Below are 144,179 nucleotides of genomic sequence, written 5' to 3'. Positions count from 1 at the left end.
AGATGGGAGGGTGTGTAGATGTTTATGCTGGAAAGGAGGATTTTTGACTGTAGTGGGAGAGATGTGTGTTAGCTACTCCTAACCTCTGCACTTTGTTTACATACACAAACCTTTTCACTGTGTATTACGTTACACCAACCTCTGTATTACTTAATCCTGACCCCTGCACTCTGTGCTACTTATTACTGATCGCATCAGTCTGATTCTCTTGCACTCTGTTACTTTTGACATCTGCACTCTGTATTATACACTACTAACCCTTATAGTCAGTGTTGCCTACTCTTGACCCCTACACTCTACATTACTTACTCCAGGTCCCCTTGCGGCCTGCGCCCTGGTCTCTGCCTGGCCTCAGCGCAGCCAGGCCCCCTGCCTTGCTACACTCTACTTACTCCGGGCCCCCGCCCCCCTCGCGGCCTGCGCCCTGGTCCTCTGCCTGGCCTCAGCGCAGCCTGCGCCCAGGCCCCCTGCCTTGCTACACTCTACTTACTCCGGGCCCCCGCCCCCCTCGCGGCCTGCGCCCTGGTCCTCTGCCTGGCCTCAGCGCAGCCTGCGCCCAGGCCCCCTGCCTTGCTAGGTGATTTTTTGATTTCCTTCTCGTTTGGTAGATTCTACCTCTCCAGGGTTACCTAATCCTGGTTTAGTACATAGACCAATTCCCTATACATTGTTGCATGCAGTACTCGGTGGCCGCTGCTTTGTAGAGAGCAATGGGGAATGGTTAGTGTTAAAGTGTGAGAACATCTTTGTGATAAATATAAAAATCTAGGGATAGTCTGCTTTCCATATGTGGCTGATTCTGTGCTAAGAGCAAAAACGCCATTTCTGTACAGCACATGTCTTCTGTCCTGTAATAGAAAGCATGTGTGCGCACACAAATCCTGATTTTTTTTTTTTTTATTATTTTAATTTTTTAGTAGGTGAGGGGTTTTATATATTTTTCCTGTGTAGCTGTATCACCTTTTTATTTTTATAACCTGTCATTTTAATTTGCAAGCTGTCAGCTTCGTTCCCTCAGCTAAATATATAGAGAACCGAGTCGCGTAATTCCAGCACATACGTCTTCTAGTATTGAGCCGCCTTGTTTTAATGCCAAACAGATTGTTGGCTTTGATGAGTGCACTGCTATAAGCTGAGCGACTTCAGAAATCTTCGTCGCTGTGATGTGCGTCCTGCTGTGTGTGGGCCGCGCTGATAACATTCCCCCGACTCTGCTGCATTTCTATATACAGCACCATGAAATATGACTGACACAGGACTAAATCTAGTGAGAGACGGTCCAGAACATAACCGGGCCTGCACAGTGTGCTGGATGCCATTCTCACTGTCTGTTCTTATTCTGTATAAAGTTAGTCTGGTTGAAAAAAAAAAAAAGTCCATCCAGTTCAACCAATAAAAGGGGGGGGGGGGGGGAAGAAAAAAATCATACAATCCCATATACTCAATCCTATACACACAGTTGATCCAGAGAAAGGCGAAAAACCCCAGAAAAGCAGGACCCAATTTGTTTATCTCCTACTCACCTCCCTGCCCGTCTCCGTCACCGCACCTCTGTCAGAGAGGCTATCGGAGCGGGAAAATGTCACATGTTCCACCTTAAACAGGATTAACATGTAACATGTTCCTGAATGTGAACTTATTCTTTAACCCTTTCGCTGTCAGAGCCGTTTTTGTGTTTTTTTTCACACATTTAAAAAAAAACAAAATCCTTTTAGGCCTGAAGATTACATAAACGCCCCCCCCCCCCCCCCCCAAAAAAAGAGAGAGTAAAATAGTGGTACCGTAGTTTAATTTTTTTATGTCACACAATATAATCTGTATATATATTAGAATATTGTTTATAATATAAAACACACTAAAAAAAATGCACTAAGGTACATTTTAGGGCACAAATATACAATAAATTACCCATTTGTTTATTAAAGTATAAAAGATGAGGTTGCGCTGAGTAAATACATATCCAACATGTCGCACCTTAACCGCTTGCCGACCAGCTGCTTTAGTTGTACTGCGGGAACATGGCTTGGCTGCACGAATCGCCGACATGTTACATCGCTTCCAATTTTTGCCACTAGGGGCGTGCGTGCCCCCCTGCTCGCCCACGGAGCCGATGGGAGTGCCCGGCTGTTGCGATCACCGACGGGCTCCCCCGATCGCTCAGGGCTCACGGAGAACCAGGATCTGTGTGTGTAAACACACAGTTTCCAGTTCTCTGAGGGGAGAACAGACAGATCGTTTGTTCATACAGAGTATGAACAGCGATCTGTCATCTCCCCCCTTCAGTTAGAACACACACTAGGGAACACAATCCCTTGATCGCCCCCTAGTGTTAACCCCTTCCCTTCCAGTGACATTTTTACAGTAATCAATGCATTTTTATAGCACCGATCACTGTATAAATGTCAATGGTCCCAAAAATGTGTCAAAATTGTCCGACGTAATGTCACAGTCCCAATAAAAATCGCAGATCACCACCATTACTAGTAAAATAAGAAATAATAAAAATGCCATAAAACTATCCCCTATTTTGTAGACGCTATAACTTTTGCGCAAACCAGTCAATATACACTTATTGGGGTTTATTTTTTTTTTCAAAAATATGTAGAAGAATACATATTGACCTAAACTGAGGGAAAACATTTTTTTTTTTTTTTTTATATATATATATATATTTTTGGGGGGCATTTATCATAATGGTCCCAAAAATGTGTAAAAATTGTCGCTCTTTTCTTGTTTATAGCACAAAAACTAAAAACCACAGAGGTGATCAAATACCACCAAAAGAAAGCTCTTTTTGTGGGGAAGTTTTGTTAGAGTCCAATGCTGCACGACCGCGCAATTGTCAGTTAAAGCAACTCAGTGCCGAATCGCAAAAAAGTGCTCTGGTCAGAAAGGGGGTAAAGTCTTCTGGGGCTGAAGCTGTTAAATTGGTGTGCACCTTTTGTGCACCCTATATTTTCTGTAGGCGACACTTTAAAAGCCCCCTATAGATCGTCAGTTTAGTGTTATAAAGGAGGTCTGGTGCTAGAATTATTGCTCTCATTTTGGCGTTTGGGGCGATATGTAATGTGTATAGCAATCGCCGTTTTAGTTCGTAGGCCCCCCCCAGCATGTGCGTTTATATTTATATATGTGGGGGGGGCGGGGTGCTCAACATTTTGGGGGTGTTTATGTGCTTGTGTATAGCTTTACATTTTTTACTATTTAAAAAACATTTTTTTTTCCATCACCTAGGGGACTAAAGGACCCAGGATGTCCCCCCCCCCCCCCCGTGCTCCACTGTATGTAATGCAATGCAGATCACATTGCATTACATTCATTCCAGGCCTCGATGGCCGGGGACACTGACAACGGGGACCCGGAAGTGACTTGATACACGCCGCTTCCGAGTCAGGATCAAGAAGGGGAGGAGAGTGTACACGGCGCCTGCTATGCCTGTCAGGGGCCAGCAGATGGGCAATGCGGAGCCCGGGATACATAGCAGGGGTGGTGGGAGGGCACTTGACCGACATGAACCCGCAGCAGGGCTAAATGTAGAAAACAAATCTTCCTGCCCGGCGCTCGTAAATTGCATGTCACGGACGTCGGGGGAATACAAATTGCAAATCCCTGTCTGTATGTATGGACTCTGCACAGTACCACTTCTCTTGTCTTGTATTCTGGTGCCAATCTCGGTATCTCTCGGTTCTTATTATGTATACAGTAATGTGTCAATACTTTGTAATGATGCCATTTGGCTCCTGCAACAAACCTTTCATCTCTTGTCCCTCGTGTTTTCTCGGCTTCCATAAACATCTTCTCTGCGTTTGCTCTTCAATAAACATCGGACCAGTTTGGCCGCATTCTTCCAAACCCGCCCAACTGCAATGTACTGTACCCTCCTAATTACGCTCCATTAGCAGCGTGTTTTATAGAAGTCCTCCTGTATATAATTAGGAAATGAGAAGTTGGAATACATTATACAAATTGATTTTTATTGTTGGTGTTCCGGTGAATGGTTTTGGAATGGTGTCAGGCATTGGTAAGGTCTCACTGTCACGTTTTTGCGAGGAATAGTTGTCATCCTCACAAGCTCCGTTCCTATAGGTCCAGTTTTTGCTCCAGCCCATAAATTCCTCCCTGTACGTCACATCTGATGACAGGTTTGGGATGTTCAGCTTGAGTACAGAATCGCTTTCTTTATCTTCTCAGATGAGATTTGAGTTTTCGGGACCAGAACTTTGACCCATCCTAATCGGCCAGCTTTGCCATCAGAATTTGGAAGCTTTGAAGCTCAAGATTGAGGCTTGTAGGACTTCTGGATGTTTTGCCTGAAAATTGGAAGGCTGTAACTAGGGTATGTCCAGCTGAAACACACACACACACACACACACACACACACACACACACACACACACACACACACACACACACACACACACACACACACACACACACACACACACACTCACACTATAATTTTATATTATCTATATGTGTATCTATACAGTGGGGAAAATAGTTATTTGATCCCCTGCAGATCTGAAGTTTGCCAATGGACATATAAATGATTCAGATAAGGAGTGGGGGAAATGTCAGTTGAGACCAAAATGTATCTCTTTGGCATTAACCCGACTGAGTTTTTGTGCGAAGAAAAATGCTGACTATGACCCTTCAAACACCATCCCTACAGTCAAGCACGGAGGTGGAAACACGATGCTTTCGGGCTGTTTCTCTGCTAAAGGTACAGACCGACTTTCCCCACATCGAGGGGGCCTATGGACGGGGCCATGTATTGTAAAATCTTGAATGAGAGCCTTCTTCCCTCAGCCAGAACACTGAAGGTGGGTCATGGATTGGTCTTCCAGCATGACAATGACCCAAAACATACCACCATGTCAACAAAGGAGTGGCTTAAGAAGAAGCATATTAAGGTCATTGGGTGGCCTAGCCAGTCTCCAGACCTTAATCCTATAGAAAGTTTATGGAGGGAGCTGAAACTTTGAGTTGCCAAGCGACAGCCAAGAAACCTTAAGAATTTAGAGAAGATCTGTAAAGAAGAATGGACCGAAATCCCACCTGAGATGTGGGCAAACCTGGTCACCAACTACAAGAAATGGTTTACCTCTGCGCTTGCCAACAAGGGTTTCTCCACCATGTACTAAGTTGTGTTTTGATTGGGAATCAAATACTTATTTTCCCCCGTGTGTGTATATAATATAAATAAAATAATATATATATATATATATATAACACAAAAGTAAGTACACCTCTCACATTTTTGTAAATATTTTATTTTTTCATGTGACAACACTGAAGAAATGACACTTGTCTACAATGTAAAGTAGTGAGTGTACAGCTTGTATAACAGTGTCAATTTGCTGTCCCCTCAAAATAACTCAACACACAGCCAATAATGTCTAAACCACTGGCAACAAAAGTGAAAATGTCTAAATTGGGCCAATTAGCCATTTTCCCTCCCTGGTGTCATGTGACTCGTTTAGTGTTACAAGGTCTCAGGTGTGAATGGGGAGCAGATGTGTTTACATTTTCTGTTATTGCTCTCACTCTCTTATACTGGTCACTGGAAGTTCAATATGGCACCTCATGGCAAAGAACTCTGTGAGGATCTGGAAAAAAAATTACTTTTTGCTCTACATAAAGATGGCATAGGCTATAAGAAGATTGCCAAGACCCTGAAACTGAGCTGCAGCACGGTGGCCAAGACCATACAGAGGTTTAACAGGACAGGTTCCACTCGGAACAGGTCTCGCCATTGTCCACCAAAGAAGTTGAGTGCACTTGCTAAATGTCGTTTCCAGAGGTTGTCTTTGGGAATAGATATATGAGTGCTGCCAGCATTGCTGCAGAGGTTGAAGGGGTGGAGGGTCAGCCTGTCAGTGCTCAGACCATATGCCACACACTGCATCAAATTGGTCTACATGGCTGTCATCCCAGAAGGAAGCCTCTTCTAAAGATGATGCACAAAAAAGCCCGGAAACAGTTTGCTGAAGACAAGCAGACTAAAGAAATGGATTACTGGAACCATGTCCTGTGGTCTGATGAGACCAAGATAAACGTATTTGTTTCAGATGGTGTGAAGCGTGTGTGATGGCGACCGGGTGAGGAGTACAAAGACAAGTGTGTCTTGCCTACAGTTAGGCATGGTGGAGGGAGTGTCATGTATCAGGATTTGAGTTGTCAAAAAAATCTAAATGGCAACAGCCATCTGCTGTGACAAGTGTGCCTTTACCTTACATCCCGAACCAGTGATGGTGTTTTCTGTCTCCTGAAACGTGTCGGATGTATTTAAAGATTTGTGAAATTCTTTTAGACTACTGGGACTGCATGGTAGTCGGGCAACTTGTGTTTTTAATAGGGTGTCGGGATGGGCAACATGTTTTTCTTATGGCAGGTTCTCTTTAAACGTTTAGTCTTCAATCCCATGATATACCATCACCCAGAAAATAGTTTCAATGTCTCAGTATGTGGAGCTGAATTCTGCCTTTGTTGATTCTTCTTAGGTCTCCCAGACATGACTGATTCCACCTGCGGAGGAAAGGAGAAGGCTATGTCCAAATAACATTGATGACGCTGTGAGGTAAGTGACATCTTTATTTATCTCTTTTAAACAGAAATATAGTAATGCCTCGGATTGTGAGTAACAGGGATAACAAGCGTTTCGCAATACGAGGTATTATTTTCCAAAAATTCTGACTCGGTTTGCAAGCGTTGTCTCACAAAACTAGCAGGATTCAAGCCTCTGGTATGCAGTACCACATTTGGCCAGATGTGGGGGGGGGCGCCTGTGACACTCGGAGCCACTTGGAAACACTCAGTACCTGAGTGTTTCCGTGCCTCTCCGAATGCATTCAAGCAGTTTCCAAGTGTCGTCTCGCCTACAATAGAAGTCAATGTGGAACGAATTATCTGAGTTTCCATTGACTTCTGTGCGGAAGCTCGCTTTGATATGTGAGTGCTTTGGATTACAAGCATTCTCCTGGAATGAATTCTGCTCGTAATCCAAGGTTCCACTGTATACATTTTCAGTGAGCAGATATTTTAAAGTTTTAACTTTTAAGTAATTTATGACTTTTTTTTTTTTTTTCTACCAGTTTTTCTCCATATTTATGTTATTGTATTAAGAGGTATGAAAAAAATTCATACTTGCCTAGGAGAGTACAGAACCGATCCGATGCTGCATCTGTTCCCTGCTGCCTCTACATCAAAGATTGCCAATTACTCAGCTCTCGGTTTTCAGTGGCTGTCAGTCACCGGCTCTCTGCTGTGACCCTCCAGCGGTCACTGGAGCTCCGGGATGTGGAAGGGGCGGGAATGGCTGACTCAGGTTCTTGGAGGCGCACTGAGAGGCTGAGCCAGCTGCCACTCAAGCATCTAGGTGGATCCTGACATTAAAATCAGGATCCGTCTAGAGTCTGAACCAGCTTTGTGACGCCAGCCGATGGTGGACTTTTAGCCTTGTGATCCCCAGGAGAAGTGGGGCCAAAAAAGCTTTGGCCCTACTTCTCCTTTAAATATAGTGGTCTGTAGATAAGCCACTAGAGGGAGCTCTGTATTTCGCTGCAATTACTTTGTTCCATAGCTGACATCTCAGCCTAGGCAAAAAGTTACTGACGGGGTCATCAGTCTGCTGCAGGCAAGAGGAAGCATTTTCTCAGTTTAGTCTCCCCCCTATGATCAGACTGTACATGGTGCTTTTGTAGAAAGTCACAAGGTGAGAGGCTAGAGCAGGGAGTCTGAGTCAGGCAATTGTGAACTTGTCCCAGAACTGCTCAGGCACCAGGATTTACGTAAGTAATCTGAGCAGGCATCTTAATCCAGGAAGTAGATGGTGACCCTAGATGATACCTGAACAATGATGGTGCTGTCCTTCTGGAGAGAAAAGCGGATGAAGGAATTGTTGGGGGGGGGGGGGGGGGGGGGTGTGATCTCCGAGAGAGGTAATAAATACCTGGACTGCTTACACTGACAGACAACTAACGTAAAAAGAAAAGCATCATTATTGAGCATGCTGCAGATACCTCTGAAAACAAATCTACTTTTTGCTATTTGTTCAGTTATTCAGTTTTATGTAACTTTTTTTTTTTTTTTTTTGCTTTAAACTCTCTTTCTTATGGTTCGCTTTTTTTTTATGATCTGTCCCTGTGTGTACCCAGGACAATCCACCAGACATGCAGTCCTCAGGGCACCGCTTCCGCGACGTGGAGCACCATCCTCTCCTAAACGAAAGCGATGGCTACAGCCCCGCCCCTCCAGACGGCGACTTGCCAGACAGACTGTGGTTCATCCGGGACGGCTGTGGCATGGTGTGTGCCGTAATCACATGGATGCTGGTCTTGTATGCGGACTTTGTGGTGACTTTTGTAATGCTGCTGCCATCCAAAGACTTTTGGTTTTCCGTCATTAACGGGACCCTTTTCAACTGCCTGGCGGTCATGGCGCTGGCCTCCCACATGAGGACCATGCTAACTGATCCGGTAAGTGTGAGAACCCCCCCCCCCCCCCGTTTCAACACCCACTTTATGCCGATTTCTAAATTGTCACATTTATACAACATGGTAATGCAGTCTGCTGGCGCTCAGTGATAGATCAGTCGTGGGTGATCAGGGGTGTGGACATTTTGTTTAAAAACTACTTGTTTAAATCGGGGTCCCAGTCTACTTGTCCCTCATTACTATCTACTTGTCTTGGGATGAAAAAAAAATATGAAGGGTTGATGTTTTTTTTATTAAGCAGAGGTGCTTTTAGGAATGTCTGGGGCGTTTAACCACTTCCTGTCTGGCCTATAGCATATTGACTGGATGTCATATGACGTCCTTCAGAACGGGCTGCTCATGTGCACGGCGTCCCTTGGACACGCCGCATCACTGATCACGGTAAAGAGCCTATGAGATCATGTCCATTCACAGCTGATCACTGACACCGCGTGAGGAGAGCCGATAAGCGGCTTTCCTCAGTGGGCACATGCACACAGATAACCAGTGCATTCATTATCTGTGCAGCAACCTCAGTGATACTTGCCAATGCCTTTCAGTGCCAATCAAATATATGCTGCCTCATTGGCGCTGCCTCATTGGCGCTGCCTCATTGGCGCCGCCTCATTGGTGCCGCCTCATTGGTGCCGCCTCATCAGTGAAGGAGAAAATTACTTATTTACACAAATTTTAACAGAAACTGCATGACCACGCAATTGTCCTTCAAAGTGCGATAGCGCTGAAAGCTGAAAATTGGCATGAGTAGGAAGGGAGTAAAATTGCCCGGTATTGAAGTGGTTAAAAAATGTAAGGGGCTTTATGGCGACTTAAACTTTTAAATGTTTTTAATATTGCTCTGTTTATCTCCTACTTACCTCCATGCCTGTTTCCAGCACCACACCCGGGGTTGCTGTGATTCTTCCTGCAATCTCAAGATGCACTACAATTGCCAAGCACAAGTTCAGGTCTCGTTATTTTCAATGGTACCTAAAACGCGGTGCGGTTTTGCTGCGTGGAAATGGCAGCAAATCGTATCGCATGAAGCTTGCTGCCCCAAAAAAGAGCAGGAGCTTTAACAATCGTGGCACCCTGTTTTAGGTGACATTGAAAATACTGGCACCTGAACCTGCATTTTTGTGATCTGCCACCATCCCAAAACGCCCAGGTGGGAATGGAGCGTAAGCTCTGGTTCTCACACATGTGATTTTGGATGCAGTTTCAAACACACAGATTCACATGACGGGCTAGATATGTTTTCCTATTGAGGTAGTTTACACACATGCGATGCACACGCATTGCGTTTTGAGTGCGATTACGAAAAGGGTCCTGTACAAGTGCATTGTAGACTCGCAAGTGATAGAGTATAGTGGCATACGGAAATGAGTGTTCACATAGCATTGCTGATGACAGGCATTTTTGCTCTGAAGTCTATGGGAGGGGATTTTACTTTGAAGTCAAGGAAAGGCACTTTTTGCATTGAAGTCAATGGAGGGCAAATGTGGAGAGAGAGGTGACAAAATCACACCTGTACTGAAATCTCACAGAACCCGGAATGGTATTCACAAAGAAGCACATGCCTAAATCTTTCCTGCAGCAGGGCTAAATGTAGAAAAAATACCTGTCTGGGGCCCAGAACTCGGCTGTTGGGGCGATATGATGTGCACAACCCTGGTGATACCATTAAAGCTGAACTCCAAGCAAATAGCTTCATACACAGATGAAATATATACAGTGTTTATATAGGAGCTGTTAATCTGCCAGAGGATTTTTACTTCTGTCCATGCACTATTGAGATTCACACAGCTCTGTCGCACTGCACAATCCTGTCTGGCAGCCAGGAGACCTGATTTTTCTCTGCTGCATTTAACCACTTGCCGCCTGCCATATAGCAATATGACGTCGGCAAAGTGGTTGCAATATACTGACTGGACATCATATGATGTCGCCAGGATATCAAGCCACTGCGCACCCCCGGGGGGGCACATTGTGTCAATCGTTGTTGTGGTGCATCAGTCTGACACACCACAACCCTGACCTGAGACTCTTTACCACGTGATCAGCCGTGTCCAATCACAGCTGATCACAATGTAAACAGTCTGACAGACCTGAGTAGAGGAGAGCCGCTCGGCTGCTCTCCTGACGGGGGGTCAGTGCTGATTGTTTATCAGCGCAGCCCCTCCTCAGGACCAGCAGGGATGGCCACCACACTGGACCACCAGGCAGCTGCCAATCATTGCCGTTGAAAAATGCCTGCCAGTGATGCCTATCGGTGAAAGCCAGTGCCAGCCATCAGTGCCGTCTATCAGTGCCTCCCATAAGTACCTATCAGTGCTGCAGTGCTGTCTATCAGTGCCTCCCATAAGTACCCATCAGTGCCGTATATAAGTGCCCGTCCGTGCCACCTCATCGGTGCTGCCTTATCAGTGCCCATCAGTGAAGGAGAAAACGTACTTATTTACAAAAGTTTATAACAAAAACAAAGAAACTTTTTTTTTTTTTCAAAGTTTTTGGTTCATTTAATTCGTTTAGCAAAAATTAAAAAAAAAACAGAGGTGATTAAAATTCCACAAAAAAAAAAATCTTAATTTGTGGGAATAAAATTATAAAAATTTACAGTTTAGGATGACCACGCAATTGTCATTTAAAAAGTGACAGAACTGAAAGCTGTAAATTGGCCTGGGCAAAAAGGTGTGAAAGTGCCCTGTATTAAAGTGGTTAAAGTGTTCATCTTTTCAGAAAAAAATGAAAAGGTGAAATAACACGTACCCTCTTCATCACCCCTTAGTCCCCACTGTACTTACCTCCTTGGGTGCTGAGCTGTCATTGTCCACACAGTCCATGCATTGGTGCAGGCATTTGAGATCCCTGCTGTTCTCCCAGTTTTCTGTGCAGAGTTTCCAAGAAGGATCAGAGCAATGCTCCTTTGGCGCTGACCAATCACAATAACTCTGGTCCATCCCGGGAGTGCTGCACAGAGAAGAGTGGGCATCCCTGTCTGACAAAAGCAAGTGAATGAGACGTCTCATTGGAATGAAATGCAGAGGCGGCATCTGGTGAAGCAGCCAGAGCTGTTTTAAAGTGGTCGGTAAACCAAAAATCAAATTTTTGTGTCATTAGTTAGAAAATGAATTGCTCTTACTTGTCTGTTCAATGTTTCTTTCCCTGCTTAGAGTGCCAATGCTAGTCCAGCCAGTCCTTCATCTTTGCCATTCTCACCAGGCATTGTTTCAGTTCTTCCCAGGGAGGAAGCCGTGCACTTCCTCTTCTCTGAAAGTTGCGTGGCCCTGGGGAAAGGGGAACTTCACTGCCTGCTAAGACTGACCTCCTTGTTATTGACACTGACCCCCACTAGAGCTTTTTATGGCCCTAGGGAAAGGTAGGGAAGGGAACGTCTGACATTGTGATTGACAGTACCCCCCCCCCCCTCCCATAATACTCTTTGTGGCCCTGAAAGGGAGGGAATGTCCTGCTGTGATGTCACACGGCTGACAGCGGTCCATGCTTGATGTTCTTTGTGGCCCAGGGGAAAAAAGAGGAAAGGTCCTGCTGTCAGGTCATTGAAAATGATGACCCCCCGTGACACTGTTTTTGGCCCTGGGGAAAGGAAGAGATTGTCCTGCTAAGACTCATTGTGAATGACATTGATCCCTACATGATTCTTTTTGTGGCCTCCACGGAAAGGGAGGGAAGATCCTGGTGTGACGTTATCGTAAATGACAGTGGTTCTCGTGTGACACTCCCTGAAGAAAGGAAGGGAATGTTTATGCGACATTCTCATTATTGACAGCAGCCCCCATATGGCACCAGGGAAAGGAAGAGAATGTCCTGCTAAGACCTCATCGTTATTGACAGTGGCACCCACATGACTCTTTGTGGCGTTGGGAAAAAGAAGGGAATGTCCCGCTTTGACATCACATGATGATTGACAGCAGTCCTCCCGTGACACTCTGTGGCTCCAGGGAAAGTGAGGGAATGTGCCGTCACATAGTGATTGACAGTGGTCCATGGTTGATTCTCTTTGTGACCCTGTGGAAAAAGAGCAAAAGTCCTGCTAAGAGATCATTGTAAATGACGAGCCCCCCATGTGACGCCGTGGCCCTGGGAAAAGGAAGAGACACTCTTTTTGACCCCAGGAAGAGGGAGGGAATGTCCCGCAGTGACATCACATGGCAAAAACAGCGGCCCATACTTTTATGTTTTCTGTGGCTCTGGGATCAAGAGGGAACGTCCTGCTTGTGACATCATGGTAAATGACAGTGTCCCCTACGTAATACTCTTTGTGGCCCCGGAGAAAGGAATAATCCGCTGTTATGTCATCAAGATTGACAGCAGCCCCCACGTGACACACTTTGTGGCCCCAGGGAGAGACAGCGAAAATCCTACTAAGATTTAATTGTGATTTACAGCGGCCCCCATGGGATGCTTTTTGTGGCCCTGAGGAGAGGGAGAGAACAGTGGCCCCCTAGTGTCACACTTTATGACCGCATGAAAGGTAGGGAACATTCTGTTGTGATGTCATAAATGACAGCAGCCATCACATGACACTTTCTGCAGCCCAGGGGCAAGGAAGGGGGGAATGTCCTGCTTTGGTGTAATCATCATTGACAGTGGTCTTCACGTGACGCTCTTTGTCACATTATGTTTGAGAGCAGCCCCCCAGATGACACTTTGTGGCTCTGAGCAATGGGAGGGAATGTCCTTCTGTAATGTCATGGCTTTTGGTTTTTTTTTTTTACTCGCACACTCCTGGTGGCTGCCGCTGCTAAGTTGTGTGTAAATCTGTTAATGACACGTATGTGACATGTAAGCCATCGCCTCTGGGTCCTGGTGTGACCAGCAAATATAACTGGGGAAGAGGCTAATGTAATGCTTCATTGGAGGACAGGCAACATATTTGGGCATTTAGTCTCATTAAAGAAAACCTGTCACTTTTTGTCCCCTATGTGATAAAAAAAAAAAAAAAGGAAAGTATAAAAAAAATAAAGTTCCACCCAAACATGTAAAAACACCCCTGGGCTCATCAGAGGCTTCTCTGCATTCCATATTTCCATGGTGCAGATGGGACAGCTGAGAATGAGGGAGGGGGGGGGGGGGTGAATGACGACTCTGATTTAAAAGGGTGGGGGCTGAGTACTCTAATGGGAAATGGGGTGACTGAGGACGATTTGAAAATGGGTGGGTGGGAGTCCGAGGACTCTGATATTAAAAGAAGGACTGAGGATTCTAGTGTGTGTGTGTGTGTGTGTGTGTGTGTGTGTGTGTGTGTGTGTGTGTGTGTGTAAGGTTGCCAAGACTAAAAATAAAGGTTGAGACACGATGTATAGCATGTTGGGGTGATCTGCTTTTTTTTTTTTTTTTTGAGGTGCTATGTACCCACTGAAATTGGCCTTGTAGTGGGAGGTGCCTGCAGTCTAACCAATAGGTGATATTAGTAAAACTTAGAGGATGGAGAAGGTAGGTGTGACTAAATGCTTACTGTTGGCCCAGAAAGCAGACAGGAGGCGGGGCTGTGACACGGAGCCAATATAGAGCTACAGGCTCTAACGTGTTGCAGGGGATTTCAGTAAGCTGAAAAATTGTGTATTTTTTTATTAAATTTTTTTTGTATGGGTGATGTAAGAAGCATCTGTTGGTTCTCCAGCCTGCTGTTAATGTCTGCTGTGTTGCGTGGTGATTGCAGGGAGCGGTGCCCAAAGGTAATGCCACTAAGGAGTACATGGAGAGCCTACAGCTGAAACCGGGAGAAGTCATCTACAAATGTCCGAAGTGTTGCAGCATCAAACCGGAGCGAGCGCACCACTGCAGGTAATACCTTGTGTTTGGGGTACCAGATCAAGCCCACCAGTGAAAGTATTCTTCTATTAAACCATTCAGGCAAATCAAGCAAGTTTGCAAATAGAACTGTTCAGATTTTTCCTTCCTCCTGCTGTCCTCCAGGAGCTGTAGGGATATCGGGGGACCTGATTAAATTCTCTTCTGTTTTCTGAAACTCGGACTTTGCCTTGCACAAGCTCATTAGGTCAGCTCACAATTGGCCAGCATACAAAGAACATGACTTCCTCCTTGTCCCGTCTGGATATTTTGTTGCACACTTCCAGACACTGCAGAGAAGCGGTGTGCTCTGTCAGTGTCAGGGCTGCTGGCACTGAATCAGCCACATATGAGGAACTGGTTATTACCATGAGAGTATATTTACTGCTTTCTCAGTTGTTACAAATATATAGCCCGGTTTAATGAAAGTGGAACTTCAGTCCTCTGTTCACTCTGCACTGCTCTGGGAGAAGATCCAGGGAATGAGGACATTAGGTTTAGGGTGAAGGTTCACCTTAACCAGGCACGCTGCTCATTCCAGGAGCTGTGACATGGTGATCACATGGTTTTATTTGTAAATGGCGCAGAGTGAAAGCTGCTGGAGTGTGTCTTTTTGTACTCTTGCTGTCCATCAAGATAAAGAAATATGTTTTTGGCATTGCTTAAGATAACAAGAAATGCATCTTCCTTATTTTTATTTTTTTGTGTGCCATCTATAGACAAAAATGTATCAAAAAGCATTTTTTTAAAAAATTTTGATTAGTGTTAAGTTCAAAAAATACTGTAAGGCTAGGTTCACACTGCTGCGATGCGGGAACGCTGCGAATCCACTGCGGGTTCCCGCATCGCATGTCTCCCGGTGGTAGTTCACACTGCCCTATGCAAACTGCTGGGAGTATCCGTTAAAAGTTAATGACGCCTCCAAATCAGTTCGCATATCGCAGTGCGATCTGCAAACTCGGACAGGAATCGGATCGCATGGTGTGAACACTCATGTGATCCGATTCTGCTGCGGACCAAAAAAAAGGGTCCTGTGCGAATTTGGGCCGGATGTGATGCGAATTCAGCCATACTATCTGTATGGCTGAAATCGCATCGCACAGAGATCACATGTGATTTGCACTGCAGTGCGGTGCGAATCGCATCCGATCATGGACATCGCAGCAGTGTGAACCTAGCCTAAATGTAAATTTTATATTTTTTCTTTTTTTTTTTTCTGTCTAAAATTGACATTTAATTTTTTGGGATTTTACATATATATTTTTTTAATATGACTTTGATAAAGGTAACGACTCTCAAAGTAAACTTAAATAAGCGCCTAGAAAAAACAAACAAACAAGAAAATAAGGGTTTTGAGGAAGGTGGGAGAAGAATAAGTTAAGGGGGTTGTAAACACTCATGTTTTTTTTCACCTTAATGCATCCTGACCGGCCCCCCCAGCCCCTCCGTTTTACTCCCCTGAGTCCTGTATTCCCCCGCTGGAGACGTGCTCTTCCTCTCTGCCCGGGGTTCTCGGCTCTAGATTGGATAGATAGCAGCGCAGTCATTGGCTCCTGCTGCTGCCAGTCAAATGCAATGACAAGCACTGGGGGCGGGACCAAGTCCTACATTCGGCCTCTATGGATATGGACTCCGGAGCATGCCCGCAAGGTAACTCCAAACGCCCCCGAGCTACCAGCGCCAGGCGACGCCAGAAGAGGAGGATCGGGGCCACTCTGTGCAAAATGAACTGCACAGTGGAGGTAAGTATGACATGTTTGTTATTTAAAAAAAACGAAGCCTTACAATCAGGCTTAATAAGAAAAAAATGCTATCTAAATGTTTTTTTTTTCCTGGTTCGGCTGCTTTAACTGCCATGAGATGCAGACTCGAGTTCTTTTTTCATCTGCAGATGACTAAAACAGGGTGGCTACACAAGTAACAATGTTACTTTGTATTTCTGTATCTCTAAATAGTGTTTACAAACCATGTTACTGTGTCTGTGCCTCTCTCCCACATGTTACTTTGTATCTCTAAGGTGATTACTAAAAACTGAAGAGTGCAAAATCTGGTGCAGCTCTGCATAGAAACCAATCGGCTTCCAGGTGTTTTTTTATTTAAATTTTTTTTTCAAAGCTACATTGAGCAAGCTGTTAGAAGCTGATTGGCTACTATGCACAGCTGCACCAGATTTTCCACTCTCCAGTTTTAGTAAATCAACCCCTTTGTGTTTATAAACATTGTTACTTTTGTCTGAGCAATGTGTATAACAATGTTATTTTGTATCTCTCTATGTCCTGTGAACAGTGAGTGTCGGTTCACACTGAGGCAGCACGACTTGCCTCAGGCGACGTGGACACGACCGCTGCGGCGACTTGCAAAACGACTTCTCTTTAGAAGTCAATGCAAGGCGCCTCAAGTCGCCCCCCAAAGTGGTACAGGAACCTTTTTCTAAGTTGGAGCGACTTATGTCTCTCCGATTAGAACAGTGTCATTGTACAGAACAGGACGCGACTTGTCAGGCGGCTAAGTCGCCTGGCAAGTCGTCCCAGTGTGAACCGACCCTGAAACACTGGCTTGATTTACTAAAGCTGGAGCGTGCAGAATCTGGTGCAGCTGTGCATGGTAGCCAATCGAGTTCTAACTTCAGCTTGTTCCAATAAGCTTTGACAAAAAAAAAAAAAATGGATGCTGATTGGTTTCTATGCACAGCTGCACCAGATATTGCACTCTCCCGTTTTCGTAAATCGTCCCCAGTGTGTCAGTTTGCTTTTTCACAGCAACCTCCAGCTGTCGTTTGGACCATTGGGAATTGCCATCAAGTGCAAGGGGAGGTGCTGCAGTGGGGCAGACCACAAGGACTAATACTACACATGCCCTGTGTACTTCCTGAAGGACGTGCAGTACATCCAGTGTCCACAACTGGTTGAACCATTTTTTTTTTTTGTCAGCCTTCACTAATAAATTTAAGCAGGGTCTAAATTAACAATATGCCTTATACTGTATGTCCTTATTAAATAATGTCAGAATTATTTCGAGTTATTGTTGAGCAACCAGTACAAACCAATGTCTGCTAGAGTTGGACTGTTACACTTACTTGCTCTGTGAAGTTTTGATGCACAGAGTGGCCCCGATCCTCCTCTTCTGGGGCCCCTGGTGGTGATCTCGGCTCTGCCTCTTCTTTTTTGAGGGACTACCATAGCCAGCCGCTGGCTATAGGAGGAGCATAGTCCCAGCGCTCCCAACCTGTGTATTTATGGAGCCGCGCTCCATAGACTTGCGCAGTGGGACTTAGGCCCGCCCCCCACTTCCCCCTCACTGTTTCTGATGTACAGCAGCAAGAGCCAATGACTCCTGCTGCTGCTCGAATGTTGTGTGAAGAGGAAGGGGAGAAAAGAAGCAGCCGTGCACAGCGCTGATCTCTTCTCCCCTCTTTTCCCTTTCACACAGAGGGGGTCGCACAGAAAAACGCGAATAATCTTTTTTTTTTTTTTTTTTTTTTTCTTTTTTTCCTTAAAGCGGAGGTCCACCCTAAAGTGGACCTTCCGCTCATTGGAACCCTCCCCCCCTCCGGCGCCACAATTGGCACCTTTCAGGGGGGAGGGGGGTGCAGATACCTGTACAGTACAGGTATCTGCACCCACTTCCAGGATAGCTCTCTGCGGAAAGGGGCGTAGATTACGCCCCTTTCCGAAAGTCCCCCGCTGCCTGCTGGGAAACACACAGATCCCAGAGGCAGCGGGTCCATCCTTATTGCGCAGCGCGACTCGCGCATGCGCAGTAGGGAACTGGGAAATGAAGCCGAAAGGCTCCACTTCCTGATTCCCATACCCAAGATGGCGGCGGCAGCACCCGAGAGACGATCGAGAGATCGGCTTCGGGTGCCGACATCGCGGGCGTGCTGGACAGGTAAGTGTCACTATTTTAAAAGTCAGCAGCTGCAGTATTTGTAGCTGCTGGCTTTAAAAAAAAAAAAAAAAAACGCGGACTCCCGCTTTAATACAAACAATGCAAAAAAGATTTTAAAACCTGTTGGCCATTTCATAAAATCCCATCTATTGTTCCCGGTGTAGAAGTGGTGTCATGATATACATGGAGTTCTATTCCCACAATCCTCTGCACCTCTCTTTATCTGTCTCTCCTGTGTTCTCTCCACCTCCAGTATTTGTAAGCGATGCATCCGGAAGATGGACCATCACTGTCCGTGGGTGAATAACTGCGTGGGTGAGAAGAACCAAAGGTTTTTCGTGCTCTTCACTGTGAGTGTTGCTTATAATTAAAAATTTAAGGGCAATTTGGAGGTTTTGCTTCAGAACATAAAAGGATTTTTTTTTTTTTTTTTTTTTTAAGTAAAAGCTGAAGTTTTAATCTGCTTGTATTTTGCTGTTCTCCCTACCCCCCCCCTTTTTTTTTTCCAAATCAACATGTTTTTGGAATTTCTAAATAAAACCTTTTTTAAACCCAGTGATGTCATCATTGGGATCCTGTGCTTTTCTATGCAATGCCGGTAGAGCAGGGCTGGTGGGAGGGGCTGGCAGAGTGCTGTACATAGCTTCCTGAAAAAATTACAGCCCCCGACCTCAGTACTCCTCTCCAGAGTCCTCTGTACCGATGCAAGCATTGGGTTGGCTCTTGGGAGGAGTTATGTTAATAACAAAATGTCTTCATGGGGGGTGGTGGTCAGGCTAGAGGAGTGGTGTATTTGCATAGGTATCATCCACTCGTGATGCTGAGTCTCCTGATTGAAACAGTTCTGTTATCCTCAGAGAGAACTGGGAAGGATGTAACTGGTTAGAGCGCAACATAGGCAGAGAGCACAGGAACTTGGCAGCTCATAAGAGTTCTGGCAGGATCAACAGTTATATCTGCGCTTATCAAGCAGATATAATAAAACGATATAATAAAAAGGGAGCAAAACGAGAAGTTCAGTGTTGGGGTTCACATGCACTTTGAGAGTTACAAATAAAATTTATAAATTCAAAAATGTATCAGAAATTGTCTGATGTGCTGCCAGCTCATTTCCTGACTGGTAACCCCAGATTCAGTTCAACCAATTTTGAATCACCTTTGAAGCAATACAGACAGTTCATTGTTCACACATGTTAAGCACTTTTTTTTGCCTCCCTTTTAGATGTACATAGCACTGATCTCTCTGCACGCCCTCATTCTTTGTGGCTTCCATCTCTTCACCTGTGTCCGGGGGCAGTGGACAGGTAAGTGGCCAACAGCGGTAATGATCCTTTTCATTATTGGGCACTTTCACCCCCTTCTTGCCCAGGCCAATTTTCAGCTTTCAGTGCTGTTGCTTTTTGACAATTGCGCGGTCATGCAACACTACCCATGTGAAATTATCATTTTGCTCACACAAATGGAGCTTTCTTTTGGTGGTATTTGGTGGGCTTTTTTTTATCTTTTGCTAAATAAACCAAAAAAAACACAAAATAAAAAAAACATTTTTCTTCTTTTCTGTTATAAAATTTTGCAAATAAATAATCTTTCTTTATAAATTTAAGCCAAACTGTATTCTACTACATTTCTTTGAAAATAAACCACATTGTATAGGTATAGGAAAGTTAGTCTACAAACTATGGTTTTTGTGTGTAATAAATATATATATCAGTCCTGATGTACTGACGACCTTACTAATTTCTTTAGGCCTAAAAGTGCCAGGACAATACAAATTACCCCTTTTTGGAAAAGTAGACAGTCCAAGGTATTTAGTAAGAGGCATATGGGCAGTTTTTTAAAGTTGTATTTTTTGGACTAATATATATATATATATATATATATATACATATACATATACATATATATATATATATATATATATATATATATATACATACATACACATACATATATATATATATATATATATATATACACACACACATACATATTGTTTTTTATTATTATTATTTTTTTCCACAAGTTTTTTACAAAATGGGATCAGTGCAGTACAGCATCAATATATAACTGGTGTGGCAGTGATCAGGGACACTGACTGGTGACAGTATATTAAAAAAATATATATATTTTTTTTTTAACACACTGACCAGAGCAATATTATATATATATATATATATATATATATATATATATCTCAATCTCATAGTAAGACTGTACTACTCTGTGGAAGTGATCAGGAACACTGATCAGTCATCTGTTTTGGACACCCGGGCTTGCGCTACAGAGTGGCTAGTGGCACATCCGGGGAATGTCATATGTCCCGCCTGGCCGTTATTTTTATATGGGCCGGGTGGGAAATGGTTAATAGAAGAAGCCCATCCTTTCACTTCATGTTCTGATGCCCATCCCTTGGACAAGAAGATCGGATAAAGTTCTGACATGGGGACACAGCAACAAAATCCTGGAAGTAGGAGAGAGAGAGAGGTGTGGAGTACTCCATTTACTAAAGCAGTTGATATTCTCAATCCGGCTTTAAAGTGTAATTAACCCTTCCATGACTAATCTCATTTCTGACATTTAGTGTTTACAAGTTAAAATCCGTACTTTTTGCTAGAAAATTACTTAGAGCCCCCAAACATTATATATATATTTTTTAGCTGAGGATCTAGAGAATAAAATGACAGTTGTTGCAATATTTTATGTCACGGTATTTGTGCAGCGGTGTTTTAAACGCAGCTTTTTGGGAAAAGGGACACGTTCATGAATTTAAAAAAACAAAACAGTAAAGTTAGCCCAGTAAAGTTAGTATTACGTGAAAGACTGTTACACCGAGTAAATGGATACCAAACATGTCATGCTTTATAATTGCACGCACGTGGAATGGCGACAAACTACGGTACCTAAAAATCTCCATAGGCGGCACTTTAATTTTTTTCACGGTTACTAGGTTACAGTTACAGAGGAGGTCTAGCGCTAGTTTCTGCTCTCGCTCTGATGATCGCAGTGATACCTCACATGTGTGATTTGAACATCGTTCACATATGCGGGCGCGACATCCGTATGTGCTTTTTTTGCTGTGCGAGCTTGCGGGGACGGGGGCATTTTAAAATTGTATTTTTTTTTCTTATTTATTTTATTTATTTTATTATGTTATTAAGTTGTATTTAAAAAATCACTTTTATTGATGTTACAAGGAATGTAAACATCCCTTGTGACAGTAATAGTTGGTGACAGGTACTCTTTATGGAGGGATCAGGGGTCTAAAAGACCTCCAATCCCTCCTTTGCACTTCAAAGTATTCAGATCGCCATTTGTGGCGATTCTGAATACTGTATATTTTTTTTAAAACTGGCGCCATTGGCAGCCGAGTAAACAGGAAGTGACGTTGTGATGTTGCTTCCGTGTTTACAATCAGGAGGCTGTGTAACTAAGCCGCTTCTGGCTTCATTCCAGTCTGTCACTAACCGCCAGAAGCGGCAAATTGTCGATCGGGTCTCCCGTGCCACCGAGAGGCCCGGGAAGAGTGGCGGAAGAGGGTCTCCCGTTCCTCCTGGATAACAGCTGAGCGGCCTTTAGCCGCATCAGTTGTTATCCCTGGATAGCCGATCGCCTGCTCTAAACAGTGGTATAACCCCCGAAAGCCGAGTAGGTCATTCCTACCTCTGAAATGGACTGTGATCACAACGGACCCCTGCCTATCCGGCTGGGGTGGAGTGATGGGAGTTCAGTCGACTCAGGGCCTCGACAAAGGAATCCAAGTTGCCGATCAATCTGCTCGAACTGAGAGCGATCAGGCTATGCCTCTCCACATGGTCGATGAGGCTGCGAGGGTGTCCGATCAGGATCCAGTCAGACAATGCCACAGCTGTGGCATACGTCCATCACCATGGAGGAACAAGAAGCTCGGTCGCTGCACGGGAGGTCGCTCGCATACTTTGGTGGGCAGAGTGACATGTACCGGCCCTGTCGGCCATTTACATCCCGGGAGTGGAGAACTGGCAGACAGACTATCTAAGTCGCCAGATACTGGACCCAGGGGAATGAGCGTTGCAGCCGGAGGTGTTCAGGCTACTGTGCTTGCAATAGGGCACACCATACGTAGATCTTCTGGCCTCTCGTCTTAATCGGAAGGTGCCGAGATTCATGTCCAGGACAAGAGATCCGTGGGCAGACCCGTCAGACGCGCTGGTGGCTCAATGGGATCAGTACCAGCTGATCTATGCCTTTCCTCCACTGAAACTGTTACCACGTCTGCTTTGCAGAGTGGAGGCCGAGGGGATCCCTGTAATACTGATTACCTCAGATTGGCCCCAGCGTCCCTGGTATGCAGACCTAGTGCATCTGGTGGCAGATGCTCCCTGGCGACTGCCATTGCGAGAGGACCTTCTGTCTCAAGGTCTGATTCTCCATCCTGCTTTACCATCCCTGGTTTTAACGGCATGGCTATTGAGAGCCAGGTGTTGAGGAGCCGAGGTCTGTCGGACTCTGTGATCCCAACTATGCTGAGAGCATGGAAATCTTCTTCTCGGAAGATATATCATCGTACCTGGAAGGCTTACATCTCCATGTGTGAGGAGAAAGGATGGCATCCGCGCTCCTTTTCTATATCCAGGATCCTGCTGTTTCTACAGCAAGGAGTAGACCAGAAATTGGCCTTGAGCACCATTTAAAGGACAAATATCAGCTTTGGCTGTCTCTTTTTTCAGTGACCCCTGGCGTCTCTCTCTAGTGAGTACTTTTGTCCAAGGGGCCCTGCATGTTGTTCCTCCGGTGCGTCCACCGTTAACCCCGTGGGATCTGAATCTGGTGTTTTCAGCGCTGCAAAAACCACCATTTGAAAATATTAGAGAGATCCCTCTGTTGACTGTTTCTCAGAAAGTGATCTTTCTAGTGGCCATCACATCAGCTAGGAGGGTTTCGGAACTGCCGGCCTTGTCCTGCAAGTCACCCTGTCTGGTTATCCACAAGGATAAGGTGACGTTCGCAACCTTCTTTTCTGCCGAAGTTGGTCTCGGCGTTTCACATCAATGAGGACATTGTGTTACCATCTCTGTGTCCTAAGCCCACACATCCTAAGGAAGTGGCCCTCCATTCCCTGGACGTGGTTCGGGCTCGAGCGTCTGTCGCTCAAGTGTGTAAAGTGGCAACCTGGTCGTCTGTTCACACTTTTATAAAGTTCTACAAGGTAGATGTCAGTGCATCGACTGATGCCTGTTTTGGCTGCAAGGCTTTGCTGGCGGCCGTATAGTTGCAATTTTTTTTCTTTTTTCCTGGTTTTTGGGTAAAAACCTTTTAAAGTACCTTTAAGTTAATGCACTGTTGCATTTGTTACCACAGTTTTGGTGCGGTTTGAGGGTAGTGTTTCTCTGTTGAGGAGCACTCTGTTTTGTGGTGGGTTTTTTTTTTTTACACACTGTCGTTTTTGTTAGTATAGTTATACTAGTTTCCACTTGCCATGGTGGATGAAGTTTTTATGCTGTTTTCCCACCCCTCGTTTTGGCACTGCTTGGGGACGTCCCAATGGCTAAGAGAGGAGCTGTGTCAGTCGGGGATTATAAGAGAAAATAGGATTTTTGTACTTGCCATTAAAAAAATCCTTTTCTCTGTAGTTCATCGACTGACACAGCACCCTCCCCTCCTAATTTTCTTTACGTTATACTGCTTGTTGACGTACTGAGGGCTGCATGGCAGGCTGTGGGGGGTTGTTACCTAAGGGACCGCCCCTTGGGCAGAACTAAAAGTTCTGTAGTTTTTCATAACATGTTATGCCTAGTCTTCTCCTAAAGGTGGCGTAACAACCCAATGGCTGAGAGGAGCTGTGTCAGTCGGTGAATTATAGAGAAAAGGATTTTGCGTTGAGTACAAAAATCCTATTTTTCCATTTGCATAGAGCTAGGGAGGGTTGCACAGATCTGCTGAAGGTCTCTACTGGGTACTGAAAACTGGACATTTGAGTGGATATGGATATGTTGCAACATAATTTTTGCCTAAGAAATAAAGGAGAAAAGGCAGCACAAAAGAAAGTAAAAAAAAAAAAAATATCCATATGTGGGAAAGGGAGGGAGCTGGAGTCAGATAACAAATCATTTGAGGGGACCCGCGGGAAGTGGCGTAAATATCCGCAGATTCTTCGGATATCTATGCCGGAAGTGGGTGCAGATACCTGTACTGCACAGGTATCTGCACCCCCCTGAAAGGTGGCAATTGTGGCGCCGGAGGGGGGGGAGGTTTCCAATGAGTGGAAGTTCCACTTTAGGGTGGAGCTCCGCTTTAAGGTGAAAAAACATCTGACAGTGCCGGCCCCCAAGTTTTACTTACCTAACCCCTCGAAAGTCCCACTCTCGCCTCCGACATCCTCTTCGCTGCTCAGCCTGGCCGCTGATTGGCTGGAGTGGATGGATTGAAAGCAGCGCAGCCATTGGCTCGCGCTGCTGTCAATCACATCCAATGATGCAGCGTGCCAGGGGCGGGGCCGAGTGATGGTGATCGGCTATAGCTGCCGGCTGTATCACAGGAGAGCGCCCGCAAGTGCTTCTCACCATGCGGGGGGAAGCCGAGACAGCCGCCGAGGGACCCCAGAAGAGCAGGTTCGGGGCCACTCTGTGCAAAACAAGCTGCACAGTGGCGGTAAGTAGAACGTGTTTGTTATTTTAAAAAAAACATTTTTAGACTTTACAACCACTTTAACAATGTTTATAAACATTGGTCAGACAGGAGATGGTGAGATACAAAGTAACATTGTTACTTTGGTATCTACTGTTTCATGCATTTGAATGAACTAGAGCATGGGATAACTGCATATAATGTCAGTTAAAGCAACCTGACGTGTGAAAAAAAAAAAGAAGAAAAGTTGAGGTACAATTCTTTTTTCCTATTTAACCCCTATTAACCCTTAGTTTACCCTAATTAGCTCATTCTTTCCCTTAACATTTCTGTTGCCATCAATGCATGGCATACCTTGGCAGCGGTGGGGGGTTTCACACACCCGTCTACCGGCCTGCACCACTGGTACGTTTTGCCCACCACCACTCTTTCTGTTTTACACCTTTAAAATTTACTGGAAATGGGGACATTTTCCCCCGGGTAGAAAGCAAGGGAAAAAAGGCACACTGCAATAAAAAAAACCTCATAGGTTTTAATAAAAAAAAAAAAAAATTATAGTTTTTTGTGTTAGAGTTCTCTGACCACCCCTTCCCCCTCTCCTCCCACTTACCTTCTTTGTCATCCCGCAGATTGCAGCAGCTTCAGTCCACCTGTCACTGTCATCCTCATGATCTTCCTCTGCCTCGAGGGCCTCCTCTTTCTCACCTTCACAGCCGTCATGTTTGGGACACAGATTCATTCCATATGCAATGATGAAACGGTATGTGGGGGATCCCTGTATGTTATTAGGAGTCAAGACTGTTACTGCTCTAATGATTTCTGATGTTGGTGTTTTGTCTCTGTTTAGGGGGAAAAAACCTTAAAGAGGAACTTTGCCCTAGGAAAAAATAAAATAAAATGAGTCCGCAGCTACAAATACTGTAGCTGCCGACTTTCCATAAACGCACACTTGGCAGTCCAGGGATTCAGCGCTGTCCTCACCCCGGCCGATTTTTTTGCTTGTCTTAGGGTCCCTAGCACTGCCATCTTGGAAGTGAGAAGCCAGTTGTGACTTCTGGTGCTTCACAGTCGACTTCCCACTGCACATGCACAAATAGCTCTTCACTTTCTCAGTGGACCTGCAGCCTCCTGAGACCTAGGTGATTGCCTAGGTCATTGATGGCGAGCCTTGGCACCCCAGATGTTTTGGAACTACATTTCCCATGAGGCTTAACTACAGTGCAAAGTGCATGAGCATCGTGGAAAAGATAGTTATAAAACATCTGGGGTGCCAAGGTTTGCCATCACTGGCTTAGGTGATCTGAATGGAAGTGGAGTGGTCAAGTCCCTTTTTAAGTGAAGTTCTGCTCTTAAAGTGGGGGTGCCCCTTAAAAAACAAAAAAATCCAATTACTGCAGCTGCTGACTTTTTTAATAATCGGACACTTGCCTGTCCCAGGCACCGGCATTCCTACTGGGGGCACCCGGCTGTGGCTTCACAGCCGGGCACCCACTGCGCGTGCGCGAGCGGCACCGCGCGCCTTAATACGCCAAGCAGTCATCTGGGACCTGTGACGTGTCCCAGATGACTGACTGCGTCGAGGGGAAGTGACGTCGGGTGCCCAGCACTGAAGAAGGCAGACTACGAGGGACCCCCTAGCAACGGGCATTTAGAGGTGAGTTAAACAAAAAAAAATCCAACTTTTTTTTTTTTTTTTTTTATTTATTTTTTTTGAGGGGGGAATTTTACTCTTACTAAATTCTTTTTATATAATTTGTTTTCCCACATGTAGAACTTTCTTTTGGTAGTATTTGATCACTACTGTGACTGATAATTTTGAAAAAAAAAAATTCTTACTTTTTGCTATAAAACATATCCAATAAAAAAAAAATTTAAATCGAATTTCTTTATAAATGTAGGCCAATATGTATTCTGCTACATATTTTTTCCTCCACCCCAAATTCCATATCTTTATAGACTCTGGGCATCTGGTGTAAAGCTGTCCACATAGACTGCCCTCCGCAACACCATCCACGTCATCCCTTCCACTCTGCGCTCCACGAGCGATTCAAGCCTCGATTTTTAGATCGCTCTACTGCAGGGGAGTCTTCCCGGTCACCATTGCCAATTGACAGCGGTGAGAGCCGGCGGTGCGGGGAATGGTGGACAGCTTTACCCTGGTTGTTTGCATACTTGGATGAGCCTTTTTTAATCATCAGCCAAATGAGTTGCTAAATGTTGTACCTTCATTAAAGTAATTATATTGCTACACTTAGAGGCGCCTCTCTTCTTTTTTATACTCTGGAGCTCCTGCTGGATTTTTCTTCTAATCGCCTTGTGGAGGCTTCCATTTGTGGATGGACATTTTATGGTTACACAACCTGGTCACATTGCTATAATCTTTTTATATAGTCTTTAAACTGAAGGACTTGTGAATAAATGGTTGTGGAACTAATCATCTGAGTTTCCATTATTTCTTATGGGGAAATTTACTTTGTTATAAGAATGCTTTGTATTACAAGCATATTTTTGAAACAAATTATGCTCACAATCCAAGGTAGTACTGTGTGTGCATATAAGATACATAGACCAATTTTTATCTCCTTCAGCTTGTTACCCATTGCTGCATCTCACAAATGTTTTCTTTTTATTGTTAATTTCTCTCCATTGTAGGAAATCGAAAGGCTGAAAAGCGAGAAGCCCACGTGGGAGCGGAGACTGAGGTGGGACGGGATGAGGTCCGTGTTCGGCGGGCAGCCATCCTTACTCTGGATCAACCCCTTCATGGGTTTACAGATGAGACGATTTCTCAGAGCTAGAAAAGGCGGCACCGAATTCTCTGTATGATCTGATACAACCGGAACCCTCCAAATTTCCTCATCAGTGTTGGTATCGCCAACGTATAAAAGGACCTCATTTTACACGGCGATACAACTAAGAAAAGATGCAATCATGGAAGTAGCGGGGAAGGGGGAATTGCAGTTTTATGCTTTTTAAAAAAAAAAAAAAAATCCAAAGTGGCATCATGTATGGACGCAAAACGGCGTCCTTGAGGCTGGAAATGGTGAAGAATCAATCGCTCTGAACTTTAATTTATTCCGATACAGGGTTCTGATTGCACCTAGCCTAAACATTTCTTTTTTTAAGTTGAAAAGTGTTTTTTTTTTTTTTTTTTATTCTTACGGCAAGCCGAATGAGACAAACGTTATATTGCTGTATAGAGGAAATTTTTATTTACTGGACATCTCGAAACTGTAATGTGACTTCCAAAGTGTCGTCGGCGCATCGGGTGGGGAGTTCTAGAGATCGTATTGTTGCAAAACTAGATGTCGGCATGCTCCACGCTGGATTTTGTCTATGCATGCGGCTTCGTCCGTCTTCAAGTACCCGAAGTCACTTGATTCTTTATCTCCTCCTACCAGCCCCTCCTCATCATGAATGTATTTTACTTGCAGTTCTTTTGTTTACACTACTTTTTTTTGTTCTTTTATGATTTAAGGCGGGGGTCTCCAAATTACGGTCCCTGGGCCACAAGCACACCCCCCCCTAGGATTTCTAGTGCAGGTTTTCACTGGCGTCTTGGCAACTAGTAAGCTGCTGTAAGCCTTAAAGTGGTAAGGAGCACTCTAAAGGGGATACTGATGGAATCCCAGGTATAAGGGGTCGCACTGATATGAACCCTGATATAAGGTGGGACTCTGTTTGGGACCCTTGTGTATGGGGGGACTCTATTGGGGACCCTGATGTAAGGGGGAAATTAACAATTTTTTTTAACAGTTTTTTTTTTTTTTTTATTGTAAAATATGTGACCCTCATAATGAAAGGTTTGGAGACTTTTGATTTAAAGAATCATTCCACCCCTTCGTAAAAAAATAAATAAAAGAATTTGGTGAAAAAGTGTTAAAGAATAAGTTCACTGTTCCAAAAAAGAAAAAAAATGCACGTTTTGGAGGTAAAGTGTGCATTTTTTTTTTCTTAGGATCCTGTAAAGCATTACTCCTATGATTAGCAGATTGCGGGTGCAATGCTAGGATCCTAGTACGGGTGGACTAGGTACGGGCAGACTGTCAGCTGTCTGCCAGTACCTCCCGTACGGGGATACAGTTACTGAAGAGCAGGAAATGTCAATGAATTGCAAGCTGCCTGCCGCAGTGGCTGACTGTAATTGTATTTTATTTATTCACGGGTAACTGAAGGAATTAGCTGGCTGGGTGAAGCAAAAAGACCCAATATGTGAGCTGCTTAGACTCTCAAAAGGAACACAAGTCCTTGACAACCACCGCCCAGAGTGCTGGTCTAGGAGGGAGCTTGTCATGGCTGCTATGATTGCAGGATGTGTAAGAAAGTCTCCCTATGCCCGCACATCCCATGGGTTAAAGGTTAGTGGAAACCTTAGCGTAGACTCCAACCAGGCCATGCCCCTAGTGGGGTGGAGCCCCACACAGCCCTGCTGTTTTCAAAAAGGGACAGTGGGTGCAAGGAGAATGTTCCCCCACCCGCTGACGGATGGGTGTATAGGAGCATGTTACACACTAAATATGGGTGTAACAGGTAACTTGCTCCTAAAGGTGGACTTATTCTTTAATCAAGATGCCAGTAGCCAGACTTAAAGCCCCACTGCCAGCCATGGGGAACAACCACCAGATCTTTTTGTTTTTCTATTTCAATAAACTTTATTCCAGAAGAGAACAGAAGTAGAGAGAAAATGTTCTCATATGGCCATGAATTTTGGTGACAGACATTTGAGGGCATTTACGATCGCTTCCTGTTTTTTGTTTCAGCAGGAAGTGAATGAAGATCTCCCCAAGGCCAAATAATCTTGACCAAAGGTTTTATTCGTTTTCTGCTCTATCCTAAATTAAAAAAAAAAGTTATGGCCTTAAATCTTCTTTAGCTTGGAGGTTTCAGTAACTAGTCTGGTCATTTGTGGCTCTCGTGCTGTTCTTGCCGTTGTTGCTGTTGAGATCACATTGTTTCAGTAAATGCTGGATGTGCAAATAGCTTGCTTATCAGAGGAGACAGCATGCCTTCTCCCCATCGTTGGCATGTCACGTCGTAGTCCTTGCAGACACAGCTGGCACAAAGATGACAACGCCGCCATTTCTCAAGAGGCAGTAAAGTGTTGTCGCCCTCAAACAGGAAGTTCAAGAGAGAAGAGAGCTCTGGCTGGCTTATCGGGTATTTAGTAGTAGGTTAGTTAAAGGGATTACAGGATGCTGAAAAAAAATTATGGGTTTCTAATTTTTGCCTATAGTTCTGCTTTAAGCACATTGGGCGCCTGGGCCTGTATACACAGCAGCCGCATGCAACCAACCATAGTAATAAATGGTTGTATGCGATGGTACACAGGTTTGAGCCACTATGGGTGCTCTATGAGTGCATGAGGCTGTGTAAATTTAAATTCCTTGTTGAATGGCAGTATGCGGGTTTATGTTCCCACTTACATATACCTTGGATAATCTTGGATGTATCCAGGGGCATACAGCTATGCAAGACGCAACATAAACCTGAATATGGTCGTTGATTACTATGGTTGGCTGTACACTGCAGTAAATTGAACTATTGTCCCCAAGGTTCGATAGGAAGGTCTGTTCCTATTGATGTGAGCCCACCCCCAGAACTACATCTCCCAAGAGCCCCTTCTCTACATATGAGTATGTGTCATAAAAAAAAAAAATAGACGTTAGGAGGGGCCCACCCCCAACTGAAATGCTGGTGAAATAGAGACTGTGAACCTCTGACTGTGAAATGTACTTTATAGAACAAAAAAGGGCAGTTTGCAGCTCTGGAACTGTAAACCCCCAGAAGGTCTATAGAAGTGTTGGTGGCCCAGGGTTCCCCAAGACTGCCCTCCTGACACTGGTCACTGGCGCTGGACGTCCCAGTCTGATGTCATTGATGTATACAACGCTAGCTGCACAACAATCAATTTTTCTATTTTTTTTCTTTTTTATATTCAATTAGAAATTTTATGCATTGAATTCTATATCAATTACACAACATTTTCTGTTGTATTTGATCCAATTTAAATTTTAAATTTTTTATTTATGCACTAAAAAATTGACCAAAAGCAAAACGATTTGATTTCACCTAAAATGGCACTGTAAACAGGAATTGTCTGTGCAGTCTGTTTTTGTTTCCATTTTTTTTTTTTTAGTTGCTAAAAAGCTTTGATTTTATTTATTTTTTTCCCTAACTATGACCGGAATATCAAAATGGTCTGTTTCCAGTTTAGTCTAGGATTAAAGTACTGTACATGTGTAAAAAAACAATTGGCATTGCTGTTCATCGATCAAAACTTCATGCAAATTCGTTTTGTCTGAATAGGACAAAATCAAATATTCTCAGGTTTTATTCTCCGCAGAGCGAATGTGTTAATGAGGAATATACTGCAATATGGCCACTAGATGGTGCTGACTACCATAGAGAATATGTAATGCTTCTCCGCTCCATCTAGTGGCCATGATGTGGTATATTTCCCACAAATATTCATGCAGTTTTCGTGTCCAAACAGTTATGCAAATTGTATTTAAATATTTACCTTAAAGTTGTTCTAAAGGCTCAAGGTCTCTGTGCAGCAGCTCCCACTACGTCCCCTTTCTCACGAGTTTCTGATCAGGTCCGCCTGTTTTTTTCAGGTGAATCCGATAGGGGGCACCATTCAGCTCTATGGTGACATCCGCTGCTATCCGATCCTGTCCACCAAATCCAGACGTATTGGAGACTCTTATTTTCCATCCGTCTGGGGGATCGAATTGGATGAAAACAGACCATTTTCATCTGATCTCCCCATAGAGGAGAGCGGGGCTCTGACAGGGTCAGTCTCCGCATAGTGGGTGGAGACGGACCTGTCATCCGCCGGATCAGCGGATCGATCCCCCCGCTGAGCAAAGCGGAGTCTGTCGAGCTGACCACCCATGTGAAAGAGCCCTAATGCGTACCTGAGCCTGATCTTCCTCCAGGACTGTGCATGAAAGCCTCGGCTCTCTGCGGATTTTCTCTCCTCATTGGCTGAGACAGCAGCTGGAGCTATTGGATTCCATTGCTGTCGATCACAGCCAGTGAGCCAATGATGAGTGGGGTCCGGGCCAAACCTCGGCTGTGTGTGTGGTGAATGGACACACTGAGCAGCAGCTCAGGAGCCCCTATAACAAGCTGTACTTGGGGGGGGTGGGCGCTAATAAGAGGAGGACGGCTGCTCTGTGCAAAACCATTGCACAAGGGATGTAAGTATTACACGATTGTTTAAAAAAAAAAAAAAAAACCCTCCCCTCTAAATCCTGTCCTTGCCTTGTTTTTATTTTCTATTTTTATTTCATTGTTTCTCTAGAGAGTAAAAGTTTTTTTATTACTCTGTGACATTGTCACCAGGCTTGTAAAATGTATGCAGGGGCAGCTGTTAGGAGTTCAGTTCATATTGCTGTAAGCACACTCCCAGAACTACATCTCCCAAGATCCCTTTCTCTGCGCACAGTATCTGGGCAGGCTTATATGGTGGAGCTCTATAGTCCAGGGGGAGGGGCTGACAACACAAGACTTGGGGTTTCAGTGCAGCATAGGTTGTCAGCTCACACAAGGATCACTGGATTTCTGGGCAGACATTCTTCTGTTCTAGCAGCTTAGATAAAAAAAACACTTTAGGGAAGCATGTCTCAAAGCAAAGCACCTGTCTCAGGGGCTCCAAGTCTGAGGGTCCCAGTCAGTCACCTGACCTGAGATTGGAGTCGGATTTGGCAGCTTTTGGCTAATTCTGTCTAACATTTGATCCTTAGAACTGACCGTCTCCTGCATTCTAAATTAAAGGAGAACTCCGCCATGCACTGTTGGCTTCTAATCGGTTTACAACAGAGCCAATAGTTTTTTCAGAAAATACAACCTCCCTTCTCTTCAAATACAGATGGTTTATGGGGTCCCAACACATAAATGCTGTTCATTCATGTAAATTATTTTAGGCAATTACGAGCAATTTCGATTTTTTTGCTAACAGACTCAAACATGATCGGAAGAACCAATGCAACCTACCATCAGCTTGAAACATGTTTAATACTTTGGAAGTATAGTTGCAATTGAATAGAAAACGGGAACCCTGTCGGCTGTTGTGGTTGATTCTGGGTTTCTTAAACTTGCCTGCCCGGTCATATGCACTGAATGATTCCTTTTGATCTTAATTACAATGGAAATTTCCACATATATGGCCAGCTTTTCAGTTGGCACCTGAAAATGTATTGATAGGGCGCTGGACCCAAATGTAGGCCAAACCAAGTTGCAATTCTAATTTGTAAAGGGTCCAAAGAAGGAGGAGGGGGGGGGGACCATGCACCATATTGAAAGCCTTGTAACGATTGATTGAGTCTTCCAACACACAAACTACTCAATCTGAGGTACAAACCCTCTAACATGTTTCACATGGTAAGGATCTTACCCTAAGAGTATGCTTCTTACTGAGTAAAATGTGTTTTGGGGGGGGGGGGGTGTTTGGACATCAGTTGCAGTTGTCTTTGCGTTTAGTTGACTCGATAATCAAGTACAATGAGCGGCTCTTCCTCCCTTCTCTGAACCCTTCGTAGAGACTGTGCTAGTGGCCACTGACTATAGGAACCCACTCCCGGCATTGGTGCCGATCATTGAACACTTGTTCTTTGTGAATACCATTCTGTAAAGGTTACGCTCTGTCAACTGAGGTGGGGGGTTTCCCAGGGCAGTCTGAAGACTATGTAAAAAGAATAAAACACTATAAGTCCAGAATAAGTCCAACAAAAATGTAGTAACAGGAAGATGTCAGAAGATGCAGCTAACATGTTTCAGGGCTCAACTCCCCCTTCATCAGGCATAAAAGAAACACAATAACCTTAAATATTATAAATGAAATGATTACCATCAAACCACCTGTAGAGGTGCAGTGTACTTTACAAGAATTTATATAAAAATAAAATGTAACCACTAATGTAAAATAGCTTATTTAAAAATCTGCTATGTACTGGTGATCATAATTCTATCTGTAGGTTAAATAGGTTATGATACTATCCTAATAAAATGCTGCATACAATAATTATCATATTTGGTGTTTTATTATGGTAGTATAACCTAGATTATATGTCAGCTATCTATAGAATGCAGATTTTACCAACAGATGATCTGGTTACCACCCTATAGTATAGTAGATTTTGAAATACATAATATATATGTTATAAAATGAAGTGCACCTCTATGGGTGGTTTTTGTGGTTACCCTATTGTTTTATTTTATTGTGTTTCTCTGTTATGCATTTGCATTTATGTTGTTGTGTTTCTTAGCTGTGATGAAGGGAAGTTAATCCCTGAAACATGTTGGCAGTATTGTCTGATCATTTATAAATAAACTTTTGCAAGACTTATTGGATTTGTGGCACTCTCATCCTTGTACATTCACTTTTGTAGGAACATGTAAAAATATCATAGTTGGGGAGGCTGAATCTGGTAACGGGGACTCTGCTCTCTAGATGCAATTGGAGCCTCTTGTGCTGTCAGATGCCAAGTGGTAGGGGGACTTGGTCACTACTTTTTTTAAGATGTCGGGTACTGCATTCCTTAACTAGGTTGAAAGTAAATATTGATCGTTTCTATTGTTGTTGCTCCTGTTTTTTATTTTTTGCCAACAAGTGGAGTTCCTCTTTAGTTTTGATGCATCCTCAGGCTGGCCTGTTCAGCCAGTAGTTTTGTGGCCATTCTCCCGAAGATGCTCTGGCATGCACTCTTATCAGTTTTTGGCTACCAAACCTCTTGTTGCTTCGAAGCTGGCGAATCATTGAACACACCCCCGCCGCCGCCGCACGTCATTGTGAAACACTTTGTTGCTTGCTGGTAAATATCATTCTGGAATTCCATATCTGATCTTTTTGTTTTCCAATGTACAAGATTGAGCGCAGTTACCGATGGAAGTTCTATTGCACTGATTTGTGAAATAAAGTATTGAAGTCATTTTCTTATAGTCTGTCTGTGGAATATTCAATGCTTGGCACTAGTTTAAGAGTGTAAAAAACAAAAACGTTTTTTTGCCACGCATGTGGGCTTTGAATTAGAGCAGAGCCTGCGAGCCAGGCCTTCTCGTTAAAGGAGTGAGCACCAGTGCGCAAAGCAAGATCTATTGGATGAGCAAATTTGGGGTGGAGGAACTTGACTGGCCTGCACAGAGTCCTGACCTCAACCTTATAGAACACCTTTTTTGGGATGAATTAGAGTGGAGACACTGAGCCAGGCCTTCTTATCCAACATTAGTGCCTGACCTCACAAATGCGCTTGGTCAAACGTTCCCATAGACACGCTCTTAAACCTTGAGGACAGCCTTCCTAGAAGAGGTGAAGCTGTTATAGCTGCAAAGGGTGGGCCAACTCAATATTGAACCCTACGGACTAAGACTGGGTTGTCATTAAAGTTTGTGTGCGTGTAAAGGCAGGCGTCCCAATATAATGTATACTTTTATGTTAAAATACTCTAAAGGGGTTTATTTAGAAAACATTATTTTTGATGTATGTCACACATGGCTTCATGGAGAAGTCACCTGCATCCTAACAAGGAAAGGCTGCTAGGTGGCCTCATTTAGAAGCCTCCTACTTCCTAGTAACAGAAGGAAGCTAGATGGCTTCCTTAAAGTGGAGCTAAACTCATCAATTTAACGGTTTCAAAAAACTGTTACATTCCCAGGATGCTGGGAATGTCAACGGTCACATTTGCCTGTGCTCTCAACCAGGCTGTCAAACCATCAAATGGTTATTTTATTAAGAATACAAATATATAAAACATTTCCTAAAAAAAGGAGTATGGATGTATGTGAACAACTACTGGAGTACAAGAGATGGTACAAAATCACAGATAACCATACAGGTTACCAAACTTGTACATAAATATGCTGTATTTTTCTCTGCTGCATTTTTCTCTACATGTTTCGCTCTCATGAGCTTCTTCAGGATGTTGCAGCGTATACAGTTACAAAAATAAACTGGAAAATAGAGTAATGAATAAAGTTACCAAATACATCTGAACAATTTGAAATAAGAATTCTTATTTCAAATTGTTCAGATGTATTTGATAACTTTATTCATTACTCTATTTTCCAGTTTATTTTTGTAACTGTATACGCTGCAACATCCTGAAGAAGCTCATGAGAGCGAAACATGCAGAGAAAAATACAGCATATTTATGTACAAGTTTGGTAACCTGTATGGTTATCTGTGATTTTGTACCATCTCTTGTACTCCAGTAGTTGTTCACATACATCCATACTCCTTTTTTTTTTAGGAAATGTTTTATATATTTGTATTCTTAATAAAATTGTATTGATTTTATTCCTGGCATGTGATTATCTTGCCTTCATATTTGGTACCATCTTAAAAGTCCAGGGGGTTGGTTACCCTCCAGCCCCTTTTTCCCTTCCCCTTATCTTTAAAGATTTACACTCTGGGATGTGGTACCAGTTTATTTCTTGATCAACTTCATCTATTAAATCCTTTTTTTTTTTTTTTTTGCATCAAATGACTAGTTTCCAGTGATTACATGTGCAGCACCATGGCAGTTGCAGATCAAACAGAAGCTAAGATGGCAGCTTCCTTGGCTGAAAAGGGATAGAAGGGTTTGACACCGCTGTAAAAACCCGCCTGCATCCTAGCAACTGAAAGGTACTAGGCAGCTTCCTTTTAGAAGCTGCTTGTGTCCTACCAATGGAAGTATGCTAAGCGTGTGTTGTGTTGTCCCCCCCCCCCAATACATTGTAAAGCACTGCGTAAACTGTTGGCGCTATATAAATTGTGTATAATAAGCGACTTCAATGAGAAACCTCCTGCTTCCTAGCAACTGAATATTTCACAGAAATGTCGCCTGCATCCTAGCAAACTAAAGGATTCTAGGTGGCTTCCTTGAGAAGGAAGGATGCAGGTGCTTGTGACCTAATAATGGAAGGACACTAGCTGGCTTCCATTAGAAGCCTCCTTTATCCTAGCAACAGAAGGACTTTGGGTGGTTTCCTTGAGAAGCCACCTGTGTCCTGCCAATGTAAGGATGCTAGTCGGCTTCCTAGAAAAGCCTCCCGTTTCCTAGCAACCGAGGGATGCTATACAAAGAATTACCGCTCTAAGGTAATGACTTCTCCCAAAACAGCTGCTAGGTGGCTTCATGGAGAAGGCTTCTGCATCCTAACAACCAAAGTATGCTAGATGGTTTCTGGTAGAAGTCGCCTGCATCCTAGCAAGGAAAGGATGCTAGGGGGCTTTCTTAAGACATCGCCCATGTCCCACCACAGGAAGGGATGCTAAGGTAAACTTGGGTATCTGGCGCTAAAGGAGGCAATGCCCTTAGTTTGTAATAATGTACATTTGATTAGTCAATCTTTAGGTAAAAACAAATTTGAACCACGGTAAGGGGTGATTTAAAAAGAGGCAGCCATCCTCAGTGTGTGTCCAGCAACTCTACAAAACACATAAAAGAAACAAGGGGGGAGGCACCTCTCTAAGGCCCCTTTCACACTGGGGCGGGGCAGGCGTCGGCGGTAAAGCGCCGCTATTTTTAGCGGCGCTTTACTGACGTTTTAGCGGCGGTATGCGGCCAAAAAAAGGGTTAAAACCGCCCTGCAAAGCGCTGCTGCAACGGTGCTTTGCCGGCGGTATAGCCGCGCTGCCCCATTGATTTCAATGGGTAGGAACGGTGAATACTCCGCTCTTTCAACCGCTCCAAAGATGCTTTTTTTTCACTTTTTTCACCTGTCCTGCCAGCGCACCGCTCCAGTGTGAAAGCCCTCCGGCTTTCACACTGGAGTGAAAGGGGCCGGTTTTTTCAGGTGCTATTTTTAGCGCTGTAGCGCCTGAAGACCGCCTCGGTGTGAAAGGGCCCTAAGTGTAGTATTAAAACAGTATAATTTACTGCACACGATTAAAAACACTTACAAGATATAAGTGGGAGTCATGCTCGTCATAAGTATGTAGTCCTGGCAGTTCTACTGCGTCCCACAGGCTCCTCGCACGATCCGTAGATCTGCCAGGACTACATACTCGTAGGTGTGCGTACAGGGTGTGCCAGATGTGCCTGGGCACACCCTAATCCCCCCATGAAGTACCAATCCCCCCTGCTTCCTATCTCCCTGCCCTGTGGTGCTGTCGGCTTCCCTCCTCTCTTCTCAGGACCAGGGAAGGGGCTGTCTACATTCCTAATTCATAGTAAAATGCGTTGACTGCGGGCTGCAAAATAAGGGACTGACGAATCACTGTCCTCAGTTCCTTTCTCTGTTGCAAATGTAATACATTAGGGGTCTGTTTAGACACCAAAATCACACGAGGCTTCTAAAGAAAATTGTAAAAAATAACGAAAAAATTCTATATTAAAAAAATAAAAATACTGACACCGTCCCCACTGCCACCAATCTTGCTGTACTGACACCCACCCGTGTGTACCTGTGCTCTGGGGGCCACACCCTATTGCTATAGGCTGCGCACACCAATGTACATACTTATGATGAGCATGACTCCCACTTATATCTTGTGTTTTTAATCTTCTGCAATAAATTATACTGTTTTAATACTACACTTACAGAGCGCCCCCCCGTTTCTTTTACAGGAAGATTGCCAAGTGGCTGGGAAGCTGCTTGTGACCTAACAATGGATGGGCACTAGCTGGTGTCCTTGAGAAGACTCCTGCAAATTGGCAACGGAGGGAAGGTAGGCGGCTTCCTTAAAGCGGTTGTATAGTCTATTTTTAAACTTGTACCTACAGGTAAGCCTATAATAAGGTTTACCTGTAGGTTAAAAAAAAAATCTAAACCTGTACGGTTTAGGAGACATTCCCCGTGCAATGAGCCGCTGACTGCAGCGGCGCATGAGCACCGAGGATTCTCGGCTGAAAGCCCGGCAGATGCCGGACCTTGCCGGAAAGAAGTCTCCCAAGCGCATGCGCCGGAGTGACGACATTGCGGCTCCAGTCACTCACAGTGCTGGAGCCGCGATACCCGGAAGACACGCCAAGAAGACATGTCATCTCCCTCGGCGTGAACCAGGTGAGTTACCGACGCCTCGTTCTAAGGTGAGTATTTCATAATGAGCTAGTATGCGGTGCATACTAGCTCATTATGCCTTTTGCCTTACAGGGGTATTAAAAAAAAAAATATAAAAGTGTCAGCGGGTATACAACCGCTTTAAGAACCCACCTGCATCGTTGCACCTGAAGGATACTAGACCTCTTCCTTGAGAAGCCCCATGTGTCCTGCCAAAGGAAGGATGGTAGACGGCATCTACGAGAAACCACCTGCTTCCTAGCAACCAAAGTAGGCTAGACGGTTTGACGAAGAAGTATCCCAATACCAGAAGAAACTCAGCCACCATCTGTTTATGGTTTAGGTGAGTGGCCCCCTCAAGTGGACCTCACTTCACCTTGTCCTGTGTGGTCCTTTGTCTGAAATGCCCTCAGTAAGGGGTAAGTTTTCATATTCTGTCGATGTTTAGCGATGTACCACATTACCCATTTATAACCTGTTACAGAAGATGATCTCTGCATGTGCATCCTTCAATCCTTGCATCCTGTGGATGAAAACCATCACAAGCAAGTATATCTTTGATACATGGCTTTATGACATTGTAAATGGGTCCCATTTTTTTTGGTTTTACATAGGAAGGAGGTAAATATTTTGCTTCATGCATTTTCCTATGTTTAAAAATAAAAAAATTACATGCCATCTTTTTTTATTTTTTTTTTTTGTGGGTAATGTTAGTTCATTTCAAAAGTCTCCCTATTTTATCTATTGTTTGAATGAGCATCTCCATTACATTGAGGCTGGGTTCACACCTATGCGAATTGGATGCGGGTTTCCCAATAAAAAAAAAAGAAAACTTGGCAGTTCCCCCCCCGAGCTGTACAAAGCTAGAGAAATAGTTTTCCCGGTATTTAAATTTAAAAACAGAAAAAGTTATTTATATTTAGCGATTTTCACAAACCTGAAATTGTATTGAAACTGTTATGTTTCCAAATTAGAGAGTTTACTGTAATCATGAAAACGTGTTCTGTAGAGCTGCTGATTTTTTTAAATGTATTTATTTTTTTGATGCGTTTAGTCTCCTACATCGTGTTCATTCCGAGTCGGTCTCCATGTCATCACATAAACATGGATGGAATTTGGTGACTTGGCAGTGAATCAGCACTGGTGGATAATCCCAGTTTGAAGTGCAGTTATACAAAGACTATGGTAATACAGGATTTATGGATGTCGTTAATCAGGATTATTGCGGCTGGGAGATTGCTCACAGACCTGTAGCAGCTAATTGTACTGTAAATCACTTCTCGAGTTACATTTGGAGGTTTATTACTGCAGTATTCAAAATATACCAATGATTTATTTTCCAAAGTGCATTCCACCCAAAGCTGCTATTTTTATCATAGGTGGAGCCTGGTGTGCTGAGTCAGCCCTAACACTGACATCTCCCTGCAATAAATCCCCACTCTGTTCCTGTCTACCTGGGAATTTAGGGGTTTCCTGATCATCTTTGTGTGTAACAGCCCTTCTGTTTTATTCCCCATAAAATTAAATAAAAATCCAGCAGGGATGGTGGGAACCCCTCATAATGGACACAGCAGGTATACAGACCCAGGAAGTCAGCACAGGGATGGTGAGAACCCCTCATAATGGGCACAGCAGGTGTACAGACCCAGGAAGTCAGCACAGGGATGGTGAGAACCCCTCATAATGGACACAGCAGGTGTACAGACCCAGGAAGTCAGCGCAGGGATGGTGAGAACCCCTCATAATGGGCACAGCAGGTGTACAGACCCAAGAACTCAGCGCAGGGATGGTGGAAACCCCTCATAATGGGCACAGCAGGTGTACAGACCCAGGAACTCAGCACAGGGATGGTGGGAACCCCTCATAATGGGCACAGCTGGTGTACAGACCCAGGAACTTGGCACAGGGATGGTGGGAACCCCTCATAATGGGCACAGCAGGTGTACAGACCCAGGAACTCAGCACAGGGATGGTGGAAACCCTTGATTTTGATTACAGCAGTTGTACAAACCGAGGAATTCAGTTCAGGGTTAATGGGAGCTCCTCATAATGATTACAGCAGAGTACAGACCCGGGAACTCAGCCCAGGGAGTGAAAAAGATTTAAAGGGAAAGCATATTATTTTTGTAATTGTGTTTGTATACATTTGGGTTTTGATACATTGTATTGTTATTTCTGTAACATTTATATGGAATTTTTGACGTGACAATATTTCTTTCTGTTACATATTTTCATGATGGTATTTTAACGTCTTGGATAGTCGCCCTCAAGTGGCCACCTTGTACATCAAGCCATAGAAACACCCTCAGGTAAGTGAATGCTGAGATTATAATTGAACTATACACATTACGCTGATCACTTCCAGATATATAGCCTTAAAAAAAATTAATAAGTCTTTAAGTTCTTTTTGAATTGTAAAAAAATTATGTCCTTCTTATGCAATGCTGTGCTGCAGTCACAGTGAGGGATGGTGTTCCGTGATCCCTCGTGACAGTGGTCCCTGGAGACCCAAAGGGATGGTGTTCCGTGATCCCTCGTGACAGTGAGGGATGGTGTGCCGTGGTCCCTGGAGACCTTGTGGGATGGTGTGCCGTGGTCCCTGAAGACCTTGTGGGATGGTATGCCGTGGTCCCTGGAGACCTTGTGGGATGGTGTCCTGTGGTCCCTGGAGACCTTGTGGGATTGTGTGCCGTGGTCAGACCTTAAGGGATGGTGTGCCGTGGTCCCTGGAGACAGTGAAGCATGGTGCACCGTGGTCCCTGGAGACCTTGAGGGATGTTGCGAGGCAGTCCGTTGAGACGGTGAAGCATGGTGGGCCGTGGTCCCTGTAGACAGTGAATGATGGTACCTGGAGGCAGTGAGGGATAGTTTGCCATGGTGGGCCATGTTCCCCAGAGATAGTGAGTAGTGAGGGGTGGTGCGCCATGGTCCCCGGTGAGTAGTGAGGAGTGGTGCGCCATGGTCCCCGGTGACGGTGAGGGGTGGTGCGCCATGGTCCCCGGTGACGGTGAGGGGTGGTGCGCCATGGTCCCCGGTGACGGTGAGGGGTGGTGCGCCATGGTCCCCGGTGACGGTGAGGGGTGGTGCGCCATGGTCCCCGGTGACGGTGAGGGGTGGTGCGCCATGGTCCCCGGTGACGGTGAGGGGTGGTGCGCCATGGTCCCCGGTGACGGTGAGGGGTGGTGCGCCATGGTCCCCGGTGACGGTGAGGGGTGGTGCGCCATGGTCCCCTGTGACGGTGAGGGGTGGTGCGCCATGGTCCCCGGTGACGGTGAGGGGGTGATGCGCCATGGTCCCCGGTGACGGTGAGGGGTGGTGCGCCATAGTCCCAGGTGACAGTGAGGTATGGTGCGCCATGGTCCACGAAGATAGTGAGGGATGGTGCGCCATGGTCCTCGGAGACAGTGAGGGATGGTGCGTCATGGTACCCGGAGACAGTGAGGGAGGTTGTACCCTGGTCCATGGAGATAGTGAGGGAGGGTTTGCCATGGTACCCGGAGATGGTGAGGGATGGTGCGTCATGGTACCCGGAGATGGTGAGGGATGGTGCGTCATGGTACCCGGATATAGTGAGGGATGGTGCGTCATGGTACCCGGATATAGTGAGGGATAGTGTGCCATGGTACCTGGAGATAATAAGGGATGGTGCGCCATGGTCCCCAGAGACAGTGAGGGAGGTTGCACCCTGGTCCACGGAGATAGTGAGGGAGGGTTTGCCATGGTACCCGGAGATGGTGAGGGATGGTGCGCAATGGTCCTTGGAGATGGTGAGGGATGGTGCGCCATGGTCCTCGGAGATGGTGAGGGATGGTGCGCCATGGTCCTCGGAGATGGTGAGGGATGGTGCGCCATGGTCCTTGGAGATGGTGAGGGATGGTGCGCCATGGTCCCTGGATATAGTGAGGAATGGTGTGCCATGGTACCCAGAGATAGTGAGGGATGGTGAACTATGGTACCCGGAGATAGTGAGGGATGGTGAACTATGGTACCCGGAGATAGTGAGGGATGGTGAACTATGGTACCCGGAGATAGTGAGGGATGGTGAACTATGGTACCCGGAGATAGTGAGGGATGGTGAACTATGGTACCCGGAGATAGTGAGGGATGGTGAACTATGGTACCCGGAGATAGTGAGGGATGGTGAACCATGGTACCCGGAGATAGTGAGGGATGGTGCACCATGGTACCCGGAGATAGTGAGGGATGGTACACCATGGTACCCGGAGATAGTGAGGGATGGTGCACCATGGTACCCGGAGATAGTGAGGGATGGTGAACTATGGCACCCGGAGATAGTGAGGGATGGTGAACTATGGCACCCGGAGATAGTGATGGAGGGTGTATTGCAGTCCCCAGTGGTTGTACAGACCACACCAGGCGGAGTCACCCCAGCTCAGCAGCATCATGTCCCAAATAACTTTGTTCAATATTGGAAACATAAAATTGTATTTCTCCAGTCTGCTCCATGTTCTATAAAATCTCTTTTTTGGCGATGACTGTGCGCGGCATGAGAGAAATTGCACCCATAGGTGTCCCACTGATCTTATAATTGTCATTTCCGGCGCTGCCCGAAGGGGAAGATAGAGATGTTTTAGGGGAAGCTGAAGAGAGAGAGAGAAGTTGGTCAGTCAAGTGTGACTTTTTTCACATTTATTCGAGCATTAACATAACAACTCTTTGCTTCCAAATGAGGTTTTTGTAATGACTGTAAAATCCCAGTCCTTTGAGGGACACAGCTTAATGATAAGCAACATAAGGTTATATTGCCACCTACAGGAGAAATGGGAGGGCAGCAGTATAACCAGTGGCGGCAAACAAACCACCTGAACATCCACCCACCGACCCAGTTGGTCGATCGAACGGGTCAGATCACCAGATAAAAATAGAAGAAAGTAAGTCTAAAAAAGAAAACTATGCAGCCATGACAACTAAGAAATGGTAAGCTGCAATAAAATAAATGCTTGCTTTTGCTTTAAGCTGTGCCTCTCAGGGGAAGATGGAGAATGACACATTTTTAATCCCTGCAAGCTAACCTTCTATTGTGACCAATCACAGTGCTGGGATCTTACCTGATGGCACAGCATGAATCACTGAGTGCAGGTTGTGAATGACATGACTTTGAATTGCGTCTAGGCCCAGGCTTGGTGCAGCTGAGTGAAGGTAATGACTCCCGTCCATGGCGGATCCTGAAAGACAAAAAACAAACCTGAACCCTCTATCTGTTAAGAATGAGAAATTGTAGAGAATTTTCAGGGAGTCTCAGTTTGGATCTTTATTATACCATTCACCTGGAAATAATTTATTTTTTATTTCAATATAAACAAAAGAATACCAGCAGTAATTCTCTATCCATCCACCAAATCTGCCATCCTCCTCTGCCACCACAAGCCGGGTTGGCTCCTCACATCTTCCTCCAGCCAACTATCACTTCTGCCCAGTGCCTTCTCTGCCTCCTCCTCTCCCGCCAACTGTCACTTCTGTCCGGTGCCTTCTCCGCCTCCTCCAACTCCCACCAACTGTCACTTCTGTCCGGTGCCTTCTCTGCCTCCTCCTCCCCTCCCGCCAACTGTCACTTCTGTCCGATGCCTTCTCCACCTCCTCCCCTCCCGCCAACTGTCACTTCTGCCCAATGCCTTCTCCGCCTCCTCCCACCAACTGTCACTTCTGTCCGATGCCTTCTCCGCCTCCTCCCCTCCCACCAACTGTCACTTCTGCCCAATGCCTTCTCCGCCTCCTCCCACCAACTGTCACTTCTGTCCGATGCCTTCTCCACCTCCTCCCCTCCCGCCAACTGTCACTTCTGCCCAATGCCTTCTCCGCCTCCTCCCACCAACTGTCACTTCTGTCCGATGCCTTCTCCGCCTCCTCCCCTCCCACCAACTGTCACTTCTGCCCAATGGCTTCTCCACCTTCTGCCCATTGCCTTCCCAGTCTCCTCCTTCCCTCTGCCAGATGTTTCCTCTGCCCCCATGTCTTTCCAGCTCCCTCCTCCACCGCTCTTAACCTACACCAGCCCCCATCCCTCCCAACATTGTCCTCAACTAGTAAAGCCTCCTTCTGTTATCCACTGCTGCAAATGAATAACTGGCCGACCTTACATTCCTTTAATATGTTCACAGGCACTAATACATAGCCCAGCCTCATGCCCAGGGTTGCTGATGAGGCAGTACCACAAGCCCCCCTGTACTTGCTCGACCCCATCAGTTCAAAAGGGGGGCCCAGGCACCTGCTGAGCAAGAGGGCCGACTGTACTGTCCTATTGCAGACACCAGAATCTTGGGACATGTAGTTTCCACAAATAACTTCCTCCTGGTACCCTGGATTTCCAGGAGGCTCTGGAGAGAACTGATGACATCAACGCTATTTCAAAACGCTTTTTACGATGATTAAGGCAAAAGATTTTAAAATTAAATGTGCGGATGGGGTGACAACTGTGAGTGACATCATACTTGGAGGAGGTGAAGTTCTCCCACAGTTGACCATTCCTTATGGTGAAATTAGAGACAAATTTCAAGGATATTTCACACAAAATTAGTAATTTTGTGAATTAAATTTGGTCTAAACCCCTCCTCTCATCCCATGCTGTAATATATTGAGAAGAATTTTTGGCACAATGAAAGATGAGAGCTGCCGCTGTACCTCCCAGCAGCATCTCCTGCAGCAGGCTGTCGATCTTGGCCATCCCGAGAAGCTTGGCGAATTGGACCTGCTCGATCATTTGCCAGGTGATGCTCTGCAGGGGCGGGAGTAGGAGGAGGATGTCGCTGAACCGCCCCCGGGAGTCATACTGCCGGTCATTGATGTAATCTTCCAGGTTCACCTGCACCTGGAAGCGCATGTTCTTCACCTTGCTGGGATCGCTCAGGCCCTTACAGTCTGCAGGAGACATAGATGATAAAAATCTGAAATTATTATTTTAGTTGGAATCTGCCGTTATACGCTGTTGTTTCAAACATTAAAAACTGTCACATTGTATAAGAACCTAGAAATAAATAAAAGGTGAGCAAAAACCAGAGACCATTTGTAATCTGGAGCCTTGAAGTCTCACCAAATGACCTGAGCCTCTTATCACCACCTTAAGAGTTCTTTCACACTGAAAACGCTGGCCTTTCACGCTAAAGCACCGTTCGTTTTAGCGACCCTTTAGTGCTGTGTAAGCGCTTTTTCGGCTGCTAACGGGGCACTTTTAACACCAAAAAAAAGGGATAAAAACTCCTGTGTTATGGCGCTTCCGAATCGCTTTTCAGGTGCTTCGGAAGTGCTGCCCATTCATTGCAGATGCTGCTTGCAGGACTTTTCCGAATGTTCCGCAATCGCACCGCCGCAGTGTGAAAGCACTCATTTCTCATAGATAAGCAAACATTCTGATTTAATGTTACGGTTTCCATTCAGATTACCTGATCTTCAGTAACCATTGTGCAATCCAGATTTCATTCTTTTTATCTTATTCAGGCAGTCGGTTTGTCTGGTTTCTAATTTCACCATTGTGGGAGGGGCAGAGACACAAACTACTGCAGGGAAATCTCATCATTGTGGGAGGGCAGAGACACAAACTACTGCAGGGAAATCTCCCCATTGTGGGAGGGGCAGAGACACAAACTACTGCAGGGAAATCTCATCATTGTGGGAGGAGCAGAGACACAAACTACTGTGGGGAAATCTCACCATTGTGGGAGGGGCAGAGACACAAACTACTGCAGGGAAATCTCATCATTGTGGGAGGAGCAGAGACACAAACTACTGCAGGGAAATCTCCCCATTGTGGGAGGAGCAGAGACACAAACTACTGCAGGGAAATCTCCCCATTGTGGGAGGGGCAGAGACACAAACTACTGCAGGAAATCTCACCTTTGTGGGAGGGGCAGAGACACAAACTACTGCAGGAAAATCTCACAAACATCCCTGTTCTCCCTTTCAGAGACGAATCAGGGCTGAATTTTTGCCTGAATTCGGCCCTGAAACTGAGCCAAAAATGCACAGGACCTCTGTGCAATCCACTCTGCAGCCGCCTTGGAGATGTGTGAACCGGCTCCATTGAAAGATGTTCACAATCTCCTCTCTTGCGAATTGGATGCAGAGAAACCCACATCCAATTGGCTCTAGTGTGAACCCAGCCTTAGGTGGTCTTTACCCTTTTGTTGCAGTCTTCATAAAACAATTTTATACTAAAGCTGAGATGGTGAAAGTGCTTCATATCGAGAATCTCAAGCGCACACACCCAGAAACTCATCAATAAAGTTTCTGAGAGGTATAGGGTACTATTAATGGTGAACTCTCCAGCATCCACTTGATACTCAAATATCAGTTGAGGAGAAAATCTTTAAGCCACAAAATAGGAATATTAATTAAATGAATTTCTAAATATCTTCATATAAAAGGTAGTCCTCTATTGCACATGTCCCACCTCTTCTCACCTGGGTCAAAGAATATGATGGCTTTTAGGCAGGCATACTCATTCTCATCAATCTGGATCTCCCGCAGCGGTTTCACCAGCTCATCCAGTATCCGCACAGCAACCCGAGCTATCTCCAGATCAGGGCAATGCATGGGGATGATGAAATCATTGCCTAGTGGTGGAGAAGATGGGTTAACAAAAAACTCCACTATCCATTGAAAAAAAAAATGTGTGTGTGTGTATATATATATATTATTCTCAAAACTAGCTCGCACAGGAGCCGACACGGGTCATAATGTTTTCATTTGTAAGCAGTGTTAGTCTTGGCATTTTAGTTTTAGTCCCATTTTAGTCTTCTGCAATTTTTAGTTTTAGTCGTATTTAGTCGACTAAATCTCCAGTACATTTTAGTTGACTAAAACTCATTTTAGTCATCGAAAATTGAATGGGCGTAATTAAATTGTAATGTATTAGTTAAACATTTCTCTACAATTTCCAAACTCATTATGAGTGAAAAATCTAATATGTTATTATTTATGGCATTGAGGTATGAACATGCACTACAGACCAGTGTTAAATTTGACGTCAAATTTCTATTTAGTTTTAGTCTTAGGCCGCGTACACACGGGCGGACTGTTCGCCCAACTTTGTCCGCTGAACAGTGTTTGGGCGGACAGTCCGCTCGTGTGTGGGCTTTCAGCGGACAGTTTCAGCGGACAGTTTGACGAACAAGGTTTTTCGGAAATTCCGTAAAACTGTCCGCTGAAACCTTGTTTGAGCGAACAGTCCGCCCGTGTGTAGGCTTGTTCGACAAACTAAGTTCCGCGCATGCTCAGAAAGGCTTAACACGCCGAAAGTTATAATGCAGTGTATAGGACGTCGTATTTTTCGTCCCGTCGTACGTGCCGTTCACGTCATCGCGCACGGTTTCAGCAAACTGTTCGTTCGTCGTGTGTGGCCATGTCCGTCCATGCTAATTTTGAGCGGACTGTTTGCCGAAACTGTTTGACGGACAAAGTTGGGCGAACAGTCCCCGCGTGTGTACGCGGCCTTAGTCTTTTTACTAAAATGGCATTTTAGTTTTAGTCCCATTTTAGTCTTTTGACTAAAATGCCATTTTAGTTTTAGTCGTATTTTAGTCAACTAAAATAGTATTCATTTAGTAAACTAAAATGTTTTAGTTGACGGTTTTAACACTGTTCGTAAGAATAGTGTGAATCAAGAAGATACCGCATTATGGCCACTGGATGAAGCGGATGATCTTAGGTAATTAAGACTTATTTTCTATGATCCATCAGCTCCATCTAGTGGCCATAATGTGAAAAGGTGTTGTTTGAACATTTCATTAGTATGTAGATAAGGGCGAAGGAGATGAACCAGGAAGGCAAAATATAATGCAGATCAACTTCAGTTTTAAAGTGGACCTGTCAGTGTACAAGTCTGCATGAATAAATTCCTGACACATCACAATATACAGCAACCAGGGGCGGAACTACTGCCATAGCGACCCAAGCGGGCGCTATGGGGCCTGCAGCTGAGGAGGGCCCGGTGAGCTGGCGGCGGGTGAGCCGCCGAGCTGCCCGTCTGCTCGGCGCTTGTACAGTCACACTGACTGTACAAGCGGACGCAGCTGGGTGGATCGGTGGCGGGGGGAGCTGCCAGCGACGGCGACGCCCTGCATTTCTGCTCCTCACTCACTGTGCAGGCAGCAGAGAGATTACATCATCACTCTGCTGCCTGACTCAGATTGGGAAACAGAAGTGACAATGCCCATTCCCCACCTTAGCAGGAAAGTGACAATCTGCAACTTGTGGCAGGTGATATGGACAATCTGCAATGGTTGGCAGATGACGTGGCATGTGGACAATCCACAATGTGTGGCAGGTGATAGTGGATAATTTGCAACGTGTGGCAGGTGATGTGGCAAAGTGGACAATCTGCATCTGGTGGCAGGCGACGGTGGCAAGTGACACACTCAGAGCTCCCACCGATTCTGCATTATGATGAGTTGAACTATTTCATTTTCTATAACAATGTAATAATAGAAATAATATGTTTCAATCATCCTGACACCATAATAACCATGGTGCCGTGATGATTGAAGCGCTAACATCAGCCACTGCCCCGATAAATTGCCCCCAAAAAAACGTATTTTATGGCAGTTCCCCTCCCAAGACTAGACTCTGGATCTGCCCCTGGGTGAGGGTGGGGGGCCCGTACAACATTTTGCTATGGGCCATGTGATTTCTAGTTATGCCCCTGACAGCAACAGAATAATTTATCAGAACAGCTCTGTTTTTTTTTTTTTTAATAAAAGCTGTTCTAAAGCTCCAGTCCAGTGAGACTGCCTAAGCTGAGATGATGTTATTCGTCTGCTGCAGGCAGGAGGTAGCATTTCCTCAATCCCCCCCCCCCAGTGATTGTAGCAAGTTGCAAGGTGAGAGGCTGCAGCAGGGTCTGAGCTGTGTTAGAAATTTGTGAAGACAGCCAAGAATTGCACAGGCACCAGGATTTACCCGATTATGTCATCTCTCAGTGTCACGAATTTTCATCCTAGAACCTTTCTGACAATCCGTTGCATCATTATTGTTGTTATTATTATGTTAAAAATGGAAAATCACACCATGCAACTGGGGAATTTGATCTTACCGAGCAGCAGGAAGTCTTTGTATGGGAGAGAGCGTTTGGCAACCCCCAGGAGGAGATGGGCCCCGGCATGTGCCCGTAGCAGTGCCACCTGTAGGCATGAAGAGGAAGTATGATGGTTTATTCAAGAATAATAGACATAATGTATATGGGTCTTTATTCCACATACAGGTAATATGGATCTAAAACCAAAACTTTTTTTTTTTTTTTTAGTTTTGGAAGGAGTGTAAATGGATTAGACACTCTGTCAGGTTTTTATTGCTGTGTGTGTCCCCACAAGGGAGATTCTACCACCTATTTGCGGCACAGTGGTGTAGTGGTTAGCACTCTCACCTAGCAGTAAGAAGAGGTCGCTGGTTCAAATCCCAACCACGACACTACCTGCCTGGAGTTTGCATGTTCTCCCTGTGTCTGTGTGGGTTTCCTCCGGGTACTCTGGTTTCCTCCCACACTCCAAAGACATGCAGGGAGGTTAATTGGCTTCTGTCCAAAATTGGCCCTAGTATATGAATGGGGACCTTGGATTGTGGGCTCCTTGAGGGTAGGGACTGATGTGAGTGTGCAATGTACAGGGATGGGGGTAATTGTAGACACTCACTCAGGTTGAACTAGATGGACTGGTGTCTTTATTCAACCTTAATAACTATAACTAACTATTTGCTGTCTCATATATGCGTTACGTGGGCAGCAGGATGTTAAGTTAACAATAACGCATGTATTTTGAGAAGACAGAAAGGACCAGGCTTTCTTTTAATGATATTGTCTAGCAAAAATAATTCTATTTTTTTTTGTTCAATTTTTGGACAGAAAAAGTAAAAACAAAAAACAAAAAAAAATCTAAACTGTAAAATATTTATATATTTACATCAGTGTTAGTTAAAAAAAAAAAGCATACATTGTACTCTATATTTTACTCCATATGAAAATGACACTAAAATTCTGATTCTGCTACAAAACTTTGCAAAGTTATTTACAAACGGATCAAAGTTTTTTTTTTTTTTTTTTTTTTTTTTTTTAATGTTGCACTTTTAATGCAACTCTCACAAAGTTACCGAAACAAAATTTAAAATAAAAAGTTTATATATTAATGGTTAGAAAAACAGAAATAAAAATCATTAGTAAAATAATAGTTATGGGGAGAATAGGAGTTGATTAGAGCTGAATAAGCTATAAGACTTAATAAAGGGTTAAATAGAAATATATTTTATTTTATTTATTTTTTTTCTTGCGCTGATTAGGTTGCTTTAACCACTTCAGCCCCAGAAGATTTGGCTGCTGAATGACCAGGCCATTTTTTTGCGATTTGGCACTGCATCGATTTAACTGACAATTGCGCGGTCGTGCGACATTGCCCAAACAAAATTGACATCCTTTTTTTCCCACAAATAGAGCTTTCTTTTGGTGTTATTTGATCGCCTCTGCAGTTTTTATTTTTTGAGCTATAAACCAAAAAAAATAGCGACAATTTTGAAAAAAAAATAAAAACGCAATATTTTTTACTTTTTGCTATAATATCCCCCCAAAAAATATAATTTTTTTTTTTTTTTCTCAGTTTAGGCCGACACGTATTCTTCTACATATTTTTGGTTAAAAAAATAGCAATAAGCGCATATTGATTGCTTTGCGCAAAAGTTATAGCGTCTACAAAATAGGGGATCGTTTTATTACATTTTTTTATTAATGGCGGCGATCTGCAGTTTTTATCAGGACTGCGACATTATGGCGGACACATCGAACACTTTTGACACATTTTTGGGACCATTGGCATTTATACAGCATAGCAGTGCTATAAAAATGCACTGATTACTGTATAAATGTCACGGGCAGGGAAGGGGTTAACTGTGTTCCCTGCTACGCGTTTCTAACTGAAGGGGGAGGGGACTGACTAGAGGAAGTGACGGATTGTGGTTCCTAGCTATTAGGAACAAACGATCTGTCACGCCTCACAGAACAGGGATTTGTGTGTTTACATACACACTTCTGTGTTCTGCCTCTCGTGGCCGGCGGTCATGGCGACAGTCGGATATGAGCAACGGCACCCCCACAGTGCAGCGGGCACGCGCCTGCTATCCCGAACGCCAGCGTATAGCTGCGCCCGCTCACGGGATCGTACCGACCTGCCGCAGTAAAATAGCGGCTGGTCGGCAAGCGGTTAACTAACTTCCCATCCCTTTGATCTACAGATAAATGAAGCAGATACAAGAGTAATAATGTTAATTCATATCTCCCTATCTCCTATGGGAACCATGTTTAAACACAATGTTACTTTGTATCTCTCCTACTTCCACTTGATCAATGTTTATAAACAATGCTCTTTTGTATCTTTATCTTGTGTCTGAACAATGTTTATAAACAACGTTTTTTTTTTATTTCTCTCAATGACCCCTTTCACACTCTGGGCTAAAAATAGTTCCTGTAATAACTACAGAACAAAAGCAGCTAAAAATAAAGTTTGATAAAACCCTGGAACTGAGTATAGGGGCCCCTCAGGTGAAATGTTAGAGCTGGTCAAATAAAAATGGTGGAAGTCCGTTATTGGTAATGGTGTCACCTGGTCGTCTAGAGGAAGCTCGCAGAATGCCTGGATGTGCTTTGCCCACTCCACCAGAAGAAGAAGCTGTTGTTTCATGGACTCACAGACATCATTGATTGTTGCGACTTTCTTCATGGAGATGTCACCGGTGTGCATGGGGCTGAGAGAAGTAAACTGGAGGGACATGTAGAAAAAAAAGAGGGTCAGTGATACGCCAAAGGGTCAGCCCCCCCCCCAGACATAAATGATATCTCAGTTACGGGGCTGGGGCATTGGCAACAGGCTTACACCACTACTCATAGTTGCCATGGTCGGTGCAAAGAGATGGGAACTCAGGTCTCTGGATGGTTTGAATGAGGCAGGGACCTAATCATGCCTCCGTCCCTATTTGTATAAGAAAAAAGAAAAGGAGCAGAGTGGGACTTTAAATGAGGCACGCAGTCAATATGAATAATTGATTGTCATTTTTATGTGTCAGATTTGAATAATACATAGTACTGACTATTATCACAATATTTCATCTATATACATACAAGGATTGTGGGTATAACATCTCTTAAAGTTGGTTCTGCTTAAAAAAAAAAAAAAATTAAAGTCAGCAGCTACAAATACTGCAGCTTCTGACTTTTAATAATTGGACACTTACCTGTCCAGGGTCCAGAGATGCGGGGGAAGCCCCGCTCATCTCCCCCTTCTCTCTGGGCGCCCGGATGTGGCTTTACAGCCGGGCACACACTGCGCATGTGCAAGCCACATGGCGCTCCGTGCCTGTCTGGGCAATCTTCTGGGACCTGTGACGTGTCCCAGATGATTGCCGAGAGGGAGGGGGGAGGGGTGATCTCCCTTCCGGTGCCATGGTTTGCCGAGAGGAAGCTGGGACCCTCTAAAAAGAGGGTATCCACTCCCCCCCAAAAAAAATGACACGCCAAACGTGGCATGTCAGGGGGGTCACCTCCCTTAAAGCGGAAGTTCCATTTTTGGGTGGAACTCCGCTTTAACTTCCCATTCGTTTTAGGAATAAATACCAAAATCTGCACAAAATTGATATATTATTTACACAGGATACAAGATTCTAGTAAGAGATAATAAAAACACATGATTAGTTTAAACATGATGGGTACAAAAGCTTGAGGCATTTCATGGAATTTTATCCACTCTTCAGGAGCAAGCATGTGAACATCTGTAATAAAATATAAAAATCCATAGATAGTTGTCTTTTGGAAAAAAAGGCCAAAAGGGGGGAAAGAACCCCCACTGAATATGATGTACTCACAGAATCGCTGTGTATAGAAAGTGCAATACAAATGGCTGGAAGCCCCCTTTGAAAGGGGCATCTTTTCCGGGAGCTGTGGTTGTGGGAACTGTATGCATGGCCCATACAAAGCGACATCCAAGGACGCAGGATTCCCAGCAGGACAGTCTCCAGGGTGTGACCATGATTGTGTCCTATGATTGTCTGGAGGGACCGCCAAATAATATATGAATATGTGTATTAACATGTATAGCAAAACCCTATCGGTTAAGGTACAAGAAAAGTAAATAAATGTAACCAAGATGGCGTAAGTGAGTCTCGAGCCAGAAGGAGTGGGAAAAAATACCAATGCTAAAAAAAACAAAAAAACACCCACTTAAAACGATGTGAATGGGACCCCATTTAGAACCTAATCCCTGTGCAATGTTGGGCTGGAACTAGTGAAATACCCAATTCTGGAACCTAGGGAATCCTGCAGGCGTTTCCAGATCATTCCCTAGGTTCCAGCATCAGGTATTTCACTAGTTCCAGCCCAACATTGCACAGGGATTAGGTTCTAAATGGGTTCCCATTCACACAGTTTTAAGTGGGCATTTTTTTTTTTAGCATTCATTGGTATTTTTTTTCCCCACTCTCCAATCCTTCTGGCTTGGGATTCACTTACGCCACTTTTGTTACATTTATTTACTTTTCCTGTACCTTAACCGATAGGTTTTTGCATATTCATTTATTATTTGGCGGTCCCTCAAGACAATCATAGGACACATTCGTGGTCACACCCTGGAGACTGTCCTGCTGGGAATCCTGCGTCTTTGTACGGGCCATGCATACGGTTCTCACAACCACAACCACAACCACAGCTCCTGGAAAAGATGCCCCTTTCAAAAGGGGGTTTCCAGCCATTTGTGTTGCATATTCTATACACAGCGATTCTGTGAGTACATCATATCCAATGGGAGTTCTTTGCCCGCTTTTGGCCTTTTTTTCCAAAAGACAACTATCTAAGGATTTTTATATTTTATAGCAGATGTTCACATGCTTGCTCCGGAAGAGTGGATAAAATCCCATGAAATGCGTTGAGATTTTGTACCTATCATGTTTAAACTGATCATGTGTTTTTATTATATTTACACATGGTACATGATTCTATGAATGTTGTGCATATTTGGTTATTTATTCCTAAAACTAATGGGGAGTTAAAAGGTGTGATAAACACAATCCTTCCCTATGGAAATGTGTCATTCATGCTTTCTGTGTATGTATATAGATTAAATATTGTGATAATAGTCAGTACTATGTATTATTATTCAAATCTGACACATAAAAATGCCAATCATTAATTATTCACATTGACTGCATGCCACATTTAATGTCCCACTCTGCTCCTTTTCTCTTGCACATTATGAAGGGGTTCCCACCTTCCCTGTGCTGAATTCCTGCTTCTAAACACCTGCTGTGCCCGTTATGAGGGGTTCCCACCATTCCTGTGCTGAATTCCTGCTTCTAAACACCTGCTGTGCCCGTTATGAGGGGTTCCCACCATTCCTGTGCTGAATTCCTGCTTCTAAACACCTGCTGTGCCCGTTATGAGGGGTTCCCACCATTCCTGTGCTGAATTCCTGCTTCTAAACACCTGCTGTGCCCATTATGAGGGGTTCCCACCATTCCTGTGCTGAATTCCTGCTTGTAAACACCTGCTTTGCCCGTTATGAGGGGTTCCCACCACCCTTGCACTGAGTAAATAGGTCTAAATGAAATGCAGAATGTGGATTCCCAATGATCAGGCATTCATGGTAATGCTGTTACAACATTTCCTAGTGGGAGAGAAGCTGACATTGATTTTGAACATCTGAGACCTTCACAAACTGGGCAGGTGGCATCATAGCATACTACTTGATGGCAAAGCTTCTGCATGCCTTTTAGTTTATATCCACTAGATGTCACTGTATGACGAACATTGCACAGCTAAATTTGATTCCTGACTTTTTTTTTAGATTTGGCTGCAGATCAAAGCCGTTTAGTCCTCAGTGTTTGCTGACAATGTGCAGAGCATCGCATACTGGAGCCAGTCCTGCAAATCTTTCTTTATTTTGGCATCCAGAAATGTTCAATTCTTTCAAAGATGTAGAGATATGGGGTGCAATACTGCAATGGGTGAGAAACGGCAAAAGATGTAGAGTCCTCCAGCAATGCAGAGTATTTCGGGAAAGAAGAGTTAAGCCCCACACACACTATCAGTTTTTCTGCTGAGTTATTCCTTCAGATTTACCAAAATCACATAGTGCAAGGACCTGCCTGACTGCATACAAATTGAAACTCCTCAAATTTGACCTCATATTATATGGTTTTGGTAAATCTGAAGGAAAAACCCAGCAGAAAAACTGATAGTGTGTATGGGGCTTTAGAGAAAGGAGCAGAGTCTTCCAGCAGTACAGAGTGTTTCAGGAGAGGAGAGTTAGAGGAAGGAGCAGAGTCTTCCATTAGTACAGAGTATTTCAGGAAAGAAGCGTTAGATAGAGAAAGGAGCAGGGGCCTCCAGCAATGCAGAGTATTTCTGGAAAGAAGCGTTAAGCCCCATACACACTATCAGATTTTCTGCTGAGTTTTTCCTTCAAATTGACTAAAACCATATAATATGAGGACAAACCTTAGGAGTTTCAATGTGTATGCAATCAGGCAGGCCCTTCTACTACATGGTTTTGGTAAATCTGAAGGAAAAACTCAGCAGATAATCTGATAGTGTGTATGGGGCTTTAGAGGAAGGAGCAGTCTTCATTAGTACAGAGTATTTCAGGAGAGGAGAGTTAGAGGAAGGAGCAGAGTATTCCAGGAGTGCAGTGTTTCAGGAGAGGAGAGTTAGATAGAGAAAGGAGCAGAGTCTTCCAGCAGTGCAGAGTATTTCAGGAAAGAAGAGTTAGATAGCGGAAGGAGCAGTGTCTTCCATTAGTACAGAGTATTTCAGGAAAGAAGAGATAGAAAGAGGAAGGAGCAGAGTCTTCCAGTAGAGCAGAGTATTTTGGGAGGGGAACATTAGTTCAAGGAGCAGAATCTTCTACTGAAAGTCTACTTTATTATCCATTTATGAATTGAAGCAGTCAGGTTTATGGGTTGTCTGTCCAAGCTTTTGGTGTAAATGGATTTGGATATTACAAGTCACATGGCGCAGCTCACCTGATGCGTTATGGCTTCCGCTTGCGTCAGTACACTGATAGATAAGGATCCATTATCCTCATAGCTGTTCCTGCGCATGCTGATCCTATCCCGCTCATTCTGAACTGCTGTAACGAGAAGAGTGATATCTGTAATGCCAACTCAGTGCCAGAACTTGCCCTAACCCGGGGAATAGAATTAATGAGAAGGACAGCTCCTGGGTGGGGCTGCATTGTGTGCAATAGCTACTTTGTTGTTAAGGCCCCTTTCACATGTGTGGACCGTATGTCTGCACATGAAATAAGGACATACATACATCCCTATGGGATAGCGGGTGTCAGCGGATGAACATCCGCTGACACCCGATATCATCTGTGCCCGCTATGGTCTGATTCTGCAGAAGGAGGAAAATCCTATTTATCTATCTGCAGAGTGGATCAGATGAACACAGACAGTCCGTGTTCATCCGATCCCCCCATAGAAGAGAGCGGAGATTTGACAGGGCGGTCCCTGCACAGTGTGCAGGGGACCGCCCTGTCATCCGCCGGCTCAGCGGGGATCAACGGAGTGATCCCCACTGAGCAAGCGGATGTTTCACGCGGTGGATCATCACGGATCCATCCCGTGTGAAAGGACCCTTAGAAGGATACAGCTGGAGATGTGTATGTAAAGGAATTATAGTATGGCTAGGGTTGCCACCTCATCCCTTTAAACCCGAACACATATGAATTACACAGGTTCTGAGGCTAATTTAATGCAGATAAAGTGCCAAGTGAGTTTAATTACCACCTTAATCAGGCACAGAACCTGTGTAATTAATGTGTTTGGATTCAAAGGGATGAGGTGGCAACACTAAGTGCTGCCTGCAGAGGTTTTATACCATTAGTGCTGCTTAAGTTTCTGTGTGCAACAATGAGCCCCAAAAATGTACCTGGGGCCTTGTCCTCGCTGTCACTGAGATATGACCACCCCCCATCTGCCATTATTCAGCAGCTGTGGCTCTCATTAGAGAGTGGACATAGGTTGGAGGTGGAAAAGCCAAGGTCTCGTCTATTATCCGCAAGTGATTGGGGGGTCTCTGCCAGGATATAGAAGACAGATTTGACATTTAATAATGTAGACACATAGATTACTTTTTAAATGTTATAAACTCTCATTGATTCGTTAACAATTGATAAGTGTAGGTGGAGCACTGGAACTCGGGGGGTGTGCAACAACACTCAGGAGTCAGTTCTTGGTCAGCCACGGTTAACAAAAGGCTCTCCGGAGTAGGCCGTAGATCAGCGGTCTCAAACTGCCGGTGTCTTGTCAAATAACGTCCTCCATCGGATAGTGTCCGCTGCGTACTGCGCATGCGCAGTACACAGCAACACAGATTACAAAAATTGCTGAGGATGAACGGCGCCTGCGCCGTGAGTCCAGGTTCTAGCCCCACTATCCAAGTGGACATAGAGTAGGAATAAAAAAGAGCCGAGCGCAGCGAGGCCAAGCCCGAAGCGTGGCGAACGAAGCTCGCCCACGAGGGGCCCTCTAAAATTCACAACCCTATGTCCGCTTGGATGGTGGGGCTACCACCTCCACTCACGGCGCAGGCGCCGTTCAGCTTCGGAGATTTTCCGAAGCTTCGTCTGCTCCGTACTGCGCATGCGCAGTATGGAGCGGACACTATTTGATGGCCGGACACTATACGGCAGAACACCGGCCCTCCAGCTGTTGCAAAGTCCCATGAGGCATTGCAAGGCTGACAGTTACAAGTATGCAGGCAGAGGCATGGTGGGACTTTTCGTTTCACAAGAGCTGGAGGGCCGCTCTTGTTTGAGACCCCCTGCTGTAGACCATCAGAAGGAAAAGAGCACAACATGGCTTGAATAAGTCCAGTAATTGTATTTCATGACACAAAGTGAGGAATCAAACATGTTTCGGTGTCCCGAACTTCACCCTACATCAGGGTTTTATGGTGTGACATAATTATTCTATATGCTTTTTTCTGCATTAAGAAGTTGGAGTTCCAATCGCCACTGCTGCCCCCCACAATAATTTCTTTATGCCCCTAGATATCCTCAGCATACCTGGCTAAATGATCATTCTAACTTTCATTGCAAAATAAATTATTCAATCTGTGTGGTGCCCTCATCCTCTTACCATTCTATGGATTCACTTCAAGTTAAACCATTACCAGTGCAAGACCAGTGGCTGTCATACTGGCTGCAATCAGTTTGCTGCTGCTCCTTCACTGTCCAATCAAAAGATTGGGGCGGAGAGGTGACCTGGCTGTACTGTATAACTGCAGTCAGGTCCAGGGCCTTTAATATTGATTGGACCCTGAACATTTTCTTGGGCCCCCCCCATGCAATTTCATGATCCACCTGTACTGAGTCATACAATAAATAGCAGCTAGACTTAAAATCAGTTTACTGTATTAGATCAGGCAGCAATTGCGATTGGTTGCCAGTTGTTACAGAATATCATTACTGCTTACTGACTTGTTGCTAGAGGTTACAGCACACATTACGGCTCACTGATTAGTTGCTAGAGGTTACAGAAAATGCACATCATCTCCTCACTGCAGGGGGGGCATGAATGATACACACATGAATGCTGCCTTTATTTACATATAAATGCCGCCAGCCACAGCTATTTACATATGAATGCCGGTTATTTACATGTAAACACAGGGTCTGCAGGTGAGTCATCTGTACACAACAATAGGACAGAGCTGGGCAGCATTAGTAGCAGCACTTTACACTGAGATATTTGGACACAAGACTAAAACTTCAAAGGACAAGGGAATTTAAACTGGGATAGTTGGCAAGTACGAGGCAGCTGCTTTGGGCCCCACAACAATGACAGGGCCCAGGGCAGCTGCCCCTTTTGCCCTGCCTTAAAGACAGCCCTGGTCAAGTGACAAACCTGGTTGTGCTGTATACATCTCGGGATTGGATAGACAAAAACAACTCCAATGTATATATTTCACCTGTGTATTTACCTTTATCCCTGAAATTCAGGAAACTTAGAAAATAAGAGGCTTCCGCTGCTGAACTAATAGACTGTGTTAATTTCGTCCACTAAAACCGACTAAAACATTTTAGTCGACTAACTTAATACCATTTTAGTCGACTTAAATACGACTAAAACAATTGAGATGACTAAAATACGACTAAAACTAAAATGCCATTTTAGTCAAAAAACTAAAACTAAATAGAAATTTGACGTCAAAATAACACTGGTCTATAGCGGATGTTCATACCTCAATAAATACCGTATACTTATAATAACCTATTCGGTTTTTCACTCCAGCAGTATATAATGAGCTTGCTGACCAGCCGCCGTCATTATATTGCGGCAGGTCGGCACGACGCCTACAAGTGCCCATAAATTCCTCCTATCAGTGTTCATCAACGATGCCTATCTGTGCCGCCTATCAATGCTGCCGATCACTGCCCATCGATGCCCATCAGTGCCACATATCGGTGCTCATCAATGTCACCTATCAGTGCTCATGAATTCTGCCTATCTGCATCTATCAGTGCCACCTATCACTGCTCAATGCCCATCAGTGCTCATCCATGCTGCCCATCAATGCTGCCTATCAGTGCCTATCAATGCCCATCAGTGCAGCAAATGAGTACTGCCTATCAGTGCTTATTAATGCCCATCAGTGCCACCTATCGAAGCTCATGAATGCTGCCTATCAGTGCCCATCAATTCCACCTATCAGCAGATCAACTACTCTTGATTGTATGTCTTCAGAGGCATGGCTCACATCAGCTGGTGCTTCTTATGAACAGCAATCTTAAAATGTTTGAGTGTCTATTATCAAAATATCTCTAAACCGCACCTCCAAACTCATTTCATTAATTGGAGTAGTGCTGGTGTAACTAGTATCTTCAGGGCCCCTGGTGCAAGTAACCATGAAGGCCTCCCTGGCCCCCAACTGGGACACTTCCCACTGATCCCAGGGCCCTTTACTCGCATTATGGGACCCTTTATTATGGTCCCACAGTGGGCCACCTTCCTGCCAATTCGGGGTCACCCCATGGTGGTGGGATGCCAGAGACCAGTCGCAAGTGCAGGAGGGAGAGAAGGAGCGGGCATTCAGCGGCTACATGGAGGAATCAGTTCCCCTACATGCCCACGCCACCCTCCTATGGGGCTGGGTCGCAATGGTGACCCCCTGTACGTACGCCCCTGACTGGACTCCAAGGGTACAAACTACTGACTCCAATTAGCTTTTGTTGAAGTAATTAGTATATGGGTTTACTTTTTCCTCCAGCACTGTACATTTTTAATAAGTAGGTTCAATAAAGACACTAGAAATTTGAATTGTTTATCAGATTAGGTGCACTGTGTTTGCCTATTTTTGTGACTTAGATGAGGATCAAATCACATTTTATGTCAAATTGCTGCAGAAAAAACGTTAATTCCAAGTGGTTCACATAGTCCTTTTTGCAACTGTACAATCACCCAAAACGGAACTATACAGCTTTGTGTAGACAGACGATCCTCCCGTCCTGCAGATACTATTGTAGATCTGGACATCTCACTATTGGGGTCTCTGAGTTTTATTGTTTGGCATTGTACACTGAAATCTCACTTCTGAGTAAACTGGCCCTTCGAGCAACGGTGTCTAGGTATTGGTTGGTGACATCACATGGGTCAACCAATCAATACAATTCTGACTTCAAAGAGCAAAAGGAAGTGGGTTAAAGGTCTGATCTTTCTCAGCTGATATTGACCGGCAGATAAAGTCATACGGCCTTGGGATCAACGAGAAGGGTTTACCGCCATGCAGAGGAAGGCAATAATATTTTCCTGTTGATTTGGACCCCTGTTAACTACTTCAGAAGCAGCCTGTAATACCCCTTCATCACAAGGACATGTTTCAGTACTGTGATAGTTTGACTGACAATTACTTTGACATATAATAATATACTCAAATTATTTTATATAATTTCTTTCAACAGATAGAGCTATGTTTTGGTGGTATTTATAAAGTGCTGGGTGTTTTTGTTACCACATAAGGACCCTTTCACACTAGGTGTGCTGCCCAGTGCAAGACAAGGCAAAAAGCCCTGTGCTGCGGCGGTGTGCCCATGCGGGGGATCGAGAGGTGCATGCTGGTTACCCAGTGTATGCACCTCTCCAAAACGAATCAAGGAAGAGATCTCGATTGGGCTTCACATGCCCACAATCATGGCAATGGCCACAAACGGAGGCAGAAATAATTCAAGTAAGAAATGTATATGTTAGCAAAATCGATCACGATCGTTGTATAATCGTTTTTGTATTTCATCTGTAATAATGCTAGGATCAATTAAAAAAACATTTTTTTTTTTTGCCGGAACTCCGCTTTAAAGGCAAAAATGCTGATGCATTTCTGCCTTAAAGGGCCTTAATCGTAGCTAAGTCATAAACTCTGCAATCCTGATTGCTCCCATACATGCAGCGATCAGATATTGACTAAAGCATGAATAAAAAACAACAAAAGTGACCGAATTAACAAAATATAGCCTGCTGTCAAATAAATGACAGTCCACATGGAGCACCCTGATCCCAGAGGAGGAAGGTTGCTGTGAAAAGAAGCTCAGCGGATTTTCCTTTTTACACAAGAGGGTTCCACCTCTTCAAAGAAAAGGTTATTCCTGTGCCGCAATGGTACCGGCACGGTGAGAGGTCCCGGCACCATAGCTAGGAGTACTCACCTTCTTTTTTCATTCCCGCTCGAAAACATTTGCGCAGCCGGCAGTAGCGGCACTGGTTCCTCTTGTCCTTGTCTACGATGCATTGCCTGCTGAACCTAGGAGACAAAGCAGTGACAGGTTATGTACAGCGGTCTGGATCAAGGAGCGAAACTAGGGGGTCATCATTATAGCAAGATTCCAGAGAGCGTCTCACAGAGCTTCCATTACCAGTCAGGATCCGACCATCTCTTGTATGTCTGGAGTTTTAATAATTATCAATTAGTACTTATAAGTGAGTCACATATTGTGGTCTGTGATCAATAATTGTATCACATATAGTGATCTAGGTATAAGGTGATTGTATCCCATATAGTGGTCTGTGATCAATGATTGTATCCCATATAGTGGTCTGTGATCAATGATTGTATCCGATATAGTGGTCTGTGATCAATGATTGTATCCCATATAGTGGTCTGTGATCAATGATTGTATCCCATATAGTGGTCTGTGATCAATGATTGTATCCCATATAGTGGTCTGTGATCAATGATTGTATCCCATATAGTGGTCTGTGATCAATGATTGTATCCCATATAGTGGTCTGTGATCAATGATTGTATCCCATATAGTGGTCTGTGATCAATGATTGTATCCGATATAGTGGTCTGTGATCAATGATTGTATCCCATATAGTGGTCTGTGATCAGTGATTGTATCCGATATAGTGGTCTGTGATCAATGATTGTATCCCATATAGTGGTCTGTGATCAGTGATTGTATCCCATATAGTGGTCTGTGATCAGTGATTGTATCCCATATAGTGGTCTGTGATCAATGATTGTATCCCATATACTGTGCCTTGAAAAAGTATTCACACCCCTTGAAATTTTCCACATTTTGTCATGTCACAACCAAAAACGTAAATGTATTTTATTGGGATTTTATGTGATAGACCAACACAAAGTGACACATAATTGTGAAGTGGAAGGAAAATGATAAATAGTTTTCAAATATTTTTACAAATATGTGAAAAGTGTGGGGTACATTTGTATGGCGCCCCCCGGAGTCAATACTTTGTAGAACCGCCTTTCACTGCAATTACAGCTGCAAGTCTTTTTGGGGATGTCTCTACCAGCTTTGCACATCTAGAGAGGGACATTTTTGCCCATTCTTCTTCGCAAAATAGCTCAAGCTCTGTCAGATTCGATGAAGAGCGTCTGTGAACAGCAATTTTCAAGTCTTGCTACAGATTCTCAATTGGATTTAGGTCTGGACTTTGGCTGGGCCATTCTAACACATGAATATGCTTTGATCTAAACCATTCCATTGTAGCCCTGGCTGTATATTTAGGGTTGTTATCTTGCTGGAAGGTGAACCTCCGCCCCAGTCTCAAGTCTTTTGCAGACCCGAACAGGTTTTCTTCTAAGACTATCCTGTATTTGACTCCATCCATCTTCCAATCTACTCTGACCAGCTTCCCTGTCCCTGCTGAAGAAAAGCATTCCCACAACATGATCCTGCCACCACCATGTTTCACGGTGGTGTGTTCAGGGTGATGTGCAGTGTTAGTTTTCCACCATACATAGTGTTTTGTTTTTAGACCTAAAAGTGCAATTTTGGTCTCATCTGACCAGAGCACCTTCTTCCACATGTTTGCTGTGTCCCCCACATGGCTTCTCGCAAGTTGCAAACAGGATTTCTTATGTCTTTCTTTCACAATGTCTTTCTTCTTGCCACTCTTCCATAAAGGTCAGATTTGTGGAGAGCACGACTAATAGTTGTCCTGTGGACAGGTTCTCCCACCTGAGCTGTGGATCTCTAGAGTTCCTCGAGAGTTACCATGGGCCTCTGATGAGTGCTCTCCTTGCCCGTCTGGTCAGTTTAGGTGGACGGCCATGTCTTGGTAGGTTTGTGGTTGTGCTATACTCTTTCCATTTTCGGATGATGGATTGAACAGAGCTCTATGAGATGTTCAAAGCTCGGGATATTTTTTTTTATACCCTAACCCTGCTTTAAACTTCTCCACAACTTTATCCCTGACCTGTCTGGTGTGTTCCTTGGCCTTCATGATGCTGTTTGTTCACTAAGGTTTGCTAACAAACCTCTGAGGACTTCACAGAACAGCTGTATTTATACTGAGATTAAATTACACACAGGTGGACTCTATTTACTAATTAGGTGACTTCTGAAGCAATTGGTTCCACTAGATTTTAGTTGGGGGTATCGGTGTAAAGGGGGCTGAATACAAATACACACCACACATTTTTACATATTAATTTGCACAAAATTTGAAAACCATTTATAATTTTCCTTCCACTTCACAATTATGTGCCACTTTGTGTTGGTCTATCACATAAAATCCCAATAAGATACATTAAAATTTTTGGTTGCAACATGAAAAATTTGGAAAATGTCAAGGGGTATGAATACTTTTTTAAGTCACTGTAGTGGTCTGGAGATTAATGATTGTATTGCATATAGTGGTCTGGGGATCAGTGATTGGATCACATAAAGGGTCTGGGGATCAGTGATTGGATCACATAAAGGGTCTGGGGATCAGTGATTGGATCACATATAGTGGTCTGCGGATCAGTGATTGGATCACATATAGTGGTCTGCGGATCAGTGATTGAATCACATATAGTGGTCTGGGGATCAGTGATTGGATCACATATAGTGGTCTGCGGATCAGTGATTGGATCACATAAAGGGTCTGGGGATCAGTGATTGGATCACATAAAGGGTCTGGGGATCAGTGATTGGATCACATATAGTGGTCTGCGGATCAGTGATTGGATCACATATAGTGGTCTGGGGATCAGTGATTGAATCACATATAGTGGTCTGGGGATCAGTGATTGGATCACATATAGTGGTCTGCGGATCAGTGATTGAATCACATATAGTGGTCTGGGGATCAGTGATTGGATCACATATAGTGGTCTGCGGATCAGTGATTGAATCACATATAGTGGTCTGGGGATCAGTGATTGAATCACATATAGTGGTCTGGGGATCAGTGATTGAATCACATATAGTGGTCTGGGGATCAGTGATTGGATCACTTGGCTGTAATACAATTTTCATCCCAGCTGCCCACCTGCTCGTCCCATACAGACCTATATGTCCCAATCCTATAATAAAAAGCTAGAGCCACCATGCTTTCCCACAACTCTCTGAGTTCAGCTGTTGGATTTCTGCCGGGGAAAAATAATCTGAAATGACGGGAACATTAGTAAAAAAAATACGATGGGTACAGAGGAGCAAAGAGAGGTCAGATAAAGAATCTGTGAGAAAATACAACGAAACCTGAAAATAATCTATAATTCCGCATTCAGGGCTGACTTCTCTCTAACATGAGATGTTTGCATATAAAGGGAATTTAGAATGCTTTTTTGTGTTCTATTAGGTAAGCATGTACAAGATAATTACAATGTGTAATTATATAGGTACAAGGGGAAGCCATGTTTGCTCATACACATATATAGATTATCAATTTCCTTCAGCCAACCCACTAAAAACAAAGCACCCCCTGTGTGGCTGATGTCTGAATTAGCAGTTAAAGCGGTAGTAAACCCGCACATTTTTTATTTATTTTTTTAAACCTGCAAAGCAAAAGGCATAATGAGCTAGTATGCACCGCATACTAGCTCATTATGAAATACTTACCTTAGAACGAGGCCCCGACATCTGGCCCGATCCACGCCGAGGGAGCTGACATGCTCCCTCAGCGTTTCTTCCGGGTATCGCGGCTCCGGCGCTGTGAGTGGCCGGAGCCGTGATAACCTCACTCCCACGCATGCGCGCGGGAGATCTCAGTCCGGCCGCTCGGCTGCTGCCGGATTTTGACGGCGAGAAACCCCTTGTGCGCATGCGCCGCTGCAGTCAGCGGCGCATACCGAGGGGAATATCTCCTAAACCGTACAGGTTTAGGAGATATTTTTTTTACCTACAGGTAAGCCTTATTATAGGCTTTCCTGTAGGTAAAAGTTAAAAATGTGGGTATACAACCACTTTAATGCGATATTAAACTGCTGAGTGACCTCTTGTCATAACGGGCTGACACTCACCAGACACTTTATTAGGTACACCTTGCTAGTCCCGGGTTGGACCCCCTTTTGCCTTCATTCTTCATAGCATCGAATCAACAGTGTTGGAAACATTCCTCAAGAGATTTTGCTCCATAGTGACATAATAGCATCACCTAGTTGCTGCGGATTTGTCAGCTGCACATCCATAATGCGGATTTCCCATTCCACCACATCCCAAAGGTGCTCTATTGGATGAGATGTGGTGAGTGTGGAGACCATTGGAGTGCAGTGATCTCATTGTCCTGTGGTGAGATGATTGGAGATTTGTGACATGGTGCATTATCCTGCTGGAAGGAGCCATCAGAAGATGGGGACACTGTAGTCATAAAGGGATGGACATGGTCAGCAACAATACTCAGGCTGTGGGGTTTAAACGATACTCAACTGGTACTAAGGGGCCCAAAGTGTGGCAAGAAAATATCCCCCCCACACCATTACACCACCACCAGCCTGAACCGGTGATACAAGGCAGGGTGGATCCATGCTTTCATGTTGTTTACACCAAATTCTGACCCAATAATCTGAATGTAGCAGCTAAATCGGGACTCATCAGACCAGGCAATGTTTTTCCCCTCTTTTCTGTTTAATTTTGGTGAACCTGTGCGAATTATAGCCTCAGCTTCCTGTTCTCAGCTGACAGGAATGTGTAATGACAGAGTTTAAATATTAAAAACTGATCCTTTGTGCTGAGGTTTATGTGTGTCTGTAAGGCTCTCATTTGTGTAATTAAGGAGTATATTGTGAGTAAAAGGAATGTGTTATACATGAGTGGTGTGCACTGTGAGGAGGCTCAGAATCTATTAATCCATGTCCCATATTGCAGTTTAATTTTTCTTCCATGCTTTTTGCCATCCACAGGTCCTCATCTCGCTAAGGTGTCCCTCTCCCTCAAGTTCTGAAGTTGGGAGGTATGCATGATGGATGATGCTTGGCAGTGTCGTACTTTCTTGTGTCCTGTGGATCCCTGTGAATTTACATTTCCACTCATCATACCTCATCTACTCAAACAGGGGAAAGAACTTTAAAAAAAAAAAAAGATTTCCAGATCAATCAAAAAAGAAACAATTGGGTAGTTTTCCTCAAAATCATGGATGAAAGGGGCAGGCTAGGGAGATGCTTGATGTCCTCCAGCCAGGAGATGAGGCGGGGCTCAATCTGACCTGCTGCAGCTTCTAATGCACATTGTGAGAGGCTCACAGTGTGCGGTGAAATCCGAGTAAGCCATTTCCGTCCAGGTGAAGAGCCGGTACAACTGTGCAAGACTGAAGGGAAGGCTGGAGGTCAGCTTCATACACATTCATGTTTTTCAGCTTAGCTTTATGTTGAGTGTACTTTTAAAGGATTTATTTTTTTCTGCTGCTTTTCCCCAACATTTTTTTTTCATGCTGTTACGGGCAGGAGCCTAGGGCCCGGTGGATGTCTAGGGGCCCATCCATGACCTTCATTCTCCTGCAGTAATATAGAGGGATAGTGCAATTGCTCAAAGTTGGGAGGATGTAGAGTACTCACAGGCAGTTGGTGTCTGACAGGCCAATGCAAATGGGGGGCTTCTCTGTGCCTATTACAATCCTTATTCATGGGAGGCCCACAGCTGGAGCCCCATTCTCCCCTTTTCTGCCTCTACTCCTATGGAATATTTGTGCTTCTACAGCTTTGCAGAGAGTTGCTGTTTGTTTTCTTTGTTCGGCCGGCCTGATGAATAGAGCCAGAAGCTTTCATTCCTCTTCGTTACCACTTTCCCCGCCGCCTAATTAGCTCCACCAGCAGACTGATTATTTCCCTCTCCGTGCCTCGGAAAGGTTAGCGGTAATTAATGAGCGGAAAATAATTGTAAACCTTGACTCTGCGATATGGCAGAAGGTGAGAGCTATGGGAGCCAGCGAGCTCAGAGGTCGCCAGCGGGCGGGGGATGATGAACGCGGCGGCTGAGCCAGTGGCTGAAAAGTAGTCGTTGTGAACCTATAGACATCCCAGTGCAACCTCATTGCTGTAAATTGTAGCTTTTGCCGTAAAGTCTAAGCTTTTCCACTTTCTGAACGTTAACCTCCTGCCGCCCATGTAATGCAAATGTGCGGTGGCAGAGGAGATGAGCCTTAATGCCCACTATACCGTCCGCATTCATATATCCATGGGTGGCAGAGCTTTCTTTGCTAAGGGCGTGCTCACTGTGCCCTCCCAGAACAGTGACTGAGAGCTCAGTCTCTGCTCACAATCGGTAGCCAGCGGGCCAGGACAAGGGGTGGGCAGGAGGGGGGGGGGGGGTTGCTCTGGGCACAGTTGTATCATGTGAGGTTGGGGCGCCACAAGAAGATTGGGGGAGGATATGTGCGTTGGAAGGGGGAATTTGGGGTTGGCAGGGGGTATTGTTCTAAGAAGGTAAATGGGGGGGGGGGGGGGACAGAGTGATAAGAGTAGTAATTTAGAGGGGTTTGTGTGGGGAATGGTGGAGAAGATTTGTGCTAAGATATGGGATTTGGGGGGAAATTTGTGCTGGGGGGATTATGTGTACTAAGAGGGCAAATTTTAGGGGTAAAGGATTTATGCTGGGGGGCGGTTGGGCAAATGTATTTGGGCTGAGAAGGTGGATTTCAGCGGGGGGGGGCGATTTGTACTGGGAGGTTGGGGGCGCCACAAGAAGATTGGGGGGAGAATATTTGTGTTGGAAGGGGGAATCGGGGGGTGGCAGGGGGTAAGTATTGTTTAGGAGGGTAAATTTGGGGGGGGGAGTGATAAAAGTGGTGATTTAGAGGGATTTGTGTGTGGAGGGGGAAAGGTGGAGAAGATTTGTGCTAAGAGATGGGATTTGGGGGGGAAATTTGTGCTGTGAGGGAGAGATTTGAGGTGCGGGAGAGAAGATGTGTACTAAGAGGGGAAATTTTAGGGGTAAAGGATTTGTGCTGGGGGGGGGGGGCAAATATATTTGTGCTGAGAGGGTGGATTTCAGCAGGGGGGGGGCAGATTTGTACTGGGAGGAGGGGGAATTTATGCTTTGGAGATAAGCATGCAGATTAGTACTCGGCGTCTTACCTGCAGGCGTACACGTGATTCTTGCGCACGCTCCTTCGGAAGAACCCTTTGCAGCCATCGCAGCTGGAAGCTCCATAGTGTTTTCCGGTAGCTCGATCTCCGCAGATGGAGCAATAGGATCCAACGCCATTGCTGAGCACGCCTGGGCTCGCCGACTCCACGGCAATAATTTCTGCAGAACAGGAGAGGAAATTTCAATTGGTGACCCCAAAAACAAATAATTGGATAGCAGAACACTGGCTGGGGAAATTAGAATTTTTTTTAAAAGTATTTTGATTGTCACTGGACATCTACGTCAGCCATATGAAGGACCATTAGGCTCCAAAGTTTCACAATTTCCAGTGCGACTTTGATCCGACTTTACACTCAATGAAGGGAAGTTGCATCAAAAGTCTCACCAAAGTAGTGCAGGCACCTTTTCAAAGTCTCTCTGACTTTAAGTTGCACCGATTTGAACGGGTGCCATTGAAAAGAATGGGGTGGGACCAAATCGCACAAGTGTGAATAGAGCCTAAGTCACATACTAGGAAAACTATACCATTGCTATAAAATACAAAGGTGGCTCAGAGAACTCATCCTAGCATTCATCTTGTCCGGCTGGGTGGCCCATGTATTGAACCCCTGTAATTGATGACATCCTCCACTGTTCAGTAAAAATGCAGATTGGTGTGTTCCCACGTCCCGACTCCGCCCACTCATAACAGCCCCACCCACTGCAGCATACATACAGTATACACTATATTACCAAAAGTATTGGGACACCTGCCTTTCAACGCACATGAACTTGGCATCCCAGTCCGTAGGGTTCAATATTGAGTTGGCGCACCCTTTGCAGCTATAACAGCTTCAACTCTTCTGGGAAGGCCGTCCACAAGGTTTAGGAGGGTGTCTATGGGAATGTTTGACCATTCTTCCAGAAGCACATTTGTGAGGTTAGGCACTGATGTTGACTGAGAAGACCTGGCTCACAGTCTCCGCTCTAATTCATCCCAAAGGTGTTCTATTGGGTTGAAGTCAGGACTCCACCCCAAATTCGCTCATCCCTGTCTTTATGGACCTTGCTTTGTGCACTGGTCCACAAACTCAACCCCTGAAAAACAACCCCACACCATAAACCCTCCATGGACCAGTGCACAAAGCAAGGTCCATAAAGACATGGATGAGCGAGTTTGGGGTGGAGGAACTTGACCAGCCTGCACAGAGTTCTCACCTCAATAGAACGCCTTTGGGATGAATTAAAGTGGAGAATGTGAGCCAGGCCTTCTTGTCCACATCAGTGCCTGATGTGGACGATGCGTTTCTGGAAGAATGGTGTATGACAGTGTAGAATAGAGTGTTTAAGAGGCTGAACAAAATTATACTCTCATAATGAGCATCGCTCTACCCAGTTCTTCTACCTCTAGTGGACAGGTAACCTGTATCATTTTTATTTTCTTTGTAAATATCACTTTTGCAAATCCTACATAAGAATGAAAAAATTGCATAGAGTCCACCCCAAAATGCATACCAGCACCTTTGAGTCTTGCATTGATTTTAAAGGGAATCCTCAAAAAAAAAAGTGTGACGTCCTGCGAAAAAGCCATACCAGACCCTTAATCCGAGCAAGCAGATTGGCTGGTCAGGAGATGGTGGGATGAGCATACACCCCCTAAACCTTGACAAAGGCAAAGCACCTTGCCCCCATGTTCACGAGTACGAGGGCCTCTTTGCCACAACCCTGGCCTGGTGTTTGGGGGGATCTGGTTGGCTTATCAGAATCTGAAAGCCCTTAAATATAAGGTGGCACCTTATATACATAGTGCCCCTACTTAAAAAAAAGATGTACGTAACCTAGAAAAAAAGACATCCAGAAGTTTGACAAGTCCTGTATTATAAAAATTAAAAATCCCCAAAACATCCAGAAATTACAAACCTGATGCACCTGACCAATCCCAATGGTGCTGCTGGCCGAATGACAGCTCCCCGAGCCGCCATTTGGTATATAAGGGAAGAGAGGGGGATAGTAGTAACATCATTGACAAAATATCAAATGTGATGTCACCGCCATCCCTGCCTGTTTGCTTAAAGGGTTACAGAAACAATTTAAATGTAAACCAACACCCAAAACGATCCCCCCCCCCCCCCACTTCCCTTCCTGGTCCCCACTGTACTTACCTCTGGGGTTGCCGAGCTGTCAACACTTCCGCAGCCGCTCCACTCGACCAGGTACTGTATTTAAAATCCCCGGCCTTCTCCCTTTTCTCCATCAGCGATTCCACAATGGACCAGATGATTTCTGATTGGTCAGTGCCATCCATGTGACCAAATCAGAATCCATCTCGTCCATCCTGGAAGCATCTGTGCCTTACTTAACCACCTCAATACCGGGCACTTATACACCTTCCTGCCCAGACCAATTTTGAGATTTCAGCACTGTCGCACTTTGACAATTGCACGGTTGTGCTACACTGTACCCAAATGAAATTTTTATCATTTTTTCCCACAAATAGAGCTTTCTTTTGGTGGTATTTGATCACCTCTACGGTTTTTATTTTTTGCTAAACAAATAAAAAAAAAGACCGGAAATTATGAAAAAAAAATGTTTTTTTTTGTTTGTTTCAAAACTTTGTAAATAAGTACGTTTTCTCCTTCACTGATGGGCACTGATGGGGCTGCACTGACGGGCACTGATAAGGCGGCACTGATGGGCACCGATGAGGTGGCACCAATGAAGTGGCACTGATGAGATGGCATTGATGGGTATTGATATGTGGCACTGATAGGTGGCACTGATAGCTGGCACAAATTGGCACTGATAGCTGGCACGGATTGGCATGGATAGGCGGCACAGATGGGCATGGATAGGTGGCACAGATGAGCATGGATGGGCACTGATAGGTACCGATGGATGCCAATCAGTGCCAAACAATGCATGCCAATCAGTGATGCCCATTGTGGGCACTGATTGGCATCCATTGTGGGCACTGACTGGCATCCCTGGTGGTCTAGGCTGGTATACCTGGTGGTCCAGTGTGGGCATCCTCGGGAGGGTTGCGCTAATAATCGATCAGCACAGACCCCCCCCCATCAGAGGAGCAGCCGATCGGCTCTCCTCTATTCGCGTCTGACAGACACAAGTGAGGAAAAGCCAATCACCGTCTCTTCCTATTTACACTGTAATCATCCGTGATTGGACACGGCTGATCACGTGGTAAAGAGTCTCCGTTGGAGACTCTTTACCGAGATCGTAGTTGCAGGGTGTCAGACTGACACCCTGCAACAACGATCACCGTAATGCGCGCCCCCGGGGGTGCGCAGCGGCTCAAAATCCTGAGGACATCATATGACACCCAGTCAGGATTTTGAAACCACTTTGCCGCTGTCATTTTGCTATATAGCAGGCGGCAAGTCGTTAATCACTTCGGCTCCGGAAGGTTTCACTCCCTTCACGACCAGGCCATTTTTTGTGACACGGCACTGTTACTTTAACCGATATTTGCGCGGTCGTGCTACGCTGTACCCAAAAAATGTTTTTCCTTTTTTTTCCCCACAAATAGAGCTTTCTTTTGGTGGTATTTGATCAACTCTGTGGTTTTATTTTTTGTGCTATAAACAAAAAAAAAGACCGACAATTTTGAAAAAAAAAAAATATTTTTTACTTCCTGCTTTAAAACATATCCAATAAAAAAAATTAAAAAAATCTGATTTCTTCATCAATTTAGGCCAATATGTTAAGAGAAGGGGGGAATTTGGGACTTTGAGTGAGATGTGTGTTTGGACAAAATAGATATAAATAGATAAATTGCACAATAAAGAGGAAGTTTATTTATATAAATGCACATGGGACCATGTCCCATGAGCTGAAACACGTCAAGATTTTAAATTCAGTTTTTTCATTCAATCATGCGTTTACATCATACTCTGTTTTTTGATTTTATGTATTACGTGCAATAATGGCATTTAATTTCATGTCTATTATATGCCCATCAGCTCATCTTATCTGCTATGTACCATGTCCCATGTGCATTTATATGAATAAACTTCCTCCTCTTTATTGTGCAATTTATATATATCTATTTTGGCCAAACACTCATCTCACTCACAGTTCCAAATCCCCCCCCCCCCCCCTTTCTCTTAACAATGAATAGGGATGGTCATTTTGAACAAATACTTCATTTAAAGTCCCAAACAATTCCCCTTTTATATTTAGGCCAATATGTATTCTGCTACATATTTTTGTTAAAAAAAATCCCAAAAAGCATATATTGATTGGTTTGCGCAAAAGTTACGTATACAAACTATGAGATTTTTATGGCATTTTTTATTTTTACTCGTAATGGCGGCGATCAGTGATTTTTAGCAGGACTGCGACATTGCAGCAGTCAAACCGGACACTAAGTGACAATTTTTGGGGACCAGTGACACTAATACAGTGATCAGTGCTTAAAAAAAATGCACACTCGCTGTACTAATGACACTGGCACGGAAGGGGTTAACATCAGGGGGTAATCAAAGGGTTAAGTGGGCTCCTAGCAGTGCTTTCTAACTGTGTGGCGGATGGCTTAACTGGAGGAAAACAGAGATCCGTGTTTCTGCTTAGCAAAAACACAAGATCTCCATCTTCCTCTCTGACAGAACGGCTGTCTGCCTTGTTTACATAGGCTGACCGCTGTTCTGCCTCTCCTATCAATGGTCGTTGGGTCCCGCTGATTGCCACCCATCTGTGTCCAATCACAGTGGGAGTGGGTCGCCGGCAGCGCATGCCCCAGGCCTGGAAAAAAAGGCAATGTACAGGTATGTTGTTTCGGGGAGCTGGACTGCCCTGCCGCAGTAAATGTGTGGTCCAGAAGCGGTTAACAACCACTGACAGCATCAAGCTGTCTTATATACAGGCAGTAGAAATACCACTTCTATGTATGATGCTTGGCTCCCTCTAAACAGGATGCCAAACGGGCAAAATCGAATAGTCGTCTTATCTCTTTAATGATGAATTAATGATTACAGAGCTGCAGTAATTAGTGTCTTTTGTATCTGCCTGGAATTTGGCTTTAAATAATAGCTGTTCTCCTAACACAGTGAATAGATTGTAAATTTAATATCCTGCGGTTCCATAAGGCTCTCATTCTCTATGAAATAAGGATATCGGGTTAGCATGCTGTTTATACAGACATAGGTGCAACAACCATTCTCTTATACTGTATATACACTGTTGTAGCCGTGTTAACAGGCTTGGTGATTGTCTGCCCCCCCCCACCACCTCTTAAAGGGATAGGCTAGTGCGCGCCACCTACAGAGGGGCCCCACCGCAAGCCATCCATGGCTAGCATTAAGGCGCCAGGTACTTTGTTACCACCTTTAAGGAGTACCCAGCTTAGAAACACTTACGAATATCTCCATCTGGGGTGTCTCTACAGAGTGCACCCAACTTGAGTTATTTTGGGTCTGATTTTGCTCAGTAATGGTTATCTCCGTAAAATTTTCTAACTTGTATTGACACAAGTTAGGTATTTTGTCCTGTTAGGCCAGAGTTCATTGTAAAAACTCTGCAACCTTGAATTATGCATTGCTTTTACATTGCTTACCTGCTTTTTTGACATAATACACTTACATACAGTATCATCTGGTAGTCTTTGGCCTGATTTCTGGACAATATTATATATCTGTGACTTACTAACTCTCAAGTTATATAGGTGTGAGTGGTCCTCCACCTCTAACCAGTTTTGTCAGTGGGGTCCGAGCAGTTTTAAGAGTAGTGGAAGAACAGGGGACTTGTGATCACCAGCGGCTCCTGTGTTAATAAGCGCTATACTGTGATTACTAGTTATGCCATATCATTTTTAGAATGGCTCTCTAGTATTAGAACCAGCCTTGGCTTTGAACTACCTTTCTTGAAAATGTTCCCTATTCTCTGATTGCCTTCTTGTTTTGTCCCGTCACAGTCCGGGTTGTCCTGATCTCTTGGGGTTGAGAACTTGTCGTGGTTCCAGTTACACTCTGCTAATAAATTCTAACCATCATAAACTGTGACTAATGGTATCAAAGGTCACGTCATATAAGTTAATGTCATGAAACCATCCACCAGACTTCCCGGTATCACCGGCAATAAACACGGCCTGAAAGAATCAAAATGTTTATAAGAGGACCTGTCTGTAACTTGCCTGATATGTTACAATATACATCAAACAAACCATTTTTTAGAAAATCTCCATTTATTATTAAAATAATTAAAAGTCAGTGACTTTGCCTAGGCTGAGATGATGTCATCAGTCTGCTGCAGGCAGGAGGAGTATTTCCTCAGTCTCTCCTCCTCCTGTGATCAGACTCTACATTGTAATTTTGTAGCAAGTTTAGAGGCTGCAACAGGGGGCTGACCTGTGTCAGAAATTTGTGAACAGACCCGAAAACTGCACAGACACCAGGATTTACACGAGCCGGGCATCTCAGTCCAGCAAGTAGATGGTGACCCTGGATGATGGCGAAACAAAGATGGCACTGTCGTTCTGGAAATGCAGAAAGTAGATGGTGAGGTACATACAGGGCCAGGACAAGGGGTGGGCAAGAGGGGCATCTGCCTTAGGTACAGTGTGCTGGTGGTGGGGTGGGGGGAGGCGCCAGTAGGCTGCTATAGTGTTGACAATTGCTAGCTGATTATATGTGCTTGGAGGAAGGAGGAGGTGGGGAGGGTTTGTGCTAAGGGTGGAGGTTTGTGCTGGAACAGGGTATATGGGGGTGAGGAGAGGGGGCGATTTGTTCTGGGAGGGGATTTTGGAAGGGGGGGGGGGGTAAGAAAATTTGTGTAAGGAGGAGGAGTTTGAGGGGATTTATACTGAAAGGGGAATTTGGGGGAGGGTTTGTGCTGAGAGGGGATTTGTGCTGCGAAGGGGATTTGTGCTGGGAGGAGGATTTGGGGGGAGGGACAAGAGAATTTGTATAAGAAGGAGGTGTTTGGGGAGATTTATACAGAAAGGAAGTAGATGGAGAGAAAAGCAGATGACATCATTGTCAGGGGGAGTCCTGTGATCTCTTTGAGGGATAATAAATACCAGGAAGGGTGAAACTAACATGGAAAAAAATCCATCTTCTGCTGGGTTTGGGTCACATCAGACGAGGGAATTCTTCCCGGACAGCAAATATACGAAAACAACTGGCCTCTAAGGTAAGTTACTAAAGTAAGCAACGTTAGGGACTTGTACCATCATCCAGGAATCTAGAATTAACAAAGCTGGGAGCCTGGTCCCCAATCAGGCTGACAAAAAAAAACATAAGGGCATTTGGACTATTGCAGTACAGTAAAAAGAAATACAATATTAATTGCTAAAACAATTATATAAAAATTAGACTAGTTGATCTTAGGGGGAAGGGAGCAAGGCTGCTTACCCGTGTGACACAGGTAAGCAGCCTTGCTCCCTCCCCCCTTTTTAATTTCATGAATACCTTGTTTAATTATGATGCTGTATTACAAGCTTTTATTGGTCATGTCTTTTCGCAACTACATTGTTTTGTTTTTTGTTTTTCTGATTAATACAGTTAAAACCCATCTAGTTTCCCTCCTGATGAAGCGCCACTCTCCGCGAAACTAGGCGAGGAAAATGACATCTGTGATAAATAGTTTATTGTAAATCTCCCCTTTTGGGAGTTAATCAATCCACTGGTGATATACCTGTACTGCTACCCTGTTTCCCCGAAAATAAGACCTAGCCTGATTGTCGGTGATGGCTGCAATATAATAATATTAATAATAAATATACATAAATATAAATATTAATAATAATAAATAAGCCTTACCCTGTTTCCCCCGAAAATAAGCCCTATCCTGAAAATAAGACCTACAGGGACTTTAACTAGGGCTTATTAGGTGGGTAGGGCTTATATTGCAGCCATCACCGACAATCACGCTAGGTCTTATTTTGGGGAAACACGGTATCATTTTCTAATGTGGAACCGTTGATATGTTTTTCTGCATCAATAAAATTAACTGTCTAATTTTTATATAATTGTTTTATCAATTAATATTGTATTTCCTTTTACTGTACCGCAATAGTCCAAATGCCCTTATGTTTTTTTTGGCAGCCTGATTGGGGACCAGGCTCCCAACTTTAATTCTAAACAGCAAATAGAAACCCCAATGAATTCCATTATGTATTGCTATTCGGGTAATAAAACCATCACTCAGTGCAGCCAGTGCAATTATGTGAGATCTGTCTTCATGTCATCTCGGTGTGAGGTTTCCGACATAGGAAAGTTATCGCCTGCGAGACGGTGACACAGAGAACACAGACTCCCCCCTGGCACCAGCCTGGCAGAGACATAACGCTCTGATCCCTGCGTCAGAATGGTGCCCCAGATCTCGCCACCTGAAAACAAAGCTTTAACTTTTAACTATGCCTCACAAGAACTCGCACTTCCTCTCGTGATTTTGTGTGGGCAATTTTCACGCGATTCACACGTCACGCATAGCGCAGTCCATTCACTTCAAAGGGCTGCCCTATGCACGTTATACACCCAAAGGAAGCTCCTGCTTCTTTTTGGGTGGCAAGCTTCATGTAATTTTTAACCGTTTTAATAGCGGGCACTTTCACCCCCTTCCTGCCCAAGCTTTCAGCGCTGTCCCACTTTGAATGACAATAGTGCGGTCATGCAATACTGTAGCCATATGACATTTTTTATCATTTTATTTCAGATGGCGTGGATATTACAGTGGGGGGAGATGGCGTGTATATTACAGTGGGGGGAGATGACGTGGATATTACAGTGGGGGGAGATGACGTGGATATTACAGTGGGGGGAGATGACGTGGATATTACAGTGGGGGGAGATGACGTGGATATTACAGTGGGGGCAGATGACGTGGATATTACAGTGGGGCAGATGGCGTGGATATTACAGTGGGGGGAGATGACGTGGATATTACAGTGGGGGGAGATGACGTGGATATTACAGTGGGGGGAGATGACGTGGATATTACAGTGGGGGGAGTTTGATGTGGATATTACAGTGGGGGGAGATGACGTGGATATCACAGTGGGGGAGATGACGTGGATATTACAGTGGGGGGAGATGACGTGGATATTACAGTGGGGGCAGATGGCGTGGATATTACAGTGGGGGCAGATGATGTGGATATTACAGTGGGGAGAGATGACGTGGATATTACAGTGGGGAGAGATGACGTGGATATTACAGTGGGGAGAGATGACGTGGATATTACAGTGGGGAGAGATGACGTGGATATTACAGTGGGGAGAGATAACTTGGATATTACAGTGGGGAGAGATGACGTGGATATTACACTGGGGGGAGATGACGTGGATATTACAGTGGGGAGAGATGACGTGGATATTACAGTGGGGAGAGATAACGTGGATATTACACTGGGGGGAGATGACGTGGATATTAGAGTGGGGGGAGATGACGTGGATATTACAGTAGGGAGATTTTTTTTTTGCTGATCCGAAAAATGATACGATCAGTGACTCTGATCCGAGGAACCATCCGAACCGTGAGTTTTTTGATCCCGTAACCTTCACTGATGTGGGCTGATTAGGCTGCACTGATGGGCGACACTGATGGGCAGTGATAGGCTGCACTGAGGGGCACTGATAGGCAGCACTGATGAGGAAGCACTAACCTGCATCACTGATGGGCACTGATTGGCAGAAATGATGGGCACTGGTTGACACCACTGGTAGGTACAGATTGGCATCACTGGTGGGCATCACTGGGGGGGGGGCCACTGGCAGGCATTGCTGATGGGGCTGCGCTGACAGCGAGGGAAAAAAGTATTTGATCCCCCTGCTGATTTTGTAAGTTTGCCCACTGACAAAGAAATGATCAGTCTATAATTTTAATGGTAGGTCTATTTTACCAGCGAGAGACAAAGTAACAACAAAACTATCCAGAAAACTGCATTTCAAAAAAGTTATAAATTGATTTGCATTGTAATGAGTGAAATAAGTATTTGATTCCCCTTCGCAAAACATGACTTAGTGCTTGGTGGCAAAACCCTTGTTGGCAATCACAGAGGTCAGAAGTTTTTTGTAGTTGGCCACCAGATTTGCACTTATCTCAGGAGGGATTTTGTCCCACTCCTCTCTGCAGATCCTCTCCAAGTCATTAAGGTTTTGAGGCTGACGTTTGGTAACTCGAACCTTCAGCTCCCTCCACATATTTTCTTTGGGATTAAGGTCTGGAGACTGGCTAGTCCACTCCAGGACCTTAATGTGCTTCTTCTTGAGCCACTCCTTTGTTGTCTTGGCCCTGTGTTTTGGGTCTTTGTCATGCCGGAATACCCATCCACGACCCATTTTCAATGCCCTGGCTGAGGGAAGGAGGTTTGATGGTACATGACCCCGTCCATCATCCCTTTAATGCGGTGAAGTTGTCCTGTCCCCTTAGCAGAAAAACACCCCCAAAGCATAATGTTTCCACCTCCATCTTTGACGGTGGGGATGGTGTTCCTGGGGTCATAAGCAGAATTCTTTCTCCTCCAAACACGGCGAGTTTAGTTGATGACAAAGACCTCGATTTTGGTCTCATCTGACCACAACACTTTCACCCAGTTCTCCTCTGAATCATTCAGATGTTCATTAGAAAACTTCAGACGGGCTGTACATGGGCTTTCTTGAGCAGGGGGACCTTGGGGGCGCTGCAGGATTTAAGTCCATCACGGCGTTGTGCGTTACCAACTGTTTTCTTGGTGACTATGGTCCCAGCTGTCTTGAGATCATTGACAAGATTCTCCCGTGTAGTTTTGGGCTGATTCCTCACCGTTCTCATGATCATTGAAACTCCACGAGGTGAGATCTTGCATGGAGCCCCAGACCGAGGGAGATTGAGTTATTTTGTGTTTCTTCCATTTGCAAATAATCGCACCAACTGTTGTCACCCTCTCACCAAGCTGCTTGGCGGTGGTCTTGTAGCCCATTCCAGCCTTGTGTAGGTCTACAATCTTATCCCTGACATCCTTGGACAGCTCTTTGGTCTTGGCCATGGTGGAGAGATTGGAATTAGGAGAGTGCTCCTAATCTCAGCTTGTTACCTGTATAGAAGACACCTGGGAGCCAGAAATCTTGCTGATTGATAGAACAAATACTTATTTCACTCATTAAAATGCAAATCAATTTATAACTTTTTTAAAAATGTAAAGTTTTCTGGATATTTTTGTTGTTATTCTGTCTCTCACTGTTAAAATAAACCCACCACTAAAAATATAGACTGATCATTTCTTTGTCAGTGGGCCAATGTACAAAATCAGCAGGGGATCAAATATTTTTTTCCCTCCCTGTATAATGCACTGATTATCAGCGCAGACCCCCCTGTCAGGAGAGCCACTTATCGGCTCTCCTCTAATCACGCCCTGCCAGCGCGAGTAATGGAATACCAATAACCGGCACTTCCTATTTACACTGTGATCAGCTGTGATTGGACACAGCTGATCATGTGGTAAAGAGCCTACGTCATAGGCTCTATACCGTGATCGGAGATGTGGTACAAACCGCACCACCGTTCGCCGTGCTGTGCGCCCCCAGGAGCGTGCACAGCAGCTTGTTCTGAAGGACGTTATATGATGTCTAGTCAGGACAATGGAGCCCCCACCCGGCCGTCATTCTACTATAGGCCAGGCGGCAGTGGTGGTGCATCGATAAAGGGCGCAGGAGCGCCGACCCCCCTCTCCTGTCACTTGCTCTCTGATTCATGCATCTATCTATGGTCACGACTACCGCCCCCTATTTATGTGCCTGGCCCCTTGTCGGGCGCCGGGCATATGAATTACAGTGGCGGGGTTTCTTTGGAAGCGCCTGATTAGAGCCATAGGCTCTAATAGGCTTCCTGATTAGAGCCATGGGCTCTAATAGGCTTCCAAAAGGGTAAACAGCAGGCACACTGCTGTGCGCTCGATAATTACTCATTCGTGTGTTAGGGAACCGAATACATTGCTTCCCTAACACTGACCGTGCCTCTCAGCCAATCAGGTTGCTCAGGTCTGGTTACCTGTCACCTGATTGGCTGAAACAACAGGTGCCGCTATTGGATGCCTGACAGAAGGAGAGGACGGGAGAAGAAGTGCAGGAGATCCCTGAAGGATCCCGATCATCGTCATCACTCGCTGCCCCACATGATGGTAAGTGCTGGGCAGAAGGTGAGTGGGGGGGCCACACTGGCAGCATTTGGCATACTGTCACACTGGCGGAATTGGGCACACTGTCACACTGGCAGCATTGGGCACGCTGGCAGCGTTTGATGGGCACGCTGGCAGCGTGTGATGGGCACAGTGGCTGCGTGTGATGGGCACAGTGGCTGCGTGTGATGGGCACAGTGGCTGCATTTGTTTTTTTTTCTAATTTTGTTTTCAGTTTGTTTGCGCGCCCCCAAATTTTTTTGGGCACCAGCCGTCACTACTAGGCGGGAAGGTGTTGAAGGCGTTTTGCCGCGATTGCAGCTTGATTCTGTCAGTGGTGCCATTTAAAATGAATGTCGATTAAACGTGTATTGCACGTTTTGCAGTGATTGCTTTGTGATTTGGAATCGCAGGAAGAATCATGGCGATGCCACGTGCGATTCCAAATCATTAAGTGTGAATGGGGCCTTCTCTACACCCCTACCGGGCTAATTCTGGCATTTCTCTCCTACACATAAAAAAAATCATAATTTTTTTGCTAATAAATGACTCGGAACCCCCAAAAATTATATATATATTTTTAATGTAGAGGCCCTAGAGAATAAAATAGTGGGTATTGCAATTTTTTATGTTGCACGGAATTTGCACCGCGTTTTTTCAAACGCAATTTTGTTGGAAAAAATACACTTTTGTGAATTTTAATGCAAAAAAACACTAATATATATATAATATATAAAAAACCCAATTTTTTGTAATGTATATAAAAGATGATGTTACGCCGAGTAAATCAATACCGAACATGTTGCACTTTAAAATTGCGCCCACTCGGGGAATAGCGCCAAACTACAGTACAATATCTCCAGAGGCGATGCTTTAAATTTTTTTACGAGTTTAGAGTTACAGAGGCTGTCCAGTGATAGAATTATTGCTCTTGCTATAACGTTTGCGGTGATAACACTGTTCCGAACACCGTTTACATATACAGGCGCGACCTACGGATGCGTTTCCTTCTGCGCGCCAGCATGAGGGGAAAGGGCACTTTAATTTTTTTTTATTGATTGATTTTATTTATTTATTACATTGTTCCTTTCATTTTTTTTTATTATTAATTTTATTTAATAATAAAAAAAAATGAAAGGAACATTGTAATAAATAAAATTAATAATAAAAAAAAAATGAAAGGAACATTGTAATAATTTTATTTATTACATTGTTCCTTTCATTTTTCTTTATTATTAATTTTATTTATTTATTACATTGTTCCTTTCATTTTTTTTTTTAAGGCTTGACAGGTCCTCTTCAGGCTGGGTTCACACTGAAGGGATGTGGGAACGCCGCAAATCCGCGTCGGGTTCCCGCATCACATGCCTCCCGCCGGCAGTTCACACTGCCCTATGCGGACTGCTAGGAGTGTCAGTGAAACCTTAATGACACCCCCAGATCAGTTTGCATATCGCAGTGCGATCTGCAAACTCGGACAGGAATCGGATCGCATGGTGTGAACACCCATGCGATCCGATTCTGTTGCGGACCAAAAAAAGGGTCCTGTGCGAGTTTGGAGCGGGTACGATGCGAATTCAGCCATACTATCTGTATGGCTGAACTCGCATCGCACAGAGATCGGATGTGATTTGCACTGCAGTGCGGTGTGAATCACATCTGGGTCTCCTAGCCACAGCAGTGTGAACCCAGCCTTATGGAGAGATCTGGGGTCTATAAAGACCCCAAAATCTCTCTCCTACCCCAGAAAGCATGACATAAAAAAAAAAAACATTGATCTCTGCTTTCCAAAAAAAAGAGACAGTGTTTACATCTGCCAAGTGACATCATAATGTCACTTCCAGCCTCCCAGGAGCATAGAGATGGTCCTCAGCTGGCTCTGGGGTAACCCAGTGGAAGTTCTGAATCGGATCCCAGGCCCAGAGAGGTACCGGTGAGCAGCGGGGGACGTACCCTTGCCTGTAATGGCAATCCAGCGGCTAATCAGTCGCTAGGATTGATTTTGCAAAAAAGGCAATCGCTGGCCGAAAAAAAGATACCAAGATACTAAAGATGCCTGCAGCTGCAGACATCATCCTGGTATAACCACTTCAACCTAAGGACATCCATGGATTTCCTATGGTCGGGAAGAGTATCAAAACCAAGAGCAGTAATGTAACAAAAACTCCCAGATATTGTGCAACAATCTACTGTATCAAACACGTCCAATCGGTATTAATCACAGAGCTCGGCATTCATCAGTGATAAAACAAAGTCCATCCACATGGAAAAAAACATTCAGGTGTGTGAGATCTCAGGGCAAAATAATCCGACTCCGTGCTCCTCAACCAACACACTGGGACTGAGGTACTAAAAGTGGAGAGCGCAAAATCTGGTGCAGCTCTGCATAGAAAACAATCATCTTCCACGTTTTTTTTTTTGTTTTGTTTTTTGTCAATGCTTAAAGTGGAGTTCCAGCCGCAAAAAAAAAAATGTTTTAAAAGTCAGCAACTACAAGTACTGTAGCTGCTGACTTTTAACTCCTGCAGATCTGCGCTATAGCCGAATGATGACTACAGCGTGGATTTACTTTGCCGGCGATCCCGGCCCCTTACCACGTGATCAGCTGTCAGCCAATAACACGTGATGTAAACAGAAGATCGGTAATCGTTTTATTTTTCTCCTCGCGCTGACAGCCTGAGGAGAAAAAAAAAAAATAGCCAATCCCCAGCTGCAGTGCAGTTCAAAGAGTGACAGCACTAAAAGCTAAAAATTGGCCTGGGCAGGAGGAGGGTTTAGGTGCCCAGTAAGCAAGTGGTTAGGACACTTACCTGTCCAGGGAGCCCGCGATGTCGGCTCCCCCCAGGCCAATTCGTCCACTGGCTCAGGTGAAGGCACCGCCATTCCTATTACGGGAAACCGGCAGTGGAGCCTTCATACTTCACAGCCGGTTTCCTTCTGCGCATGCGCGAGTCACGCTGCGCTTTGTGAATGGCCAGCTCATCTTCTGGGATTTTTTTTTTCAAAATTGTCGGGTTTTTTTTGTTTATATAGCAAAAAAAAAAGGTGGTGATCCAATGCCACCAAAAGAAAGTTCTATTTGTGGGAGAAAAATTACATAAATTAAATGTATGTACAGCATTGCATGACTGCGCAATTGTCAGTTAAAATAAAAAAAATCCAGAAAGCAAAAAATGGCCTGGTCCTGCAGTGGGGGTAAATCTTCTGGAGGTCATGTGGATATTGTAAGAAATATCAGTATTAAACAAAATGATGAATGCAGCATACCACAGAAAAAGCTCCACTTTCTCCAGTGGGCATACTGACGTCACCACTATGCTCTGCCTCCGATGTGCCAGGAAGACATTCCTTGAGACGAAACCTGCATAGGGCGGAGCGGTGACGTCAGTATGCCTGCTGTAGAAAGTGTGTAGAGTAAAAAAACAAAAAACACTAACAATTTAGAAAAAAAAGAAAACCTATATTTCTATCCCAATAAGCATATATTGATCTCTTTTTTTTTTTTTCAATCAGTGGCGTGTGAAACAGACCCAAAAACTCCTCTCGGTGCCAAGAAAAAGTGCACACACATAAAGAGTGACACAAAACGTGCAACGGATGTTCTATGGTCCTTCCTAAGAAAGGATTTTACCCTGATCTCCCGTGGTGTTAGGCTCCAGATGGGGACTAAGGAACTCATAAGCTTGTATTGATTGGTTTAGGTGAATATTATATCTACAAACTATGGTGTATAGATACTGGATTTATACCAATAGTGGCGGCAATCAGTGACTTCTAGTGGGACTGTGATAGTATGGCAGGCAGTATGACACTTTGTGGGAACCAGTGACACTAATACAGTGATCAGTGCTAAAAATATGCACTGTCACTGTACTAATGACACTGGCTGGGAAGGGGCTAAACATCAGGGGTGATCAAAGGGTTAACCGGTGTTTTACTGTACACTTTTTGCTGCTTTTTACTAAAGGGATGTGCTGGTTTATATTCCCTGCTTTGTAGAGAAACACACCTATAGGACACACCTCCCCGCCACGCCCCCTTAAAGGAGAATTGTACAAAAAAAAAAAAGATTGCTTAAATCACAAGGGCTTTACTACCATTACTATTCCTCTATATTGGCTTTTGGAATTTACAAATGCAGCAATTTAGAATTAGGATGAAAGGTTTAGCGCTGGGAAACACTTTTTGAAAGATAAAAAGTGCATTTTATATACATGTCTATAGAGCAGACCAAAATGAGGGACAAATAAGGAGGAAAGAGGGACATTGGTACGAATGAGGGACAGTCCCTCGAAATCAGGGACAGTTGGGAGCTATGCAAAAAAAAATTATATATATATATAAATATTTAGAGAGAGATTTTTTGATCCAGTGATTCCTTTTTATTAATGTCTGTTCTATGTCTTCCCGTGTTTTTCAGTGGTAAACCTGCTGTAATCTCCCTAAACAAACACGCGTGTTTTCCCGGCGTGATGATGGTACGAGGAGATCCGGTCACTCATTAACTGCACAACAAATAGCACAGGACAGGTCTGACCCCGCTGTCTTCATCCGGCAATTATTTGTTCTAGCAATTCCATCAGACGACACACATTCTGTTTTTCCATATTGCAGGGGCCCGAATTCCTCCCATCGTCATCGGGAAGGTGGCGAGAAAATGCAACAAAATTCTGCGCTTTATGTTAGAGCTGCACGGTTCTAGCCAAAATGAGAGTCACGATTTTTTTGCTTACAATAAAAAGACCACGATTCTCATAACGTCAAAAAAAATTTTTTTTTTTTTTTAATTCATTTAGGTAATTAAAAAAAAAAATGCATTTGAAAGACCACTGTGCAAATACAGTGTGACATAAAATTATTATTAATATTCTCTAGGGTGTCTACAAAAAAGAAAAAAATTTATATATATATATATATATATATATATATATATATATAAAATGTTTGGGGGTTCTAAGTAATTTTCTAGCAAAAATAAATAAATTATTTTTACTTTAAACATTTTTCTGACTTTTGTTGGTTTCGTGTTTAAGTGGTTAAAATTTTTTCACTTACACACAAAGTCTATTCCATTGACAAATTGTTACAATGTTTATACTTAAGTTCAACTGATAAAGAATTTTCTGATTGTTGGTAGACTGCCCAGTCTTTCTCTTCCTTTCTTTTGAAGGCTGTGCCTTCAGAAGAGCAGAGAGAATTCTTTGCATAGAAATAATTGTGAAACACTTTAGTCAAGATTGCGATAACGATTCTTGATGATTAATTGTGCAGCTCTACTTTATTTAAAAAAAGAAAAAAAAAGACAGATTTGCGAGACAAGCTGGCAGTGAATTTTGGGATTGGACGGCTCCCTCCCTGTTTCCCCAAATCCAACATGAATTGTTGCCTATTTCTGTTCTGTTTTACCTCTTGCCGACCCGCCGCAGTACATTTACTATGGCAGGTCGGCTTGTACAGGCACAATCCCGTACCTGTACGGTGCGGTTTTCTTCTGGGTCTGCTTAGCCATGCACATGGACCTGGAAGACTGTCCTGTCACTCACTGCAGCACAGACCTATTTGAGGATCCCGGCCAATGGCTGAGCGAATGACAGAAGAGAGCTCTGTGTTTGTAAACAACACAGGGCTCTCTACAGACAGCGGTGATGCACCGTTTTTTTCCCCCTCCCTGCAGTATTACACATTGTTAGGCACATGGTAAACCCCTTTGATCGCACCCCCCGTGTGATCCCCTTCCCAGCCAGTATCCTTAGTACAGTGTTTAATATTAGCACTGATCACTGTATTGGTGTCACCGGTGATGTCAGTTTCCACCCCCCCCCCCCAGCATCAGTTAGTGTCAGATTGCTCACAGCAATATTGCAGTCAAAATCACTGGGTCATTTTGCAGGTGCCTGCAAACCGACCTGTAACACCTGCTGCTGTCTCTCCAGCCCCGAGGGTTTTCGCACTGGAGCGGCGCACTGGCAGGACGGTAAAAAAAGGTCCTGCTAGCAGCATCTTTGGAGCATCTTCGGAGCAGTGAAGGAGCGGTCTATTCACCGCTCCTGCCCATTGAAATCAATGGGGCAGCGCGGCTATACCGCCGGCAAATTAGCCTCTGCAGAGGTGTTTTGCGGTGCTTTTTAACCCTTTGTCGGCCACTAGTGGGGGGTAAAACCGCCCCGCTAGTGGCCGAACAGCGCCGTCAATCCGATGGTAAAGCGCCCCTAAAAATAGCTTTTTCTGCCGATGCATCTGAAAGTGGTCTAAGTGCCGGTTCACACCAGTGCACGGTGCGATCCGATTCATGTAAAAACTGTCAGTTCGCAGTGCGATATGCGAGCTGAAATGAGGGATAAAAAAAAAAGTATCTGTTCTTATCATTGCACTGCAGCAGCAGAACTCATGCAGGGTCAGAACAGTGAACTTTCCCAATGCATCATGAAAACTAATTATTTATTTTTTTATTTAATTTTTTTTAGCTGTATCCTTGTTATGGCCATTCACAAAAAGAAAAAAAAATCGAATTTCTCTCCATGTATCCAGAAGTTTGAGATGACTGAAGGGAATCATTTGTCATATAATCAGGGTCAGATTTTATTTCCTTTATCGATTAAACCTTCAGGGCGTTGCCCTAAACAATAAAATGAATGTATGTGAACTGAGTCTTGTGAATGTCACATAAAAAGCTACATTGTGTCTAAAATGATATTTGTTTGCTTTACAAGACACCTTCCGTCCCCGATCCCGAAGATGGAAAACCCGGCGACTGTAAAACATCTCGTATGAATGGTCTGCTTCATCCATCGCACATTGGATCAATATTTGCCGTTTGGCTCCGGTAATAATTGGGGCATTCAAGTCCCTCGTTTTATAGTTTTCACATTAAACATTGGTTTTAGAAAGCCTACATAGATGGAAAAGTTCAAAGCCAGATTTTCTGGGATCGCTTCTGGAAATCCGGGACCATCACAGCCCATAACAATGTAACAATGACAATGTGATTACTAATATAATATACTATAATACACTGTGGGGCTGATTTACTAAAACTGGAGAGTGCAGAATCTGGGTTAGCTGTGCATGGTAGCCAATCGGCTTCTAACTTCAACTTGTTCAATTAAGCTTTGACAAGAAAACCTGGAATCTGATTGGTTTCTATGCAGAATATAATGATAAAAATGCTATAAATCTATCCCCTATTTTGTAGACGCTATAACTTTTGAACAAACAAATCAATATACGCTTATTGTGATTTTTATTACCAAAAATATGTAGAAGAATATGTATCTGCCTAAACTGAGAAAAAAAATAGCTTTTTAAAAAAAAAAAAAAAAATGGGGATATTTATTATAGCAAAAAATACAAAATATTGTTTTTTTTTTTCAAAATTATCGCTTTGTTTTTTAAAAATAATTATATTTTTTGTTTATAGCGCAAAAAATAAAAACCGCAGAGATGATCAAATACCACCAAAAGAAAGCTCTATTTGTGGGGAAAAAAAGGACATCAATTTTGTTTGGGTGCAGCATTGCATGACCGTGCAATTGTCAGTTAAAGCGACGCAGTGCCGAATCGCAAAAAAAAAAGGCCTGGTCGTTCAGCAGCCAAATCTTCAGGAGCTGAAGTGGTTAATTAGTAATAAAGATGACACAATGGGGTCAAAAGACTGTACATTCTGCAAGTGCTCCAGAGCAGAGGTCTTCAAACTTTCTGTGACCAGTGGAAGTAGAAAGTGTCCTGGCATCAGTGGGGCTAAACTATGCCCCGTCATTGGTGTCAGTGGGAAGAATAGTGCCCCATTTTTGGTGTCAGTGGGTGGAATAGTGCCCCATTTTTGGTGTCAGTGGGTGGAATAGTGCCCCATCGTTGGTGTCAGTGGGGGGAATAGTGCCCCATCATTGGTGTCAGTGGGTGGAATAGTGCCCCATCATTGGTGTCAGTGGGTGGAATAGTGCCCCATCATTGGTGTCAGTGGGTGGAATAGTGCCCCATCATTGGTGTCAGAGGGTGGAATAGTGCCCCATCATTGGTGTCAGTGGGAGGAATAGTGCCCCATTTTTGGTGTCTGTGGGAGGAATAGTGCCCCATTTTTGGTGTCAGTGGGAGGAATAGTGCCCCATTTTTGGTGTCAGTGGGTGGAATAGTGCCCCATCATTGGTGTCAGTGGGAGGAATAGTGCCCCATTTTTGGTGTCAGTGGGTGGAATAGTGTCCCCAATGTGGATTACGCAGTGTATGGGGGCAGGGCATGCTGGGACTTCTCCTGATGCACTGCTTTTACAAAAATGGTGCTTGTCTATTTTTCTGGACTTTTTGGTGCATTGCCAGCCCATTCATTTAAATAGGCTGCTTAATTCAATGCATGTTAACGCACAGCACCAGAAAAGTGTGGGCCCAGCCTTAGAGTGTATATAAAACCAGAACAGTTTTTTTGTTTTGGATAGTTGTTTGCCTTTGTCCCAGTGAGAAGATTTTTCCACACTTCCTGTCCCAGAAAGGCAACAGGGATTAACTTGTTAACAAGTGTTAAGTTAACCACTTCAGACCCAAAAGATTTTCCCCCTTAATGACCAGGCCATTTTTTGCAATACGGCACTGCGTCAATTTAACTGACAATTGCGCGGTCGTGCGACGTTGCACCCAAACAAAATTTACGTCCTTTTTCCCCACAAATAGAGATTTCTTTTGGTGGTATTTGATCACCTCTGCGCGTTTTCTTTTTTGCGTAATAAAGAAAAAAAAAATATTTTGAAAAAACAAAACAATATTTTTTACTTTTTGCTATAATAAATATGCCAAAAAAAAAATTCATCAGTTTAGGCCAATGTGTATTCTTCTACATATTTTTGGTAAAAAAAAAATGCAATGCACGTAAAAGTGTCTACAAAATAGAGGATAGATTTTTGGCATTTTTATTATAATTTTTTTTTCTAGTAATGGCGGTGATGAGTGATTTTTAGCAGGACTGCGACATTGCAGAAGACACTTTTTGATGCTTTTTTGGGACCAGTGACATTTATACAGCGATCAGTGCTATAAAAATGCACTACTATTACTGTATAAATTACACTGGCAGAGAAAGGATTAACACTAGGGGGCGATCAAAGGGTTAAATGTGTTCCCTGGAAGGTGTTTCAAACTGTGGGGGGAGGAGACTGACTGGGAGTACAGAGAGATCACTGTTCCTAATCACAAGGAACAGACGACCACTCTGTACTTCACTGCCAGAACGGGGATCGCGGGTGGCCGGTGGACATCGGAGCCGCCGACCACACACATTAGCATCCCCGCCGTGCAGCAGCGTGCGCCTGCCTATAGCTTTTAAAAGGGACGGACGTACAGCTACGGCGATTTTGCGGGAACGAGCCGCTCTGTGGCAGAATAATAACAGCGGCTGGTCGGCCCGGCCTATGCTAATAAAATGTTTTATTTCCTCTACATGTTTTAGGAGAGGTGTCTTTTATATAATATTAATATACCAGGTTACAATTTGTCATAGAATTACGACAAGTCATGTTCCATGACGATATATTAAAACACATTCACCAGGAAGGTTCATCTGCAGTGAATTCTTAGCATGTCACATTCACTACTTTATAAATAAACACTTCTAAGGCTCGCATCACATAAATGCGAATTGGACGCATTTTGAACTGCATCCCATTCGCATGACATATGAAACGAACTGTTTTTCTATGGAGTCAGTTCACATATGTCCGGGCCGGCCGCAATCTGTTTTTTAAAAAGAGTCTTGTATATTTTTTAGTCCGGTTCAGGCGCGATTTCAACGTAAAAATCTACAACTGAATCGCACCTGAACCGGCAAACAAAATCGCACCAGACTCCTTTTTAAAAATCGCACTGAAGCCAGACACATGTGAACTGAGCCTCAATAAATTAAACAACACGGTATGCCGGACCTTCAGAGAGTATGCGCCGGTGACATTACCAGGTGCATGCAGTGTGAATATCTCCTAAACACTGCAAGTTTAGGAGATAGTCAATGTACTTGCAGGTAAGGTAAGCCGCCTTCTAGTCCAAACAAACGACTTTACTACCACTCTAACTTCTATCAACCCTTTACTGCCCTGGTGCCCTACCTGTGGCCTGGGGGCACTTGCGGACCTTAGTCATTTTTTTGTGTGGACCTTGTGGCCCCTGCAGACCCTAATCCAGGGATCTCCAAACTACGGCCCTCCAGCTGTTGTGGAACTACACATCCCATGAGGCATTGTAAAACTGACATTCACAGACCTGACTAGCTATGATGGGAAATGTAGTTCCTGAACAACTGGAGGGCTGTGGTTTGGAGACCCCTGCCTATTGCCCTGTTAGAGCAATGATATCTAGCAGTCTCTGACCATCTCTTATATCATTTCTGTAGTCTCTGACCATCCCCTCCCCGATGTCACATGACTCATTAGAGTTAAAAGGTCTCAGATGTGAATGGAGAGCAGGTGTGTTAAATTTGGTTTTATCGCTCACTCTCTCATACTGGTCACTGGAAGTTCAACATGGCACCTCATGGCAAAGAACTCTCTGAGGATCTGAAAAAAAGAATTGTTGCTCTACATAGAGATGGCCTAGGCTATAAGAAGATTGCCAAGACCCTGAAACTGAGCTGCAGCATGGTGGCCAAGACCATACAGCGGTTTAACAGGACAGGTTCCACTCAGAACAGGCCTCGCCATGGTCGACCAACGAAGTTGAGGTCACGTGCTCTGCGTCATATCCAGAGGTTGTCTTTGGGAAATAGACGTATGAGTGCTGCCAGCATTGCTGCAGAGGGTGAAGGGGTGGGGGGTCAGCCTGTCAGTGCTCAGACCATAAGCTGCACACAATCAAATTGGTCTGCATGGCTGTCATCCCAAAAGGAAGCCTCTTCTAAAGATGATGCCCAGGAAAGCACGCAAACAGTTTGCTGAAGACAAGCAGACTAAGGACATGGATTACTGGAACCAAGTCCTGTGGTCTGATGAGACCAAGATAAACTTATTGGATTCAGATGGTGCCAAGCATGTGTGGCGGCAACCAGGTGAGGAGTACAAAGACAAATGTGTCTTGCCTACAGTCAAGCATGGTGGTGGGAGTGTCATGGTCTGGGGCTTCATGAGTGCTGCCGGCACTGGGGAGATACAGTTCATTGAGGGAACCATGAATGCCAACGTGTACTGTGACATACTGAAGCAGAGCATGATCCCCTCCCTTCGGAGACTGGACTGCAGGGCAGTATTCCAACATGATAACGACCCCCAAACACACCTCCAAGATGACCACTGCCTTGCTAAAGAAGCTGAGGGTAAAGGTGATGAACTGGTTAAGCATGTCTCCAGACCTAAACCCTATTGAGCATCTGTGGAGCATCCTCAAATGGAAGGCGGAGGCGTGCAAGGTCTCTAACATCTACCAACTCCGTAATGTCGTCATGGAGGCGGGGAAGAGGACTCCAGTGGCAACCTATGAAGCTCTGGTGAACTTCTTGCCCAAGAGGGTTAAGGCAGTGCTGGGAAATAATGGTGGCCACACAAAATATTGACACTTTGGGCCCAATTTGGACATTTTCACTTAGGGGTGTACTCACTTTTGTTCTTAGCAGTTTAGACATTAATGGCTGTGTAAATGAAAAAAGATTCAGATAGCCAAGTGATGTACAAACCGCATACGGAGTCAAAGAAGAATGTCTAACGCGTTTCACACCTCTTTACCGGTGCTTAATCAAAGCTACGACTAAGCACCAATAAAGAGGTGTGAAACGTGTCAGAAATTCGTCTGTGATTCCGTATGCTGTTTGTACTGCTTTCCATTCAATAAAGGCATCACTTGAAGTGCAGCTATCCGGATTTTTTTTTTTCATTTGCTTGTATCTTGCATACAGAGCCAGCACCCACCCAGTGCAGGGGAGGTGAATTCCTTGTATTGCTACACGGAACGGTATATTACCTTTAATTGAGGTCTGTGTGTTGAGTTATTTTGAGGGGACAGCAAATTTACACTGTTATACAAGCTGCACACTCACTACTTTACATTGTAGCAACGTTTTGTCACATGAAAAGATAGAATAAAATATTGTCAGGGGTGTACTCACTTTTGTGAGATACTGTATGTGTGCGTGTGTATGTATATGTGTATATATATATATATATATATATATAATCTCTCTCTCGCTATATATATATATATATATATATATATATATATATATATATATATATATGTGTATAAAAGAGCAAGTAAGTAAAAGAACAATTCAAATTCTATATATATATAGATAGATATCATATATATCCACACACATATTCCTACTTTAAGAGCGACAAAATACTTGTTTCTTCTTCATCTCTGGCTTTGCCTTCTCTTGCTTTCATCGTTAAACCTGAAGAAGTGACTATTTTGCACCATGAAGCGCGTTGTATAAGGTTTCACCTTAAAATGTTAAACCAAGGCAATTGTTCCCAATCCTTCTTTATTGGATAATAATAAAACCAAGGCCCTTTGCTATGAACCAGGAGAAAGCTTTTTCAGTTTGAGGACTACAAAAAAAGCCCCACGACCCACTTGGGGAGTTTTACCAAAACCGGAGAGTGCAAAATCTGGTGCAACTCTGCATAGAAACCAATCGGCTTCCAGGTTTTATTGCCAAAGCTTAACGGAATAAGCTGAAGTTACAAACTGACTGGCTACCATGCACAGCAGCACCAGATTTTACACTTTGCAGTTTTAGTTAGTCTCCCCGCCCCCCCGAGTCATCCCCCGAAGATAGTCTATTTGATCGGGCAAGAACAGCAGTAAATGTGTCCCTTACCGGTATTAGAAGGCAGCACCCGGATACTGTCAAATTCCAACATTGTGTAACTGGCGTCCAGCGTTTCGGTGTAGTCTGGCAGTTCCATCTCCATCATGGCTTCGCAATACTTCATAGTTTATTATCAGCAAATGCCAGGTCAAACCGCTGCGGCCAGCTGCCAATCACCCGCCTGTTCCCCCCTAGAAGGTCCTGGCCGAGGAGAACCTGTTCCAAAAAAATCAATGAGCTCCCAGCTAGACCCGTGTGACACGACAGAGCCCGCCCCTGCCACAGACTCGTCACCTGCAATAACTAAGTGTCATAAATAGGTATATGATATAGATAAGGCTGGAGCAGCCTCAGATTCCATCCTCACCCCAAGCACAGGCCTTGTGTAAACACCATTAAAAACAACCGCTATGGCACTACAAGTCGCCCGGATTAGCTTTCTCCGGGCAATTATTTACCAAACACCCGATATGTATGACATACTGAGATAATTGCGCAATGGCATGACTCAGGGCCGCTAACCTGAGCCGGCAGATATCGTGTGCGTTCGTTTACTTTAGAACTTTGGAGGGGGGGAGAAGCTGAGATTTTCACGGACAAAAAAAAATAAAATTTAGCAACTCGTTTTTTTTCTCTACGTTTTGTTTTTGAAAATCGATTAAAGCTTCATTTAGATGTGCGACAAGGTTGCTGTGACTCTGAAAAGCGATCTGTACATGGTGGGGATGTGGTGGTATGACAATATCGCCTACTCACCGCCTGTTTTTACCCCATAAGTTCTGCATGGACGTACCATTGCAGGCAACGTTTATGGCCCATTCACATGCGCTTTAATGGGTTGCACTTTGCAGCAGCACCGTTCACCAAAACGCATCAGGAGGGGCAGTTTTTGCCGACCGCTGCATGTGAACACCAACCCCCCCCGAACCCCCCCCCCCCCCGTCTGCTGCCTTTGCATCTTAGGCACGGTTCACACTGCAAGTCGCATGGCCAGTGCCAGGACAACGACATCTCAAGCCCAGGGCAAGCATGCCAAACTGTGCCCTCGCCCTCCCCCTCCCCTCCATGATGTATGAGCATTGTGTCAGCAACAATCCCCCCCTACAAAAAAAGAGCACTAATCTGCACGCTTACCCCCAAGCATAAATTACCTCCCCTCCCAGTAGAAATCTGCCCCCATTGTATAAATCTCCCCTCTTGGCACAAATCTGTGCCCTCCCATTCCCCCAATTCCCCCCCGGCTCAAATGCCCCCCCCCAAAATAACATTCACCCCCCCCCCCAGCACAAATCCTCTACCCTTAAAATTTCCCCTCCTAGTACACATCTTCTCCCCCCCCCAGCACAAATCTTTCTCCCCCCAACATAAATCCCCCAAGATCATTACTCTTAGGACCCCCTGCCCCCCCCGTATTTCCTCTTCTAGAACAATACTTATCCCCTGCCACCCTCCAAATTCTCCCTTCCAATAAAAAACCCCCACTCCCCCAATCTCCTTGTGGCACCCCTCACCTCACATGATAGCACAGTGCCCATGGCAGCTTCCCCCTCCTGCCCACCCCTTGTCCCAGCCCTGCGCACCACTTACAGTGCGACTTTGCCAGACGGCTTCCTGGCTATTTGCAGGCAAATAGAGTACAACTTGATGCGACTTGATGTGACTTTGAAGCGGCTTTGAGGCAACTTTCAGGGAATGCCTGGGTAATCTTCCTGTAATGTCAGATCCAAATCACATCAATATAGACGAGGATCCGACTTGGAGGCGACTTCCAAGTCTATGGGCACAAGTTGGATAGAAGTCGCCTTGAAGAAATACAGGAACTTTTTCCAAAGTTGGAGCGACTTCTGCAGTGCTAATTAAAGTGGGAGTACACCAAAAAAAAAAATGATTAAAAGCCAGCAGCTACAAATACTGCAGTTGCTGACTTTTACTAAATGGACACTTACCTTCCCTGAAGTCCAGCGATGTCAGCAGCCGAAGCCGATCAACCGCTCAGCTCTCGGCTGCTGCCGCCGCCATTCTCGATGAGGGAATCAGGAAGTGAAGCGTTGCGGCTTCACTTCCCAGTTCCCTACTGTGCATGCGCGAGTCGTGCTGAACGCCCTAAATGGTCCCACGCACCCGTGTGTTTCCCGGGAAGGGGCGTGACTCCCACAGGAGTCTCTTTTCGCGGAAGTGGGTGCAGATAGCTGTATTGTACAGGTATCTGCACCCCCCCCTCCCCCCTGAAAGGTACCAATTGTGGCACCGGAAGGGGGGAGGAAGCAGATGAGCGGAAGTTCCACTTTTGGGTGGAATTCCGCCTTAAAGCGGGAGTCCGCCGGGACTCCGCGTTTTTTTTTTTTTTTTTTTTAAAGTCAGCAGCTACAAATACTGCAGCTGCTGACTTTTAAAATAGTGACACTTACCTGTCCAGCGCGCCCGCGATGTCGGCACCCGAAGCCGATCTCTAGATCGACACTCGAGTGCTGCCGCCGCCATCTTGGGTATGGGAATCAGGAAATGGAGCCTTTCGGCTTCATTTCCCGGTTCCCTACTGCGCATGCGCGAGCCACGCTGCGCAATGAGGACGGTCCCCGCTGCCTCTGGGATCTGTGTGTTTCCCAGCAGGCAGCGGGGCACTTGCGGAAGGGGGCGGGCACTTGCGGAAAGGGGCGTAACGTACGCCCCTTTCCGCAGAGAGCTAGCCCGGAAGTGGGTGCAGTTACCTGGATTATCCAGGTAACTGCACCCCCTCCCCCCTGAAAGGTGCCAATTGTGGCGCCGGAGGGGGGGAGGAATCCGATGAGCGGAAGGTCCATTTTAGGGTGGACCTCCGCTTTAAGACAGCTCTCATTGACTAACATGGGGTTTCACATGTCACATGACTTGGAGTCTCACAAGTCTCAGTGTGAACCAAGCCTCAATGGGGCAGTTTTTGGGGGGGGGGGGCAAAAACAAGTTCTTGTACTTCAAATAAGGAAAAATCTGTAAAATCGCGCCGAGATCGTGGTGTCATTGGAATTGACAGGGATTGCATGGGCATCACGTGCTAAGCCGATACTTTAAATAACGGGCAGAATCGCAGTTCCGCCTGCGGTTTTGAATGCCAAGATGGGATCGGAGCCTTAATGAGCCCTTTGTATGTTTAAAATGTACAACGTTGTTACATTGTATCTTTATTAATACATTCCTTGGTGCTACAGTTTAGAACCTTTAAGTTTTAGGGCTCGTTCACACTAGCAGTTGGGAGGCGGTAAAACACTGCAATTGAGCCGCGCTTTTACTCCCAAACTACTCCCCCTTTTAGCTGCAGATGCTTGCTTCATTGCCACAGTACCCCCTCTTGCTTTTAACGACAATAGAGCCAGTTCACTAAGACCCCTTTCACACACTGTGCCACCACCGGCATCAGTGGTAAAGCGGCGCTATTTACCGCTGTTTTAGCGGTGCTATTCGGTTTTAATCCCCCGGCTAGTGGCTGAAAAGGGGTTAAATCCGCCCGCAAAACACCACCGGAGTGGCATTTTGCTGGCGGTATCGCAGCGCTGCCCCGTTGATTTCAATGGGAAGCAAAGGTGGAGGGGCAGGGAGTTCACCGCTCCAAAGATGCTGCTAGCAGGACTTTTTCTGACGCCCTGCCAGCGCACCACTCCAGTGTGAAAGCCCTCCAGGCTTTCACGCTGCAGTGAATGAAGCAGCTGTTTTTGGGCGGTTTGCAGGCGCTATTTTTAACCCTATAGCGCCTGCAAAACGATCCAGTGTGAAAGGGGTCTAAGAGTTAAAGTGATTTTAAACGATCACTTTGTAAAACAACCCATTCAATTTAAAATAGAAATGAAAGTCAAAACATTTTCCCTTTTTTTTTTATAAGTGATCACATTCCCTCTATTCTCAGCTGCATAAGAGCTGGGAGAGGAGACACAGCAGCACACTGAGCTTCCCAGTGAATGGCGGTGCAGGGGGGGGAGTGTCAGGACAAGCCTGATCATTGGAGGAGAGAAGGCTGGGATCCCAGCATAGCTAGAGAACTAACCACACTGTGTCATCCTGCTTAGTGTGGTCAGTTTTTAATAGGAAAGCAGAGGGACTGGCAGGAACACCGGGGATTTCACATAAAGGAAACAATACAAAGAGAACAGGAGACTTTCTCATACAAGTACATGGTACAGCAGACACATATCAGGAATATGAAATATTGGGTTAACAAACGCTTTAAATACCGCATGATTAATTGAATTAAAAATAGTCAATGTGTTATTTAACTCTTATAAACGCGCAATTCACAAAAAAAAACACAATTAAATATTGCATTGGTAAAAAAATATATATATATATATATTATTTTGCAGTATATAACCAGTTGCCGACCGGCTCACGCCGATATACGTTGGCAAAGTGGCATGTGTGCGCAAAATGACATACCAGTTTGTCACTCTGTCATCGGCGAGTAACGGGCGCATGCGCGCCGCCGCAGGAGCATGCCCGCGGGGTCCTGTGGACTCCATGTCCGCCGGTGGCCCGCGATCGTGGCACAGAGAGGCAGAAGGGGAAATGCCTGTGTAAACAAGGCATCTCATTGTTCTGCCTAGCAACCTGACAGGGATCTACTGCTCCCAGTGATTGGAAGTGGTGATCTCTGTCATGTTCTAGTGAGCCCATCCTCCCTACAGTTAGAACACAGTGGGGGAACACACTTAACCCCTTTATCGCCCCCTAGTGTTTAACCCTTTCCCTGCCAGTGACATTTACACAATAATCAGTGCATTTTTATAGCACTGATCGCTGTATAAATGCCAATGGTCCCAAAATAGTGTCAAAAGTGTCTGATCTCTCCACCGCAATGTTGCAGTCACGATAAAAAAATCGCAGATCACCGCCATTACTATTCAAAAAAAATGTAATAAAAATGGCATAAATCTATCCCCTATTTTGTAGACGCGATAACTTTTGTGCAAACCAATCAATATACGCTTATTACGATTTTTTTTTACCAAAAATAAGTAGAAGAATAAACTGTGGAAGAAATTCATTTTTTTTATATATATTTTTGGGATATTTATTATAGAAAAAGTTAAAAATAGCGTTTTTTTTTTCCAAAATTGTTGCTCTTTTTTTTCTTTATAGCGCAAAAAATAAAAACCGCAGAGGTGATCAAATACCACCAAAAGAAAGCTCTATTTGTGGGGAAAAAAAGAGGATGTCAATTTTGTTTTGGTGCAACGTCGCACGACCGTGCAATTGTCAGTCATAGCGACGCAGTGCCGAATCACTAAAAAGGGCATTTTTTGCATGTTATTTTACTGCAGAGGGGCTGCAGGGGGAGCTGAAACATTGAGCAGTGGAATACCTACTACTTCTGAATGTGACAGTTCAGCTGTGAATTGCTGGTTGTTAAGGAGCAGGCACCCGCTGGCATCCTAACAACCATGACGAATATACTGCCAGCGGGTCTCCCCATTGACAGTGGAATGTAAAAGCCAACAGTAACAAAATAAAAAAATGTAAAAATTGTGTGCTGACCCCCCCCCCCAATCCATACCAGGCTCTTCAGTGTATGAATTTTGGGGGCCTCCTGCCATTTAGTTTTTGAAGTATGGCGAGAGATTTCCCTTTCAAAATCCATACAAGACCCGAATGGGCCAAGTATGGACTGACGGGTGAGGAGATTGCACATCCTTTTTTTATTTGAATTTTTTTTATTTTGTTACTGTTAGCTTTTTTTTTGTTTACATTCCGCTGTCAGTGGGGAATCCCCCTGACAACAGATGAGTCATGGTTGTTAGGACTCCAGCGGGTGCCAACTCCTTAACAACCAGTTTGTTAAATACCATGTGGCAATTTTTTTGTGAATTGGCTTTTAGGTTTATGTTTTATATACTGAGCCTTTCTGTAGTAAATGCTGCATAAACCTGTAGTGAATTGACCTTTTTCATATTGCATGAAATATTTGGGTTAAATGTGTCATGTGACCCAAATTTCTCATACCATATCCTTTTGTGAATTGACCCCAATATTTGGTCAAAGAGGTTGCAAGAGTTCCCTTGCATAACAGCAGACGGGGATTCAGGTGGGCCAGCTGGTCAGTTTGGGCCAATGTATTTGGCTGATCTGAAAACGGTCTGGGATGGGCTCCAACCAAAATCTCATCCCTAGTCACCAGTACAAACGGAGACAGTGAATCCTCAGCGGAGACACAGATAGCGATTAAAAGTGCCCACTAAGGCTTTCACAGTGCCCACTAAGGCTTTCACTAAAATGGGAACTCAATTTTCGTAATTCGCGAATCTAATAGCAATAATAATAAGTATGTTTTTACCCTTTTCCTTTCTTTTCTTTTCTATTTCATCGTTATTTGTGTATTGTTAATTCAAATTTTTTGCTTCATTTATTTATTTTTCCTAAATATTAATGTGACGCTTATGGCCAGCATCTTTATTGTATAAATTGACAAAGAAAAGGAGAAAAAGTCGACTATATAGGCCAAACACTGAGCATATATATATATATATATATATGTGTGTGTGTGTGTTTATTATACAACCTATTTATAAATAAAAAAAATGAACTTTCATATAGTATATTTGTATCTTTTTATTTAAAAACAGAGAATAATAGTGCTTATAGGATTGACTGTACAAAATAACAATAAATGTTAACATGCTTGGCAATTCCAGTGCTGATTATAAGGTCTTCATGTGTTGACGTGTTTTGCCAGAAATAGCTTCATCAGGGTGCATGAAAATACAGCAATTCTCAAAAAAAATAAAATAATGCCTAAAGTGTTTGTAAAAGCAAAAGCATTTTTATCATAATGCATTCTATGCATTAAGATAAAAAGACTTCTGTGGGCAGCAGCCCCCCCCCCCTAATATTTACCTGAGGTCCATCGAGATCCAGCGATGTTGCGCAAGAGACTTGGTTGTCCAGGAATCCCTCCTCATTGGCTGAAGACAGCAACTCTGCACCATTGGCTCCCAGTGCTGTCAGTCAAAGTCGGTGAGCCAATGAGGAGAGAAAGGAGGTGGGACGGGCCAGGGTGGGGTCTGAATAGACACAGGGAGTTGCAGCTCTGGTGCCCCCATAGCAAGCTGCTCGCTGTGGGGGCACTCAACAGGAGGGAGAGGGGCCAAGAGCACAGAAGAGGGACACGAGAAGAGGAGGACACAAAACCACTGCACAGGGCAAATAAGTGTAACATGTTTGTTATTTTTAACAAGAAAAAAAATATTAGACTTTAGTATCACTTTAATATATCTATACGAATAGCATAATATGCCAGTACAGGTATCCGGTGTGACATACCTCAGCACCCTAGCACCAACATGCAGAGAATCCTCTGAGCGGGCACTGGAGAACAAAGGAGGGGAGCCCACGGGACACAGGAGCACACGGTAGGTCTACATCAAAAGGATTATAGACCCCCATGAGGACTTATATTACATAAAAAAACAACACAACCCCGTTGAAGACTAGGAAGTGGGTGATATAGGTATATTTTATATATATATATATATATATATATATCTCAAGCATTATTTTTTTTTTTTCTAGAGGATTCCTGTTTTATTTTCATTCATCCTGATGAAGCTAATTCTGGTGAAACGTGTCAACACATGAAGACCTTATAATCAGCATTGGAATTGCCAAGCATGTTAACATTTATTGTTATATATGTACAGTCAATCCTATAGGCATTATTATACTCTGTTTTTAAAGATACAAATATACTATACAAAATTTTGCGCTTTTTTAACAAATATGCTGTATAATAAAAATTGATGATTTTATATATACGCCAAGTTTGGCCTATCTAGTCCGGCTTTTTTTTTTTTTTTTTTTGCTGTCCCTTTCTTTTTGTTTTTTTAACACAAGTTAGAAGATGAAAGGAGCTTCTGTAACCCTTGGGAACCATTTAGCACCCTTAAAAACTGGCAAACTCCAATCGATTTCACTAAACTCTCCCAATTTTTGCTGAAGTTTCAGACAATTCTCTGTTTCGCTCATCTCTAACCATAATCAATTTAGAAAATTTTTTTTTAGAATGCTTGAGACGGTAATAAAATCCAGAATCTTGATTTGGAGCACCCAGGCAGCTCAGGGGTTAACACCACTCACCCAGATAATCCCTTGTGAAAGTTCAAGCTAACAAGAGCATAAAAATTATCTATTATTACAGCTCTGAAAAAATCCTCCCACAATGGCAAGCCATTACCATTTATACCCCAAATAAAGCGGCCTTATTACTAACGTGTAACAAAACTGTAGGCGGTTTAAATGAGACTTCCATCAGATAAGAGGCTATGATATCATATTCTTATCCTTGGACTCTGTTCGTGTCTTGTTGTAACGCTACCTGGAGCCCATTTGCCTGCGATTAGGTGAGTCAGGTGACCACAGGCGTGCAGAAAAAAATTTAAAGGTACCCTTTTCTTGAAGGGGACATAGAAGCCGCCCTTGCCTGCCAGTCATTCTGATCCTCTGGCTTCAATAATTTGAGTATATAACCCCTGAACATCAAAGTCAATTAAGTTCCTCTGACTTTGCTATGACTATGGCAGCACAGTGGTGTAGTGGTTAGCACTCTCGCCAAGCAGTAAAAAGGTAGGTTAATTGCCTTCTGTACAAAATTGACCCCTAGTATATGAATGGGGACCTTGGATTGTGGGCTCCCTGAGGGTAGGGACTGATGTGAGTGTACAATGTACAGGGATAGGGACAATTGTAGACACTCAGGTTGAACTGGATGGGCTGGTGTCTTTATTCAACCTTACTAACTATGTAACTTTCGTGATCTGCATACTTTTTCTGGGCTTATGACTTTGGAAATACCAAAGACAGAGGATCAACGTAAGAGCCAGGAAATTAGCATGTTCAAAAAAAATTAATCATCCAGGGAGACACAGGGGTCCTGTGCAGACAGAACAGCACAATGATCAAGGAATATCTAAGTACAATCTACCAAGTACAAAGCATTGCACCTATATAGAAGAATGAGCAAAACACCACATTAAACCATTCGTACAAATGTCTCATTTCAAATGGAATCCTGGAAATCTGAATAAAAAAAATTCTACCCTGGATTTTGTTTCTATTGTTGTTGCCTTGCTGATTATACCCATGGTGGAAAAGTCTCCATCCACTCTCCATAATAATTTCATAAGGTGAGCAAGTAATTGGGCTAAGCTGTTTGTGTCACTATACAATCTGCACATTTCTATGGTATGTCCACTAGAGGGAGCACAGAGAGAGAGAGAGAGATATATATATATATATATATATAGAGAGAGAGAGAGAGAGAGAGAGATATATATAGAGAGAGAGATATATATATATATATATATATATAGAGAGAGAGAGAGAGATAGAGAGAGAGAGAGATATAGAGAGAGAGAGATATATATATATATATAGAGAGAGAGAGAGAGAGAGAGAGAGAGATATAATATAGAGAGAGAGATATAGAGAGAGCGAGATTATATATATTATATGAGAGAGAGAGAGAGAGAGAGAGATATATATATATATATATATATAGCGAGAGAGGAGAGAGAGAGATATATAGAGAGAGATATATATATATATATAGAGAGAGAGAGAGAGATATTAGAGAGAGAGAGAGAGATATATATAGAGATTAGAGAGAGAGAGAGAGATTATAGAGATATAGAGAGAGGGAGAGAGGGAGAGGGAGAGGGGGAGATAGAGAGGGGAGAGAGAGAGGGAGAGAGAGAGGGGGAGATAGAGAGGGGGAGATAGAGAGGGGGAGATAGAGAGAGAGAGATACATAGAGTATTAGACAGATAGGGAGATAGATAGACAGATAGGGAGATAGACAGATAGGGAGATAGACAGATAGGGAGATAGACAGATAGGGAGATAGACAGATAGGGAGATAGACAGATAGGGAGATAGACAGATAGGGAGATAGACAGATAGGGAGATAGACAGATAGGGAGATAGACAGAGATGGGGAGAGAGAGAGACAGGGAGATAAAAGTGAGAAAGCAAGCGATGATAGATAACTGGTAAATGGATAGTTAATAAAGAGAGAGAGAGAATAGAGAGAGATATAATAGAGAGGGAGAAAGATAATAGAGAGAGAATAAATATAGAGGCAGATAATAAGGAAAGAGATAATAAAGAGCGAGAGAGTAAATAGAGAGAGAAAGATGATAGAGAGGGAGGGAGAATAGAGAGAGATATAAGGAGAGAGAGAGAAAATAGAGAGAGTTTGAATAAATATAGAGTGATAGAGCGAGAGAATAACTAGAGAGAGAGATATAATATGGAGAGAGCAAGAGAGAATTAAGAGATAATAAAGACAGCGAGAGAGTGTAGATAGAGCGATCTAATAAATAGAGAAATGGATAATAAGGAGAAAGAGACTAAATAGAAGAGAGAGAATAAAGAGAGAAATATAATAGAGATGCATAAAGAGAGAATAAATAGAAAATAGTAATGCCCTGTACACACGGTCGGACATTCCGGCGACAAAATCCGTCTGATTTTTCCGACAGATTTTGGCCCAAACTTGTCTTGCATACACACGGTCGCACAAAGTTGTCAGAAAATCAGATCATTCTGAAGGCGGTGACGTTGAACACGTACGACGGGACTATAAGCGGGCCAGTAGCCAATAGCTTTTGTCTCGTCATTTATTCTGTGCATGCGTGGCACTTTGTCCGTTGGAATAGTCTAGACACGATCGGCATTTAAACGATCGGATTTTGCTGTCGGAAACTTTTAGATCCTGCTCTCAAACTTTGTGTGTCGGGAATTCCGATGGTAAAAGTCAGATGGAGCCCACACACGATCAGATTTCCGACAACACGATCCAATCGCACGTTTTCCATCGGAAAGCCTGACCGTGTGTACAGGGCATAAGATAAGAGAGAGAGAATAAATATAGAAAGATAGATAATAAGGAAAGAGAGAGAGAGAGAGAATAGAGATAATGAGAGAGAGAGAGAAATAAAAACTAGAGAAGAGGAGGAGAGAAAGAGATCATATATATATATATATATATATATATATATTAATGAGAGAAATGATAAACATACACCACATTATAGACAATTTATTGTTGGAAATCACACCCCCCATAACAATATGATATGTTGGTGATGATCTTCCATTCTCTATGCCCGCTTGCTGATTGTATTCTCGGCACTTCGCACGCTCATATCTCCGCTCCTCGAGCTATGTACACAATCACACTGATCACCTTCTGATATATGTGAGATCAATACAGGGCGTGCTTCTAGCAGATTATGTGACTCTGCAGCGAGTGCTTTTATCTAGATATTTCCATGATTCTAGGTATTTGTTTCTTATCTGTAGGCCATCCCATTATCGGATACTTCAAGAGGAGGACAAATGCCCATAAATTCTCTAGTGTAGATGTGAAAAAAGACCCTTCCACAATTCACACACCGCCAACTCTGAAATTGTGATTGGATATTAGGAAAACCTTACGGCTCGACTCTGGGCATCTGTATATAATAGACAGATTAATGGAGGCTCTGTATTCATTGATGCATATTAAATGTATTGTTTAACCACTTCAATACCGGGCACTTTCCCCCCTTCCTGCCCAGGACAATTTTTTAGCTTTCAGCGCTGTCGCATTTGATTGACAATTGCACAGTCATGCAACACTGTACCCAAACTACATTTTTATAATTTTCTTTCCACAAATAGAGCTTTCTATTGGTGGCATTTGATCGCCTGTGAAGTTTTTAAGTTTTGTGTAATAAACGAAAAAAGACAGACAAAAGAAAAAACTGATGGGCACTGATAGGTGGCACTGGATATGCAGCACTGATGAGGAGCTGCTGAAAGGCATTACTGAGTGGCACTTCGATGGGGCATTGATAGGCATTATTGATTGGGCACTGATCGTGTTTACTATGAGGACAGGCTAGCAGGTGTTGGGCACTGATTGGCAGCTGATGGGCACCTTTTGATGGGGGCTGTGCTGATATTCAATGTGCTGATTATCCGGCACAGGCCCCCCCCCCCCCCCCCCCGACAGGGAAAGCCGCTGATCAGGGCTTCATACCATACATCTTCTCCAACCCTGTGAGCTCCTCCATTGGCTGTGATTTGCCCGGTATCAATGCATCCCTAACATATACAATACTTTATAAGTAGTGGTGCAACGGATCAAAAAACTCACGGATCGGATCATTCCTCGGTATAAGAGTCACGGATCGGATAATTTTCGGATCAGCAAATAATAATTGAATTTGCAAAACCTGTGAAAATTCCACCGCCATATAATCCCCACATTCTCCCCCACTGTAATATTGGCTGAGCATGGCTGGGTACAGCAGAGCATGGCTGGGTATTGGCAGGGTATTGCAGAGTAGGCTGTTCTAAGAGCAGCGCTGTGGGCACTACAGATGCAGCCCACAGCGCTGCATCCATCCGATTCTCCCCCTCACTGTACAGAGAGGGGAAGAGAGGAACTGGCGCTGTGACAGGGTTTGTTTACAAGTGATCGCTCCCTCCATCATTGACGGAGCAATCACATTGTAAACGCCCTGGGTGTAGAAAGATGGCCGCCGCTTCGGAGCTAGGCCGAAGCCGCGCCTTTCCTAAGGCCGTGACCACGGATCGCGGCATGTGCCGATCCGAGCGGGGTGACCCGTTTGGATCACGGATCGGTGACGATCCGGTGCACCCCTATTTATAAGGATGAGCTACAAGGCCTCTACTGTATATCTTCCAGTTATTGTGTACCTCATTCTATTCTAATTGCTTTAATGACCATGGAATTCCTGTTTTACTGCTTCATACTGCATGTACTTTGTGAGGAAAGTAAACAGAGGGCAGACAACAGCTTAAACTTCATAGACTAACTTTAGGGGTAATTTGTGCAGAAAGTCACAATATACCCAACAGGGCAATTTTGTTCAGAAAATCTCACCTTTTATCATTAAAAAGCATCATTGAGCTCCAGTCAGGGACCTTTGCCTAGGCTGAGATGATGTCATCAGTTTGCTGAAAGTCACCTTTCCTCCAGCGATCAGACTGCACATTGACCCAGCCAAGAACTACAGAGACTCCAGGATTTACATGACTGTTTTATCTCTGAGCCGGCATCTCAGTCCAGGAAGTAGATGGTGACCACCTGGCACCCCGCTTGGGTGCCTCCGCCAAGATACAGGCTGCCCCTACTCTGGAACCAAGAATTATAGCGTAGAATTTCACCAAAGAACTAGACGACACTAGCTTGAGTGCAAACTGGAACTGACTTTATTGTAAATTCACATAGAATTTATACCATGCAAAATCAGATAAGAGCTTGATCACATTAACATAAACAATGCAAACTGTAAATAGTCACATCAGTACATCATCTAATGAACCTCTACCATAAACAGTAATATAATAAATAAAAACATCCAATCATTTGGTAGCAAGCAGTGGCGGTGCATCCATAAAGGGCGCAGGAGCTCCGCCCCCTCTCTCCTGTCACCTCTCTCACCATAGATAGATTCATGCATTTCATGAATCTACTATGGTCGCCGCTGCCGCCCCATATTGAGGCGTCCGGCCCCTTGTCGGGCACCTGAATCACAGCGGGTTGTTTTTTGGAAGTGCCTGTTTAATCAGGACGCCTATTAGAGCCCACGGCTCTAAGACGTAGGCTCTAAAGGGATTTTCAAAATGGTAAACAGCAGGAGCAATACTGTGCGTTTGCTGTTTACTCAGTGTTGTGTTAGGAAAGCGAGTAATTGCTTTCCTAACACTGACCCGCCTGTCAGCCAATCAGGTGCTCGGGGTCTGGTTACCTGTCACCTGAAACAACAGGCGCTGTGATTGACGCCTGATAGAGAGGACCGGAGACATCGAGGAGCTAGGAACGTGACCCACTGAGTAACAGTAAGTCCTGACTCCCGGGCGATGCACACTGGCAGCAATTGATGGGGCACACTGGCAGCAATTGATGGGTACAGTATCTGCGTTTGATGGCACAGTTGTGCCAATTTATGGGTACAGTGACTGTCTTTGATGGCACAGTGGCTGCAATTGATGTTTTTTTTTTTTTGCGCGCCCCCCCCCCAAAAAAAAAACAAAATTTGAGCACCGGCCACCACTGGTAGTAAGTTAAAGTGGACACAATGCTAGTCACTTCTCCAAGAGGAATAGCAGAAAGATATAAACAATAGGAGATTCAATTAACAATGGGAATTTGCACCTAGGAGGCACACAATGGGGGAATTTTGCCATGAGCGAAATAGACTTTAGTAAATAGATTATAACAGGAGACCCTGGCATGGGGCAGCACAGTAGTGTAGTGGTTAGCAAAATGGTCGCTGGTTTGAATCCTGACCACGACACGACCTGTTGGGAGTTTTCATGTTCTCCCTGTGGGTTTCCTCCGGGTACTCCGGTTGACTCCCACACTCCAAAGACATGCTGGTAGCTTACCTGCATCCTGTCTAATTTGGCCCTAGTATATGTATAAATTTGAATTAGGGACCTAGATTGTAAGCTCCTTGAGGGCAGGAACTGATACAAATGTACAATGTATATGTAAAGCGCTGTTTAAACTGAAAGCACTATATAAGTACCTGTAATAATATAATTGGCTTTAAAAAAAAAACTGATTTTATTTAACATCTATTCTGAGTATCTGAATGTAGGAGGGGGTGAAGCAACATTGCATGTATCCAGATCCTAGGTTTGCAGAGACTGTGTATTTTGGGGAGACATGGACCCGAATCCGAAGAAAAAAAAAAACGGTCGGACATTCCGACAAAACAAATCCTGATTTTGGCACAAACTTGTCTTGCATACACACGGGCGCACAAAGTTGTTGGAAAATCCGATCGTTCAGAATGCAGTGACGTAAACCAAGTACGTTGGGGCTATAAAAGGCCAGTAGCCAATAGCTTTCGTCTCGTAATTTATTCAGAGCATGCGTGACACTTTGTCCGTCGGAATTGTCTACACGTGATTGGAATTTTAACAATCGGATTTTGTTGTTGGAAAATTTTAGATCCGGCTCTCAAACTTTGTGTGTCGGAAATTCAGACGGAAAAAGTCCGATGGAGCCCACACGCGATCGGATTTTCCGACAATGCGATCCGAGCGCACATTTTCCGTCGGAAAGTCAGACTGTGTGTACACGGCATTAGATGAGTTAAACTGACACATTGATTGGCATGTTGCACTTACCATGAAGATATATATCTGATGACAGGTCCACTTTATCTACAGATATGTCTTCCAATCAGGGGCATTTGATAATTCTTCACACTGCATCGCTCTGCTCTCAGGTGACCCCAGTGTTGCTCCTCCATGGATATAAAATGCTCTATAAATCTAGTTAACGCCTATAAAATCTCAGAGGAAAGTCAGTATCTGCCAAAGTTGTCTGTGCCAACCAAAATGTAGCGCTTCTATTGAGGCGTGAAGGATATGAGATGTCCTGGACTCTCCTCTCGTCTCTCCTATCCACTCTATGGTATGTTTTGGCGGATAGATGCCTATAACTCATCCAGGCCTCGATACACCGATGAAGGGAAAACAAAATTCCACAGCGCTGAGAAATTTGTGTTGTCAAAAGAGATCGCTCAGGGCAATAATGTACAGAAATGGTAAATACCAGTAAAGAATACTGCTCAACTATCTGACATGGTTCACACACTGGACAATATTCTAGGACAGTGGTCATCAACCCTGTCCTCAGGGCCCACTAACAGGCCAGGTTTTATGTATTACCCTGGGGAGATGCAGACTAGAATACTGCAATCACTGCAAATTATATCACCTGTGATGTATTTCAGTTACTTGCAAACCTGGCCTGTTAGTGGGCCCTGAGGACAGGGTTGATGACCACTGTTCTAGGACATCCATTCTCAACTGGTGTTCCATAGAACCCTAGGAAGGTTACTTGAGCAGTGGCTGATTGACCTCCCATGATACGGTGCCTTCATAATTTTGGCACCAATGACACTTGGCAGAGTCAGCTGCACAACACCAATAATCTTTATAGCTATCTGTAAGGGGGGGGGGGGGTATTCTTCCCACTGACCCCCAATGTAAGGGGCATTCTTCCCACTGATCACCAATGTAAGGGGCATTCTTCCCACTGACCACCAATGTAAGGGGCATTCTTCCCACTGACCACCAATGTAAGGGGCATTCTTCCCACTGACCACCAATGTAAGGGGCATTCTTCCCACTGATCACCAATGTAAGGGGCATTCTTCCCACTGATCACCAATGTAAGGGGCATTCTTCCCACTGATCACCAATGTAAGGGGCATTCTTCCCACTGACCACCAATGTAAGGGGCATTCTTCCCACTGATCACCAATGTAAGGAGCATTCTTCCCATTGACCACCAATGTAAGGAGCATTCTTCCCATTGACCACCAATTTAATTAGCATTCTTACCACTGGTCTACCAATGTAAGGAACATTCCTCCACTTGCCACAATTGTAAGAAGTATTCCTTCCACTGGCCAGCAGTGTAATGGTCTTTTTCCCACTGACCCAAAATTAATTTTTTTTTAACAAGGGTACCCCAAGACCTAAAAATATTTTTAGGGTTCATCTGTGGTACAAAAGGTTGAGAAAGACTGTTGTAGAACATTTTAATGAGAAATTAACCTATAAATTGCATCACCAGAGGCTTTTCCATAAGGAGATGACAGACGCTCCCATATTTCTTGCTCCTAATGGGGGGGGGGTTCTCTGGTCATGCCAGTTGTGCCCCTTTTTGGAGATTCGTTGTGGAGGAAGAATTGTGATGCTGGTGGGAGGAGAAACTGGTCTGCGCACCAGGGCACACTCAGTCGGATTTCCAATCCTTGCCTGTGATGTCACCCTGTCAGTGCGCGTAGCATGTGATTGATGCAAAAAATGGGGGAATGTCGCTGATGTGTTCTCTTCTCCCTCCTATTACAAACAGTGATTGGCGCTGTGTGGAGCCCTCTCTGTATGTGTGTTTTTTTGGGGGGGGTGGGGGGGCATGCACTGCATTAGCATTCTAAGGTGTTTTTGAAGGGGAATTCTTGTGACGTTCTGCATAAATGGTTAGAAACCTTTTGCGACCATATTTTACATTACTCCCATATCTAGGGTGTAACATTAAACATGATCACACTCATCCCTTTTACTGAATCCAGGAATTCTTCTCCCGTTAGGGAATTCCCAGGAATTTTGGGAACCCCTAAATAGATGTGCAGAGATCTTGCCAAGTCCCAGAGACAGAAAAGAGACTGTCGGGTGGTTTAGCTCTCCAGCATCTACTGACATGTAAAATATCAGTTTTGGGTGGACTGACCCTTTAATACTGTCTTTCTCCAGGACTCTTATTCCCCCTTTAATCCCTCATAGTGATATTCATGGCCAGATAAATCACAGGTTGGGATTGTGCGTACTCAGCCTATCACAGCTCCTTTGAATACGATGTAACATCTTGTGATATAGTTAATAACTTGGCTTGGCGCTCTCTCCACCCTTCGTTACACCCGCAGCGGGTGGTCAGATTTGTAGCTTCACGTGAAAAAGAGGTTAGATCAGGATACGGCGGAATATCTAACAGATGTCTGTATAAGACTTCGCACCAGGAGAGACCGAACCCTCCCCAACACCATGCGGTTCATAAACACATTCTGAGAGGCAATTAGGGGCTGAGAATCACGAGACAACTGGACATCTCCGCCGCCAACCAATAATAAGCAGCGTTGTGTCACCACAGGATGCTGCATACGCATAATGCACTTGTGGCATGGCAGGAATGCAGGAGCCTACACCGGACCCCATAGATCCATACTACAAGCCTGAATGGACCTGTCACCATGGATGATCATCATCCAGCTTAATGGTGGTCAACATATGAGGTAGAGGGAGCGTCATCTGGGAATATGTTACAAGAGATTGCTAGAGATCCCTGCCACTGCAATCCATTTATAAAATAAACTTGGTGAGAAAGAAGAACTCGGAGTATGTTCATGTAGCAAAGGTGCCCTTGGTGGATAAGATGATAATAATGGTGGGAGACCATTCTGCCCCTATGTTCATGGGGACAAGGACATGTTTCCCGCATCGCTGTCCCAGTGGTCTGTGGGTAGGGGGATCATCAGAATCTGGAATCCCTCTTTAAAATAAGGGACCTCACAGATATCCCCCAATGAGAAAATACGTTAGGGGTATTTAACCCATAGCTACTCATTCACGAATATAAAAAATACAAACAACACAGCGACAGTCCTTTATTAATCACTTGAGGTTTTACCCCCTTCATGATTAGGACATTTTTTGCTATTCAGAATGGAACTGTGGAATCTGTGTCTTCAGTCCCTAAAGGGTAGATGTCAGGGGTCTGTTTAGACCCCTGATCTCCCACCAACAGGGCTGATAGAAAAAAAAAATTGCAATCAATAGTAACAAATTGTACAAAAACTTAAAAAAATAAAATTGTAAAAAAATAAATACATAAAAATAAAAAATAAGAAAGAAAAATAAAGAAAATAAGAAAACTACTGACACCAAAAAAATATACAAAAATAAATTGTAAAAAATTATTTAAAAAATATTAAAAATAAAAAAAATGGAGCAATGTTCCTGCATAATATTAACCCTCCCATTTCATGCAGTAATGTGAGAAGGAGCGGAGGAGAAAAATACAGAGGAATAAAAGAGGTGAGTTGTGCATGTTTGCAAAATTAAAGCGGGCCACATTTTTGCCCCAGTCCAGCCCTGAGGCCGGGCGGTCCGGAACCAGTTAAAATATATTTGTGTTTCATGGAAAGGTTTGCATGTTTGCATTGGGAACGCATTTTTACCTAAAATAAATTTTTATACATTGACTGATTGTGACTTTAACACTTTATATAGTTGCTGTTTCATATTTTCATTACCATATTTCATTAATGAGATTATATTTTCTCCCTGTATTGGCCGTCTCTGTCTCGGATAGTGGAGTCAGCTTCCCTGCTGAACAGGTGCTAAAGTAAACATTGTAACGAGGGAGCAATTCAGGACAAATGGGTTTTTGTTGTTTTTAGTAATCGATACTTTGTTTTTCCTAACACACAACAAGCTTCCCCATCACACAGCTGATCTCTTTGCGCAGAGAGGCCTCTCATCTTCCTTTTATTATCACCACACAAGCGATGAAAGCTTTGGATCGCCAGCCCGGCACAGAACACTTATCAGGATTTGGGGATCTGCGTCATCCTCTGATGCACAGTCCTGGAGGAACTCTTAAAGTGCTTTTTTATGGGGTATGAAATGATGGCTCTGTCACTGCAAACGATTTTGGGGCCGTAAATCCAAACCGCAAAAGACGAGGAACCGGCCTGGAAAAGGCCCCACATCCCAGGATGAAGCACGTTGGGTTGGACAATATTACAGAGTTCTCACGCCTGTTCGTTATTTTAGGTTTAGGTGATTGGCGGATGGACGTCACTGACTTATAGCGAGTGGCCACTTGCCTTGCTGATTGGGTTGTGTAACTGGATCAGCACTGTGGAGGTTAAGCTCCATTAACCCGATCCTGCGCTGGAGGTTTTGAACTGCGCTGCAAAAGCCACAATTTATGAATTTTCTGTAAGCTGCTCCTATCATCCAGCAAATACTGAAACTGTGCTCAGCGCCGGTTCTACCACTAGGCAAACCAGGCAGCTGCCTAGGGCATCCAGCCACTGGTGTTCTTACGCTCTTCTCTCTGCAGCAAGCAACTAAGTCTCAGCATCAGCAGACAGTCCGTTTGCACATAGGGGGTTATTTACGAAAGGCAAATCCACTTTGCACTGCAAGTGCACTTGGAAGTGCAATCGCTCTAAATCTAAGGGGTAGATCTGAAATGAGGGGAAGCTCTGCTGATTTTGTCATCCAATCATGTGCAAGCTTAAATGCTGTTTTTTTATTTTCCTTGCATGTCCCCCTCGTATCTTCAGCGACTTTGCTTCCAAGTGCACTTTCAAGTGCAAAGTGGATCTTCCTTTAGTAAATAACCCCCATAGTGTCATAGGCACAGAAGCGACAGAGGACTGGGTCTGTGTCCCGAAGCAAGCAAACATTCATTGATGGGCACTGGTAGGCTGCATTGATGGGCACTGGAGAGGCTGCGTTGATGGGCGCTGGTGAGGCTGCGTTGATGGGCGCTGGCGAGGCTGCCGTGATGGGCGCTGGCAAGGCTGCATTTTATGGGCACTGGTGAGGCTACATTTCATGGGCGCTTCAAAAAAAAGTTGGGGTATACATGAGCAGGGCAAAGGAGGTGGAGTCGGGTGGAGCCAAGGGGGGCGGCAAAATGAGGTTTCGCCTAGAGTGTCAAAAATCCTTGCATCAACCCAGACTGTGCTACTGGCAGAAGGTTTATCCTTCTCGGCAGGACACAGGTAAGTATTATGGGGTCAATTTATATAACAATCATTGTCTGAATGCCAGAAGTGTTTGTCCAAGCCGAACTAAATGTCACTGTAATTTTTGCTCGAGATTAATGCCTGTATCATCAGCTCCTTCTGGTGGCCAAACTGGAGTATAGTTTTCTCTCCCAGTGATTCCACTGCAAAATTGTAACTTTATAGCAAATCGCATCATATTTTAGAAACGCTCCATCCTTCATCATTAAGCCCTGGTTCACACCAGTGCAACTTGTCCTGTGACTTGACACTTCAAAGTCGCATGACAAGTCGCACCCCATTTGCGGCAATGGAACTAATCAAATCGTTTTCAAATCGACTTTATTTGTCACAGAGGAGATGGGGGGAACGCATGTTCCTCCATCTCCTCTGCAGGAATCCTTCTGGGCTGTTTACAACAGTCCTGAGCCCAGGAACCACCATGGGCGGCAGTGGGAGGGGTGATGTAAAGCCATCCGCATTAAAGTGTTATGCACACTGAAGCTCATAAACGTCAGTTTTTGAGAGTTTGGGTATTTTTTTTTAACAGCTCATAAACTCCCCTCTATGTTATCCTATGTGTCCATGCACACATGGACGTTTGTGGACATTTATCAGCAGTGGAGTTTATGGGCTGTTTAACCACTTCCCGACTGGGGCACGCCGATGTACGTCGGCAGATTGGCATGGGCAGGCAAATGGGCGTACCTGTACGTCCCTTTAAATTTGCCGCCCTGCCATCGCTCGCGTGCCGCCACCGCGCTCGCATGCTGCTCGGGACCCCCGTGAGTCCGGTCGCAGGTCCCGTGGACTCAATCGCCGCGGGCATACCCGCGATCGTCTCACGGGGCGGCTGAACTGGGAGATGCCGTTGTAAACAGCATCTCCCCGTTCTGCCTAGCAACAAGTGACACTGATCTCTGCTCCATGTGATTGGAGCAGAGATCAGTGTTCACTAAAAGAAAGCCCAGCCTCCAACAGTTAGTAACACGCCCCTAGGAACACTTAACCCCTACACTGCCACCCACTGGTTAACCCCTTCACTGCCAGTGCCATTTACACAGGAATCACTGCATTTGTATAGCACTGATTGCTGTATAAATGACAATGGTCCCAAAAATGTGTCAAAAATTTCCGATGTGTCCGTCCACAATGTCGTAGTCACAATAAAAAATGCTGATCGCCGCCATTACTAGTAAAAAAAAAAAATTATTAATAAAAAATGCCATAAAACTATCCCCTATTTTGTAAACGCTATAACTTTTGCGCAAACTAATCAATAATCGCTTATTGCGATTTTTTTTTACCAAAAATATGTAGAAGAATACGTATCGGTCTAAACTGAGGGAAAAAAATGTTTTCTTATATATTTTTGGGGGATATTTATTATAACAAAAAGTAAAAAATAATGCATTTTTTTTTTCAAAATTGTTGCTCTATTTTTGTTTATAGCGCAAAAAATAAAAACCGCAGTGGTGATCAAATACCACCAAAAGAAAGCTCTATTTGTGGGAAAAAAAAGGATGTCAATTTTGTTTGGGAGCCACGTCGCACGACCGTGCAATTGTCAGTTAAAGCGACGCAGTGCCGAATCGCAAAAAGTGGTCTGGTCTTAAGCCAGCAAAATGGTCCGGGGCTTAAGTGGTTAATAAACGGCATAAAATCGCGTTCAGGAGTCGTTTTTCTGACCACAAAAAACGCCAAATAAAGGCTCAACAGCGTTTAACGTTTTTGAGCCATTGAAATTTTTATATATATATATATATATATATATATATATATATATATATATATATAGAAAATATTTTATATATATATATATATATAAATATTTTATATATATATATATATATATATATATATATATATATATATATATATATATATATATATATATATATATATATATATATATATATATATATATATATATATATATATAGAAAAAAAATGTTGATGCAGAAAAACGCAAAAAAATGCTATTGCAAAAACATTAAAAAACGTTGAAAGATTCACTGCAAAGCTACTGCCGTTTTTAGAACATTATTTTAACGTCCAGTGTGCATGGAGCCTTACATGACAGACGATCGCTGCAGCCGTGATCCTGGTATTAACCATTTCCGTCAGGACGATTATATATGTATAGCAGACGGGAAGTGTATCAGACAAAGAGTTCTTCATGTGATGGCAGGTAAGGAAATAAAAACCTGGTAATAAATATTGCTTCACACAGATCTGCTGTATTACAAACAAATGTATACTTAAATTATGAATATAAATAAAATGGTATAAATATATAAAATTAACAAAATCTAAAATATTGAAAGTGAATATATAAAATGTATAAAATATAAAGAGAGGCGGCAGCCATACACAATCCAATGATTTCCAAGAGCCCTGCTGTTTGTAAACGCGCCCTTACCAAATGTCATTTATCTGTAGAAGGTTATAAAATTTGACACAATTTGGACACAGCAGCAGCAAAATTCCCCGAAACGCACCGAAGGACGCCGGATTATTACATTTGTCATTCGTACAAGATTGTATATTATTGTAATGCTTGTCTGGAGAGCGCACAGCTGCCTGTTACGGTGCCAGTTGCTGCACATGTGTTATGTGAGGCTCAGAGGATGATACTGATATAATGTGCAGATTATTCTATCACTGACCTCCGTAGAGATATGCAGAGCATTGCTCCATCTCATCTGTCCCCCCGACAAATGTTTATTGATATATTCTGAAGATTATTCCATCACTGACCCCTCTAGGGTTCTGCAGAACATTGCTCTGTCTAAAGTCCCCAGATATATTTTGATATATTCTGCAGATTATTCCATCACTGACCTCTCTAGAGATCTGCAGAACATTGCTCCATCCCATCTCCCTCCTGCAGATGCATGATTTACTCTACAGATTATTTCATCATCGACCTCCCTAGATATCTGCAGATCATTGCTCTGTCCCTTCTGTTTCCTAATACATATTGATATATTTTGCAGATTATTCTATCACTGACCTTACTAAAGATCTGCAGAACATCTGTCTCACCTCCCTCCTGCAGATACATAATAATATATTCTGCACACTGAGTGTTCCATCACTTTCCTTTCTACAGGTATCCAGAACGTTGCTCCATCCAACCTACCTCCCACACATAAATAATGATATACTCTGCAGATTATTTAATCGCTGACCTCCCTACAGACCAGCAGAACATTGCTTCATCCCTTCTCCTTCATCCAAATATATATTGATATAAACATCTGCAGAACATTGCTCCGTCCCACCTACCTCCTGCAGATACATATTGATTCTGTATATTCTGCAGATTATTACATCATTGACCTCACCAGAAATCTGTTGATCATTGTTCCATTACAGCACCCTTCCTACAGATATGTATTGATATATTCTGCAGATTATTCCATCACTGGCCTCTCTAGTGGTTTGCAGAACATTGTTGGATCCTATCTACCTCCGACAGATACTTATTTATATATTCTGCAGATTATTCCCATCATTGACCTCCCTAGAGATCTGCAGAACATTACTCCATCCTCTTTCCATCTTGACAGATACATCTTCATATACAGTGTTCTGTAAATTATCACTGACCTTTCTAGAGATCTACAGAACATTTCTCCATCTCCCTCTTGACAGATACATATTGATATATGTAGCACCCTCTAGTGTGCAACTAGTGTAGGTAAATGTATTTTGTTGACTCGTGGTAATTATGCGAGCCTGTAATTAGGTCAGGTTACTTCCAGTCAGGTTGGAAGGCTCTGCAGGCAGGGCCGTCTTTAATATTGAGTCCCTCCTTACATCAGGTGCCCCCAGCGAAGTCCCTCCTTACATCAGGTGCCCACAGCGGAATCCCTCTTTACATCAGGTGCCCACAGCGGAGTCCCTCCTTACATCAGGTGCCCACAGCAGAGTCCCTCCTTGCATCAAGTGCCCACAGCAGAGCCCCTCCTTGCATCAAGTGCCCACAGCAGAGCCCCTCCTTGCATCAAGTGCCCACAGCAGAGCCCCTCCTTGCATCAAGTGCCCACAGCAGAGCCCCTCCTTGCATCAAGTGCCCACAGCAGAGCCCCTCCTTGCATCAAGTGCCCACAGCAGAGCCCCTCCTTGCATCAAGTGCCCACAGCAGAGCCCCTCCTTGCATCAAGTGCCCACAGCAGAGCCCCTCCTTGCATCAAGTGCCCACAGCAGAGCCCCTCCTTGCATCAAGTGCCCACAGCAGAGCCCCTCCTTGCTTCAAGTGCCCACAGCAGAGCCCCTCCTTGCATCAAGTGCCCACAGCAGAGCCCCTCCTTGCATCTGTGTCCCCAGCGGAGCCCCTCTTTACATCTGTGTCCCCAGCGGAGCCCCTCCTTACAGCGCCCGAGTGCCCCCTATGGACGGGCCGCCACTGGTTGAACATTGTTCCTTCTCAACCCTGTTTCTACAGATACATATCAATATTGTCATATTGGGGGGATGTCTAGCTCAGTGGTAGTTACGTTTTCAGTGAGTTCACGGCCAACAGGAACTTTAGTTTAAGGGCATGGTAGCCCAATTTTATTGAAAGTAACAAAAATAAAAGTTCATACATGCATGGGTTGCCCACACAGGGGTTCTTCTCCCAAAAATTACAACACAAAAATGCCAAGCCACCTGGCTCTCAAGGCTCACTTAGCTTTGGCCGCAGTACAAAGTTGCGCAGGCCCACTCCTGAAGGGGTTCTCCTGACACTCCAGGCTTTCACACTCCTTCAAGACTCATGTCCCCTCTGGTCCCCAGGACTCTCTCTTCCAGTTGTCTCAGCTATGGTCTCCCCCGGCTCTCTAAGCTGGCCCATTTCTCTCAGTCCACTGACCAGGAACCTCTCCCACATGGAGTGCCGTCTCAAGGCTATTGCCTGGGTTGATAAACGGTAGCACACCTCCCTCCTGGCTGCAGCAACTACTCCAACACCAACTCTCCTGAGCTATGCTCAGATCTGCCTTATAATGGGTGTGTGCCCATGGACACGCACACAACCTGCAGAACTTCTGGAAAGCCCAGACACAAGACTGAAGACTCCATCCCTCCCAATGCTCTTTGAAGTCTTCAAGTTTCCAGCCCCAGTCCAGACTTACAAAATCCAGAGAAGACTTTGTTTTCTTTGCTCACCAATCTTCTACTGGAACTTCTCAAACTGCCTCTTTGAGAGTCCTGTGACCATTTTACACTCGTTTTCACCGAGACCAGGGGCTCTCACTCTCACAATATATTCTGCAGATTATTCCATCACTGTCTTCTCTAGAGGTTTTCAGAACATTGCTGGATCCTCATACATCTCCAAGCGAGCTTTAAATTGAAATGGACGGACACACCGTTCTGAAATACTTGGGCACGCTCATCCCCTCAAGGTTGTCAAACATTTTCGACCTAAATTCCCCACCCCTTCTGAAAAAGATTAAGCACCTTCATAACAGTTCGTAATATTACCTAGGAAGAGTGCTTATTGACGGAGATTAGTTGTATTTCTAAAGTTTATAGCACGACAAACGTTTTTTTTTATAATCCTATCTACCTCCTGCAGATACTCATACTCTGCAGACTATTCTATCACTGACCTCTCTTGAGATCTGCAGAACATTGCTCCATTCCATTTCCCTCTTGACAGATCCATATTGAAATATTTTGCAGACTATTCATATCTTGATATTTTTGCATCTCCTGTCTGCAGAAATAAAGTGTGACTGGGAGGAGAAGGAGGAGGAGGTGTCACTGTGAGGACATTACAGAGAGATTTATCTCATGTGTGTTCTTTATCAGATCTGAAATGATTTGAGACCTTTGTGAGACACTGAAGATATCAGGTAACTCCTGCAATAAAAACTCATCCACTCTAAAATCACATCTCCCCATTCCATAGTGGGGGCCCAGAGACTAAACTTTGTCTTTCTTTTTGCTATATATAAAATAAAAAAAAAAGACAAAGGACCAACAAAATGAAGATACAGAGGCATATTATACTCCATACAATGATACACATCATAACAGTTTGTAATATTACCTAATAAGAGTGCTTATATTGACGGAAGTTGTATCTCTAAAGTTTATAGCACGACAAACATTTTGAGTATATAATTCCACTAGGCACAGTATGCACTCCACCACCCTATAGGAGCACGTCTGTATATGTGATTCCGTGAATCTCATCTCTTATGCCCCGTACACACGATCAGCCTTTCCGACAACAAAACTGTGGCATTTTGTTGGAAGGGTGTCGGCTCAAACACAAATGTTGGCCAACAATTACGACCGTAGTGATGTACTACTTTGGGCTCCTATTGCTAATTTCGTGTTCGTAGAAGTTTAGTGAGTGTTGATTCGTGCTTTTTTTTTTCTTCGTTTTTTATTTTGCGCTATTATTATTAATATTCTTGATATCACTTGGAAAAAAAAAAGCCTTTGAAAATCTGTTTGCAATAACTCCATCAGTATCACCAGCAAAGCAGCCTCATTATTATGTCATTAAAGAAGAGATTTGTTGCGCTGCATCTGGAGATTTCATAATTTGCCGCGTCACGAATGTTAATTCTCCATTACCAACGCTAGTTTATAAGACCGGCCGCTTCTGCTTCTGAGCATGCGTGGACTTTTGTGCAACGGACCTGTGTACACACGATCAGACTTTCAGACAACAAAGTTTTGTTGGCGGAAAATTTAGAACCTGATAGCAAACATTTGTTGGTGGAAAGTCCGACAGCAAATGTTCGATGGAGCGCACACACATGGTCGGACATTCCGACAACAAGCTCACATCCAACATTTCCCATCAGAAAATGTGTGTACGCGACATTACAGTTTTCCTTGTTTCTTAAAATTAAAACAATAAAACGGAAAGAAATGGCTATACATAGAAAGAAAGGAGAGATGGGAGTCAGAAGTAGGGAGAAGTGGGGGAAGGGGGGAGGGTGGGACCATGAACATGGATCCACAGAGTAGCTAAGTTATAGCATAATTCTGGGAATTTGTCACAAAGTGGAGATGCAAAGGGAGGTTTTGTAAGATTCATGTAGCTGGGTCATTCCCCAGGAGGGCCTGGCCCTCATCAGAGTATACAAATAATTTCCATAGAGTCTAGGTTTTAGAGTATTGGTCCTGTCAATGTCTGGCCGAGAGGATAAGGTCCTCCATTTTGTTTGTCTGTGACCTTTCTAAGCCACATGCCGATGGTCGGTGGGTGTGAGGATTTCCAATGGAAGGGAATACATGATTTGACAGCATCTAGGAGGTGACAGATTACGGACCTCTTATAGATTTTCTCCTTGATCGTGGAGGCATGGAGGAGAAAGAAGGCGGGATCGTCCAGGATGAGGCGTTTCATAAATTTGTGTGTGATGTGGCAGACATTTGTCCAGAAGTCTGCTATTTTGGGACACGCCCAGAAGATATGTAGAAGAGTTCTTCGGTCCCTCTGGCACCGCCAACATAGGTCGGGACGTCGAGGGGAAGAATTTATGTAGTTGGGGTTCTGTACCACCCTCGACATAATTTTAAAGTTAGTTTCTTGAATTTTAGTACAGATAGAGGATTTATTAAATCCTGTTCTCACCTGATCAGGCCCAGAGGTTGGTAGTCAGCTGGGGGCGTAATCAACGGGTTGTAGGTGAGCAAGAGTGTGTTTGAGCAGTATTCCTTTAAGGTCGTGAGGGGTTGGCTAGATTCTCTGGGAGGGGGTATGGACTATAAGAAATGGCGGAGATGAAGTGCTTTGAAAAAATCCAAGCAGAAAGGACCTTCTAGATTTGTGAGGTCTGATATGGACATCCATTGTCCTGCGGCTTGGAAATAGTCTAAGCTGATCAAGTTCTGAAAGAACACATCATGAAGTCCCGGTATGAACTTAGGGTTACCCAACATAGAGAACAAGGGCGAGTTTCGGGATGAGAGAGAGGCTTGAGTGAACATATTTGCGCATATGCGCGTAGCGGGTCCAATGAGAGGATGTCGTTTAATGTTGGTGGGTAGAGTTGCGTAGCACTGTGGTGCTCTATGGAGGGGTATTTCACTTTGGGTTTCAATTGAGGCCATAGCTTGGCGTCCCAATGTCTGCACCAGTCTATTAGCCTCCCTAGGTGTGTTGTCTGGTAGTAAGTGCGAATGTCCGGCATCACTAAGCCACTATGTTGTTTGGGCGGAGAAAGTAATTTTCTCCTGTCGTGGTTGTTTGCGGGCCCAGTTGAATTCTGTGAACAGTGAGTGTGTTCATTTAAAGTAACTTACTTGAGATGACTAGGTAAGGCCTGGAAGAGATACAAAATTTAGGGAGGTTACTCATTTTTATTATGTTACAGCGACCAAACCACGAGTCAAGACCGGTGTGCCATGTGTTAAGAAGGTGCTTAATCTTTTTCAGAAGGGGTGGGGAATTTAGGTCAAACATTTTTTAAAACCTTGAGGGGATGAGCGTGCCCAAGTAATTCAGTGTGTCTGTCCATTTCAATTTAAAGCTTGCTTGGAGATGTACGAGTTGGGGCTGTGGTATAGCAATCCACATCGCTTCTGATTTGGTAAAATGAATTTTTAGATCGGAGAGGGCACCTTAAATTTCGAATTTGTGTAGTAGGTTCGGGAGAGAGATGACTGGGTTCATAAGTGAAAACATCATATCATCAGCATATGCTGATACTTTTTGTTGCGAGTTTCCTGCTTTGATACCTGTGACGTCAGGATTTCGCCGCACATGACACAGGGTTCCAAGGAAAGACCGTCGAGCTGCAGGTTGTTGCGGCGGCTTCGGTCCTTCATGTCACGATGTGCGTCTCATGATTGCTCCAGGACTGCTACCTATCAAGAGTGAAGAAAGCTGCATCTCCTGCAGTTACTCTGTCCGCGAGCGTGTTAACAACATCTCTCACTTCCCAGATGTCCTGGAGGTGAGTTTCCTCCAGCCGGAGGATCAGGGCCTCAATGTCCGTCCTGGTGGGGAGGGCTTGTAATAGTGACGAGTTGGCATGCGCCTGGTAGTTGAGGGGAGGTAGCCATCTCAGGTCAAAAGGCCACCGGTGTCTCTGAGAAACCGTCCGAAGAGGGACTGGGAGATGGGGACTGCATGTCCGAAGTCTGGGCCTTCTGGAGCCGCCAATCTAACGCCCGGGGAATGTCTCTGGATTTGTGAGAAGTATTGCTGTATATTGACTTTTGACATGCTGGAACGGGTCACCCATGTTGACGCTGTGCGTTTAAGCCATTTTGCAGATAGCATACCGGTCATATCTGGTTGATTTTGCCGGGAACTCTCAGAATATGCAACTTCACTTGGTCATGTCCAGGCCACGCCCCCGTCAGACTTCACTTTCTGCATACTTGCTTGCTTCAGATCAGTGCCTTATGGTGTATTGAACCTGAAGGATCAGTATGACAGCCAGGCAGTTTCAGGAGGTCAGTGTTTTTCCTTTTTATTTTTGATGGAATATTACTTGATTTCTATCTAGAACATTAACGGCCAGCTCACAACAAAATAAGGTGCGGGAAAGGTGAGTTCCATGTGCATTTCCTGCACCACAGATAAATGTGGCCACAAACGTGCAGCATTTGCAAGATGCACGCAGGTGTTAATGCATTGGTAATAAATAAGCTATAAAAACCGGACCTCACAGCAAAAACCGGTCATCGGCTCTCCTCGCGCTGTCAGTGTGAGGAAATGAAAGCCGACAACCAGCTTCTGTTTACATTGTGATCAGCTGTGATTGGACACTGATTGTCTCTTTACCTCAATCTGTGATCAGCTGTGGCCGGAGGACATGGCGATCACAGAGTGGGTTTGCGTGATCACGGGAGGAAATCAAATCATATGACGGTCTCCCAAAACTGGATGTCCGCACTGTAGCCATCGTTCGGCTATAGGGTGGTCGGCTAGTGGTTAACACGCACACACCACACATGTGCTTGCATGGGCGGCAGAGCGTTTGTGCAGGGAGCGTGCTCTGAGCAACGGTGACTGAACGATCACAGACAGATCTCCATCTCTAGCAGTGATTGGGGGTTGGTGGGAAAAGCAGCCACTGCGCCCATCAAATTCAGCCACTGCGCCCATCAAATGCAGCCACTGCGCCCATCAAATGCAGCCACTGCGCCCATCAAATGCAGCCACTGTGACCCCCCCCACTGGCTGCATTTAACAAGGTAGGTGACCCCTTGCCCGCTCGTAGTCTGGCCGGAACTTACCCCATCTTGGTGACGAATCAGGCAGCAGGTGACTCAGGAAATGCCAAAGCAATAATCATCAGTGGAGTCCAGCTGTGTGCGTTCAATTCTCTTCTATGGAGGCCACTGGAAGAGTCACCATACAGAACTATAATAGATGACAAACACACCATGTAAGAGAAAAGATACTACAAAATGTATAACAAAAAAAAAATACACACAGTACAATAAAATAAAAATCTCACGGAAACACTCGCCAGACCACCAAACCCCCACACACTAAACTGAATGATGAACTAAATAATAATGAGATGGGAAATGACTGTGAAGTCAACAGTGACCATTAGGAATTTGCTGATACCAAGTATGCTCCCGATACGATACTTTGCGTCTATACAAAATGAATGGACGCAAATCGAATTGAAAAGATATGCATGTGATCTGAACAGGAATACGGTGCGATTCCTGTCCAAATCGCATGCGGGGTTCCTCACCGCTCAACTGCAAAGTATCAGTGTGTACTTGACCGAAAATATGGGTACTCACACTCGCCGATAACAAAAAAAAGGGTATTGGTGCAAAACGTGAATATAACAGAAATATAAATAATAAACACTCCTAGAGGAGTGGACAGACGTCTTTCCCCTGGTGTGATATTTGGGAGCTGAGTCACATGGAAGTCCTCAGGTCTTGCTCCCTTCCCTTACTCTGATCAAATGGAAGTCCTCAAGTTCTGCTCCCTTCCCTTACCGGTCACATGGAAGTCCTCAGGTTCTGCTCCCTTCCCTTACTCTGATCAAATGGAAGTCCTCAGGTTCTGCTCCCTTCCCTTACCGGTCACATGGAAGTCCTCAGGTTCTGCTCCCTTCCCTTACCGGTCACATGGAAGTCCTCAGGTTCTGCTCCCTTCCCTTACCGGTCACATGGAAGTCCTCAGGTTCTGCTCCCTTCCCTTACCGGTCACATGGAAGTCCTCAGGTTCTGCTCCCTTCCCTTACCGGTCACATGGAAGTCCTCAGGTTCTTCTCCCTTCCCTTACTGGTCACATGGAAGTCCTCAGGTTCTGCTCCCTGCCTCTACTGGTCACATGGCCAAATGGCATTTAAACATGTGATTTCAGGTAGTGCCACTAACACCGTACAAAATGTTGTTCTTGTTTTGGATAGAAGGGGAAGGATTACAATTTGTCAGATTTTTTTTTTTTTTTTTTATTGTCTGTGCCCCCATTTGGCAGACTTTCCCTCACTTCCTGTGGAAGGCACAGCCAGAAATAGAAGCACTTCCTGTCCTCACAGGAAATCAGGGAAAATTTCTCCAACTCGAACACAGAAAATAATAAAAAACGCGGGTTAAAAATCACATCAAGCTTGTCACCCAATAAGGAGCAGGGGCTTCTGTTGGGCGACAAATGCGAATTGAAGTTAATAGGCTGCCCTATCCGCAACACGTGTAAATCTCACTAAAAAAAATTGCGAGTGCAGTAGCTTGCTCCCGTTACGCAAGATCTGAACTGGGCCTTATATGTTCCTGGCGTTCATAGATTGGAAAAGGGATGTTCCCTCCAATCAGATGACAGTAGAACACAATGACTGTACTTTGGAATAAGACGTTCCTATTGGTTCTGCTGTTGTTGAGTTGCGTCACGGGGGATCTGGCCCTGGCGTGCTTTACCTGTTGCGGTTTCGGATAAATAGTTTCTCAGCATGTAATGACTGCTCAGCTGGGTGAAGTGTGAGAGCGAGTGGGGGGGGGGGGGGGGGGGGGTCATTCATCAACCAGCCATATAAGAGAGCGCTGACAGCCACATCCTCATCATCAGAGCTGGGACCCTACCACCCCCCGACATACACGGTGAGAGCGCCTTGTCTGGCTGATCCAGACTGCCGCCTGCTTCCCGTGACTCTCTTCGGCCAGCCCCTCCCACTCGCCCACACTGACAGCAACGCAGCCTCTTTTCCAGCCCTGCGTCTGAAGAGCGGGCCTGCAACTGGCCGGCAGGAATTCTGCTGCGAGGCACATCGGAAGCCACCTTTGTCGCTGAGACACAGAGGACGCTGCCGGAGATTTAGGTCACCGTTAGAAGAAAGGGCTCCGGTGTGTCTGCGTTCCTGGATGGAGAGGAAACTCAATCACACCTCTGCATGTATGCCGCTTCCTAGTTAACCACTTTCATCATATGTACTCTGCTACATATTTTTGGTAAAAAAAAATTCCCATTTTTGGTTTGCCCAAAAGTTATCACATCTACAAACTATAGGATTTTTTGGGGGGGAATTTTTTTATTTGTATTTTTACTCGTAATGGAGGTGATCAGCGATCTTTGGCGGGGCTGCAACATTGCGGCGGACAAATTGGACACTAAGTGACACTTTTTGGGGACCAGTGACACCAATACAGTGATCAATTCTAAAAATAGACACTGTTACAGTATAAATGACACATCGGTGCAGCGTATCAGTGCCCGTCAGTGCAGCCTATCGTTGCCCATCACTGCAGCCTATCGTTGCCCATCACTACAGCCTATCACCGCAGCGTATCGTTGCCCATCAGTGCTGGCCGGGTGACACAGATCAGGGATCTCTCTCTGAGACGCTGCTTCTATATGAATAGCCAGGCGCTGTCAAACAAAGTCCCGCCTCCTAGACCAGCTACTCTAATAGACAGCACACTGGTCCAATGCCGATCCAGGAGGCGGGACTTTGTTTTGACAGCGGCCGGCTATTCATATACAAGGCGCGTCTCAGCGGAAGATCCCTGCTCTGTGTCATCTGGCTGCCTGATCCTTATGACAGTTTCCTGGCTGATCGCTTCTGGCAGAAGTGGTGCAGCCTTTTTTTTTTTACAGAACATCAGAGTGGCCCGGGGGGCAGGGAGTCCCCCTCCTGATGGCCGTAATGCTTCTGCCAGAAGCGATCAGACAGGAAACTGTCAGCCCAGTCTGCCCCTGCTCCAAACTCACCCTCCACTAATTTCCACTCGCCAAATGCAAGCAGGAGAGTGGAAATTTTGAGGGCTGATACAACAGATTTACAAACTACACATAGATACAATGTGACGACATGTACTGTAGGTAGAAATGTTTAACTTCTTACCGGGTTTCACAGCATTCATGACGGCACGGGATGACTTGAGTACGGCTTCACAGATGGCTCTCTGGTCAGCGGTGAATTTCCCATTGGTGGGGAAGGAGCAGGTGATGTCTGAGCTGTAGCAGTAATATTCTACTCCCATGTCGAACAGGCTGCAAGGGACAACAGACGAACGTTGTACAATTTTTCTTTCTATGCCGATGTTAAAGGAGAAGGCAAAACTTATTTTCGTGTTTATGTTAACCCATTCGTTTTTTTTTATTTTGTCAACTTTGTTCCATTGGGGAGATTTCCCTTCACTTCCTGTCCTCAAGTCCAAATAGGAAGTGAGAGGAAATTCCTGGTAGTCAGTAGAACTAGTGTCCCCACTGGAAGATCTCCGTACTTGTAACTCTGATGAAACAAGGTGTGTTCACCCCCGAAACGTGTTGGCTGTTATATGTGACTTAAAAACTTTCATTTAGCCTGGTGCTCTTGTTTTGTTTTCATGCTATTCATCCTTCATTAGATGTGGACATAAAGTTGGCCACCCAGACCGATAGACTGCATATTCATAGATCACTCACATTGAATCCAATGCAACCCTTCAACAGATCCCCAGGGAAGAGTGGGTGATTTTGATAAACTTTATTTTTACACAACTGTCTAATTGAACCATGCAGCCCTACCAGGTGACATTAGTAGTGTGCAGGGACCCTGGTGCCATGTGATACAACTTTGCTGCAGCCGGCATTAGAAAACTAGTGTCAGCTGGTCTAGGACCCTTGGAGAACCCATCCAATCACCAGGACCCGTGGAGAACCCCTCCGGAGGGGTTCTCCAAGGGTCCTGACGATCGGAGGGTTCTCCAAGGGTCCCGACGATCGGAGGGGTTCTCCAAGGGTCCCGACGATCGGAGGGGTTCTCCAAGGGTCCTCCAAGGGTCCTGACGATCGATCGTCAGGACCCTTGGAGAACCCCTCTGATCGTCAGGACCCTTGGAGAACCCCTCCGATCGTCAGGACCCTTGGAGAAACCCTCCGATCGTCAGGAACCTTGGAGAACCCCTCCGATCGCCAGGAACCTTGGAGAACCCTTTCGATCGTCAGGACCCTTGGAGAACCCCTCCGATCGCCAGGAACCTTGGAGAACCCCTCCGATCGCCAGGAACCTTGGAGAACCCCTCCGATCGTCAGGAACCTTGGAGAACCCCTCCGATCGCCAGGAACCTTGGAGAACCCTTTCGATCGTCAGGACCCTTGGAGAACCCCTCCGATCGCCAGGAACCTTGGAGAACCCCTCCGATCGCCAGGAACCTTGGAGAACCCCTCCGATCGCCAGGAACCTTGGAGAACCCCTCCGATCGTCAGGAACCTTGGAGAACCCCTCCGATCGCCAGGAACCTTGGAGAACCCTTTCGATCGTCAGGACCCTTGGAAAACCCCTCAGATCCTCAGGGCCCCTTCAATGTTCAGGACCCCTCTGATCTTCAGGACCCTTTGAAAATCCCTCCAGTCATCAGGACCCCACCTGTCTTCATGGGTCTTTGAGAACCCCTACAATTTTCAGGACTCCTTAATCAGCCAAGAGGTAGTGTCCCCATCATCAGGCAATGGCGTGGGCACTTGAATATGGATCCTCCCACACTGCTTCGCAGAGAAAAAAAAAAATTGAGACCCAGTTTGTCACATGACACAGGAATTCCAGGCTTTTCTTTTTTTATGAAACCAATTGATTAGTCAGAAGAGGATAGAGGTTTGGTCAGAAATCAGCTTTAATTTAGCTTTTCCCATTGGCCTTAATGTCGCTTACCCCTAACTTTTACTAAGATGGGTTGAATCTACCATTAGGTAATAGAGGCAAGAGAGTGGATTTTCTTTGTTCAATTATCAGCAGCGCATTATTTCCCCCACGATACACACAAATACAAACACTCTATTGGCTTATTATAGAAACATTATTCAGAAGAGCTCCAACTTTTGTCATTAAAAAGCCATCTTTGAAATCCATGCAGTGACTCTGCATAGGCTAAGATGATGTCATCAGTCTGCTGCAGGCAGGAGGAAGCATTCATTTCCTCCTCTTCCTCAGTGATCAGGCTGCACATTGTAACTTTGTAGCATGTTGCAAGGTGAGATGCTTCAGGAGGGGCTGATCTGCGTCAGACATTTATAAACACAGCCACCTGGATTGACATGATTGGCTCATCTTGGCATCTCAGCCAAGGAAGTAGATGGTCTGAGGAAAGATGTCTGAACAAAGATGGCTCTGTACTTCTGGAGAGAAATGCAAATGAAGGCATTGTCAGGGGGAGTTGCTTTGATTTCAGTAATAAATACCTGGAAGGGTTACACTGGCACATTATTTAATATGAAAATGTTAGTTTTTTTTTGTTTTGTTTTTAGCACCATCTTAACCACTTCCCGACCAGCGCACGACGATATACGTTGGCAAAATGGCACGGGCAGGCATATTGGCGTACAGGTACGTCCAATATTCAAAGCCGCCCTGCCGGCGGCACGCTCCCGCGCTGGTCGGGACCCCCGTGAGTCTGGTCGCGGGACCCGCGGGCATCCCCGCGATCGTCTCACGGAGCGGCCGAATGGAGGAAATGCTGTGTAAACAACATTTTTCCATTCTGCCTAGCAACTAGTGACGCTGATCTCTGCTCCATGTGATTGGAGCAGAGATCAGTGTACACTAAATGAAAGCCCAACCCCCCCACAGTTAGTAACACACCCCTAGGAACACTTAACCCCTACACTGCCACCCACTGGTTAACCCTTTCACTGCCAGTGTCATTTACACAGGAATCACTGCATTTATATAGCAGTGATTACTGTATAAATGACAATGGTCCCAAAAATGTGTCAAAAATGTCCGATGGGTCCCCGACAATGTCGCAGTCACAATAAAAATCGCAGATCGCCGCCATTACTAGTAAAAAAAAAAAATAATAAAAAATTATTAATAAAAATGCTATAAAACTATCCCTATTTTGTAAACGCTATAACTTTTGCGCAAACCAATCAATAATCGCTTATTGCGATTTTTTTTACCAAAAATATGTAGAAGAATACGTATCGGCCTAAATTGAGGGAAAAAAATGTTTTTTTATATATTTTTGGGGGATATTTATAACAAAAAGTAAAAAATAATGCGTTTTTTTCAAAATTGTCGCTCTATTTTTGTTTATAGCGCAAAAAATAAAAACCGCAGGGGTGATCAAATACCACCAAAAGAAAGCTCTATTTGTGGGAAAAAAAGGACGTCAATTTTGTTTGGGAGCCACGTCGCACGACCGCGCAATTGTCAGTTAAAGCGACGCAGTGCCGAATCGCAAAAAGTGGTCTGGTCTTTGACCAGCAAATTGGTCCCGTCTGAAAGTGGTTAAAGAGGAAGTAAACCCTGATGAGTTTACTTCCTCTTTGTCTCCCTGCAAAGGTAAAGCATAATGGACTACTGTGCATCGCATAGTAGTCCATTATGTGTCACTTACCTGACACAGGAGCCAGCGATGTCACCGCTGTCCCCTGTAGTCCAACGCATCCATCTTCTCGGTGGGGTCTCGCTGCTCCGCCGCTGTCATTCGGTGAAGCCGCGATGACGTCACTCCCGTCGTTAACGATGCCATGCTCAGTACGCCTGCGTGCCGCTGTCTACGGCGCATGCATCGTAGACAGCGGTGCCTGTCTTTCGCCAAATATCTCCTAAACCGTGTAGGTTTAGGAGATATTTCTTGGACCTACAGTCCAAAAAAAAAAATTTAAAATAAGCGTATATTGATTGGTTTGCGCAAAAGTTATAGCGTCTACAAACTAGGGGATAGTTTTATGGCACTTTTATTTATTTTTTTTGTAAGTAATTGCGGCGATGACTGAGACATTATGGGGGACACTTTGGACACTATTTTGGGACCATTGTCATTTATACAGCGATCAGTGCTATAAAAATGCACCGATTACTGTGTAAATGACAGGAGCATGGAAGGGGTTAACACTAGGGGGCGATCAAAGGGTTAAGTGTGTCCTAGGGAGTGATTCTAACTGGGCGGAGGGCGGAGGGAGGGCAGGCGCGCGGGCTTCCATTCACGACAGCGTTCACTGCTCCGATGTCACGTCACAAGGCAGCATTCTGCGGCTCCGCGACACGATCGGTGGCAGACTGGCGGACATCAAGTCCCACCAATTAAAGGGGACGTACAGGTATGACCATTTGCCCACCGCTGCCGTTGTGACCATGTATACTGACGTGCAGCGGTTGGCAAGTGGTTAATTGAACAAGCTAAATTTAGAAGTGGATTGGTTGCTATGCACAACTGTCCAGAGTCTGTGCGCACCGAACGCTCTCATTTTCTTTTTCTGGCAGATACGTACGAGGGCACACGAGCCCCACCCTGCTCCCGTTTGTATTGGGACTAGAATGCAGACATGTGGGTGGGTCCTACGGTATGAGGAGGCGGGGCTTACCCACAACTATGCCGCCATGCTTTTGTGCCAGGAAAGAAAAATGACAGATTCTATCAAATTCCCCAGTTCAAAATTGCTCTCTGTCAGCACCGAACGAAATTCAGCACAATCATCGACCACCTCCATAGGAGAGAAAATGTCATACCAATCATCTACAGCACAAATAAATGGCAAACTGCTGAACAGATTTCACAATGTCAGTATGAAAACCAACCAAACATTTCATAGATTGCAGAGAACTCGCCTTATTCTGCATCCCGGGACCTTCTCCTGTATGTGAGGCGATGCTTTCCCGCCACAATCTTTTTCATAGTGGCAATTGCAAGTAAACAAACAAAAACAAACATCCGTTACGTCCATAGGATAAAATGCGCAGATAGGGAACCGGAAATCCCGCGCATGCGCACTAGGGGCCGCGATTTCGGGATCGCACTGCGCATGCGCGGACCTGAAATCCCGCGCATGCGCACTAGGGGCCGCAATTTCGGGATCGCACTGCGCATGCGCGGACCGGAAATCCCGCGCATGCGCACTAGGGGCCGCGATTTCGGGATCGAACTGCGCATGCGCGGACCGGAAATCCCGCGCATGCGCACTAGGGGCCGCGATTTCGGGATCGAACTGCGCATGCGCGGACCGGAAATCCCGCGCATGCGCACTAGGGGCCGCGATTTCGGGATCGAACTGCGCATGCGCGGACCGGAAATCCCGCGCATGCGCACTAGGGGCCGCGATTTCGGGATCGAACTGCGCATGCGCGGAACGGAAATCCCGCGCATGCGCACTAGGGGGCCGCGATTTCGGGATCGCACTGCGCATGCGCGGACCTGAAATCCCGCGCATGCGCACTAGGGGCCGCGATTTCGGGATCGAACTGCGCATGCGCGGACCGGAAATCCCGCGCATGCGCACTAGGGGCCGCGATTTCGGGATCGAACTGCGCATGCGCGGACCGGAAATCCCGCGCATGCGCACTAGGGGCCGCGATTTCGGGATCGAACTGCGCACGCGCGGAACGGAAATCCCGCGCATGCGCACTAGGGGGCCGCGATTTCGGGATCGCACTGCGCATGCGCGGACCTGAAATCCCGCGCATGCGCACTAGGGGCCGCGATTTCGGGATCGAACTGCGCATGCGCGGACCGGAAATCCCGCGCATGCGCACTAGGGGCCGCGATTTCGGGATCGAACTGCGCATGCGCGGACCGGAAATCCCGCGCATGCGCACTAGGGGCCGCGATTTCGGGATCGAACTGCGCATGCGCGGACCGGAAATCCCGCGCATGCGCACTAGGGGCCGCGATCGAACTGCGCATGCGCGGACCTGAAATCCCGCGCATGCGCACTAGGGGCCGCGATTTCGGGATCGAACTGCGCATGCGCGGACCGGAAATCCCGCGCATGCGCACTAGGGGCCGCGATTTCGGGATTTCTACGTCATTGCTACGACCGGGATTTCTGAGAGCTGTGTTGAGTATTCATGATCAGAGGGGCGGACCGTGTCCGTTCTGTGCCGCACACAGCACACCATGACTGACCACTGATTATATATAATGATCCGTCTGTCTGCTTGCTGCTTGACTCATGAAGTCTCTATCCCTCCAATCACATTTCTCCTTCAGGAAAGGGTCTCCTTTTCTGACATTTCTCTCCTACAATAATAATCTGTATTTTCTATTTCAAACACCATCCCTCCTGGAGGAGTCACACTGCACATCACCCACACATTACACATTTTACTGATATAAATGACATAGAGCAGCCGATCCGTATAGACAGGACCAAGAGAATACGATGATCAGTTCTCACAGGTACCAAACTGGGTGGATGAAAATCAACCATCAGGCTGAACTATTTCCTCCCACTCCATCATAATGTCTTCCCATGTTGCTGGAGGCATGCGCATGCGCCTTGACACAGGTGAATCTGATGCTTGTGTCCTTGGGGGATGAGCAGGACGGCCCACCAGGGGGACCCCGAACGACACTTTCACTGAGCAAAACCGCCACCCGCTCCGCTGCTTATCCCACTGTGAGGGGCGGGGCCCGCCATGCCACGGCGCCCACCCACCACTCTGCTCCTTATCCCACTGTGAGGGGCCCTGAGCCCGCCGACCCACCCACCAGCCCGCTCCGCTCCTTATCCCACTGTGAGGGGCCCGGCCCGCTCTGCTCCTTATCCCACTGTGAGGGGCCCGGCCCGCTCTGCTCCTTATCCCACTGTGAGGGGCCCGGCCCACTCTGCTCCTTATCCCACTGTGAGAGGCCCGGCCCCATGCCCACCACCCCGCTCTGCTCCTTATCCCACTGTGAGGGGCCCGGTGCCCGCCCACCACTCTGTTCCGCTGCTTATGCCACTGTCAGGGGCCCGGGGCCCGTCCGCCCACCAGCCCGCTCTGCTCCTTATCCCACTGTGAGGAGCCCAGCGCCAGCCCGCTCTGCTCCTTATCCCACTGGGGGGGGGTGCGGCGCTAGCCCGTTCTGCTCCTTATCCCACTGTGAGGGGCCCTGAGCCCGCCCGCCCGCTCGCTCGCTCGCTCCTTATCCCACCATGGGAACATGGTGGGCCCACCCTGCTCCTTATCCCACTGTGAGGGGCCCTGAGCCCACCCACCAGCCCGCTCCTTATCCCACCATGAGGGGCCCTGAGCCCACCCACCAGCCCACTCCACTCCACTCCTTATCCCACTGTGAGGGGCCCAGCGTCCGCCCACCACTCTGCTCCGCTGCTTATCCCACTGTGAGGGGCCCGGTGCCCGCCCGCCCGCCAGTCCGCTCTGCTCCTTATGCCACTATGAGGGGCCCGGCGCCAGCCCGCTCTGCTCCTTATGCCACTATGAGGGGCCCGGCGCCAGCCCGCTCTGCTCCTTATGCCACTATGAGGGGCCCAGAGCCCGCCCACCATACATCATCTCTCTGCTCCCTGCCTTCACTCTAGGACACAGCAATGTGCGGCAGGTGACAATCTGGTGATGGAGTTTAAATCAAAACTGTGAGTACAAACACACATCGCAAGTTGTATGAGACAGGAGAGGGACTTTCCTTGCCCAGGTCTGAGGTGAAAGGTGAAAAAAAACTTCTGACAGTGACCGTCCGTCCAACCCCCCACCCCCCCAGCCTCTTGATTGGATAGATTGATAGCAGCACAGCCATTGGCTCCTGCTGATGTCAATCAAATCCAGTGACGCGGGAGGCGGGGCCGAGTCTGGCGTTCTGTGTCACAAGGTAACCCCCAGCGAGAGCGCTTCTCCCAGGGGGTTTACCGATGCAAAAAGGAGCCGCGAGCGCCGCCGGGGGACCCCAGAAGAGCAGGTTTGGGGCCCCTCCGTGCAAAACTAACTGCAAAGTGGAGGTAAGTATGATTTTTTTTTTTTTTTAAACGAGGGTTTACAACCACTTTAAGATTTCGGTAACATAAAATGTTCCTCCGACCTGAGGTCTGCACTAATAGGTTTCCGTGTCAGCCTCATAAAGGACATCAGAAAGGAATTTGGCTTTGGAGAAAGCTCTTATACTTCCATTTGACATGAAGGTGGAGGTTATATAGATAATCCGAGGCTTAGCCTGACAATCCCATAAATTAAAGGTCTTTAAGATCTCCATTTAATGGGGTCATCCTCAGGCCTCACTTATGTCTGTTACCTATAAAGGCAGATTGATTATATATATATATATATGCCCCAGACTGGGACAATCTCTATTTTATGTGCCTTTGGATATTGGGGGGTAATTTCCTGCAAGTAAGATGGCCCAAGGATGCTAATTTTGAGCTAAAGCTACAGTTGAAACTTTTTGTTATGTATACAAGAATCCATAAAGCTTGATTAACAGTCAATTTTAACCACTTGTCTGTCTCAGACCCGGGCCTCTCCTCCACCCAGAGCACCGGCGTCTGGCGCCACGGCCATTTAGTCTTTAAATGGTTAGTTAACATGCAGCTTGGCAACAGGTTGCTATGCCTAACCCAAGCCCACCTGCTGCTGTGACCCCAGTCAGTGTCTTCAGTGGCTCTGTGACCCCCAGTATGTTAAAGTCACCTCGGAGCTCTTGTGCCTCCAGTGATTCTGTGAACCTTGTGTCTGGTGACCCCAGAGCACCCGTGGCCCACTGTGCACTCTAGTGACCCAATGGCCCCAGTGCTCCTGTGCATTCAATGAACCTGTGACCCCCTATGCACATCTGAACTGCTTGCCATCATTCATTCGCTTGTATACAGTACTCACAGGCTCACTGAGTTGCAAAATTCTCTTTCCAGTGTATGGTTGCTGCTGGGTCCATAACCTATTGTGCAGAGTATTGCAATTAAGCGCTGGAAGCTTCTTGGATACAAAAAATGGCTTTACTTTTATGGAGGGTGTTAGATTATGTCTTACAGCATTAGAAACATGAAACACGAACAAGGAGCATACAAGTACATACAATGAGCATAGACAGAACATCCTGTGATCACATTACCATAGAACACGGGGAACTCAACCTACTGAGCACAGTGCACTGAAAAATGTTTTCAAAGAAATTGAACATGCCAATTTTATAACAAAAAAATGTCAACTTCACACTCTCACTCACGAAAAGGATTTTTTAGTAAAGTAAAGGTCGTAGTAGTAGTGAGAAATTAACATCCTGCACTCTCACGCCTCAAATGAGCCCCAATTCCTGCAACTTCACACCTCACTGTCCTCCCTGCAAATCTGTTTCACCACTGTAACCCCCTGCTCATCTGTAACCCCCTGCTCATCTGTAACCCCCTGCTCATCTGCTCCACCACTGTAACCCCCTGCTCATCTGTAACCCCCCTGCTCATCTGTAACCCCCTGCTCATCTGCTCCACCACTGTAACCACCTCGACATCTGCCCCACCACTGTACCACCCTGCTCATCTGTACCACTCTGCTCATCTGCCCCACCACAGAACCATCTTCTCATCTGTCCTAACACTGAACTTATTTGCTCTTCTGCCCCATCACTGTAACCCCCTACTCATGCACCAATGTACCTCCTTTCTCCTCTGCACATCTGCCCCACCTCTGTACCCCCTGCCGCTCTACCCCACTGCTGTAACCCCCTGCTCAGCTGTCCCACCAGTGTAACTCCTTTCTCCTCTGCCCCAACACTGAACCCCCCTGCTCATCTTTCCCACCACTGTAACCCCCTTCTCATCTGTCTCACCACTGTAACCCTCTAGTCATCTGCCCCATCACTGTACCTCCTGCACATCTGCCCCACTACCCTTGCTCATCTGCCCCATCAATGTACCCCTTTTCACATCTGCTCCACCGCCGTATCCCCATGCTCTTCTGCCTTACTACTAAATCACCTTCTTATCTGTCCTAACATTGAACCCATCTGCTGCACCACTGTAACCCGCTTTCTTATCTGCCCCACCAATGTACCTCCTGCACATCTGCCTCACCTCTGTACCCCCTGCTCTTCTGCCCCACCTCTGCTCTCCTGCCCCACCACTTTTCCTCCTGCTCTCCTGCCCCACCACTGTTCCCCCTGCTCTCCTGCCCCACCACTGTAACCCCCTGCTCATCTGCCCCACCAATACACCTACTTTCACACCTACCCCTCTGCTCTACCTTCCTGATTTTCTGCCCCAACACTGAACCCCCCTGCACATCTGGGCTGTCACTGTACCCCCCTGCTCTTCTGTCCCACTGCTGAACCCCCTTCTCATCTCTTCCACCACTGTACCACCCTGCACATTCCCAGGCTGCTCCATCATCGTTCCATCACCCTGACTTAAACGGAAAAATATAAATGTAATTATCCTTTAAGGAGTAATAAGGAGATGACAGAAGTGGGAAGATTGATCATTTCTGTGAGCTCTTCTCCTCCCAGCTTTTCTAAATCTTAACTATGAGCATGATTAACAATGTGATTGGTGAGGGAGGCCCCTGACTTTATGCAATGTCACTGTTATAATTAATTTTTATTAGAATTTCAACAAGAATTTCATTAAAATGTCTGCCAACATTTGAAGCTTTTGTTGCAGCTGTTGCTTGTTTCCAGCAACAGCCCAACACTTAAAAAATAAATAAATAAATAAATCAAAATTGATCCTCCAGTATTTATAATGAAAAAGCAGCTCTGTCCCACGCAGTAATTATTTTCTGCCACTAGATGTCCTCAGTCTTCCAGGTTGAATGGCGCACAGCCCAAGCTTGAGGACATGCTGTGAGTACAGGGAGTCATGATCACCATCAGCCTGAAATGCAGGGGGGTTAAAGTAATTTCATATTAAATTTAAAAAAAAAAGGATTTTTTAAAAATTAAAATAATTCAGCACATACAGTATAAAGTTCAAATGTTTACTAATTTTTGAGACTTTACTTTAAGGACATCTAACAAGTAGTTCAACCCCACACTGTCTAATTCCATAAATTTCCACCCAGATTATGCTGGACATAGTTTCCTGAAAACATCATAGCACCCTGCCTCAGAACTCATCTTAAGAGCCCTCAGCCCTGATGCAAGCAGGGGGCTGACTTTTGGGAGGAGCTATGTAGTTATTAAAATACTTTAATCAGTGGTCCTCATTGTGGAGTGGGCATTCCTACTGAGCCTCAATGATTGAAAGAACTGAAATCCAATGAATGAAAGGGGCGGGCCAAGGACAATTGGGCTGGAGACGAAAGGACTAAATCAGGATGGATGTCCTCCAGCCAAGAAATGAGGCGGGATTTATCGGACTTGCTTCAGTTTCTAATGCACATTGTGAGAAACTCACAGTGTGCAGTGAAACCAGAATAGGCAATTTTAGTCCAGAAGAGAAGCCTGTACAACTGTTCAAGACTAAGACTGCAGTTCAACTTTAAGGCAGAGCTCCGCTACCTTGTCAAAGTAAGACAAATCTCGTTTCTTCAGTACGGGTAGGATTCTGTTTCAACTAGTTCAACTTGAGAAGGATGAGAAAGACAAATGGCTGGATTCCAGCTGCTACAAATGAACTTGTACTATTTTCCATTGTTGATATTGAAGCTGTGGTCTCTTGCAATGGAGTTTACAGAATGTTGATTTTGAAGTATATGGAATCGCGTTCAGCGGGCCCATGCCAACCAGGCGACAATTATTTACACAACGTCCAGTGTGTAGGGAGAGGCCGTCCAGCTGGAGGAGTCCTGGAATCCGTTACTATCTCATTTGACACGGAGAACTGAAGGGACCCACAGACATCATAGGGTGCTCAGAGGCAAAAGATTTTTCTTCCTCAAGATCTTGGCTTGAACTTGCATGCCAAGTGTGCAGGTCTGGGGGAAAAATGCAACAAAACACCTTCAATGATTTTTCACCCCCAATAGATGCACATTGATAGTACACAATATGACCACCTGACCATCACGCCTCTATGGGCTTGTTGGACATCCCATTCCAAATCTTAGCCATTAATATGGAATTGGCTCCTTTCCACTCATGGCCATTAATATGGAGTTGACCCCTTTCCCCATGACCATTAATACTGAGTCGACCCTTTCCCCCCTTGGCCATTAATATGGAGTTGACTCCTTTCCCCATGGCCATTAATAGAGAGTTGACTCCTTTCCCTCATGACTAATATTATGGGGTTGACTCCTTCCCACCATGACCATTAACCACTTGCCTACAGGGCCAATTGTGACACTTCTCGTGTACATGTAAAAATCTACTTTCCTAGAAAATTACTTAGAAGTCCCAAAAAATATATAAATATATATTTTTTTTTAGCAGAGGCCCTATAGAAAAAAATCTTTTAATTATTTTTGTAAAAATACACTTTAATGAATTTTATTGAACACAAACACAATATAATACTCACATTTTCAAATATAAAAGATGATGTTACACTGAGGAAGTAGCTACCTAAAATGTCATGCTTTAAAATTGCATCCGCCTGTGTAATGGGGACCTGAATTCTCCGTAGGCAATGCTTTAAATGCCTTTATGCTCCGCAAACGGACGACCTCTGTGATCAGGCAGCAGAGCATCAGAATGGTGGCAGAATGGTGGCAGAATGGTGGCAACGGCGGCAGGAGAGGGGGACCCTCTTCTGCCACCTGCAGGAGTGATCAAGTGGCTGTTCAGCCACTCAACTCTCTTGTGCCTTAGTGGACATTGCCGGCTGCAGGTGCAGGCATCATCCCGGTACAACCCCTTTAACCTAAGGACCTCCTACGGTGTTGAAGTAGGTAATATGTGTTGACCACTTCCCCTCCATGACCATTGATATTAAGTTGCCTCCTCCCCCCATGGCCATTAATATGAAGGCAACCACACTTTGCAACTTGCCGCCCGCCCTATAACAGATAGACGGCAGCAAAGTGGTTTCAAAATCCTGACCAGACGTCATATGACGTGATCAGGATTTTGAGCCGCTGCGCACCCCCGGGGGCGCGCATCGCGGCGATCGTTGTTGCGGGGTGTCAGTCTGACACCCCGCAACTACGATCTCGGTAAAGAGTCTCTGATGAAGACTCTTTACCACGTGATCAGCCGTGTCCAATCACGGCTGATCACAGTGTAAATAGGAAGAGCCTGTGATCGGCTTTTCCTCACTCGCGTCTGAGACGTGAGTAGAGGAGAGCCGATCGGCTGCTCCTCTGACGGGGGGTCTGTGCTGATCGATTATCAGCGCAGCCCCCCCGAGGATGTCCACACTGGACCGCCAGGGATGCCACCAGACCACCAGGGATGCCCAGGACAAGGTAGGCCACCCTAGACCACCAGGGATTCCAGTCAGTGCCACAATGGATGCCAATCAGTGTCCACAATGGGCATCACTGATTGGCATACATTATTGTTTGGCATCCATTAATACAGTATAATATAATACAATGCCACCTATCAGTTCCCTTCTGTGCCGCCTATCAGTGCCCATCCGTGCCCACCTGTGCCGCCTATCCGTGCCCACCTGTGCCGCCTATCCATGCCCACCTGTGCCGCCTATCCATGCCCACCTGTACCACCCATCCATGCCAATCCGTGCCAGCTATCAGTGCCAATTTGTGGCACCTATCAGTGCCACCCATCAGTGCCGACTATCAGTGCCGACTATCAGTGCCCATCAGTGCCGCCTATCAGTACCACATATCAGTGCCCATCAATGCCACCTCATTGGTGCCACCTCATCGGTGCCCATCAGTGCCGCCTTATCATTGCCCATCAGAGTAACCCCATCAGTGCCCATCAGTGAAGGAAAAAACTTACTTCTTTACAAAGTTTTGAAACTGAAACAAAAAAAAACATATTTAAAAAAAAAATCGGTATTTTTTTATTTGTTTAGCAAAAAATAAAAACCGTAGAGGTGATCAAATACCACCAAAAGAAACCTCTATTTGTGGGGAAAAAATGATAAAAAATTTCATTTGGGTACAGTGTAGCATGACCGCGCAATTGTCATTCAAAGTGCGACAGCGCTGAAAGCTCAAAATTGGTCTGGGCAGGAAGGTGTTTAAGTGCCCGGTATTGAAGTGGTTAACAGCCTCAACTGGAATAGCTTTCCACAAGATTTTGGGTTGTGTGTGTTGGCAATTTGTGCCCACTTTCAGAGGTCTGCTCTGCTCAGTCTGCTGAAACAAGCTGCTGGTCACAACTGTACAATTGTGGGTTTCCCATTACTTTTTGCCTATTGGAATTCTTTTTAAACTTGCTGTTTAGAGAAAGAGATACCTAGGAAGGCCCGTAAATCAGCCATTTTCAACCAGGGTTCTGTGGAGTTCTAGGGTTTCTCCAGAGATTTCTTGGGCTTCTTTGAACTGTGGCTGATTGACTTACCATTGTATAGTGCTAAAACTGTTTCATTGCCAATGCCCCTTTGCCACGCCAGACAGTTTTAGTAAGGGTTGACCAAGGTCTGAAAATAGTGAAAATAATCTTAGGAATTCCTCTGGGGTAAAAAGGTTGAGAAAGGCTCCTGTAGATCAATAAATGGGGGTGTGAAATGCCCCACCCCGAGGAGCAGAACTGGCAGTGAACAGAGTTTGCTGGTGTTACCAGCAGCCACCAGTTGAATGTGAAATGAAATCATATGGAAAGGCAATGCAGTGCCCATTTGTGAGGTCAGTCTACTTAAACCAGCTGCTGGTCCCACAATACGGTTTTGGGTTTTCCATAATTTTTTGCCAAGTGGATTTCTTTTTACGCTAGCTGTTTCGAAAGGTCAGAGATTAGTGATGGCGAACCTTGGCACCTCAGATGTTTTGGAACTACATTTCCCATGATGCTCCACTACAGTGCAGAGTGCATAAGCATCATGGGAAATGTAGTTCCAAAACATCTGGGGTGCCAAGGTTTGCCATCACTGTCCTATAGATACATGGAAATGCCTGCAGATTAGCCATTCTCAATCATGGCTCACCGCCAGAGGTTTACTTTCTAGGACTTCCTTTGAGCCATGGCTGAATGATCCACCATTGGATGGTGCCTATACAGTTCCAGAGCCACAACAGTTGGCAAAGCCAGCAGCATGGCATCAATTAGCTTGGTAAGGGTGGTATTCTGATGACCACTGAAAAGGTTTCATTCTTCCTACTAAAAATCAGTGGAAGGGGCATTTTACTGTTGGCCCACAATAAATTAGTTTTACTAAGGGTTCTTAGGGCATTCTCTGGAGTAAAAGGTTGATAAAGACTGCTGTAGATCATCCAGCAGGAAGCATGGCATATGCTCCACCCACGAGGAGCAGAACTGGCAGCAAATAGCGTTTTCTGGTGCTACCAGAAACCACCAGTTTTATATGAAAGGGAATCATCTGATAAGACAATGCAGTGCCACCCAGAAGTGCTACTGAAAGCTTAGCTGCAAAAGATTACATAGCACTTATTACAGGAAAGCTGAGCAGTCCTTCTGACTTAAGCACAGCTACACTGTTTCCTGAATGGAGTTACAATATTGGGAATGAGCAGGGATACGATTGTCTGCCGACTTCAGCAGGCAGGATACAGCCTGACACAAGGCTCCAAGGCCGCATTCCACCCAAAACCAACACTTCAAGACGGTCTACACCAGCCCTTTCAATGCATCCCTTGTTGACCGAAGAACGCCAAATTCCGGAGTAGGAGGGGGTCAATCCCTTCTGTTTGTTGCTCTAGTTGTGCTAAAAGAGTTCAGAGCCTGGTCCCTAAATCAGAACCAGAACCCCTCTGTCCATTGTTATTCGTATTGACGGCACAACAAATCGCCCAACCGCGCTGCCAAGTTTTTGTCTAAATGGAGGTAAACAATTGCTTTACCCAAGGCTCCTCTGCGAAGATTAATATGTTTGTTGATGGGTGAATTTGTTTCATGTCGATTCTGATAATTCTATCCAGAGGGGAGAAGGTAATGTTTCTATTCATCGCCCAGAATAAGAGCGTGGTGATCCAGCAGGGTAAGAAATCAAAGCCAAATGTCTAATTCCACCTTTATAAAGAAGAATCAGTAGAAATACCGACAGTTCATAATCTGGATATCTCTGCTGTGCTATATGTCAGCATTGCACAAGATGGGTGACCCCACAGTTCTGCAGACCCTGGGAAACTGCCCCATCTACCGCCTTGAACCAGCATGCAACCAGTGAAGGATGATGGGGGGTATAACAGAAGCTAGATAATTGATGAATGGATAAATAAATAGAGAGAGAGAGAGACAGTGCGAGAGAGAACATAGATAGAAATTAGAGAAAGAGAAGATAGATAATACATTGAGAGACAGACTAGATAGAAACTAGAGAG

At 44.8% G+C, this 144,179-nt stretch overlaps 3 protein-coding genes across 6 annotated transcripts in view; 1 reads left to right on the top strand and 2 right to left on the bottom strand.

The window, feature by feature from the left end:
• The window catches only part of LOC143941436 (uncharacterized), a gene marked incomplete in the record, with an annotated part of 69,624 nt that extends 68,078 nt beyond the window's left edge, over positions 1–1,546 (bottom strand). Inside the window, 1 exon segment of the mRNA XM_077463337.1 lies at positions 1,524–1,546.
• The window catches only part of ZDHHC7 (zDHHC palmitoyltransferase 7), a 46,227-nt gene extending 11,516 nt beyond the window's left edge, over positions 1–34,711 (top strand). The window contains exons 2-9 of one of the 2 annotated variants that reach the window (XM_077453084.1): positions 4,192–4,336; positions 6,504–6,580; positions 8,157–8,477; positions 14,155–14,279; positions 18,427–18,523; positions 19,396–19,477; positions 25,406–25,536; positions 27,429–34,711. In XM_077453084.1, the coding sequence (XP_077309210.1) occupies positions 8,172–8,477; positions 14,155–14,279; positions 18,427–18,523; positions 19,396–19,477; positions 25,406–25,536; positions 27,429–27,602 (915 nt within the window). In that variant the 5' untranslated portion in view covers positions 4,192–4,336; positions 6,504–6,580; positions 8,157–8,171 and the 3' untranslated portion in view covers positions 27,603–34,711. The remainder of the gene's footprint in view (positions 1–4,191; positions 4,337–6,503; positions 6,581–8,156; positions 8,478–14,154; positions 14,280–18,426; positions 18,524–19,395; positions 19,478–25,405; positions 25,537–27,428) is intronic. The other variant, XM_077453094.1, reaches the window with a different exon arrangement.
• A 6,155-nt stretch (positions 34,712–40,866) lies between these two features.
• Positions 40,867–132,886, bottom strand: LOC143928272 (hepatocyte nuclear factor 4-beta-like). Of its 3 annotated transcripts, none has more exons than XM_077453055.1 (11): positions 132,735–132,886; positions 128,046–128,194; positions 69,541–69,712; positions 62,444–62,538; positions 56,763–56,869; positions 52,358–52,513; positions 49,810–49,897; positions 47,180–47,332; positions 45,405–45,641; positions 43,835–43,951; positions 40,867–43,366 (listed from the first exon to the last, which is right to left on the bottom strand). In XM_077453055.1, exons 1-11 carry the CDS (start codon positions 132,848–132,850, stop codon positions 43,236–43,238), a joined length of 1,521 nt encoding a protein of 506 aa, XP_077309181.1. In that variant the 5' UTR covers positions 132,851–132,886; the 3' UTR covers positions 40,867–43,235. The 3 variants fall into 3 exon arrangements, with proteins under 3 accessions (XP_077309181.1, XP_077309189.1, XP_077309199.1); XM_077453063.1 differs by having other exon boundaries at positions 56,763–56,866; XM_077453073.1 differs by lacking the exons at positions 128,046–128,194; positions 132,735–132,886 and adding an exon at positions 94,424–94,774.
• Positions 132,887–144,179: the final 11,293 nt, after the last annotated feature.

The sequence above is a fragment of the Lithobates pipiens genome, unplaced genomic scaffold (genome assembly GCF_037356315.1).
Source record: "Lithobates pipiens isolate NorthernLeopardFrog02 unplaced genomic scaffold, aLitPip1_a1.2 Scaffold_10, whole genome shotgun sequence".
NCBI classification, from domain to species: domain Eukaryota; kingdom Metazoa; phylum Chordata; class Amphibia; order Anura; family Ranidae; genus Lithobates; species Lithobates pipiens.
Note: the sequence above shows the minus strand (reverse complement) of the source record. Positions and strands in the feature narration are given on the sequence as shown.

Bases quoted from the DNA above. Each gene is read 5' to 3' on its own strand.
- LOC143928272 (XM_077453055.1), bottom strand. From the start codon at position 132,850: ATGGACGTAACGGATGTTTGTTTTTGTTTGTTTACTTGCAATTGCCAC. The intron at 47,333-49,809 runs GTAAGATCAAAT...CTCCACCACTAG, and splicing joins CAAAGACTTCCTGCTGCTCG to GCAATGATTTCATCATCCCC. The intron at 45,642-47,179 runs GTGAGAAGAGGT...TGTCTCCTGCAG, and splicing joins CATCATATTCTTTGACCCAG to ACTGTAAGGGCCTGAGCGAT.